The following is a 120,039-nucleotide window of genomic DNA, read 5'->3' as shown; positions in this document are numbered from 1 at the left end:
AGTAGAAATGTGAGAAGTTCAAGAAGTATAAAGGCAAAGGTAAAAGATATTGTCTCATTGTAGTAGATGGAGGAATTACAGATGATGAATATGAAGAAGATGCCAATGAGGACATTGTCTTTGTTGCTATTAAAGAAGAGACATCATATCAGAAGGCATTAGTTTCTCGCATGGATAGTTCTGATGATTGGATTATAGATAGTGGTTGTTCACACCACATTACCAATGACCGGAGTAAGTTTCTTACTTTGAGAGAGTTTGATGGAGGTGTTGTGAGATTCGAGAATGACTCACCCTACATGGTCAAAGGAAAAGAAGCCATCTCTTTGAATGGTAAGAGTAGTGCAGATGATGTCTACTGGGTTGAAGGACTGAAACACAATCTTTTGAATGTTGCTCAACTCAATGACAGAGGTTATCCCCTAGAATTCAAGAATGGGATGTGCAAAATTTATGGAAGAAAAGGTGAATTGATTGCAATCGGCAAGTAGACAAAAGGTAACTTGTTTCATTTAAGTTCTAAAGTCAAAAGTTGTTTAATTAAAAAAGTAGAAGATAGTTGGCTTTGGCATTGGAGATTCTGTCATGTAAATTTTGATAACATTGTAAAAGTTAGTAAGTCCAAATCAGTAAGAGGTTTGCCTTACTTGGACAAATAGATGAATGCTCTGTGTAAGGAATGTCAGTTAGGGATGACATCCTCAACTTTCAAAAGAAAATCTTTCTCAGTAGAACATTTTCTAGATTTGGTTCATACCGACCTTTGTGGACCAATAAGGACTAGGAGTATTCAAGGCGATCGGTATTTCATGATTTTTACTAATGATTGCTCAAGAATGATGTGGGTCACATTCTTGAAGGACAAAATAGAATCCTTTAGCAAGTTTAAGGCATTCAGAGCCTTAGTTGAAAAAGAAAGTGGTAAGAAGATAAAATGCTTAAGAACTGATCAAGGTGGTGAATTTACTTCAGAGGAATTCACTAGATACTGTGAAGACAATGGAATTAAGAGGCAACTTTTTGAACTAAGAATGCCATGGAAGAATGGTATTGTAGAAATGAACAACCGGTTAGTTGTTGAAGCTGCAAGGACCATGCTAATACAAGGAAGTGCAGCTAAGACATTCTAGAGAAAAATTTTCAGCACAGTTGTCTACACAATGAACTAGATACTGGTTAAAAGAGGAAGATCATTGAAAGTGCTAATGTCTAAGTGGATGAGTTTCCTAAAGATTTGGGATAAATTATTAAGGAGAAGGAGGAAGATGAACCTTACATTATGATTTTGGAACCAGAACCGGTGAAGCTAGAAGTTGGTGAAATGAATACTGCAGCACTAGTTCAACCAGAACATGTAGATTCTGCAGAATATGAAGAAAGTGAACAAGAAGAAGAACCTGAAGATCATGATCATGTTATTCCAAGGTATGTTAGACTCAATCATAATCCTAATTAGATTATTGGAGATAAAGATGCTGGTGTGTTAACTAGAAGAAGAATAAGAGATAATTCTTGTATGATCTTGATAATTGTGTTGGAAATTGACACTCAATTGGTTGGTTACAATATGTTGTCATTGATGCCAACATGGCAACTTGTTTCAGCTTCATATTTTAGTTCATTTGTGTACTGACAGGCACATCACAGACACTTCACCAACACTGACACCGGTACCGGTAGGTTGGATAGATTTCTTTGGTTACCAGCAAGACAGGCTGACATGGTTTAGAATTAGATAATCGGTATTGGAGGCCAACATCTTCTAGATCCGGCATCGGCGATTGTTTTTGATATTCATGTTTTATGTTATCAGGCTGACATGTATATTCATATTGTAAATATCTTTGTAAGCCGACATAAGGCATGATGAATTGTAAAGGGTATATAGTTCAGTTGGTTAGATCATTTTGAGTAATGGATGGATAGGAGAATATGATAATATAAAGGAGATGCAAAACATATGAGAGAGATCATGTATGTGAGGATATTTATGTAAGGGTTATTCCGGTAAGGGTTTAGGGTTTCAGACTAGAACAAACAGAGCTTAACCAGAATTGTATTCAGCCATAAAAGATGTTATCTTTGCAATTCAATCATTTCTTCGGATTGTAGTCTGGATTTGTATGTAGTCAGTGAGGCTCCTTTGTGATTGAGCAGTGTGCTCTAGGCTGTAAGCTTTCCTACAAGTGAAAGCCCCTATATTTTGTAATATTTCTTCATATGGCCAGTGAATTGATATTGTGGGTCATAGATCCCACCATGTTTTTTCCTTTTTGAGGTTTTCCATGTATAATTCAGTGTTATGGTATTTATCTATGTGATTGGCTTATTGGTTGCTTTACTTCTTTCAATCTTATATGTACCGGTATACCAATTGGCATATGCATGTTTTAAAAAGGTTAAAATTAATCATTCTAGTAGAACACTGATTCACCTCGCCCCCTCTTAGTTTTCTTAGATTCTAGCAATTGGTATCAAAGCCTTGTGCCTTGGAGGAAGTTTAACAGCTTGAGGAAGATCCTAAATCTGGAATCCAAGGATATGAGTTTGGAGAAGCAACTTGAGGTAGTACTTGAATATTATGATGTTGAAAGGATGAAAAACTTGAAGTTACAAGATGAATTGAATTCTTCTCAGGAATTCCTTCTTGTCCTATAGGAGAGGTTGTCATCTATTCAAGCTAGGAGGAAGGAACTTCTGCAAAATTAGGATGATGAAGAAAAAGATGCACTTAAGGAACAATGTTAGAAGTTGAGTCGGAAGAACATGGTCATGAGAAATGAAATGCAAGCTATAACTACGAGAATGTCTAAGGAGATTGAAGACCGAAAGAAAAAGGAAGAAAATCTTGTTGTATCTCTGAAGAACAAATTTGAAGAATGTGTTAGGTTGGTTCATGAGAATGATGTATTGAGAACTAATTTAGTACAATCCCAAAGTAATGAACAAGAGCTTGAGAGACAAATGATAATTCTGAGAGATGATTGGACTATTGCAAGTGAGTATAAAGACAAATTCAAGATTAGTTCAGCATAGCTAGATGAGTTATTGAAGAGACAAAGGCAGATTAGAGATTCCAGTGGACTTGGATTTGAACAACGACAGGGTTCCGATATTGCAAATGAAGATCAAAACCATAAGGCACCGATAAGGTAGTTTAATGCTTATAAATTTAATGGTAGATGCTTTGTTTGTAATAAATTTAATCACATGGCTAGGCGATGTAGAAATAGAGAAAATCAAAACCCTAATTCTACTCTCACTCAATGTTCTAAATGTAATAAGTATGGACATAAGACAGAAGATTGCAGAATGAATGTTAAATGTTATGCATGTGGAAAATTTGGACATATGGCTAATCAGTGCAGGTCTAGCAATTATATCGGTTTTAGCAAATCTATTCAAAAGAATAATGTTACATGTTATGCATCTAATGAGGTTGGACATATTGCTAAATTTTGTAGAAGCATAAATCCACCGGTTGGTAATGGAGGATCAAATGAGAAAGGGAAGGAAAAGGTTAATGAAATTCGGCAAGATCATACCTAGAGATGGGTCAGGAAGTTAGAAGAACAATTAGTAGATGCAGCGGTTTCTCAACCAACAAAGGAGGTTGCTCCTCAACCGACAGGAAGCTCATCTGACAACTAAGGCAGATGCCTTAGGGGTAGGAAAAATTCATGAAGATGTTGCATATGCTCTGGGAAGAGGTTCTGGAAGATGTTCCAGATATTGGAGATGCTTATCCGGCAAGGAGATGTTTTATCGAGATCCAATATCTTCCATCAGAATTCATTTATATCAATGACGGATTCGGGTTTATTGGAGGATAAACTGTTGAATTCACTTCATTTCTGATCACTTTGCATTTAGAGCAATTCAGAGTGATTTAGAGGAAGTCTAAGGTGAATCATTGAGATCGATATCATCTTGAGCGATTTCACCAGTGATTGGAAGATGTATTTAGGGTCTTTCACCGACAGCGATTCACAGTTATTTATCTTCAATCATGGAAGAAGGATTATCATTTGTACCTAAGTTTGTTGCAAATTCGACTGTTGTTGAGGTCAAGGTCCATCCCAAGCCAATTTTCAAGCGACATCTGCATGTTGCTAGCCTGGACGATTTGATTGATGCTTTTTCCTGTGTTTCGGAAGGAGTCATGTATGTTGAAGATTTAAGAGCCTTCATTCACGGTCATATTGAGGATTTGGGAATGATTGATATCAAGAGCATGTACATGAATGAGTTAATGGCAGATTCTAGAAAGATTAAACCTGAATACCAGTATATTGTTGATCTAGGGTTTACCGGCATTCTGGATATTCTGAAATTTGAAGATGAAATTGTTAGGTATGTTTTGAGCAGAGTGCATGGAGAGTTTAGCTGGTTGGATAGACCATATAAGATTATGAAGGAGGCCATCAAGGCAATCACCGGTTTACTACAGGTTGGACAACGTCCAGAGAAGAAAGCTTCAAATGATTAGGTTAATAAGATTACCGACGCAACATCAGATAGGCAATCAATGAGGATTAGTACTATCATCGACAGAGACATCAGATTCGGAAGCATGATTATTGGGTATAAGGTAACTAAATCAAACCAACTGAATTTTGTTTCTAGCTCATGCATTTACACAACTCATAAAATAATGAGGGAGAATGAGAAGTTAGATCTATGTGGTTGGATGTTGGATAAACTATTGATTAATCTAGGAAAGATTAAAGGAGAAAAGAAAGGAACCTTTTGGTATGGTAACCTAATTATCCGTTTAATGTTATTTTTCATCAATGAGACTCCCAGTAGGGAGGCAATTAAAACAATCTATTTCTACATTGGGTAGTAAGAGAGATGACAAAGTGTTTGCTTACTTTAAAGCATTTCAAAAGGCTATGAATTCTAGGATGAGGGTTCCTAAGTACATTGTCAAGAAGTACTCAACAGACATATGCTTCATGGTCAAGAAAGATGAAACTTTGATGGAAGTTGTAAAACCCCAGAAGATTTGGATTGAGGAAATGGGTTATGAATTTGATGCACCTATCCTTGATGCTTATGCACAAATGATAATTGAGGCACCTATAGATGTAACTGTCAAAACCTTTGGCACTGCTAAATAAAAGAACCAAGAGGTTGAAACTGAGTTCAACCGAAATAAGAGAGAGAAGCAGGAAGGAAAAGCAAGTAAATTTGTTCAAAAAGTTTCACATGACATTAAAGCATTGATTGATGTTGTTATGGAGAAAGGCAGGAAGAGGAAAGATCCAAAAATATTCATTGAGGCTATTGCAGCAGAGTCTGCATCTAATGATGACATGCCCCTGGAATTCAAAAGGGTAATAAGGAAGAAAACTAAAGAAACTAAGGTAGAGGCTAAGAAGCAACCAATTAGGAAGGTTACTATCAAGGTACCAGCACATAAAAGAGCACCTAAAGAAACACCTTCAGACCCATCCAGTACTGGAAGAAGGAAGAAGGATGACATTGATCTTGCAATTGAATCTGGTAATATAACTACTATTCCACCAAAGACTTGTGCAGAGTTAGTTGATGAAAATAGTAAAGAAGGTATGTTAAAGAATGTACAGTTTTATTATGAACATTTAGATAATGATGAACAAAGAGAAGTAGAGGAAGTAGTTTTGTTATATTTGGATATTTATAAGAAAGCCCTGTTAGAAATTGAAGACCAAATACTGGCACAGTTGTATGATATGTTAGATGCTAGAAGACTACCAGCAATGCAAGAGGACAAGCATATAAAGATTCAAGAGTTGTTATATGTTTATGTTTCTATTTCTCTAGAGGAGATGGATAAGACACTTGAAGTTGCAGATAGGAAAATCTTTAACAGCAAGCATAGAATAATCAGTCTTATGTTAGGAAGGGTCAATGAGATAATCAAGGAGACCCACAAGGCATTGGTTAAGATCTTTGAAGAGAACCATAGTTTTTATACTTCACCAAAATATAAGACAGATAATACAGACATCCCGGTTGAAGGGAAGGGTAAAGGTATTATGGGTACTTCACCCTCAATTTTGAAAAACATTAAGATAGTGGAAATTGAGCCCCTGGTAGATACAAATGTACAGACAAATGTTGAGATACCGGGAAATATAGAGAGTGTAAAGGTTGATAATGAATAGGCTACTAATGTTGAGGATAACAGTCCTCTAGATTAGATTGTATAGGATGAGGATAAAGTTCCTAGGGAGGAACCGGTAGTTACTGAGACTGCACCAAGTGGCAAAGCCACCAGTGCAAGTGAGGAAGCTATAAAGGTTAAATCATCAGAGGAGAAGAAAGAGGAATCTGACAGGAAACCAGTAGTGAGTCCATCATTTTTTTCAATTGACACCTCGTAGGTTTTAAAGGAAAGCATAACCAAGATGAGTTCTACTGAACTCATGATGATGGATGCACAGAAAATGATGAAGGAAGGATCTATGGATAAAGGTGTTATTGATCAGTCTATCACTTTTTTGCATAGACTTGTCCCAGAGTGTAAATTTGGCAATGAAGCGAGCCCATCCGACAAGCTTAAAATAATCACTGAACACATTTCAAACGAATTTCAGTCCTTGTAGCAGATATCAAACCGGCAAGCGCAAGAGAGTTTCACACAGGCAAAGAGAGCTACATTTGATCAAATGATTAAGTATGAAAGGAAGAAAATCAATGATAAGTTGAAATTGATAGATAATTCTTTAAGGCAGTGTACAAATCTCTATAGAGTATGTTGTAACACAGGTCTGGTCATGGCTGAGTCAGATAAAAAGATTCAGGACATTCAAGAGGAGATTTCAAGTATAGCCAATTCTTTTGATGGATTGAATTCATTGACTACATCCATTGATGGTTAGATTTTGGTTTTGGAAGCCCAAGTTTTTTCTCTTGAGAGGTAAAAAGACAAAATCATAAGAAGAGCTAGAAGTCTTAGAGGTTTGGTGAGTCCCTAGTTGGATTCATTAAGTGTAGATAAGAAGGAATGTATAGATATGGTTGGTAAGCCCACACCGGTAGAGTTAAATTAGAAAGAGTCATTTTCCCATATGATACATAGACTTGTATCTATTTCCGACACTTTCAAATCTGGTTGGGATACTTATCTAGAGCATTTGGAGAAGGCCTATCCGGAAATTTTCAAATATATTCAGCTTTGGTAAGGTATTTTTGGGATATCCATTGTACAATATTTTTCATTCCTCGTCCCATTTTTTGGTATTCTTTTTGGAATTTTTGATGGCATTGATGTCAAAGGGGGAGAGATGTTGATGTGAAAAATAAAAAGAGGGAGTTGTATACATTAGGGGGAGTATAGGTGGAAAATATTCAGGATATTCAGCTGAGGGGGAGAAGGCTTAGGATGAAACTGATAGATGGAAACTATGATCATTTTTCACGAGTGTTGCCATTAATGCCAAAAGGGGAGATTGTTGGCAATTGACACTCAATTGGTTGGTTTCAATATGTTGTCATTGATGGCAACATGGTAACTTGTTTCGGCTTCATATTTTTGGTAATTTTATGTACCGAAAGGCACATCATAGACACTTCATCGGCACCGACATTGACACTGACGAGTTGGATATATTTCTTTGGTTACCAGCAATACAAGCTAACATGGTTTAGAATCAGGTTATCGGTATTGGAGGCCAACATCTTTTGGATCTGACATCGACAATTATTTTTTATATTCATGTTTTATGTTATCTAGCTAACATGTATATTCATATTATAAATATCTTTGTAAGCCGACATAAGGCATGATGAATTGTAAAGGGTATATAGGTCATTTGGTTAGATCATTTTGAGTAATTGATGGATAGGATAATATGATAATGTGAAGGAGATATGAAACATATGAGAGAGATCATGTATGTGAGGACATTTATGTAAGGGTTATTCCGGTAAGGGTTTAGGGTTTCAGACTAGAACAGACGGAGCTTAACCGAAACTGTATTCAGGCATAAAAGATGTTATCTTTGCAGTTCAATCATTTCTCCAGATTGTAGTCTAGATTTGTATGTAGTTAGTTAGGCTTCTTTGTGATTGAGCATTGTGCTCTAGGCTGTAAGCCTTCCTATAAGTGTAGGCCCCTATATTTTGTAATATTTCTTCATATGGCTAATGAATTTATATTGTGGGTCACAAATCCCACCATGGTTTTTCCTCTTTTAGGTTTTCCATGTATAATTTTGTGTGTTATGGTATTTATCTGTGTGATTGTCTTATTGGTTGATTTACTTCTTTCAATCTTATATGTACCGGTATACCGGTTGGTGTATGCATGTTTTAATAAGGTTAAAATTAATCATTCTGGTAGAACACTGATTCATCCCCCCCCTCTCATTGTTCTTGAATTCCAACAAATTGAGCCTATAACAACAAAGGAAGCTTTTGGAGATGATCACTGGATCAAAGCTATGCAAGAAGAACTTGACCAAATTGAGAAGAACAATACCTGGATGCTAGTACCCAGACCAGAGAACAAAAATGTAATAGGTACAAAATGGGTATTCAAGAATAAACTGAATGAAGATGGAGTAGTGGTCAGAAATAAAGCAAGACTGGTATGCAAAGGTTATGCACAAGAAGAAGGTGAAGACTATGGTGAGACATTTGTACTAGTTGCAAAATTGAAAGGAGTTAGGACTCTACTTGCATTTGCAGCATACAGAGGATTCAAAGTATATCAGATGGATGTGAAGTCAGCATTCCTAAATGGAATATTGGAAGAGGAAGTCTACATTGAATAGCCAGATGTTTATGCTCTAACTGTAGAAAAAGACATGGTGTGCAAATTACATAAGGCATTATATTGATTAAAGCAAGCACCCAGAGCTTGGTATGAAATATTGCACTCACACTTGGTGAAGATAGGTTTTCAAAGAACCAGTGAAGACAACAACATATATCTCAAGTCAGAAGGAGATAAGATACTGGTATGTGAAGTATTTGTGGATGATATCATTTTTGGAGGAAATGATGACATGTGCCATGGTTTTGCTGATGAGATGAAGAACAAGTTTGAGATGTCACTGGTAGGTGAAATAAAATTCTTCATAAGTCTACAAATCCAACAGATGAAGTATGGTATTTTCATCAAATAGTCTAAGTATGTGAAAGAGGTATTGAAGACATTTGGAATGGAAGACTATAAACCAGTTGGAACAAAAATGATTATAGGTTGTAAACTATCTGAGGATGATTAAGCATTAGTGGATGAAAAGGAGTACAGGTCAATGATAGGTAAACTGCATTATTTTTTCCACAACAGACCAGACATTGCTCATACAGTAGGATTAGTTTCTAGATTTTGGAAAAGCCCAAAGGAGACACACATGATAGCAACTAAAAGAATTTTTAGATATTTGAAAGGCACAATTGATTATGGATTATGGTATCCATATGCAATTAATCTTGATTTGAAAGTCTATACAGATGCAGACTAGACAGGAAATGTTGATGACAGGAAGAGTACAACTAGAGGAGCTTTCTTTCTTGGACAAAGGTTAGTATCTTGGAGCAGCAAGAAACAAAGTTGTATATCACAGTCAATTGTAGAAGATGAATATGTTGCAGTGTATATGAATTGCACCCAAGCAATCTGGATGAAAGACATTCTAGAAGGTTTCAAGTTGAAATTATCAGAACTGATAAGGATTTGTTGTGATAACACTAGTGCAATAAATATTTCTAAGAACCTAGTGTTGCATGCTAAGACATAGCATATTGAGCTGAAGTATCATATCTCAAGACAGAAAGTGCAAAGTAAAAATCTGTTATTGGAGCATGTATCTACTAAGGAACAACTAGTGGATATCTTTACTAAACCTTTACCTAAGGGTACTTTTGATTATCTTAGAGGTAAGTTAGGGGTTGTATCCCTACATGAGGTCAATTAAGCTGATGTGGAGGACATTAGTCCTGGAGCTTATTGAAGATCTTGAAGTAGGATTGGTGTAGAGTGGAGCTACTCCACAGGGGGAGCAACTAGTTGCAAATTATTGAAGCATGGAATGGTTTACCAACTGATATTGGTATTCACTTTGGTATTATTGTCAAAGGGGGAGAAGAACTGATTGATAGGCCAGTTACCAGTTGAAGACATGGAGACACAGTTGAAGGAGAGTACATGGAAAAATGTAAAATAGGATTCCTATACTTATGTATGTGCATTATTCTCAATCATCACAATCAAAAGGGTATTGATATTTGTATTGCCATCAATGCCAAAGGGGGATATTGTTGGCATTGCATGAAGATTGTATTGATGAAGCTAAGTGTTGTCATTGATGTCAATAGTAACCAGTAATGGAGTTGTATTGCAAACTGGTAATGATGTTGTTAATGCAACCAGTAGTAGAACAGTGATGGAAACCGGTATTGTTATGAAAGCAGAGATCAACCAGTAACCCCAACCAGTTGATGTGTCAAACCCTAACTGATGGAGCTTGGTGAATCGGTTATGTTGATATATGATCAAATAGTGATCGGAGATGGAGATGTCACGTATGTATGATGCACGTGATAAGTTTCAAAGTGATTTTAGCACATGAAGATAACCATTTCTCTTGGGAATGAGCAAATGCATAACATGAAGTGGAAACTGCATGATGAGTTACAAGATTCGATGTGCAGTGATCCAGGAGTGATCAAAGTTGTCTAGAACAATGTGTACTTGATTTCTATGTAATCCAAGAATCATGATTGAACTGATATGTTTGTAATCTCTATGAGATTTGTTGGTTTTGTGATGTGTTACCGACCTATTGTATTTTCTTATAAGGTCGATTAGTTGTTTTGCAATAGTGTTGGAAATTTTGTTAAGTGTGATAGTGAGACTACTATCAAACCAGAAGGAGTGTCTATAGAATGTTTTGAATGTAGATATGAGCATAAAAGGATCTGACTAAGAAAGATAGTGCTATTACCAGATCAGTGAAAACCCTGTTGTTCTCTAACCATTACTATAGTTAAATCCCCTAACCAGGTAAGCTTTAACAGGCTTGGTGTTGTCTAAATCCTCTAACCAGGTGATCCATTAGCTTGGATTTGAAATCCTCTATCAAGGTTACTCCTAACAGATTATTGCCTTTAATATGGAATTGTAGTCAATCCCTTAATCGGGTGGTCCCTAACCGAATCTGTTCTTAACAAGACATTATTTTATATGCTTCTAACAAGGCTTGGCTCCTAACAGGGCAAACTTCAAAAGAGTTCAGAATACTTGTGGGTATTCATCCCCACTATGGTTTTCCCATTTGGGTTTCCATGTCAAAAATCATTGTGTCAAGTGGTGAATTATTTTGTGGTTATGTTTTGATATGATTGTTATGCTAACTGGTAAATAGATGACCGGAAGTGATCTGAAATGAGATATTATTGATGTTAGTAAAGTGGTTTAATGTTTTGGTTAAATGGTATGTGAGTTTCAGATCTGTTACACTATATTATTGATGTTTTGATTAACTGGTAAAGTTTGATAGTGCAGTATCAGTTTTGTTACAATGTTTAAACCGATTGGTTCAATGATTGATTTATGAGTTGGGATTAAGTTTGGTGAGAGTTTAGTTTGTTTTCTATCTACTGATTCACCCCCCCCCTCTTAGTAGTTGACCGGATTCTTATTGCTTCATCATTTTATCAAAACATTGTCAACCACTGTCAAAACCCTACTAGGGTAAACAATGAGACTATAAAATGTATCACACCTCCATTCCATGTTGATCAAAGGTCTAATCTTGGTGGAATGGAGGGAACTTGTATGTATTTTGTTTATAATTTGCATGTCGAAATCCATGAATGATTTTAGTATGTGTGAAGCAGTTGGAAGTGTGAGTGTTATAGTGTTCCAGACCGTGAACAATAGAGTAGTGTTGGAGTTTTTGTAATGCCCACCAAAATACCCTAGAGAAAATAAGGTAACGAACATCTGATGCAACAACTTTTTTTTTGTTTAACCACTAACATAAACTTAAATATCATTTATGCAATATGAATAATCACCATCAACTTAATATTAGCATGATCACAACATTAAACTATAATCATTAAACCAATATGCAAGTGGAATCAATGTACACATTGCACTACTACCCTAGGGTATCTCAATGTCATTCCTTAGTTTCCTATAACCCAAGCAATAACATCTATTTATCTTTTTCTAATCTTAAACCCATTACTATTCCATCATACCCATATGAAAATCATTTACTATCTCCATTAAGATGATATGAAACTACCTATTTATTGATGCATTCTATCGTGGCATTAATTTCCTACTAATTGATATATAATTCTTGATACATTATTTAATCTTCTACATATATGCAATGCATGTAACATTTCCTTTCATATTACATGATCCTAAATGCTTCCCTTCCTTATGATAGGAAATCCTTTAATTCCTTAAACTACATGATCAATGCAAGATCAATCCCATAACTAAGGCTCATTTTAAGCTCCAATTCCAAATGTTCCTATGATTCCTTAACCATCCATATCCCTAAGTTTATTATGCAACCAGCGTGCTTATCTTTCACTAAATGCATAACAAGTAATACATTCCTTTTAACACATACATTTTATTTATGATATTCTTACATCCTAATATGATTCTTGATCCTTAATGCATCCTATATGCTTAATTCAAGGTCCTAATGCCATTACCAATTAACCACTGATGTGTTATGCAAGTATACCTAACATTTCAATGCACTAACATGAGTGAAAATCACATTAAAGAATGATATTATTTCTTCCATGATCATTACTTATGTTCATTCTACCATCTAAGTTTCATTATCACATTTGCATCTACTATAAGTCTCATTCTCCACATCTTTCCAAGTAACACTTAATGCAAACATGAACAAGATCTATCCAATATGAAACCATTTCAAGAGTAGAAATCTACATGAATCACTTCCTCTTTCAAATCTTATTACATAACATCAATTTTAAATGTCACAATTACATTACATTCAAAGGCCTCAATCAAAGACATCATCTAGATTACATAGACCATTACAGATACATGAATTACATAACAAGAGCATAGATCATCCATCTACTACATCTCCTTTGATCATTACTAGGTTAATTTACATCTTGAAACATTGTTTCTAAATACATAAATCTGCTGCATTAAAATCCATAATCCATCATGATGAAGAATCCACATCCACACAAGAAAGAACACCAACAAGGGGAAAAACCCAATGGTAAAAAGAACCAACTACTCGACCATGTGGAACCTATTGGCATATGCACACTCCAATGAGACATTGTATGTGATTGAAGGTTTTGTCATTGATGGAAACCTTGCAATCTTATGGCACCGGCAAAAGCATTATACCTGCATCAGCAAATCACAGTATACACCGGCACTCAAGACACTGGCACCAGCATAGAAGAAAGGGAGTATATCGGCATAGAGGCCGATAGGATTTTGTTACATTTTATTTTGTTTATTATTGTAAAAATGTGTAAGCCGACTTGGAAAATTGTAAAATGACTCTTATATATAAAAGAGATCATTGTAGACATTTGGATGTGATGTAGTAGGAATATAAGGAAAATATTAGGCAGACCTATTGTGCGAAATATAGGTTAAGGGATATATGTAAAGAACAGAGCAGGAACCGATACTGAATCAGGCATTGAAGATGCTATTGTAAAGCAGTACAAGATATTGGATTTGTATAATCCTTATTGTAAATCAATGAGACTTCCCATTGAGCAGTGAGCTCTAGGCAATTGGCCTTCCTACATGTGCAGGCCCCTATTGTAAGTAATATTCTCTTATTGGCCAGTGAGTGAATATTGTGGGTCACAAATCCCACCGAGGTTTTTCCCACACCGGTTTTCCTTGTTAAAATCTTGTGTTATGGTGTGCTTTTCATGTGGATGTTCTTGATTCTATTTATTGCATTATTTCTTGCATACCGGTACACTGTTATATTATGTTCTGCATGTTTTAAGTTAAGAAATTCCATTAACCGGTCAGATACTGATTCACCCCCCCCTCTCAGTATCTGTGGGATCCCTAATAGAACCAGCCCCCATGCTAGGAGATGACACAAGTTCCCAAAACACACTCTACATCTAGGTTAACACTTAATACCAAAAGACAAGATTACAACAACACTCTCAAGTATAGAGAAAATACAACCAACACAAAAAATCATAATAAGAAACTCCCAGAGGCTTATCAATCAACAAGGCATAGTCATAATAACATCAAAGGAGACACATGTAGGAGTGAAGTGTCATCACATGTCATCCACATAACACATAATATAAGACTCTTATCCTAATGGACATGTGGAGCCATCTCAACCTATGAGAGACTGAGGGAGATTAGCTTACCATCTCCGCGACCTTCTCATGCTTATCCTAAAACATCCTCCCTAGGACTAAGTCATGAGGCTCAAATTAATTAATTATCTTATTTAATTATCTATCTATCCATCCCATGAGTTCATTATTGTTTTCACTTGATTACAATGACATGATAAACTCCCAATGTGCCCTAGCGGTCTAGACTCCATGCATCCTTACAAGGAACCTCATGCAAGCCTATCTCTCATGACCCCAATCGTCACAAGGAATCTGAATCCCCCTAACATGGTCTCAAACATGACAACACAAGAGGTTGTCGAATCATAATTAAATCTAAGAACATACATAAATCTAAAATTATAAACAATCCATATGCAACCAACAATCTCATCTCATAACCATGAAACATGTGAAAGGTCACAACATGAGAACCAAAAACCAAAGAGCCTCTTGGACAAATAAACATATAAAGGCCATAATAAATTCCATCAAATCTGAAATGAATCATCAAATAATCTCAGCAAGGCCTATCCACTTGTTGGCACATAATCACAAGAATCTTAATCTCACTCTTGGTGCATCAACAAGAGAGGAATCACAAACAACTCGAATGGCATAAAATGCATACAAAACTCACAAATAAATTATATGAAGACATCACCAATCATAAATAAACATTAGATAGCATCATAATTTCCCTAAAAAAGCCTCTGGTATGGCCCAAAATGCAACTAACATCAAACAGACTTCAAACTAAACAAAACCCTAAAAATACACAAAATGATGCATATGATTGATCTTTTAGCACATATGAATATTATTTTAGTGCATATGCTGATTCTTTTAGTGCATATGATCATTCTTTCAGTGTATGAAATAGATATAAATTTTGCAAAAAATTGCTGAAGTGCGGGATCAAACTGCTCGAAACATAATCACCCAAATATGACGTATTTATCCTCATTGGAATTGGCATGAAATGAAATTTAAGAATATGTGAACAAATTAAAATAATAAAATTCACCCAAGGAATTCCAATTGAAAACATAATGCAGACTTTTGGAGGAAGAGCATCTCTAGCACAGTCAAAACTGAGACAATACTCAACAACCTTGAATCTAAAACATAGCAAGGATAATATATGACTAAAATAAATTTAAAAATACATTCCACATAACAAATAACATCCATACACAAGAGGATGAGTGAGAATGAGAAGGGGAAAATTCTGTTGAGTCTCCCTTACGGCAGAGCTTGACTGAGAGCCCACAAAGACTCTCCTCTTTCCTAGATTTTACAACCTCCATAAAAACTCATCTACAAGGATAAAATATCATTAATAAACAATAATAATATAATTCATACAAAGACATACAAAATTTACAATAAATTCCTCATGTCGTACATTCACAGCAAAGCACAGGAAGCATTATTTCCCAAAACTATAAACCAAGCAAAAGAAACTAGAATCCCATGGCTTCCCATTCCAAATATAACAATACTAAAGAGAATGAATAAACCAAATCCTTTTTCCCCCAAAAATACAAACACGAAGCAAACAAGTTTTAGAACTTTGAAAGCAAAATAAGAAACCAATGCAGAGGCTTCCAACTTGCAACCCATGTGATGGTTTGTAGTTGAAGGAGAGACCACAAGATTTGTAATCCAAATCCAAAACCCAAATCTCTTCCAAACCTAGTCCAAGCAATCCACTGAGAATCCAAAGAAAAAGAATGGAACTTGTGAACAGTCATAGGGAATCCATTAAAAGAAAACAATAAACAAGAAACTCTAGAAAACCAACCAATAGGATAATTCCATTTTGGAATATTTTTCCATACCCTATGGTTTCCCCAAAATAAAATCCTCCAATAGGAGAATAGTGTAGGTAGGAAATATTAACATATACTATAAGTAGGTAGGTGGGATAAATATATTTTATATCCCATGGTATAATTACCATACAACCAAATAAATATTAGTATTTAAATTATAGACCTATAGGAATTATTATTCAATACATTATGAACTATAGTTATTTTTAATTAAATAATCACAAAGGGAAAACATAAGCAAATAAATCAACCATTAAATAATTTATTACTTCCAATCTTAACTATTAATTAATATTTAGACTATAATCAATAATCAATAATTAATTAAATAATCCTTACAAAGTTATTAATTAAATAAATACTACAATCCTAAAAATCATAAATCAAATAATCAAAAGCTCAAATAGCTTAAATCAAATAATTAAAAAAAAAAAAATACTAACTATCAAATCTCTCAACAAATAGACAAATAATCCAGTGCCACATTAATAACCACATGACAATTAAATCAACCACAACATGAATAATCCTCATACCAAAAGAGTCAATCAATACTAACATACTCACAAAACTGAAAGAGCCAAGCTGACAACTGACATGATCCATTGCACCTAGTGACAACTTAAATCTAGAGTATGTGAAGGGAAGCCATGTCAACTCCGAAACCACATATTACCATTGGGATTAAAGACATGCTCGCACCTGTAAAGCTAGGAGGAACTTGCACTTGGAAACCTAGGATGAATAGGTGTCTAGTACCTGCAAGTCTTGCAACCACAAAGCGATTATGCATGTATACATACATACATACATAGATATATATATATAGCAAGCAAGTGGTAGAATTTCACAACAGGACATCCCGCTCACAATGAGTGATGTGACGCTAATTCCACCACGAAGACAGTCAAACAATAGGTCAAACACAACATATAAACATCTCATCAAAAATATCCATAAATTTGGGTTAGTACATCAATGGTAACATCAAATATAAGCAATGCAAAACCATCCATAATATCATCTAGCACATAATCAATGTAATTGCATGAATGTAAATAGAACATATAATCATCAAGTACATGAACACAAGGAAATCCATCAAATGTATATAACCATCAAATCTCATGATCAATAATGATAACACCATAATTCATGAAATCATCAAAGTAGAATAAGTCCACATAGTCATAAAGAAACTGAAACACATGTCACAACCTAATCATAATCCATTGCATCATCATCAAGAGTCTAAATAGGTCTAATAGGTCTAAATATGTCTATAAAGCATGAAATAAAAGTCTAGTCGTAGAGGGGCACTATAGTTTTGATGGTGTTGAATGGCAAGGAGGGTTTGGAAAGTTGTTTAAAGACATGGTAGAGTGTGAGGAGAGTCTAAGAACAAGTTATCAGTGGTTTCAAGCCAAGGGAAGTGAACCAAATACCCAAGTTTTATGACTGTCCTGGAATTTGCTTTATGACTATTACAATTTGACAATAAACAAGAACTTGTGTTTGTATGAATGAATGTTGGTTGGTTTTGTACTTGTATTTTGGTGAGTGTTTAAGAATACCCTAGGATTCAATAGGATCCTTTGGAGGCATTGAGAGGTGGGAAGAAAGCTTAAGTTAATAATTGTCCTAAACATGACATGATTGTCTTAAAACACACTAGGACTGCTACATATATTAGTGAGACAAGACTTGTTGTTAAACAAGAGTTGGATGAGGGTAGGTGTTGAGTTGGGAATAAGGAAGGAATGAGAAGATTTTATCACCCTTGTGATGATAATTTGGAGTCTTGTTAGGAAGAGAGTAAATCCTTGTAGACATGACTGTCCCTACATGGAGTTTGATTGTCCTCAAGATAGTAAACCTGCAATAAATGTTGTTGAATCCCTTAGGGTGGATGGGGGGGTCTAGAAAGGTGATTTGGTCAAGAAATAGGAGTCTTGAAGGGTTCCATTAAGTACTTGGTTTGGGGATTCTTATTGCATATTGTGAGTTGGCATTGGTGGAAGAGTGGAAGTCGTAATAGGTGACAGTCTAGGTTAAGTGGCCATAAAAGGGTGTGAAGATATTTGAGTGCTTTATAGAATGGATGTGGGTTCAAGATGGTGGAATGTGTATGGAGGAATTTGTGTGAGTGGTTGGATAAGATTGTGAGGAGATTGGATGTGTTTGGTTTATTGTAGCCTTGTGAGTGGATTAGGAGCCTAGTGAGGAATTTGTGAAGTGATGGAAGGATTAGACCTATTGAATAGGTAAGTTGGGAGAAATAAATCTCCCTACTGGGGTTTTGGTGTGGATGCTCTGTATCATGACGGACTTGATGTCAATCAGAAATAAATGAAATAACTAAACTCAAATTGAGAAGGATTTTCTTGATCATAAAATTTTCCTTGAAAAATATCAAGCTACTAGTAACATGGAGAACATCTTTTATAATCTTCACTATCACAACAAACTGTCTCGCAAAATATATCAGCTTCAAATATCTTCTCAAACTAACTTTATCATCACCACAAATTCAAATCTATTTGTAAATAATTCACATACACTTCTCACACAATTCACTTCCAATCAACATTCATTTGTCCATTCACACATATATACTATGAGATACAACATTGAAATCATATTTAAGTGTCAAAAAAAATAGAGTAAGCAATATTACATAAAATAAGCCACCCAAACCTAAAATACTTAGATTTGTCCACTATAGGAGAAAGAGGGAACCAAAACATATTATAATGCATCATTCCATGAATGATCCAACAATCCATACACACTAACACATACTCCAATGGATGTTACAAATTATAATGTGTAGACATAATCAACTAGTTGCCCACATAACCACTTCCAATTGAAAATACTTCGTGCAAAACTCCACATGTCAAAGTGAGACCCAAATAAACATCTTAACACATCTTTTGGAACACATATCCGAACCAAAAGAACATGATCCACTAAACTGCAATGCAATTAACAACATATCCAAAGGGCACCAAAATCATTCCAAACGACCCAAATACAATATGACACAACCAACACTAAAAGAGTATTTGAACCAACATCCATCTTGATAACCAAGGTCTGACAAAGCCTATTTAGACCAATATCCATCTGAATAACCAGGTTTCACATCAATGACAACCATACAAGCTCATGCTAACAACAATCTCCAACAATTTTAACCCAAGAAGGAAGACCCATTTTCTCACCAATTTCTAAAGGATTAAAAATATTTTGTCTATGATTAATGAAGCCATTGAAGTGTCCTAATTCTAGAGTGAGAACTTGTTATCCATAGTAATAATTTGGGTGTAATAAAGGTAGAGTATATAAAGAAAATTTGTAATGTTATAAATTTTCTTATAAATAATCTCCACCATCCCCTATTATTCCATTAGCACTTAATGAGGCTCGATGGGAAGAACAAGGGGAAAATTCTATCCAAAATGCAATGTAAAGGTTAAGATCAAGAAGTGGTTCATGTTTTTTCTTCCATTTTGTGTTCCTCCTCAAATATGGATTGTATCTTGCTTTGAAGGAGCTTATTCTTAAAATTGTCTCTAAGCTGGTTATTTCCTCCCACATATTAGTGGTTGAGATATTTGATATGTGATTTCCTATTCATATTGAGGATCTATTTTCTCTATGGTTTTGAAATTTTTTTGGAAGTTATAATCTACTATTTCACTAGGCTATGTAATCCTCTTTTATCTTGATTATATATAGGAATTTTTCCTTTAATTCAAAAAAAGGTAAATTATATTAGAATAGAAAATATAAGACAAGAAATTTTTTTCCCTTTTCTATTCCACATAAGGCAATGAGAAAGTATATAAATTTATAAATTATAGGAGGATTCCTATGAATATACATGGAAATGTTTATTGAATTTGGGTGATTTATAGATTCAATAATATGTGTCTATTACTACACCCATCATTCTATATTGCTCCTTTCCAAAGTAATACGAGGTATAAAAGTAATTGTCATTCCTACAAAATTTTGGTTTTCCTCCCATGATTGTTAGGAAATGATTCTTTGAATCCACATTCTAATTATCCATTTCCTACATAACCCATGAGATAAAAGCATGTATATAAGCTTATGGAATCACCACAATGCAAAGATCAAATAGACAAGCCACAAGATAACACACGATAAATCTTGGGAAAACTCTCATGAGTGAAAACCTTGCCTTCAAAAGAATTCATACTCCATCATATAAATTAGTCATACAAAAATAAAAATCTCCTATGGAGTTACAATGAATACCTTCAAACCATCAAGCCCTCCAATGCATTCTCATGTGTCCAAGCATGAATAAAAACATCCCATTCCATTCTCCACAAATTCAATCCTCTAAAGGACTCAATAAAATGATAACCCAATACCACTAAACATGTGCTTTCTTTTATAGATCTAAGCTCAAACAAATACAACTAGTGGTAAAGTAAAACCACGTGCATGCAACGAACCCTTGACCCCACATTTATATTGGGTACTAAGTTTTATATTTTTAACTATCTTTCCCTAATATTAAACAATCATAATATAATATTACAATACAACATCACAATGGCCTCGAGAATATTCCAAAGGAATCTCTACATGTTACACATCCATGTGCAACATCACATAATAAACAAATATTACAATTATAATATTATTATGCAAGATGTACAACACCTTATTTCCCAACATTCTCCCACTTGTTTTATATATTGTATAAAGGTCAATCAATGAAATACATCATCATAGCCATACATGTAACCACATAAATCTCCACCATATTCTAATGCTCCAGCAAGATATCTGCAATAAAACCAAATGATCACCATCTTAAGCAAGAAATCCTCTCATACTCCAACATTCCACCTATGGAACAAATAGAACAAGCCAAGGTAAAGATGCAACAATCCATGAACACAAGCATAAAATATAATGTGATAACAAAGGCTCCAAGTTGTTATCATAGAGTAAAAACCCACATGATCAGAAATGACATCCACAACACATGTCAATTTGTCAACCATCCATACTTCCTAGGTATAAATAACATCAATAGACTCATGCCAATATCATATCAACCCATAAACCACAATGAAGTTTCCTGTATCAAAACCTATCAAAGTACATACATATCTAGGAACTCCCACTACATGAATAATACCAAATCTGAAATGAAGCTCAAATCATATCAAGTCTATCAATAACCACTCATCTCGAGGTGTGAAAAGTAAATCAAAACATGTAGTACCAAGAACTATCATTATGATCAACACATGCAACCCACATAGTTGCTTACTCTCCCACAATATGCCTCCATCCTCCCTAAATATGAGAGAAAATATAGAATTAAGAGAGACAACTTGTATACCATAACCTATCCTTCCACCAACACCTCAAAAAAGCTATGTTGTGTCAAGTATGATCTCCTCCAAAATACCCCAAATGAAAATACATAACATCACCCAAAACCATGTTCAATCTCTTAGATCAAAGAACATAAGTATCACATAATACCAATATGTATGTAAGCTTACCATAACCAAGAAGATCAAACTCATAAGTAACCATTCCCAATGAAGGATATTAGCCACTAAATCATCTCCTAACATCCTCAAAATGATATCCTAATATCAAACCATATGCATAAGGAGATAACCAATGTTATACATCTCTCAAATTGAAACCTCCAGAACTAAAAAACCTCCATAGATAAAGATCCATATCTATGAAAGATAAGCATAAGCATAGTGCACCTTAAAGGAAACAATGGGCAATACCTCTCAAGTAGTAAACTACCAAGTAGACCAAGAGTGAGGAATGCGAATTCTCATCAAGCTATCCAAGTCATCATGACTCGCACTAAGAACAATCTCCTCTCAAGTCTACACCACGTGAATTCTCCTTTGGCTTCCTGCTAAAACAACCAACCATCCTAGAACATGTTTCTAATCACAAGAGAATACCAACATCACCAACATCTCCACATATCAATGAGAACTTATTACCTATCAATCCATGCCAAAATCCAAATAAAACATAGCACCATAATGAAGTAATGAAGAAAATAATCATAAACTAAATACAAAGAGAACCACCAAGATCAATGTCAAAGCTCCAATCATGAATCAAGAACATAAACATGAAAACATGATCTGACCATCCCCTCCAAGGAGATAACATACTCCAAGTGAACATAACATGGTCTCAAAAGAAATATATCATACCAAACTTTAAACCAATGATCAAGAGTAAACCATGACATAATAACAAACATACTCCAAACCAAATATCACTTGTAACCATCCCCAATCAACATAAAGATAACCATATTGTACTAGTACACCTGAAAATGTGATAGACCCTTGTAGTAATAAGATCAAGAGCTCCTCCAACATCTGCACACTAAGAAGATTATCCACCATCCAATGGTGAATACAAATCACTACCAACAACTCCTACTGAAATTTGATACTAAATCACACATCAAATCATGACAACCATCTCCTAAATGAAGAAAATCCAAGTCTACACACATTCAACTAAAATGTCAACATCATCAAGTAAACCATGATCTCCAAGCCAAGAAGATACATGCAACCACCAAGAAACCACCAATTAGGAATCAATCCTATACCGCCAATACATCACTATCAAATGCTCCCACTAAAAGTGTAACCAATGAATAACCAACCTATAATGACATCATGATAAACCACATGCTGCATGTCCCAACACCAACTATCTAGAAATTGTAAACATCATCCATCCTCTCATCTCAAGGAAAATATACCAATTATGAACTAATTACCACAAACAAGGTCAACTAACAAGTATGTACCACAATGAATCAAACCTAGTGGATATAGACATTCCACATCTAAATCATCCCACTATAATTGAATAGGTTATCAGCCCACACAACTGCATAACTCATAGGTCAAACACTTAAATATGAAAATTCATATGTCACATTAGTAAACTACAAACTGAGATATCAAAGAGAACATTCTAGTAGACCAAATAACTCAAAAATACAAATCAATATCTAATCTAATTTTCCAAACATGTCCACACTAAAGCACCATAGTCAAAGAACCAAATAAGCATCAAGGAGATAATCAACAACCTCCTAACATCAAACCAAACAACCACAAACATGACTATTATGTGTCAATGCAAAACATTTAAATGCATAACCATGACACCATAATAATCACCAACATTGCACCTACACTCAATTTCACCCACATAAAACTCCAAGTCTCAAACCATGCCCAACCATGTCCTCAAACCAAGAACAACCTATGTACCTATCACCACCCAAGTACAAATATACAAAACACCTATAAACATGTACCATAGAGCACCAAATCTGATCATCATCTATAACATCATAAATATCACATAAAAACATGTACTCCCTCAAGGTTTCGCCTCTTGACTCATGCAGATGGACTCACAATCACACCTAAAATCTCAGGCACCTACACATGATTAACTAAATACACACATTTATATACTCATCAAACTAATAAAATAGTATCACCATAAGGTAGTAGACTAAACATTCTCTTGAACACATATTCAAAATCAAAAAACTGAATTTGTATGCAAAATTTATGACTAAAACTATGAAAAGGAGAACATCTAGCTTCCAGGTTCCAAAAACTGATCAAAATAGAAAACTGATTTTATTTAATAATATAGGAGAACTTTAATATATTCATGCCACATAACAAAACATTTAAAAAATTAACAAATGATGATTTTTTAAAAATTTTAAAAGCTAGTGGTTGAAAAATTGTCTTAGGACCATTAAGCGGGGCACAAAGTGGTGGGGCCACCAACAAGGGGGATCATTTCTGTCAATACCCACTATCGATGGTACCCTAAAAGTAGGGTACTATTGGGCCTGTAGTACCCAAGGGTACTATAGGGCACTGGCAGGTACCAAAGTACTTGCCATGGGCTATGGCTTGCGGGGGGCTTGAGAAGTGGCTATGCAAGGACCTAAAACTCACCTTATATAAGAGGGAAAAGCCATATCAAAACATGTGCCCCTTGTATAAGGTGATTTTTAGGTCCCTGCATAGCCACTTCCAAGGGCTTGTGGGGGTGTGATTTCATCCCCCCACAAGTCATAAAAAAATTCCTTTAAAAACAAAAACATCCCCTGTCATTAATTTTTTTTAATTTACAAGTGTGTTTTTTTTCTACCAACGGGAAAAAATATTATTTTTTTATTTTGCAAACTATCACATTAAAACTGACAGTTACCGAGGCCATTCATCTAAAAAAATTGCTTTTTTTTCAATTTTGATCAAACAAGAGCATTTTTATATCAATTTTAGTCTCTTGGCTAACTTGGATCCAATGGTGAGGTTCATTATGCAAACTTCCCCCAAGAACACTCATTTAAATTCATATTCATAAAACCCATTTGACCTAATATTTTCCAAACCCCAAATCTTCCAATAACCCATCATATTAGCAAACCTAAAGCCCTCATATCTGCAATAAAAAAAAACCTACAAGTGTGCTTCATACTTTGTAATGTCCCAATCCTTTCATGCATGGCCATGGCTTCCACTTTGCACCTCTTCCACTCAAGCTAGGGTTATCATTCCAAATCAACTATGAAATATCTAATACCACTTGTTAAGAAATAATGCTTTAAACCCACATTCTAATAATCCATTTCCTACATAACCCATGAGAGAAAAGCATGTATACAAGCTTACAAAATCACCATAATGCAAAGATCAAATAGATAAGACACAAGATAACACAAGATATATCTTGGGAAAACCTTGATGAGGGAAAAACCTAGCCTCCAAAACCATTCATAATCTATATTAATGAGCCATAAAACAATACAAAGCTCCTATTGAGTTACAATGAATACCTTCAAACCATCATGACCTCTAATGCATTCTCATGTGTCCAAGCATAAATCCACACATCCCATGTCATGTTCCACAAATACAATCCTCCAAAGGACTGAATACAATGACAACCCAACACCATCAATCAACCTTAACCACTAGATATTTGTTTACTTTTATAGACTCAAACTCACACAATTACAACTAGTGGTAAAGTAAAACCATGTGCTCACAACTAACCCTTGACCCCACATTTAATATTGGGTACTAAATTTTCTCTTTTTAAATATATTTCTCCAATATTAAATAATTACAATATTACAATACAACATTATAGTGGCTTTGAAAATATTCCAAAGGAAAATATACATGTTACATGTCCATGTGCAACATCACATAATAAATAGATATTAAATTACAACATTATTATGCAAGATGTACAACACCTTATTTTCCAACAATGATGTTTCTAAGATTAAAAAAATCCTTAAAATGTGTGTTTATTTCTAACTCTTTTGTAAGGTTTATTTCTATTTTACACACAATGTTCATACCTTTTAAGTAAGTATTACATGTTTGAAGTACTATTAAGTAGAATTTCATTATTATTCCTAAATTCTATTAGTTAAAGATTTTATGTATCAATTATTTATTAGTTCCATTTGTATTTGTTTTACATTACATTAATATATTTTCATTAAGCCCTGTTAGGATGTTTTATGGTTTGTGCATTGGATATCTATGAGTAAGGTCCTAAACTAAACAAGTGCTACAAGGCAGTGTAGTTCTTGCCCAGTGCTGCAAAGGTGGTTGTGGATTGGTTTTGTTCTAAGAATTGTAGTGTTGGAGGTTTGTTCATGCATGTAATTGTCTCAAAACCAAGTAAAACTATAAAGAATCTAGATCAACCTTTGCTAAAAGTTGTTCAAGTAATCTTATTGCATCATAACAACCTCATATAACTAACCTTGTCTTGAGGGCAATCTGCAAGAATTAAACTCATTAGAATTCCATAACTTTCACCTAAGATTCAATAGAACTACAATATAATTGTCACCCTCATTTGAAAAATATTTTACATCATTGAGTAATATATATATATATATATATATATATATATATTGATGCTCTGCAAAAAGGATTAGAAAATCTGTTTGATGGCAACACACACAAGAGCACAAGAAACAAACGTTAGTGTTAGCAACAAAAGATTATCCTAAACAGGCATATCAAGAGAGATATTAAGCATGAAATAGAAAGCATATAAACATAAAATGAAATAGCTAATCAAGATGCTCATAGTTGCTCCTCCCTTGTTCCTCTCCTCTCCAAGTCCCAAATGAGTGTAGCTCTCAGCAGCTTTTTGCACTATGGATGCTTATGGAGGATTGAGATTTAATACTAAGCTTCAAATATGAAATGAAAAGCTAAATACTATGCTAGAGTAGATAGTGATGCTATGAAAAAGCTCTATGCTAATGCCAGTATAACAACAATACTCTAAAATGCTTCTCTTTTGCTTGAGGAGAAGGGTTCTATTTATAGAAGAAATGGGGAAATGAAGGGTTAAGATTGAGCAATCTTAACAAGGGTTAGGATTGAAAGTTGGGGATCCATGTGCACAATTGGCACCAATAAAATGGTGACAAGTTTCAACATAGGATTGGGTTGAGAGAAGAGGTTGGAGGCATTAAAGGCCTGAGAAGACCTCATGGTTATCTAGAAGGTAAGGGTCAAGTCTAAATTAAGATTACCCATTGGATTAAGAGTTAATCCAAGGATAAACCTTTGTGCAAATGTTTAAGAGATAATCATGGTCAAAGCATTAATGGCCTGATGAGACCTTTGGGTTGGGTAGAGGTTGAGTCAAAACAAATGTTTTAACCATGTGGGAGGGTTGAATTAACCATTAATGGTTAATTCAACCCAAATGTTATCCAAGACTTTGAGCCATTTAGTGGTTGAAGGTTGGAAGCTTTCAAAGGTTATCCAAGACTTTGAGGGTTAATTTGTTGAACACACAAAGCATTAATTGCTTTTCAAAGACTTTGGAGTCTTTGAGAAGTGACTCCAATTTGCTTAGGAATGTGACAATATTTAGGGGATGGATTAGGCTAATTAGGAAGGGTTTAGAAGAATTTAGAAGGGGTTTAGGCATGCAAGTGGATTTTGTAGGAAAATGCAAGTGGGAGAAATTTTGGTATTTTCAATTAAAATAAAATCATTTATTTCAATTAAATGGTGTAAGTTGCATTTGGATAAATATTTAAAAAATATTAATTTATTTAAATGAGAAAAAGGAAGATAAAGCATTTAAAATGCTTGAAGACTTTGAGGGAAACCATTAAAGGCTTGAAGACTTTAAGGAAAACCATTAAAGTCTTAAGAAGACTATAGAAGGAAGCCATCAAGTTTGAAGACTTTAAAGCCATCAAGTTTGACTACTTTAAGGGAAACCATTAAAGGTTTCAAGTGGGTGAGGATAAATAGGATTTTAAATAAATAATTTATTTAAAATAGTTGTGCAACTTGCTTTTGTAGGAAAATACAAGTGGGTGGAGGATAAAGGTGTTTTAAATAAATTATTTATTTAAAATAATTGTGCAACTTGCTTTTGTAGGAAAATACAAGTGGGTGGAGGATAAAGGTGATTTAAATAAATGATTTATTTATTTAAATGTGAGAGGTGGGATTTTGGGGGTTTTAAATAAATATTAATTTATTTAAATGTGAGAGAAGATTTAATTAAATAAATATGATTTATTTATTTAATTAATGGTCTGAATTTGGTTAAGTGAATTAAATCAAATAAATTGAATAATTTATTTAATTAATAGGAGAATAGGGTTAAGATGAATTAATTAAATATTATTTTAATTAATTATTAATTGATGGTTAAATAATCAAATAAATACTAAGTATTCATTTAATTAAGTGGACAGATTTATGTGACTACATTTGCCCCTCTTTGAGACGGTGTGGTTTATCGCGTCGTTTCAAAGAAAGAAAAATAGGTGTGAAGAAATGCCCCATAAAATGTAAATTTAATGGGTGGTATGCCCCCTCGAGAGATGGGCCGAATTTTTTTGAAAAATCGGGCGATCTCTCGAAAAAGAATGAAAAGTGGAGGGGATGTAGAATAGAAGAAATTAGAACTAATGATGAAAGAATGGGAGAAAATGGAGTGAATATGAAGAAACAACAAGCCAGCGAGTACCCTGAGGTCATGCAAGAGATACATAGCAGATGTAGTGTGGGGTTTTGATTGATGCTATACAATTGATCAAAATTGGTTGGACAATCTGGTGCAATCGGTTTAATTGCCCCGGTCAAGTCAAAGCGTGACAGTTGATGTCAGTTGGTCGCTTGAACATGATAAAGTCTGAGTAAGTGAATCAAAGTGACCTGATGGTGACTTAGACAATTGATGTAATTGTCCGATGAAGTCAAGGTATCTGAAGCAAAATACTCGTTGAGACATAGACAATTGATGTAATTGTCCGTTGGATTGTGTTTGATTGGTTGATCAATTGATAGTGTGTGCATGTGATGGATGGTTGTGGGGAATCATGGCAGCCCCGTTGAGACTAGGTCATTGTGATAAATGCCTGATGTAGTCTAGGATTACCATAATCGATTACCTGTTGAGACTCGAAGATACTTGATCAGAGTATCTGTTGATAGTCTAGGTGTGTGTGAGTCGATGTATCTGTGTAGACAGAGTAACTGGCTTGACTTATTGGATGACTTAGCATAGGAAACACAATCCCTCCTATTTAGAGATGGATGGTGATGAACGTGGCTTGATTAGGTTGATTGGGACACGATGTAGGGTATGTGATGCTGATTATCGAGATGGGGAGGGTTGGGGGGGGGGGGGTTCAATGTTAGATAGAAGAAATGGAGGACCTATTACATTCCTATGGAAGAAGAGGAAAAGAGAGTATCCATTGTCATTACTATGTATGAATGATATGCAGCTATTTATGAATGTATGGATGGATGGAATGCAACGGAATGCAGTATATACAGATGAGATGGAATGACGATCCATAGTGCTCTATTTTCATCATTGAGCTTTTAAAATGTTGGAAGAGAATACAAGCATCTTGACATAATGATTCAAGATGACCAGAGTATTTCTTACATGGATTTTGATATAGCAAGTTAATACAAGCAACTTGATATAATGGATCAAGTTGACCTGAGTATTGCTTGCGGAACAGATAAGGATTATCACCGTTCATGCATGACTTGGATCGTCCTCCTTGATCTTAGGCTGATCATATCCTGAGACAAGTGCATACCATACTAAGAAATAAAAACCTTTATCCAAATTGGATGAGGAGGAACCAAAGAATGAGCATTGTACCTGTAAACAAATAGTATATACATAAAGAATAAAAGAATATGGATCCTTGGTAATGGTTCATGCTCATATGGTCGAGGTATATGCTGTAGTCAGCAAGCCGTAATGATCTATGACTGTATTTGGCATAAGATTACGTAGCTTAGTGAACTTCCCACGTAGACACCATTAGTACATGCCCCAGAACTTCATCGGAAATAATGCGCAAATGATACAAAACAATGCTGAAAGATCCTAATATAAATTACTAGACCAGAAATCAACCAAGTATTTGATAGTGTAAACAGAATTTTCTTGTCAAAGAAAATGTCATCTTGTCTTTGTTTTTGTAAGGAAGGATGCATCCTTGTTTAAAGACAGTTTCTGATTGTTTGATGTTGATTGGTTTGATTGATAAATGGTCATTTTGTTAAGTATGTCGCAATGTTTGTTTGGGATCTACTCAGATGGGTATGTACAATGTATTGTCGTGTTTTTGTTGGATTTTTCAATGGTTTGTCGATGTTTTTGGATTTTGAATTGTTTTGAATGTTTTTGGTATTTTTGCGAGATATTTTTGAATGTTTTTGGATTTTTGATGATTGTTTGAATGAAGAACTTAATGAATCATAAGACAATGTAGAATCCACTTCCATCAATAGGTTAAAGGCATTGCCCCCAGTTTTAGACATGACTATGAAAAAGCGGGATGCAAGATGTATGGAGTACTATCATAATTGCAGAGGAATAACAAGCCATGGTTGATGGATGGATGGATGTATGTATGAAGTAGATGTGATCGCCACAAGTCTGAAAGATAATGGAGCCATAGCCTTTACGAGTGGCGCCTGTTTGCCAGGTTTTCACCATCGTTCTTACCCAAGGTGCCACCGGAGTGGTTGTTCACCGTTTGGATGCATGATTTTTCTTTACTTTTTTGAATGTTTTTATATTTTCTTCAGGACATTTTTCTGAATGTTTTTGATATTTTCTGATATGTATACCTTAGGTATAAAACCGTTTGAGGTGCATGCTATTGATTGGATCTGCGAGCGGTTCTCCGTCTGATGTAGCCAATTGATATGCCCTGGACCCGAATACAGCAGTGACAACATATGGGCCCAACCAGTTTGATTCAAACTTGCCTTGATGTTCGCTATTTGGTTGGTTGCGAGGATTTTCTCGAAGAACAAGATCACCTACCTCAAATGTACGAGATCTAACTCGGTGATTGTAACTTCTACTCATGCGCTGCTGATAGGCTTTGAGGTGATTGTATGCAGCTTGTCGCTTCTCATCTAGTAACTCTAAGTCCTGAAGACGGGATACTCTGTAGGCTTCATCATCGATGAGATTGTGCAAGGAAACCCGTAATGATGGTATCTCGACCTCAATAGGTAAGATAGCTTCAGCACCATAGACCAATGAATAAGGAGTTGCACCTGTAGGGGTTCGAATGCTAGTTCGATATGCCCATAATGCTGGATTCAATTGAACATGCCAATCACGACCGGCATCATTGACTGTCTTCTTTAGGATTCTCAATATGTTTTTATTGGATGCTTCGGCCTGACCATTGCCTTGTGGGTAATAGGGAGTGGAAAAGCGGTGTTGGATATGAAATTTCTCACAAAGTTCACGGACATCCTGATTTTTAAAAGGAAGACCGTTATCTGTGACGATGGACATGGGTACACCATACCGGCAGATGATGTAGTTGAGGATGAATGAGGCGATCTGCTTGCCGGTGACTTGGGTAAGTGGAACAGCTTCGATCCACTTGGTGAAATATTCGGTGGCGGTAATAATGAATTTATGGCCATTGGATGAAGATGGATGGATTTTACCCACAAGGTCAAGGCCCCATTGACAAAAAGGCCATGGTGTTGTGATTGGTTGTAGTTCCTGTGCTGGTGCATGTATCAGGTCGCCATGAACTTGACATTTCTTGCATTTCCTGACAAAGTAGTAGGAATCCTTTTCCATAGATGGCCAATAGTATCCAGCTCGCATGAGTTTCTTGGCTAGTGACGGACCACTTGAGTGAGTCCCGCAAATTCCTTCATGTACCTCTTCCAAAGCCTTTGTTATCTCATCTTGTTCCAGACATCGAAGGAGAGTACCATCAAGACTGCGTCGGTATAGGGTTTCGGCAATAATGGTATATCGAGCAGTTTGGCGAATGAAGGTTTTACGTTGGTTATTTGATTGGTTAGGAGGAAGGGTGTGATCACGGAGATAGGTGTAGAACTCACCATACCATGGGGATTCTGAACCGACAAGGCGACATATCATCTCAGATTCAGGGATATCATAAGCGGGGATCCAAAGCTGTTCTACCAAGAACTCGTAGCGTGTTGAATTCTGTGGAAGATCTAGTAGAGATGCGATGGTAGCCATGGCATCAGCAGCTCGATTCTGATCTCTTGGTATCTGCTCAAAAGTGATAGTAGTAAATGATGTTTTTAGATTGTCCACCATTTGCTTGTATGGCATGAGTTTATCATCTTTGGTCTGATATTCATCTGTTGCTTGTCGAATGACTAGTTGGGAATCGCCATATACTTGTAGTTCTTGTAATTTCCATTGTATGGCTAACCTGAGTCCTGTGATCAAGGCCTCATACTCTGCTATGTTGTTTGTGCATGGAAATGTGAGCCTGTAAGACTTCGGGATGCTATCACCTTGAGGTGTGATAAACAGAATGCCTGCCACCGAGCCGTGCCTAGTGTATGAACCATCAAAATATAGTTTCCATGGCTGTGCTTCTGTGATCATGAATATCTCTTCATCTGGAAAATTGGAAATGAGAGGATGATCGCCTATGAGTGGTGCAGCGGCCAATTGATCTGCAATAACTTGACCTTTGATAGCTTTACGGTCCACATACTCAATATCAAATTCACTTAGAATCATTACCCATTTGGCCAAACGACCTGTCAATGCTGCTTTGCTAAGTAAGTACTTGAGTGGATCAATCTTTGCAATGAGTTGCACCTTGTGTGTTAACAGATAGTGCCTCAGTTTAGTGGCTGCCAAGATTACTGCTAGGCAAGCTCGCTCAATAGGTGTGTAATTGAGTTCATAGCCCACAAGTGTGCGAGAGATGTAGTAAATAGCACACTCTTTTCCTTCTGCATTATGTTGTGCCAGTAGTACACCCAATGCTGTACTTGTTGCTGAGATATAGAGCAATAATGGTCTACTTGGATCTGGTGGCATCAGCAATGGTGGATTCATGAGATAGTCTTTAAGTGCCTGAAATGCTTGCTGGCATCTGTCATCCCACTGAAAGCGGATGTTCTTGTGTAGCAGGTGTGTGAATGGGTGACACTTATCAGCCAATTGTGCAATGAATCTGCGGATAGATTGAAGCCGTCCTTGTAGTGTCCTTAGCTAACTGATATTCTTTGGAGGTGGCATGTCCATTATTGCCTTAACCTTTGCTGGATCGACCTCAATACCTTTGCTTGAGACAATGTATCCTAGAAGCTTCCCAGAGGTTACTCCAAAGACACATTTCTTTGGGTTGAGTCGAACATGATATTGTTCCAGTCTATCAAAGATTTGATCTAAGATATGGAGATGTCCTTCTCTTGTGAGTGATTTTGCTAGTAAGTCATCCACATAGTCTTCCATCATAGTATGCATCATGTCATGGAAGATGGTGGTCATTGCTCTTTGATAGGTTGCTCCTGCATTCTTTAGACCAAAAGGCATTACATTCCAGCAGTATGTGCCCCATGGACATGTGAAGGTTGTCTTATGTTGATCCTCTGGTGCGATCTTTATTTGATTATATCCTGAAAAGCCATCCATGAGTGAAAGCATGGCATGTCCTGCTGTCAAATCCACTATGATGTCGATATTTGGTAGGGGAAAGTCATCCTTAGGACATGCCTTATTCAGATCTCTGAAGTCTGTACAAATGCGGATGCCCCCTTTTGGTTTGCCGACTGGCACAATATTGGAGATCCATTCTGCATAATCAATTGGCCTAATGAAACCAACATCTAGAAGTTTCTTGAGTTCTGTTTTGACTAGCACTGCAATCTGGGGATGCATCTTACGAAGCTTCTGCTTAACAGGTTTGGCTCCTTCTGCTACTGTGAGATGATGCATGACTAAATCAGGATCAAGCCCAGGCATGTCTGCATATGACCATGCAAAGTTGATCTGACGCTTCTGGAAGAACTCTATAAACTTAGGCTGTTCCTCTGGAGTGAGCAGAGATGCCAGATGTATGATATGAGGGTTTTCAGGAGTCCCCACATTGTATTCTTTAGTCTCCTCAATGAGAATCGTCGATCGTTCCTGTTGTGTACTAGCAGGGAGAATGTCAAACCCTTCATCCTCAGGCGCCTCAGAGAGGTTTTCACCATTGGATACGCTCTTTCTTTTTACTTTTGTCGGATCAAACAGTGCCACAGTGTGATTTTCACTGGAAGATCCATGTTTTATTGTTATATTTTTGCAGCTGAAGGGTTTGGCATCCGCCCCGAAGTATGCTGCGCTATTAAGTTCAATGGCGAATCCAGCTTTGTGATCCCCGCTTGGTAGATTATCCCTTAATTCCAAAAAGTCAATGATAGCCTCATCGTTTTGGAAGAGGTCAAGACATGGAGGATTTGATTGGTTCCATTCGATGAGTTCAGGGTGGATAATGGGCATTACTTCATCGATTAAGTTAAGTGCGGGAGATGTATCAGTGAGGGTTAAGACAGTGTGGTGAAGGTCGTTGATGGTACTCTCCTTGTCAGAATCAGGCGTAGGATGAGACGTAGGGTCTGTGGAAGATGTTTCCAGCTCAGGTACCCAAGTGGTCTTTATCTGTGCTTCTCCGTAAACAGGGATGTCTTTGCGGGGTGGAGGTGGTGATGTGTCTTCCTCATCTGAAGTGTTAAGTTGCACTGAATCGAATTCCCACTCATGTGAGTCGGTCTCTGAATCACTCTCCAGCATCCGATTGCTATACCATACTGGGATGTCTTTGGAGTTAAACACGGTAGGTGTGATTGGTTTATGTATCCTTGTAGTGATCGGTGCTGCAGGAATTGTGATGGGGTTTAATGGATTTGTCACTGGAAGTATCGGTAATGGTGACTCAGTGGCTTCTGCTGGAACTACTGGTGCCATAGATGCTGCTGCGGGTTCCAATATAGTTGCTGCTACAAATGGTGTTGCTGATAGGATTACTGGTTCGTTTGATGGGATGTTTGGCACTGGTGATGGTTGTGGTGGGGTTGTGAGCCTCGATGGGGCAATGGCAATATTGCTTGATGGTGCTTTGATTATGAAAGGTGTCCTCTTTACAGTAGGTGGGCAAAATGGTTTGCTGGGTTTTCCTTTGAATCTGAGTTTAGGAAGGATCTCTTTTTCAAAGCCAAGGCTTGTATTACCTTTGGGCTTGAATTCTGGTAGTAGAGGTTCGTGTCGTCCTTGTTTGCAGTATCCCAAAGCACTCTGACCATCATATCCCATTCTTTGCATAATGAGGAGGCCTTTGCCATATTGTTCCGTAGGAAGTGTAACTTGCGGTTTGTCAGTGGTGATGGGATCTTTATAGATCCAGTCCGCTAGGTCCTCATCTTGTGTTTCTTCCTCTTGACTCTTTCCAAGAATGAAAGGCATTAAGGCACATGGAGGCGTGATTAGTGGTTGCTGGAGCAACTGCTGTGGTTTACCATGTGTTCTAGGAGAAGTGGGCATTTGTCCAACACAAAAGAGCTGACTCAAGTTGTATTCTCCAGGACCTTCCTCTGCGATTTTCATCTTAAGCTTTTCTTGCTTGGGTATAGGGGTGTTTGAACTAGCAAGAGAGGCGGGATTTACATATGATGTGGAGGAAATGGCTTCCCTATTATTAGGAACAGTAATTTCTGGTTGATGGCTGATATTATTGCAAAATGCAAAGGGATTTGCGTCGCCCAGGATTGTGATCTCTGCACCGTTATGTGGGAACTTGATACATTGATGGTAGGTAGATGGAACGGCTTGCATGGCATGTATCCAAGGTCTCCCTAATAATAGATTATATGGCAGAGGAAGGTCCAGAACCTGACAAATGATATGCTTTACCACAGGGCCCACTCGGATTGGTAGTACCACAGCTCCTTTGGATGAACGCTCTGCATCATCATAGGCCTTGATGGTGATCTTCTTACGAGGATCCACTGATTCTATTGCATATCCCAATGCTGTGACCAACTGTAGTGTGCAAATGTTTAGGCCTGCTCCATTATCGATCAAGACTCGCTTGATCCTGTGTTGGTTGACGAAGCCTTCAATGTGGAGTGAGGCGTTATGAGGTTGCTGGAAGGAAGAGTTGTCACTTTCAGAAAAAGTGAGACAAGGTGATGACTTTAGACTTCCAACCATGGCTTGAAATTGGTCCGTATTTAGATTTGCAGGGACTGACGCCTCTTGGAGTGCTTGATCCAAGATTGTTTTATGAGAGGGTGACAGACGCAAAAGCTCCAAAATGGATATAAGTGCAGGGGTTTTGTCTAATTGTTCCACAAGATTGTATTGCTTCGGGACAGAGGTGGTGCCTTGTGGAGCTGCCTTGATGGTGACCTTGCCACGACGTGTAACAACATTGCAATTTGAGGTGGGATTTTTGAAGGTTATGGTTGCAATTTGTTCACTGGCATCATACAGGTGATTTACAGTGTAGTTATACGCAGCCTGCGTATAGTCAGTGGTATCGGTGCCTCGCCTGGAAGTGGAAGGACCCCTTTGATCTTGTGATGGAAGTGGATTCTTGAACATCAGGTGATCATTATTTGTCGTTTTTGGATCATGTCCTTCAATCTCAATTTCTCCTCGATCAATAAGATCTTGAATGAGATCTTTCAATCGGTGACAATTACTTGTCTTGTGTCCTCTTCCTTGATGGAACTCACAGTGTTCAGTATCTTTCCACCATGCTGGTTTGACTTGAGGCTCATAGTTTGATAGCTTAGGTAGAGTGACCAAATTTTGAGAGAGGAGTTGTCGCAACACTGTTTCAATGGGTTCCCCTAAGGGAGTGTATGTGCGTTTTTGTTTTTGTGGACGAGGTCTTGGTTCATCATGAGATGTGATGCGACCTTGATTAAGAGGAACATTTGTGTTATTTTGAGGTGGAGGATTTTGTCCTGCAAACCGAACCACAGGTTGTGCATTTTGGACAGTCCGAGCATCCACAACTCCATCGTTGACGATGTTCTTATTCTTGTTCCAGAAGTTCGGTTTATCGCTATTGAAGCGCGGGCGAGGAGCATCTTTTGGTTCATTAAAGATTTTGATGAGTCCTTTTTTGATGAGTGCCCTTTCACATTTTATACCCTTGGTGATCATATCGTTAAAAGAGTCTGTGTCTTTGACATCCAGGTGAAATTCCATTTCTTCGTTTAAGTTGGAAATGAAAATTTCCACTAGTTCTCGTTCAGGTAACTGAAGAGAACGTCTGCTAGACATTTGGCGCCATCGTTGCAGGAATACTGCGAATAATTCACCTGGTTTTTGTTTGGTGTTGCATAGATCAGCCATGGTGATGTCGCGTTCAATATTATAAGAGTAATGAGATAGGAACTTCTGGATGAGTTCCTCAAATGTTCTTATGCCACCTGGTAGTCGGGAAAACCATGATGTGGTTGTTCCTCCCAAGCTTTGGGGAAAAAGGCGCATTAGGTATGTGTCCTCATAAGCGACTTCGAGACAAGCGGAATGAAATTCTCGGACATGATCACGGGGATCTCCCTTTCCTCTATATTTTTCGAATTTTGGTGTTTCGAACCCGCGTGGAAAGGGTGGCATATAAAGATTCCTATCAAACGGATAAGGACAGATGTCGTTAAGTGAGAATTGATTGGTCCTAACACCACTATGAAGTTGTTGGGCGAGATTCGCGACTTGTTGCCGCAACATCTCCATTTCATTTGGAGGAGGAGGTGGTGGGTTACCTCGAGGGATGTTATATCTGATGTGATTTCTACCTCTTTCCTCCTCATGGCGACTTTGTCTTTCTGATGCTTGTCTTAATTGGGCAAGATCAAAGTCTGAGGGGAGTTTGGCTCCTTCTTGAGCAAGTCTTAAGAAGTGAGCATCTGCGTTGCTCCTTAGTATTTCATCAAATAATCTGTTAAAGTGAGGGTTATGCTGAACCCTTTCGATTGTTGAAGGAGTGGGACTACTTGGGTTTTCATCATTTACATTTCCTCCAAGTGCTTCTTGAAATTCATTGAGGTTGTCCTCTTCTTCCTCAATTTCTATTTCTCGTTGCCTTGATTGCGATCGGGTTTGAGCCATTTTGTTTGCAAGTTTGTGTTGAAGTTGATTGAAGATGATGATGAGTTGTTCGATGAAAGATGGATGATTAGTGGATTGTAGATCTCTAGCACTCTAAAGGTAAATGTAACCAGAATTCTTTCTTTGAATTGCTTGTTTGTTTTGATGAGTTTGGATGTGATAAGGTGTAGAGAAATCTGAGATGTGTTACAGATTTTGACTACCTAGCAATGAGAGGATTCACTCATGAACTAGTTTTAACCTGCGTAGATGTGTCTCTTAGGATGAGCTTATCCTAGATGTAGAAACAATCTAAAAGTGATGTGATGTGTTTGATTTCAAGCAATATCTAAAAAAGGAATCTTGGGACAAGAACCTCTTAATGTTTTGAGAGTTTTGGGATGAATTGATGATGGAAAAATGATGTATGAATGAGATGATGGATGTTTTGTTTTCAACTTTAATAAAAACTTTGTGTTACAAATGGAACAAACTCTACTTCTTCCCTTTCAGGCGTTGGTGGCATTTCTCGAGCTGTGTTGTAGGTGATACAGATGTTTGGGAAGAAATTGGGATTAATCTTTCCTCCTTGATTTTTGTGATAACTCAGAGCTCTATATTGCATAAAAGCTCTGCGGTTCAATGATTCTGAATCAAACTCGTTTGTTTTACCTTGAAGGTATAGACGCATGCGATGTAGAAAGACTCTATGGGAGACAAAGATTTGTCGATTGATATAGAAGAATTTCCTCCTTTTGATTAAAGCCTTTGAGCTTAGTGGTCTCCTTTTCAAGGTGATACTCTGATGACACTTCTTCTTTCGCAAGATGTGAAGAATGGTCATAAATTTTTGACTCTTTGTTTGTTTGCACTTTGTTTTTGGTATTTTTGGTTGTGTTGACAGATGTTGGATGAATACTTTGTTTTTGGGATTGATTTTCTGATTTTTCTTTGACAAGAAAACAAAGCAAGCACACAAACACAAGATTGTAGCCTCAAAGGCACAAATGAGTATGGGTCTAGATCAACCCAATCCTTGGACTTGTTTTTGACCCTTCCTTTAGATTTATTTTAAGTTGTATTTCCAAAGCCTGAAGTCGGCTCAATTCGCACTAGGTCTGTAAAACGAACACACTTCAAACACTTTTTATCCCTAAGGTCAAATGGCCAGTTGTGATAAATTTAGCCCACATCTTGATATTTCTTCGACTTTGGTACTACATACCTTATGAATCCCGCCGTGGCAGGTAAGGATGTGATATACTAAGTCTTGCACGAGCATAACAAATAGATGATCCCTATGATGGGGGAGTCACCACTTTTATCAAGCCACAAGTGACTTTTCAAAAAGCTATGTTTCTACTCAAGGAAATATGTATGGTGAGTATCTTGGGAGCAAAACCATCTATGCTCTTGCACTAAATTATACCTCAAATATCCTCAATCAATAGAACAGGTGGGCTACTACTTAAAGGTGTTTAGTCATGTTCGATGTTTTTGGACATAAGTTCATTCTGTAGTGACTCACTTAAGAGCCTTGTAACTGGTGGTGGGGCCCATTTGTCCTTTCGGCCAGTTACACTGTAGGAACAGCTATACCCAAGGCTACAGCTTTCGCTCACACCTGATTTCTATAGCGGCTCGAAGGATTTACCGCTCAAGGTCGTTCCCAAGAGTATCGATCCCTTGGCAGGCCTCTCTTAAAAAGATAAAATTTGAGTGTTACTAACACTTTTCTCTTGCACCTAGGACCACGAGAGCCAAGGGAGAGGATAGTGTGTGTTAGAGGTAGGACCACTCGACCAACTCTTTGCACAAGTGTGCCAAGCACGAAAAACACTTGTTCTTTTTAATCTATCATTGCAATGTGATCTAACTATTTGGAGATGTTGCTCCAACAATCATGGTGTTCTTTTTAATTTTCAAAGGCAATTGTTTGAGTAAACTAGAATTTGAAAATCCTGGTCAACTTAATGAAAAACACGTTTGCATGAAGTAAAATTGCTTTGAAAATGAGACAAGTTGATTGTGAATTTTATTTGCACCAAAAATGGAAGTGTGGATTGTGAGTTTTATCTTGATGCAAGAAATAAAATTTGCCTTGTTGATTTTAAGCACCAAAACGAAGTTTGTTTTCTAACTTGCAAAAAAAAAAAAAAAAAAAAAGTTGTTTTTGTATAAGTTTGTGGTTCTTTTTACCTTTGAACAATGAAATTCTTTTTAAGAGCCCCAAACAAATGTGTGATTCTTTTTCAAAAGCCCAAATTTGAAATGTGAAGTTAATTTTAAACCAAAATAAAAAGTGAATTCATTTTTAAAACCAACTTCAAAAACAAGTTAGTAAAAAAAATATAAATCTACTCTTTAATCTAATTTAAATCTGCACAAAAGAGAAAAATAGTTAGTAAAATCCGCCTATTTGGTGGGCTTCTACAAGCCTAAATTTTTATTTTTTTTTGGTTTTTTATTTTTTTTTGGTTACAAAGTGATTTGTACAACGTTTTGTTACAATAGCGCTAGTCTGCGTTTGAACAGAGGCACTATTTAACACAAACGTACTAAAAGAAAGGGAAAGACAAAGAAGGGAAAAGCACTGAAACAGGGTGAATAGCGCCAAAATAATGCCAAACGCACCAAAACAGTGTCAAAATCGCAACCTGTGTGACATTTTCAACATTCAAACATGTTATTGGTTAAAAAAAAAAAAAAAAAAAATTGATCTTTTTGGTGTTTGGATTCACGTCGGGTTCACCAAATGATGCTCTGCAAAAAGGATTAGAAAATCTGTTTGATGGCAACACACACAAGAGCACAAGAAACAAACGTTAGTGTTAGCAACAAAAGATTATCCTAAACAGGCATATCAAGAGAGATATTAAGCATGAAATAGAAAGCATATAAACATAAAATGAAATAGCTAATCAAGATGCTCATAGTTGCTCCTCCCTTGTTCCTCTCCTCTCCAAGTCCCAAATGAGTGTAGCTCTCAGCAGCTTTTTGCACTATGGATGCTTATGGAGGATTGAGATTTAATACTAAGCTTCAAATATGAAATGAAAAGCTAAATACTATGCTAGAGTAGATAGTGATGCTATGAAAAAGCTCTATGCTAATGCCAGTATAACAACAATACTCTAAAATGCTTCTCTTTTGCTTGAGGAGAAGGGTTCTATTTATAGAAGAAATGGGGAAATGAAGGGTTAAGATTGAGCAATCTTAACAAGGGTTAGGATTGAAAGTTGGGGATCCATGTGCACAATTGGCACCAATAAAATGGTGACAAGTTTCAACATAGGATTGGGTTGAGAGAAGAGGTTGGAGGCATTAAAGGCCTGAGAAGACCTCATGGTTATCTAGAAGGTAAGGGTCAAGTCTAAATTAAGATTACCCATTGGATTAAGAGTTAATCCAAGGATAAACCTTTGTGCAAATGTTTAAGAGATAATCATGGTCAAAGCATTAATGGCCTGATGAGACCTTTGGGTTGGGTAGAGGTTGAGTCAAAACAAATGTTTTAACCATGTGGGAGGGTTGAATTAACCATTAATGGTTAATTCAACCCAAATGTTATCCAAGACTTTGAGCCATTTAGTGGTTGAAGGTTGGAAGCTTTCAAAGGTTATCCAAGACTTTGAGGGTTAATTTGTTGAACACACAAAGCATTAATTGCTTTTCAAAGACTTTGGAGTCTTTGAGAAGTGACTCCAATTTGCTTAGGAATGTGACAATATTTAGGGGATGGATTAGGCTAATTAGGAAGGGTTTAGAAGAATTTAGAAGGGGTTTAGGCATGCAAGTGGATTTTGTAGGAAAATGCAAGTGGGAGAAATTTTGGTATTTTCAATTAAAATAAAATCATTTATTTCAATTAAATGGTGTAAGTTGCATTTGGATAAATATTTAAAAAATATTAATTTATTTAAATGAGAAAAAGGAAGATAAAGCATTTAAAATGCTTGAAGACTTTGAGGGAAACCATTAAAGGCTTGAAGACTTTAAGGAAAACCATTAAAGTCTTAAGAAGACTATAGAAGGAAGCCATCAAGTTTGAAGACTTTAAAGCCATCAAGTTTGACTACTTTAAGGGAAACCATTAAAGGTTTCAAGTGGGTGAGGATAAATAGGATTTTAAATAAATAATTTATTTAAAATAGTTGTGCAACTTGCTTTTGTAGGAAAATACAAGTGGGTGGAGGATAAAGGTGTTTTAAATAAATTATTTATTTAAAATAATTGTGCAACTTGCTTTTGTAGGAAAATACAAGTGGGTGGAGGATAAAGGTGATTTAAATAAATGATTTATTTATTTAAATGTGAGAGGTGGGATTTTGGGGGTTTTAAATAAATATTAATTTATTTAAATGTGAGAGAAGATTTAATTAAATAAATATGATTTATTTATTTAATTAATAGTCTGAATTTGGTTAAGTGAATTAAATCAAATAAATTGAATAATTTATTTAATTAATAGGAGAATAGGGTTAAGATGAATTAATTAAATATTATTTTAATTAATTATTAATTGATGGTTAAATAATCAAATAAATACTAAGTATTCATTTAATTAAGTGGACAGATTTATGTGACTACATATATATATATATATATATATATATATATATATATATATATATATATATATATATATATATATATATATATATATTCAAATTAATCCTAGGGCCTTATATATTCACAACAATAAACATGAATATTACTATGTAACCTAAAATATTAATGATCTAACAAATCAAATGGTAAACAAAATAATGTTGGTTATGTTGACGGGTGTTTTGACACTCTCACCAACAATCAGGTAGCTAATGTGAACACTCACCACCTCTCTTGAAAAGTGATAAGTTCTGAGGAACCAATCACTCCAAGGTCTCTATAGTCAGGTCTCGATGGTGATGGGCATCTCAATGGTTGATGTGGTTGTACTTGTTAAGGGGCCTGCTGGTTGAAACTAAATACCAATAATTTTCAATAACTTAACTTCTTCTTTTTTATATTTTATGATTTAAGATTCGCTTGGAAATAAATTGCAAAAGATAGGGAAACAAGAAAATAACAATGAAATTAATTCAATAACAACTTAATGAACTACTCAATTAGTACCCTGCAATCCAAAAATCATCAATATTATCCAAACCAGCATTCAATAAGGGACCTCCAATAAACATGCAAAGTCATGCAACCTCACAAATTCATGGAAAGAATATCACCACAATATCATTCTACCACATTAATTCTCATACACCACTTACATGAGCAATATGATTCATAAAGCAATAAAACATAAGACCAAAATAAGTTGTTGATTTCAAAAAATAGACATTACCAAATTGCAAAGAATGAATTCTTAAAACACATGCATAGATCAGGCAATCTATAAGTTGCTTCTTGTATTAACTCCAAAGAATGTACCACAAAAATTACTCAAGTCCATAACAATCTACATAAAATAATCTAAAATCTCTAAGTGGGCCTAAAATCGTCAATTTGTGGACCCTTACAATGAACCAAAAAATCTAACTTATATATTTTCATGCCCTACTTTCTAGGAAATAAATCTATCTAAACTAAGCTTCAAAAAGCAAGGAGTCATAGTTGACTTGCAAGTCTTTGCCTTGGACTCCAGTTAACAATTATAAAACTGGGACTGGGTGAGCACTACGAAAATGATGTTGCATGAGGCAAGCTTTTGTAATCATGCAAAATTTTCTCAAAAACTAAAGTGAAAGTTGGAGGTGCAGTTGAAGTCCCAGTATAGTGCTATGCAAAATTCCTTCAAAAATTCATGATATCATCAGCAATCATATGTTTATCTTTCACTTCTTTTTATAGGACTTGTAGTTGCTAATGATACATGCAATTACTTCAGCAGGAGGGTTAGCAACATGTTGGATCTTAAACTTGCATTTCTTCAAAATCTCCTCTGCATTCTTCCTTCTACATTCCAACTTTTCTATTCTCTTCGCAGCCTGTTGACACTGAGTTATTAAATATGTATACATATCCATTAATGCCACATCAAACTGAGTAGGAGCTACAAAATAATGTGCCTCATATGCATCCCATTGATGGAATACATTGTCTTCCTCCATATGTCCGGTACTAGGTACACCAAGCCCAAAAACTCCTAATAACTGCTCTACAAACTTATCATAGTTTTTTATTGAACTAAGAAGGGGAGACCGGATACCCATTATATCCTTCTCATATTGTTGAAGCATTTCAATCTTCAACTCAAAAATGTATATGTAGGATTGAAAATTTTCACAACTATCTCCGCCTAAGAGGTCTTCTTTTATTATAACCTCTTCCCCGAGACTCACAACTTCATTCAAAACTTGACATTGTTTACCAAAAATGTTGAACTTTTTCTCCCACTATTGAGAATATGAAGCTAACACTTCTCCAACCTGCATGGCCTTTTCATATTCTCTCATGGTGTTTTGCAAAAATAATCTAATTTTAAAGGCATTTGTTTGTGCCCATGCCTTTGTTGTAGCTGCCATTTGTCTCACTTCAACCAATGCTTTTATATCTCCTTATGGGAGTGATGAGGTTGAAGGCAGGTTGTCATCTATACATAAATCTAGGGGCTTACCCATCTCTACCAATAGTTGTTTATATTGTTCTAGTTGTGCCTTGACCTTTGAGTGGGAGATGTGCTCCTTTTATATTCGGCCCCTAATGACACTAGTAGCAAGTTCCAACGTATCTAGCTCTCCCCACTTGGTCTATTTACCCAATCTGACCCATGACACTTGGTGTTTTGGGGAATCTTGACCTTCAACTTGCGTTGGAACTTCTACATCGGCAATCACCTCACTATAACCCGTTCTTGAAAAATGATGTATGGTTTTAGTCTTCTTCATTTTATGTGGTTCTTCAGTGATGGCCTATTGTAATGTGACCTTTGTCAATGTTATTTTCTTCTTCTTCTCGAAGGTGAAACTTAGCCATTGTGGTGTGTCCTTATCCTTATCACCTTCATGTGACACAACATCAGCAGTCACCACATGTACCTTTGATTGATCCTCTGCCTCATTCTTCTCCTCTTCATCAGTTGGCTTGGGACCTTGAAGTCCTTGGGCTAAAGCAACTTGTTGAGCCAGGTTTCCTTGGAGAGAAGCATCAACATTTAACTGTTGTTGTTTGTACAACTCTCCAAGCTTATCACTTACCTCTTTTTCAAACTCTTTACCTTCTTCATTTATATCTGTTTCTTGCAATTCTTCTCGAGAAACTATTTCTTTTAACATATTCTCTTGGTCTTCTAGGGTTAAGACCAATCTTTCATCTTGTGAATCTTTAGATTCATCATGTATTATTTCTCCCTCAAGTGGTTGCTCCATCGATGAACCTTGTTTGTCAATTTCCATGGGGTCAACCGATATTTGTTTCTTGAGCCTAATGGACTTATTTTCTTTCTTCTTCTTGGCCATTCCCTACACCAATTGCTCCATAGGTTTCTCACTCTCCTGGTCTAAATCAGATTCAATATTATGAGCAATTACCTTTTCAACAGTTGGAGTCACTATTGTGGTTATTGGAGGTAATTTTTCTAATATTGCTACAAAATACTAGGTGGTGATGGTGGAGGGATTATCACAGGGATTGTAGTGGTTGACGTCAAAATTGGAGCCTGTGTGGTTGTTGTTGGCGGGAGCTAAGTAGATGCATTTGTCATATCAGGAGGAGGTTGTGCACTTTCATCAACTTTTCTTTATTCTCCTTCCTCTTGAGTGCCCTCTCTTGGCATTTTCCCAATCTTCGTCTTAATGGGATGTACCTCTGCCAATGGCACAACTCCTAGCCCTTCTCTCACTTCAAAATCTGCAGCCTTTTTCAATAATTTTGACATTTTCATTTGTTCTTTGACTTTATTCAAAAGTTCCTCAGTACTTTGCTTGGGTTCTACAACTTCATCCGGGTCAGTTGATGTGTTCTTTCTGGAACCAAACCTTGTTCTGTGGGCATATTCTTTGTGGACCCGTGATTGAGGAACACCGGAGGAAAATTCCTTTTGCTTCCCTTTTGAAGCACTCGACCTAACCCTCAAACTTAGCCATTGCTTAGTTCTTTCTATGATAGTCTTAGTTACTATATCTATATTTACATCTTCTTGTGCTAACCATCTTATTGGAGAAAGAGGCTTTGTATCAATGCCATGTTCCTCATATACAGGGTCTAATAAATCACCATCATCCCTCAATTCTTTAGGGAGATTGGTCTCTATTTCAAAATTTCTTATTTATGGTACTGGGAGCCTACAATAGTATTTCTCCCTAACTTCAAAACTATCTTTGAGGTTCACCCAAAAATCCTCCAATCTAAACTTATGCCCCTCATATGCCTTTGGCATTATTTTCTTCAGCTTACCATATGGATCATAGTATTCCCTAGCATAATCGAACTCTTTAAAATTTAAATCTTGGAGTTCCAACTCCGTTGTCTTGGCTACTTGGATTTTAGAAGAAGAAAAGTAACCAATAGAAACTGAAAAATCAATCCCTACCTTATGTTTTGAAGACAACACTGATTGAAGGCCGAGCATCTGCCTAACATATTCCAGGAGTATTATTCTATCATTACAATATCTGGGGAGCAACATGGGATTCCTCATGAATCCATTGACCCTAATATATGTGGATCATTGGTTCTGAATGAACCAACATGCTCATTCCCTAATTATTTTCATTGCTTCTGGTCTTATTCGGTAACCTGTATCACCTATAAGCTTGATGATGACAAAGAAAAGGAAGGCATCTTTTATTCTTTTGTAATGTGTCTTTGCATTTCTTAGGGGGAGTTGTGTGTAATACTCCCACACCTTCTTCTACCCTTCCTCATCACTGAGTTGGCCCTCTGTTTGTAGCCCTGGAAATTTACCTACTCGAGCAGCTGCCCAGATAACATAGGAACTGAAGAAGAATTTCTTCATCTTGTGCACATCCATTAATTGCTTATGTATGTTATCTAAGAGGATCTGAGCCCAATCAAAATATTTCTTCTCAATTAGGATAGTAGTCATGAAATAAAACATCCATGGGTGGAAGTGTCGGCAATCTATCTTGTTGAAGGCCTTTCTCAGCATAATAATCAATTCACGTTGCGGCTCCTTGAAATCAGCCCTTAGAATGTCATTGGCCTTCAATCCTATTTTCATCTCCTCCTCAAGCCAATTTTCATTCATGTGTCTTTTGCACGAGGTGGTGTCCCTATTCCACACCTCTTCAGCCTCCTCCTCAATTGTCAATAGCATCTCTCCCTCTCTGGAAGGAATACCAAAAACAAATCCTAGCATATTTGCTGACAAATCAATTATTTTCCTTCCTTGAGCATCCATACACCTTCTAGTGTCTACATTATAAAATTGTGCTATGGTCATTATGAACTCTTGGGCTTGGACAGATTGAGGGAAAAGAGTTGCTTCCACTAGCCTTGATCTTTTGATTCTCCTATAATGTGCCTCTAGTCTAGACATATCCATTTGTTCCTTGATATCCTCCAACTTAAATGTGTCCCACCTCTGTGTCAGTTACCCATCTGATTTGATCATCCAGTTTTGAGACGTAGACCTATCCTTGGTATTGGTATTTCATGGTTATGGGGAGTTTGACCAATTCCTTGCCTCTCTTGTTGGAGGTTGGGTCCATCTAAGTGCTTTGATCTACAAGAAAGAACCACAAATTAGCCCATCACATAATCAAAAATATCAATAACATCACCAACCTCGGGACTCCAGGGTTCCAGACTAGATAACTCCTTTAAAAACAACTGACTTCGGAACTCCAAGGTTCTGGGGTTCTGAGGTCCATATACACTCGAGGCAAATGGAGGCCAAAATTATGGGGTGGACAAGATAGTGGCCAAAAAGGAAAGAACTTCAGAACTTCGGGGTTCAGGGGTTTCGAGTTTCTAGGTAGTTCATTGATAGGTCAAAGGTGGTTTGGAACTCCAGGGATCTAGGGTTTCAGGATAAAAGAATGACCCCAAAAGACCAACCTCAGGACTCTGGGGTTCCGAGGTGAGGAAAACTACCGAGCTCAGAACTCCAAGGGTTCGAGGTTTAGAAAAACTAGGGCATGCAAGAAAACAAATAATGCAAAACTAGAAAAAAGAAAAAAAAGAAAATCTAAGCTAAGAAACTAGAAAATCTACACAAGAAAACACAAGGAGGGAGAAGAAATCCACCAACCTGGCAGAAGAAATCTCACAAGAACTCTACAACACGGGGTCATGAAGTTGGGAGGTGATCACAACTAGGAGACTAGAAAAACCTAAGTGCGCAAATGAGCTTCAAAAAGTTCATTTCCCCTATTTATACCCCCCCCCCCCCCTCGATGCTTTGTTTGTACGCTCACCTTAAACACAACTTCAGAACTCCGGGGTTTCAGACTTTCGAAGTGAAAACACAAAAACTCACCTCGGGACTCTAGGGTTCCAAGGTGAGGATAGAACAAAACAAGCAAGACCTCGAGACCCTAGGGTTTCGAAGTTCACATCAAACAACAAAACATGAAGAACTCGGTATTCTGGGACTCTGGGATTCTGAGGCTTCAACAAGAGGAATGATTCAAGACCTCGGGACTTCAGGGTAGGACTTCAAAAATAGGCAAAGAACACCTCGGGACTTTGGGGTTCCGGACTTCCAAGGTGAAAAGGCAAAAACTAAGAAAAACTATAAAACAAAGAGAAAGGGGACCCATATTTTCAAGACAAGGAAACTAATGGAGGTAGGTATGCAGGGCATAACAAGTTATACAAATGAAATTGAAGACTACTAAAACATTACCATTTTACAAACTAACAATTTAAAAGTAAACATGCCTCGATAAAGTACCTAAATAATAACAACATCATGTTAACCTTTGATTGATTCTGATCTATGAGAACTCCTACACATTAGTAACTGCATCATTATTAATCCTAAGGTCAATCTCTATTTATTCTTTACAACACATAGACCAAAAATTTATGTTCTTGTTCATTAACTTTTTTTTTCCATATAGGCGGCATTCTTAATAAGATCAATACTTTGCACACGATATTAATTCTAAATACTCCACCTTCCATTATATAAGTCTTAGTAGAATGATTAAAAAGGTTCTAGATATACTATATTAAATCTTATTTCGTCTATCGACTCACTTAGCCAATTATTTTAGAGATGCTACTATTTAAAAATATCCTCAAATCAACATCAATAGAATATAATTATATTTGATAGTGTAGATAATAAATCAGAATATCATAATATAGAAACTAAATAAATTGGAACATAAAAAATGATAGTTTGTCAATTATGACACTATCATTAGCAATTAGAATGAATAAATGCATATTTAGAGAGAATCTAATAAGCAACACTAATGAAGAGTAAGCTAGGAATACCAAATCACAACCTAATCAATAAGTTGTTAACCCAAGAATATCAAACTTACAAGCATTTGGCTTATTACAAAAGAAAATAAATAGTACTATAATGATCTTTGTACCTCCAGAAAATTGTTTAACATCTCACTCTACATATTGAATCTCGACTTAAATTATCACTATTGTATGTCTAATATTTCTTATTAAAAATAGAATTAATGCTAATCAAAATGAAAAACTTCAGTTTCATTTTTTTCATATTACAAATAATCGTTTATGCCCATATTATTTAATTGAGCGCTATATATATATATAAACATGTTTAAGTAAATATATTCCTACATTGAAATTGTTGACAAAGAGGCTGAAATGCTAAGTTTATCTGTGTTCATGCTAATAAGCTGAAAGACTAAGTTATCTCTATTCTTAGTAATAGGCCAAAAGGATTTTTAGACATAAGTCCTCAAGTAAGGGCCAATAAGGCCAGATTCTACATACCTATGTGTTCAACTAACAAGTCAATGGGACTAAGGTATAACATCAACAAATTTTGTATCTCCAGAATCTAAAAAATGATAGTACTATGGGAAGATGGTGTAGTTGCACAAGGGTGAAACCCATACATGATTGTAGCTGCACCAAGGCTTTTTTACTTCCTACAATTGAGTTAACAATCTATGCACAATGTTTTCACAGTCTATAATTTGAGGAAAGAACTTGGGGAAAATTCTGAAATTGTCTAAAAGATGAAATATCTATTCCACATGATTTTCCAGTAGCTCTTTTCTTTACTAAGTTGCAATTAAACACAATGCGACAAAATTGTATGCACTGGTTGAAGAGAAGCTTCTATCTCGTAAATGAAAACTCAGAAATGATTGTATCATCTACATACAATAGATTATTAAAAGGCTTCAAAACTTTTTAAGTAAAAGCAAATAGTTATTACAAAATTAAAAGTTTGAAACTTTACCAGTGCTCCCCTTACCCATACCAAAATAGGAAGGTTGGAAAATATTTGAGTGCTCACTAAAACATAAAGGAAAATTATTTCTCAGAGATGTTGAAACTGCAAATATCACTAAAAACATGTATGCAGTCTGTAGAAAAATATAAGTATTCAAAGGAATAGCTTGCTGAAAAAGTATTTAGCAATCTCTGAGTAATTACAATGCTTTGGTAGGTTAAGAAGAATGGACTTCCCCATGTCTAGTCTAGAATGAGAGGATACATAGGTATGAATTTTCATTGAAACATATCAAACATGTTTAGTGATCTTGACTACAATTTTTTTTTGAAAAGGTTTTATAAAACTTAATTTACATTTTCTGCACTGTGAATTATTTTACCAAATGATTTGAAGAAATGCATGCAAATTTTTTGACATAATGTGTTAGTATACATTTATGTAAAATATTAACCTATCATGATAATTGTTTGACAAAATGAATTAGTAAAATGTTAATACAAAATAAGGAAATTTGTATTCATATGCAAAGGTAGCTTTTCAAGAAGTATCCTAGACCAGCTAAGCAACTCTACTAGACATGCATGCAAAATGTATAGGAGTAGCAAGGTATGTGAATTGTTTGACAAAATACCTCAAAAAATGTGATCTTGCAGCATTAGCAGTAAATATTTATAAAAAAGGAATTAAGAATTTCAAGTCGTAGGAACAAGATATTATTACTTTTAAGTTAAATATGATACAATATCAGTCAAGAGACATGGGACGTTGCCTACAGGTCTAGGGAAGGATAACAAATGAACTATAGGTAAAACATGTTTAGATGCATTTATAGGCTAAAATATAATAGAAAAAGTCGTATGAATACACTACCTTCTCTTACAAGTCTGGAGACAATTTTTAACCTTTCAGTCAAGCAATATAAGTCGTTGGAACAAACATTTTAATAATTGTAGAGCAAATATAAGTTGTTGGAACAAACATTTTAATAATTGCAGAGAATGGACAACATCTATTAGTCTCTTTGAAGATTCCACCCAGGGATCTTTTTTAATAAGACATTACTACTGCCCGCAAGATGCAACATAGGATCTTTGTGTATGAGCCAATACTACTGCCAATGAGATGCTCTGCCTACCTCTATTTTTATTTTAAAATTCACTCTAGCAGTCCATTTTGTGCCCTTGGGAGATCTAGAAGCTACTCAGTGCCCACACATGTTGTCACCAATTTGCTCATTTGCCTAGTTGTTGGCACACCAAGACAAATACCTTATGTTGATCCAATAACAGTGTAAAACAAAACTGTCAATCTTTCTACAATGCTTTCACAAACCCCTGATTCTTGCTCCAAGTGTTGCTCCCCAAATCTGCAATACATTTCCTCTATTGTCAATGCTACGTTGGTTTCATATTAAAAACATCCAAAAATATTAAATGTGGCCTACAATTTCAGATCGGTTTAACAAAATCTACCAGGGTTATGCAACCACCAAGTTATTTGTTGTTAGGGTTTTTACGAGGCATGGGTTTGAATAACAAAAATCCGTCCCAAAATTTATTAAAGCAATTTTTTTGGAGTCCAAGAATAAGGGGGGGTAGGTGAATCACTTTTTTAACAGTAACTTTTTTAACAGTAATGTTAGTTTTGAACTTTTTTCTTATTAACTGGTTAATAGTAAATAAAATTAGAGTGCATACACCAAATAATACATAAAGAGGCAACACCATAAACTCATATATTTATACGTGGAAAACCCAGTAAAGGGAAAAACCACAGCGTCGCTGATACCCACAATATTTATATACTTGATCAAGGTATACAAATATTACACGAAGGGGATTGCACATGCAATCAGGCCAACCGCCTAGAGCTCACTGCTCAACACAAAGAAAGAAGTCCCACTAACTTACAAAGCATTACAAAGTAATTACAATAAGGAATGAACTTATAAGATACATCTGACCATGCTAGATAAGTTTTGGTTCATGCTCTGATATCCTTGGCTATGTACCAGTTTGTTGATGCTTTGTTATGCCCTGTTCTGCTACCAATTATTTTGTGCACGTGAAACTGCACACAAAAGCTTCTAATCACTGACCAAAATGCATACCAATAATCTCTGAATAATTTGCAATCAAAATTCACATTCCAAAATATATGCTATCCATCGCTGAAAGGATCTCCTTAAATATCCTTCTAACTTTCACCATGTCAGCTTCAATGAAAAATATAAACCTGTCGATTGTTGGATCATAATGAATCTCAAAAATAATCCCAATGATCATGTCATCCTTCACATGTTACCATAAAATCCATGAAAGAAATGATCGAGGCCACAAAATCTCCTCGTCGAGGTCCTATCCATTACCGAGTTCCAAATGCACATTACCGGGATCAAAACTTAGCCGATTGTGAAGCAAAGTGAATGTCAGTTAACCCAAACAAAACAAAGTAATGGATCCAGATAGAATATTTACACTGAGAGATGAGTTGCCATCAATGACAACCCAAAATGCCATTAACTCTTACCGGATGAGTGTCAATTACCAACAATTTTGAGTACTTCAGAGATTGAATGTCACAAATAAATTCTTCTTAGTTCTTGCACGGAGAATCTAGAGAATGAGCAGAGTTCGTAGTAAACAAAATCCTTCAATCTATGAACTCCCTCTCACCCTTGCATGTATGCAAAATGTTATAGAAAAGTCCAAACACGTGAACTGCTCTGCAAATGCCACCTATTCAATCACCAACTACTCATTTCAAGGTAGATGTATATACCCTAAACTCTAATGGAAACACTAATTGCCAGCTATGTACAACGTCCTGCAGAACTAGTAATTACAAGATTTTGGTTTTCATCCCCTTCTTCTATATATGTGCCTTCTCTTGCATCGAATTTTGGAATGTGTGTGCATCCTCCAACAAAACCCTACCAAAACACACATGCCACAAACAGTCTTTAAAGCCCGATCACATTTCTATATGGAAATTGAATTAAAATTTTCCAAAGGGAAAACTAAGCGATTCTATTGGTTGTGTAGAACATGTTTACTAACTATTTAATGCAAACCCTCCCAATAGTTTCATGTGGGGCAGGAACTAAAAAATGTCTCCTAAATACTATGTGCCAAAATATTCATGAATATGAAAATTTAATAACCTTGGTTGTAACCACACATTTGATAGCTAAAATTGAGCTATCTAATGTAGGAATCAATGTATCAAAGTCTAGAAATAATTAGAATTCTATGTAAACAAGGAATTGATCATACTCAAAGAGGCCATATTTAATATGAGTTTTTTGAAAAATGTTAGATGATATATTTTATCTCTTTATGTATTGAAATAATTATTTGTTCTTTTTTGTCACAAGCCCATATTTTTATTCTTAAAACTTTGATAATTATGTATGTACATAGAAATGGAAAACCATGAATTTAAGGTAATTTAAGCATGGACTAAAATCTAATAAATGTTTGTTTAATTTATAGATCAAAGAACTTATGTTGAAAATTTTGTTGCAGAGATCTATCATACAATTATTTTTCCGGCGAGTTTCCTTTATGGATGAAAAATACAAAACAAAAGTAAGCATATCAAATAATTTATCTTTAATTTTCACCATACATGTCAATTCACCAAATTTTATTGTAAAAAATTATGTATTTTTACAATTCTTTTATTAATATAATATAATAACATATTTTCAATAAAATATAATAATAATTTAACTTTAGATGTATAGAATCCTTGAGCTAGTCTTATCATATTTGCAAGAGTCTTCCATAAGTTATCTTTACTAATTCAAGCCAAAAACAAAATTCCTTTATTAGATCTATTTTCCATAGATATTTGTATTTCAATAGGATTCAACATCATAGCATCATTATAGATTTTCTTTTATTTTGATCTAGGTTATATTTAACATAGATTTGATGGTTAATTACTAATCCCTTCAAATCTACAGGAATTTGATAGAGAATTCATTTAACAAGAATTCTACTTCTGAAAGGTTTTCTTCTAATCTATTTGAACTTTTAAATTAATATATATTAAAATTTATTTGGTTCTAAATAATATACAAATTTAATTTAGTCCTTTTATTTATAAAAAAAGGAATTTATAATTCTCAACAATCACTAAAAATATGTGTGTTCGTATTGAAAATGAATTGCTTTCAGCGGTCAAGATTATCTTCAAAGAGGATTCAAGTGCAAAAACCCAATGTGTGAGTTCATCTATAACATATTTTTATGTTCTATTATCATAAATACTTATAGTAATTGACATAATATTAGCCTTCATTAGAAAAGTAACATGAGAAATGTGGTGGTATGATAAATGTATAACTATTTTCTTCATTTTTTAAGACATTAAATAAAATTATTAACATTAATATGTGACTAATATTAGTGAGTTACTTATCAATTAGAAGTTAATTGTAAGAAAATTGTCCCCTCATTTGTCCTCTTCTAGGTGGTATAAGCTAGCAAGGTAGTGGGAGTTAAACAATCTTTGAGATTTATAGATTCTCTTTTTGAACTAGTATGTGAACCCATTTGACAACTAGGTCCATAAGTATTGATGATAAGTAAATTTTTCTCTTCTTAGTCATGTAAAGAGTCCTTTATGATAACTTTAACCTCAATGTTAAATTTTTAGGTTAATTTTTTATTAATTTTTTAATCAAATTTCATAAAAAAAATTCTATGTTATCTCTAAAGATCTAAATTATTTCTTCTCATATCCTTTGTTGATGTTAGTGTTGATATGTTACCACTAATTTATATAACTAGTTTTGTGTGTTAATCCTTTGTAATGTGTTGGTACAATTATTTAATTTCATCTTATCATATGAAGTTTAGTTAGGTGAGTTATTTTTATTACTTAGGTAGGATAGGATAATTGATTACTATCAATGCCTTCTTTCATTGGTTTCTACATTTCTTCTTATTCTCTTAGAATTTAAAACTTAGTTAAAGCAATCCCCCATCTTTTCATTTTCTATCTCTTTCTTATCCTCAATAGATTTAGAATCTATAGTTGTAAATTAGATATCATTCCTTTCATTGAATATAAAATTTTGATATTAGCATCAAATGTTGAATAATCAATTCTTATTTTATGATTAGCTACTATAAATTTAATCTTACTTAGAATATCACTTTTTAAATATTCTAAAATGTTATTAGATTCATGATATCATAACTCTAGTCCATTTATATTTTTTACTATAAATAAATTGTGGAGTTCGATGGTATAAATCTAAGCTCACCACAACGTTTAAAAGGCTTGAGAAAATTAAGATTACATTTTATTCAAATAAAATAGGAGATCAAGACTATTAGTTACAAATATAGGAATTTAATCATAAAATATGACATAAAACTTATAAATAGTCTCAAAAACCCTAATGTTCATATCAAATTTGTATAAGTTCAATGCTAGTACAATCTAAAGATTTTTTTTTTATCACAATCCATAAAATCCATACCTTATTTTTTTTTATAAATTTTTTTATAAAACCTATAGTTTATACAAACTCACAACCTACACAAGTTTCTAATAGATAGAAATACCTCTTGCTAGTAGATAGAAATAATTCTTGTTCTACAACCATTATGCCACAAGGGCACCTTCAACACCCACAATGTATCCCTCTATAGGTAACCAAGTAGCCCAAAAGTACTATGCAACCAAAAGGTGTATTTCGACATGTAGGTAATGATTTACCATTAGAGATTAATAATTTCAAACTCTTACTCAAGTTGTTCATATGTATAAAGTTATTTTCTAATCAAACAAAAGGTGATTTTACAATATTTTTGAAAATTTAAAAATATTTTATTCTGGCATCATCATCATGTTGGAATAAAATAATTTTCTCCTTCCCTCCCAACCCAACCCTTCTCCCATATAGTTTTTTTTTTGTTGCTAAACTTTAGAGGCTCCTTTCTTGTTCATTTGTGCTCCTTTTCTTAAGTAATTCTTGAATAGCACCAAATACATTGAGAGGGGAGGGGCGTGAATCAATATATTGTAACTTTTTCTTATTTCAAATTGAATCAATCATAATAATATCATTTACTTAATAGCAATAATTATGCACATGAGAAGAACACAATAACACATGATATTTATGTGGAAACCCTTATAGAAGAAAACCACAACATAATATTTCTCATATATAAAATATTCTTACAATTTTATAGACACTAACATCATCAATTCATAGGATCCAACCACCAACCCCTACACTTTAAGGCACTCAACTCTTTGGGAAGCACAAACTATTAAATGAATAAGTATTTTCCTTCAAACTATGTCTTCCTCAATAGATGACAAACTCTTTGTATGCCTTCAAAAATGTAATTATACATGTCATCTAGCCTATATATTTGATACAATAACTTTCAAATATCATATATTTCATACTCATAAATTTGCCCATAGATTGGCTTACTCATTCTCTCCAACATGCTTCTGCAAATGAATGGTGTAGCATTTACACACAATATATCTTTAAATGTTGCATCTTAAAATATACTCAAAGTCAATCTATTATCATTGTATTTTTCTCCTATTATATTTTGAAGCTTTTTGTTGTTTTCATTGATTTTCATTATGTTCTTGATCACAAAATCTGCACATAAAATCTTTTCAAGATCTTCCCATTGTCTCCTTTCATTTTGGATGATATTACATTAAGAAACACCTTCAAATCTTATTTCAAGTCTTCGTATACTTATTTCAAATCTACATGTATCTCTTACACCGATCATCTTCTTATATTTGTATATTTCTTATAAAAGATACAACACTTCACAATGGATATATATGCCTTCCAAAGGAGGTGTCCTTTAAATACATGTATTTTTGTTACTACTTGATTACTATCCTTATTAATTGTTGCACTTATTTAAATAAGCACTACATGTAATATATACACGGTTTCTTATTATTATTTTTTAATAAGTAAATAGCTACAGAGGGGCAGCACCCTTGTATTAAACAAAAAAAGAGAATACAAGGCCTGATTCAATGAGAGTGGTAGGGGGAAAGAATCAGGAAGAAAACCCCCTACCTTAGCTCTATTCCTTAGACAAGAAAGACCATCCCTAAAGGCTGGATGAGTACAAACAGATACAAACCTCTTAGAGATACAGAGGTTTTAAGACAGAAACAGACAATCACAAAAACAGAGAAACTGGAGGGCATAATGACAACCGGAGTCAAAGGGAGTCGTCAAAAGCATCCTCCACAAGTGCATTAGCTGCATCCAGGACAATAGGACATTCTATGCCACAGTTCAAATGAGTTGTAGATTCTACCTTTGCCTTAGGGAGTCGATATTCATTTGGGAACCAAACCTCGCCCAACCCAAACCCCCAGTCATTTCCATCCACCAAATCTCCAATCTCCAAAATCCCAAAGTCATCAACACCCGCTAGCTCTTCATCACAAAGAAATTTTGCCCTCCATTCCGAAGTGAAATTGCTTTGTATGCTAGCCGCTTTAAGCATGAAATCAATGTTTCTAGAAATGACAAGCCAGGTTGCTTGAAGAGACTCAAAATCCAGAGAGTTAACAATCACAAGCTTCCTCACCTCTACTCTGTTGCTCAGGGACATATAGTAATTTTGGGGAAGCAGAATTATAAGATTGGCATCAATATTGTCCAATACAACATCAATTTCCCCCAACAGGTGATGCTTAAACATCATTTGAGTTAACAGTTTTGCTTACTACTTACTAGTGCCCATGTAAATTATCATTGCAAGAAAAAAAGCAGGGATATCGGCATTGGCTCTATACCTATGGTAAGCCATAAGGAATTCCTTTCTCAGAATCCTCTTAGGCTGTGGAGAATAAGAGGATGCCGAGAGAAGAGGACCTCTTGCAGACATCTGTCTATGATTTTTCCCAAGAAAGTCATCTGGCGACAAGTAGCTTCAAGGAGGATTGGGGTTTCCATAGCAAGTCACCGAGAAAGGAAAGCAATTGTTTGATGGAAAGAAAGGGTGTTCCATTATTAAATAGCAAGACATCAAACTACAGAATACGACACCCTGCGATTAATTCATGCCCATTAAATACCCACATGTGTAAGAAGCCAATATCCAAAAAACCATTTGCGCCAAAGCTCATCAACTTGGTGTCGACCGACTTTAAGCACCAAGTGATCATAAACAAATCTTGAGAGGATATAGTCATAACTAGATATTAATTAAAGTACAATTATATTTAATTGCCACGGGACCCAAACACTTATCAATGATGTCGGCAATGCGTCACATCTCATTGATAAGAAGAAACCATAACAGGTTAATAGGGAAGACAGTCGTTCTAACCACCAGAAACCATGACCATAAAGTTGAGAGGGGGTAGAGTGGCTCCCAAGGAGAAAAGCAGTGATTTGCATCACAACCGGTAGTTGTGGAAAGAAGTCAATCGGAAAGTGTGCAACCATCAAGAGACCCAACCAGAGAGCACCCCCCTCAATGGAAAAGTGAGGATAACATGACAACCGGTGGAAGCAATACCACATCATCAACCGGCCTAGCAGAAAACCATAATTGGTGGATGTTCAGGAGGGGTCACTGACGGCTATAGCCAATTTAGAAATTCTATCAGCTTCACCATTACCTTCCCTATAGATGTGGCTAACCCGAAATTCAAAAAAGGTGGCTAGCAGCGCCAGGATCGGTTGAAGCCACTAGTTAAGGCACCAACTAGGGATGTTATTACAGCGGATCGCATTAATCACATTTAATGAGTCTCCCTCCAGATGAATTATTTGCACCCCTAGCTCCTTCCCTAACTGAAGACCTCTTAAAGCTGCTCTGAATTCTGCTTCATTATTAGTAGCCACTCCAATCTTTTCAGAGATTTCTTTTATACAAAGACCATCAGATTCCCTCAGAATACAACCAATAACACTTTGGCCTGGATTTCCTGTAGAAGCACCATCAAAGCTTACCTTGCTCCACCCAACCTCTGGTGCATCCCATTTCACCCCCACTCTTGGATTAGTCTGATCCACCAAGGTACCCAAGCCAAAAATAGATGGAATGAGTAGGTTTGGAAGAACCAGCTTAATCTTACAATCCCAGCCCGTGTACAAATTTTTCTTTAATGTTTTGGATTGGGCAGTCTCATTTAGCAGCTCAGTCAAGTGGTTCTCAATTTTCCCACAAAGAGACAATAGGCTCATTTCTTTACCCTGGAAGATTCTACGGTTCCTTTCTTTCCAAATTTCCCAAATCAGAAGTGATGGAAGGATAAAAAGGAAATCAGCAAAAACAGCCTTACTTGTCGGTTTAGGCCATTGCAAAAACTACTTATCCAGCCCTGATGGGAAGGGCCCAAAGATTCTCAATTTTCCCATGAAATGCCACCAACAATGGCTGGAGAATTTGTAGTGGAGAAGGAGATGATCTGCAGTCTCTTCCTGTTCTAGACATAAAGTACATCTGCTGGGTCCATTTATACCCATTGAATAAGGAGCCCACTTTGGGAAGGAGGTGTTGATGCCAAAAAAGATTAACAGGCCAGTCTTTCTTATCTATAGCCACTTCTTTCAACTTGTAACCAAAATATACTTTGTATTTACCATCAAAGGAACCGCACCACCTAATAATGTCCTTATCAGGGGAAGGGATAATAATCCTTTTACTGAGAATGTCCGTAAACAAGTCTTTCTAAAGCTGATCCAAGTACAGAGGATCCAAGGAGTTCCATTTCCATTTAGCAATACCATTTTCTTGGATCGAATAACCATAATCACATATATTGTGCCCCAAAGGAGACAGGTTTCTACCATAATAGGTTGTAGAGAGGGGTTGTGACATAGGGCATCTTCACCAGACCAAGAATCAAACCAAAAGGAGGCATCCCTGCCATTCCTGACATCCCAGGTAGCCTGATCACTTATGATTTCCCTGTTGTCCACAATAAAATTCTAGATAGCCAAGCCTCTGGGAGGATTGTTAATAGTGAGAATCCTTTTTGGCTCCAAGGAGTCCAGATATTTATGTTTCAAAAGCCTTACAAATTTCCCAAACCAGTTTAGCACCCATTGCAAAATTCATAATCGAGATTTGGTGAATGCCAGCACCCCCTACCTTTTTTGGTTGGCAGATCTTTTTCCAAGCTACCAAAGGAAATTTTCCTTTGTCGTCCGAACCATTCCAAAGGAACTTTCTCATTAGAGAGATCAATTCATCTTCAATTGCCACCAATAATCTCAGGCAAGCCATGGTAAAAACTGGTAGCGTAGATAGAACCGACTTTATCATTGTGAGCTTCCCAACAGAGGATAACCACTTGCCTTTCCAAGTTGCAAGCTTGGACGTGCACTTATCAATAAGATGCTTCCAGTAGTGAGTTCTGTTACTACCAATGAAGAGGGGGGTTCCAAGAAACTTCCCTGGGAAATTTGCAACTCTGAGATTAAGAATCCTTGATAATACAGCTTGTAGGTTAATTAGAGTATTGACAAAAAATACTTCCGATTTGTGCTAATTGAGTTTTTGCCCAGAAGCCAAACAATAATCATCAAGGCATTTTTTAATTGTTCTAGGTTCCCTCCTATAGGCCAAACCAAACAGAATAGTGTCATCGACAAACTGCAAATGAGTCAATTTTTCAGCCCCTGTTGCCACATTGACTCCAACCCAATGATCATCTTGTTGAAGAGCTCTTATTGATCGACCTAAAGCTTCAACCATTATGATAAACAGAAATGGTGATAATGGATCACCTGGTCTGATCCCTCTTGTTGAAGAAAAGAAGCCATGGGATGAGCCATTAACCAGAATAGAGAATTTGGGGGAGGAGAGAAAATTCATAACCCAAGTGAGCCATTCCTTGCAAAAGCCAAATTTATTAAGAACATCAAATAAGAAATCCCTGTCCACCATGTCATAAGCTTTCAGGATGCCCAATTTTAAAATCATACAGGAATCCTTGGTGAAGCGTTTCATGAGAAATGATAATGCCTTCCACAATGGATCTTCCAGGGGCAAAACCACTTTGTTCATCTGATATGATGTGTTTAAGGAGGGGCTTCAATCTATTAGCTATGATCTTTGTTACAATCTTATATACGGTATTACATAGAGCAATGGGTCTAAAGTCACTCATTTGTTGTGGATTTTGCTTCTTCGGGATTAGAGTCAAAAAGATGTGATTAATGGCACCTAACATAGTCATCTACTTTCTTGATTCTTCTATTGTAAGATGTAGATCTCAAGAAATGATATCCCAGAAATGATGGAAGAAAGCAGCAAGGAAGCCATCCGGGCCAGGAGTCTTATCCGGTTTTAGCTGGAAGGTAGTATTCCTTACTTCATCAATCGAAATAGGAGTACATAGAGCTATATTTTGATTATCGGATATAACAGATGGGATTGAGTTTAGAATTTTGGCTCTTGCTTCATGATCAATCTGATGATCACCATTCAACAAAGAGTCAAAGAATCTTATAGCTTCCTGTGCAATGTCCTCATAATTCTTGACAGTGACTCCATCCAGTCTCATAATCTCCGATATTTTGTTTCTATTTTGAATGGCAATGGTCAACCGGTGGAAGAATTTGGTTTTTTTATCACCTTCCTTTAGCCATAACTCCCTTGATTTTTGATGCCAGTGGATTTCCTCACACCAAAGGATTTCATTTAGATCATATTTGAGAGTATTTTCTCTAATGAATAGATCCTCAGTCATTCCTGAAGTAATAATAGAGTTGGTTAAGTCTACCAGATCAGCCTTAATTCTTAATTTCTCCCTACGAATATTCTTGAAATGGCTCTTATTCCATTCTTTGATCTTAACCTTAATATACTTGAGCTTCTTATTGAGAATGAATAGTCTAGAATGATTCCCAAAAACTGGTTCATTCCACCAAATAGCTATGAGATCATATAGCTCAAACACTCTAAACCACATTTTCTCAAACCGGAAAGGGGTAGCTCCCTCCACTTGACCCATGGCGACCTCCAGACAGATCGGGTAGTGATCTGATCCGATAAGCGGGAGAATCAACGACTCTAAAGCTAAATTTTGACCTAACCACTCACTGGTAACAAGAAACCAGTCAAGTTGTTCAACAAAATTAGTAAAACCCACTCTCTGGTTCATCCATGTGAAAACTCCATTTTTAGGAACAATGTCTAAAAGGTGATTCTTCTCAACAAAATCCAGAAAGTCCTTATGGGTCGTACCAGTCCTCTGAATGCCCCCACTTTTCTCAGTGCCAGAAAGGATCACATTGAAGTTCCCAGCTACCACACAACTACCATCGGTAATACTGTTTAGTTTGAAGGATAAGAGATCCCAGAGAGCATGTTTGTCACTAGTAGTAGATGGTCCGTACACATTGAAAAGATTGAAATTCTCATTCCATCCAAGAATAGTAACCAAGCAATGTTGCCAATACTTATCTTCCCCAACAAGTGATATCCTAACATTCATGGGATTCTAAATGATTCCCAAGCCACCAGAGGCTCCATCCGATTGCCTAAAAAGCCCATTCCGCTATTTCCAAACTCTCATTTTAGCATCAATCTCAGCCTGGCTCCATTTAGTTTCCTGCAGTAGCCAAATATCTCCTTTGGTGTCATCAATCTGACACTTAATCAAGTGTCATTTGTCAGGCGCATTGATTCCCCTGACATTCCAAGATAGGAGTTTCATTGCTCCTGGGGAAGGGAATTTCCCTTCCCTAAATTAAGTTTGGTTTGATCACTGGCAGCACCAGCCACTGCTAGCATAACTTTTTTGGATTTGCGCCCCCGCACACCTTTTGGCTTAAAATTTGGTTTGTCAATAGTTGAATCTGACTTCCCAAAACCTTTTAAAGTACCCTCCAATATAAGATCAAAGTCAGGTTCAAAGTCTTCCTCCCCCTCCGAGGAGGAGGTTTCAATTTCCCCGTCTTCCAATTCAATGCCTATCGAGGAGCAGATCTGCCCTCCCATCTCCCCCATAGTGCTAGTCTCCATACCCGAAGAATGAAAAGTGTTGTCTTCAATTACCAGTTGAATCCTGGGTACAAAAGGGGAAGGTGGAAGTGAATCCACTAACTTGGATTCAATGTCTGCCTATAGGGTTTTAGTCTTTTCCAGAAGTGTGAGAAGATCTTATTGGCTCTCGCTTTGACCAAAGAAGGGAGGAACTATGATCAAAGGAGTTACCTCCATTAGTAGAGCATTCTCCTTATCAAGAGTATTATTGCAAAAAGCTTCCCCGATGTCAAAGGAAATAGGAGGTTCTGGTTGTAGTTTTACCTCAATAGGAGATTGCATACAAGAATAACTTCACTATATCGTAGCTGAAACATCACAACTAATACCGGTATGATCTAAGGAAAAGCATTTAGGATGAATATGCAGCTGATCTTCTCTATCAATCTTTTGGATCTAGATCTTCCCCGCCCCAATAATTCTGACTTCGTCAGGGATCTTGGTGATTTGATCTGTGCTAATACAAATTCTGAGGAAGCTTCCCCATAATTTATCCTCCAAAATGTCATCAGCTGATACAAAGGTGCCAAGGTCTTTGCATATATCCTTAATGACATCAATGTGTAATAATTTGAGGGACAATTGTACAATCTTATCCATACCTTGTTGTCTGGCAATATATGCGTTCGGGGGTTGAAATTGGGCTGCTCATCAATGATATGAACTTCAATACCGTCTAAGATGTATGGACCTTTGTTTTTAGCTTGCCATTTCTCCTCATTGCTCATAAATTCAATCATATAGAAATCATTCAGGAGAATATTAATGTTAATATCCTTACCCCACTACGCTCTACACCAGGACTCAAAATTGTCCTTAACCCACTTACCACCACCCCACTTGATGAAAAGGCAAACCTCAAGCAAACTCGACCTAGCAGAATTAATTTTATTTTCATCCAAAAATATTGTAGGTCTTGAGGTTTTTCTTACCGATTTATGAAGACAGGGTCGCTAAGGGAGGGAGGTTCCTCTTCAAAAGTTAGAGTAACTTTCTTGGTTTGACCAAGGGTTCCAATTTTTAGGACGGAAGTTGGATCTCCAAAACCTGGCATGGTCATCCCTTGAGTTAACTTGCCTAAAGCACCCATTCCGCTTTTGGAAATTACTATGATCAATCGAGGGAACCAAAGAAGAGTCAGAGTGAGGATTGCCTTTCTCGAATGTCGCGTCAGAAATGCTAGATTTAGGTGGATACCAATTTTGAGGGGCCTCAGAAGCAAGATACTTAGCCTTGCGAAACCAGCCTTTGTCATTCCAAGTGAAACCATTTTCCTTCCACTTAAGTGGGTCAATAGGGCATTGGTTGCCACTTGAATAAGGATTTCCATAGTTTAATCACAGTCTGGGATATCTATTACCCTGAAACATATCTGCTTTTCCTCCATTAACCGATTTTTGAGCAGCATGCAATCTACCTGTCTCAATGGGGAAGGCAATATCCACTTCATCGCTCCAAGATCCAACCTTCGTGGACTGAACGCCAGGATAGCGCACATCAGTAACCTTGCTCCTATCACTAGTGCCAATCTTGTTGCCATCCAACGCCGCCATTTCACTCCGCCTCCAAAAGATCTAATTTGATATATTTATTGATTTCACGGCTTCTTATTATTACTTTTCATTGGGCTAGTACTATTGCAATCGGTTGCACTCAATTTTCATTTTCATTATTAACCAATTGCTTTTCCACCAAGTAGAACTATGAATTTTTTATTTTGATATTTTTTGTCAATTTTTAAATAGTTTTTTTTTTTTGGATAAAAGGCATTAGCCTGAAATATATTATATAATAAGATAAGAGTTACATAGTAGAGAGTATTTAGACAGAAAGAGGGGAAATATGCACCCTCAGAAGGCCCCAAAAAAGACACTTAGAAAATATGAGTGCTTAATCATGCTCCCCAAAAAGCTTCAAGCCATATACAGACTGAGTATAGTAGTTGATCTATAAACTGGGACTTTAAAGTTTCCTGAACTTAATCCAATTACATATTTAAATCCCTAATCGCAACAGTAATGCGCGGTTATGTATTTCAATCATTGAAATTACTGAAAACTGAGTTATGCTTCTTAAACACTTTAAATAAGCTATATGTAATAACATTCACAAGAGAACATAAAACTGAAAGAAATGAGAGAACAAGAAAGAGATGGAAGCGAGATGCAAATAGTTTGATAACGGAGTTCGTCCTTGAGGACTACATCTCTAGGTCAACTTCTCAATTTAGGACCGCTTTGTTAATATTGTCAAGCAATAAAAATGCTTTGTTACAATATCCAAGCTTCACCTGCATAAGAATTTCTCACAATCTCTCACAAAGAATCCTCCTACTTTTCAAAATTCTCTCCACCTTCAAGTCACCTGAATGACTTTGCAAAATTCCTTCATTCGGAATGAATTTACAAATGCACATACCCCCTTTAAATACATATTTTTTTCTATAATGGAGGCTTAACCACCATAATTACAAAATACCCCCCTTTAACAAATAATCCTCATTCATAACCCCTTTTTGCCTTTTATGTTTGGCTTTATTCAATTTAGGGGGTTGGTTTTAAACAATTCAGGCTTAAAATAGTGTTTAAATATAACAGTGCCTATATCCATTTTTAAGCCACTAAGGTGACGGTGGCTAAGTCTTTTAGCGGTCGGGAGGTTGGGAGTTCAACTCCCATCGCTCATATTTAATTTCGTTGTTTTAAGACGTTTCAAATGATAAAGAAAAGCGATGGCTATATTAGGCTAAAGCCAACCGATAGGTGCAACTGTGGGGTGTACCCATTCCCGATAGGCACAGACAAAGAGGAGGAGAGAACAAGCAACTTAGTACACTATACATGAGCAGTATGTCTAATTCGAGTACAAAAATACTTCCCATTTGAAGACTCCTCCAAAGATGCAACATCAGAAGGAAGTGGGAAAGATAATGAGAACCTATGAGGATCCTCCAAAGCATGCTTAATAGAGTTCCCATATGGCGTCGAGCTTTATTAGAGCAGTAGTGCACATATGGTCCCCAACAGTATTTCTATTATGATGTATCCAAGTATAGAATGGCCAAGCGGAGCTAGCCCTCAGACCATTTATCATGGCGATGTGGACAGATCTGGACACAGATTCTTCCAGAATTTAATTTCTGCTAAGAAACCCGCCAATTAGTAGAGGACCAACAAAGAAGTTGTAGTCTACAAGTGTATTTGACAGGCTATCCCAACTGTACAATGAAGAGTGCACAAAAGTCCCAATGAGTAACTTAGTTAGGCTAGCAGAGCATGAAAGATCCATAATAACCGATGCAAATTTGGAGACTGCCTCTGAAGGAAAAATAAAACGGTTCTCCTGTAGCCTAACAAACTTTTGTTAAATCCCCTAGAAAAATTTTGTTAAACTATTCTCAAAGTGGAGTATCACGTGGTGCCAGGTGGAACCACCTGGACCAGTAACCATTTCTGATAGGCACAAACAAAGAGGAGGAGAAAACAAGCAATGTAGTACACTATACATGAGCAGTATGTCTAATTCGAGGACCAAAATACTTCCCATTTGAAGACTCCTCCAAAGATGCAACATCAGAGGGAAGTGGGAAAGATGATGAGAACCTTTGAGGCTCCTCCAAAGCATGCTTAATAGAGTTCCCATATGTCATCGAACTTTATTAGAGAAGTAGTGCACATATGGTCCCCAATTATATGTCTATTATGATGTATCCAAGCATAGAATGGCCAAGCAGAGCTAGCCCTCGGATCATTTATCATGGAGATGTGGACAGATCTGGACACAGATTCTTCCAGAATTTTATTTCTACTGAGAAATCCGCCAATTAGTAGAGGACCAAAAAAGAAGTTGTAGTCTACAAGTGCATTTTACAGGCTATCACAACTGTATAGTGAAGAGTGGACATAAGTCCCAATGAGTAACTTAGTTAGGCTAGCAGAGCATGAAAGATCTATAATAACCAATGCAAATCTACAGACTGCCTCTGAAGGCAAAATAAAACGGTTCGCCTGTAGCCTAACAAACTTTTGTTAAATTCCCTAGCAAAATTTTGTTAAAATGTTCTCAAAGTAGAGTATCGCGTGGTGCCACGTGGCACCACCTGGATCAGTAACCATTCCCGATAGGTACAGACAAAGAGGAGATAAAAAGCAACTTAGTACACTATAGATGAGCAGTATGTCTAATTCGAGTACAAAAATACTTCCCATTTGAAGACCATAGAATGGCCAAGCAGAGCTAGACCTCAGACAATTTATCATGGAGATGTGGACAGATCTGGACATAGATTCTTCTAGAATTTTATTTATGTTGAGAAAGCTGCCAATTAGGAGAGGACCAACAAAGAAGTTGTTGTCTACAAGTGCATTTGATAGACTATCCCAACTGTATAGTGAAGAGTGCACAAAAGTCCCAATGAGCAACTTATTTAGGCTAGCAGAGCATGAAAGATCCATAATAACCGATGCAAATTTGGAGACTTCCTCTGAAGGCAAAATAAAATGGTTTGCCTGTAGCCATTCAAACCCCAACACACTGAAGATGGCCCGCTCCGTATTGGCAGAAGGAATACCAAACATGGAAGGCAAAGAAAAAACTCCAGAATGTTTCCTCCCGAATGAATATTTACATAATATCCCTAAAGAAGAACCCTAAACGCCATAGTGACAATTAAAATGTTGCCCATAACACAGCAGAGGAAGCAATTTAAACTTGAAAAACATGAGTTGAATTTCCATCACCAACTCCAAGATCACCATACGCACAAACCAAAGGGAACACACAAACATAACAAGTCCAATAGGAGCCAGATGATAAGAAAATGTGAAAGAAGTAGCCTTTTAAAACCGAGAAGAATATCAAGAAGGAGGCAAGCGGCGGTTAAGTCATTTGAAAGAGTACAGAAGGCAAGAGAAACGGTAGACAAATTCGTGCCAAACATCCATCATAAACTCTGTGCATGTATGAAAGCAAATTTTTAAAGAGTTAAGATACATGATTTTTAAGTTTTTAAATTAGAAAAATTATTTTTCTCCAATTTAATTGGCTAAAACTTTTACATCTTCTTATGAGATTTCATGAATCCACTATCTAAATGAATTTTTTTTGGGCAAAATTTTAGGTACATTAACATAATCTTTAGTATATTTAGTTTTAGTTATCCTCATGCAGTTTAATAACATAAAAGTTTGATAATAAAATAATATTGCTAATAATATAGTACTAATCTTTATAATAATAAATTAATAAATAACAACATCATACTAATAAATATATAAAAATGTATACAATAATATTATAGCATAATTATACTATATTAATAATATAACAATTAAAATATAATCATATAAGAATATTAATATTTATCTATAACACTCTAACCTTAATCTTAATTTAATCATATATCTAATTGAACCTTAACATATTTAACTTAAATCTAACCTAACACCAACTTTAAATTCCAAAGACTCTTAATGATGTTTATTAAATGTTGTGTAAATTTAAATTTTGTGATGAACTAGACATGAAATCTTTTTACAAACTATTCATTAACTTATGCATATAAAATGTGACATTTTGATTCCTAAATTTACTATTACTCCATTTTCTCATAAATTTATACTTTTTAAAATGTGTAATTATTTTGAACTTTAAATAATTAATATTTTAATATATAAATTATTTGTAACATTTGATCTACAATATTTAGTCTTTATATATATATATATATATATATATATATATATATATATATATATATATATATATATATATATATATATATATATATATATATATATATATATATATATATATATATATATATATATACGTTATTCTTATATTTTTATGGTGGTTAGGTTATGCTTGAATATGTAGCAACTTTAACTATTTTATATGATCGTTTTTTTTAATATGGTTAAATTTGTTTCAATATATATTTCTCATAGTATCTTATATATATTTGTAAAAATATAGGTATGTTAAAATATGGGTATGTTATTATAATAATATTAAAATTATTTATTTAGGTTAGGGTTGGGTTATCTTTTAAAATAGATATAATGCATATTCTAATTAAAAATAATATAATAATATAAAAATCTTAATGTTTACTATATGACACTACTTTTAATCTAACCTTAAATATATCGATATCTCTAATTGAATCATAACATAATCATAGATTAAAGATTTAAACTTAAGTCCAACCTAACATCAACTTTTAACATAACACTACATTAAAAATAATCCTAAAATATATAAATTAATAATATTATTTTAGTTAGGATAGGGTTATCCTCATGAATTTAATAATATAAAAATTTCATAAGAAAGTAATATTGTTAATATAATATTTAGAATAACAATATTTTAGTTATTATAATATTAAAATTATTTATTTTGGTTTTGTTATTGTTATTCTCATGTAATTCAATACTCTATCACTTATAAATGGAATAGAATTAGATAATATTACAATATATCTTACTATTTCTAATAAAATCTCATTTTTTTAAAATCAAAATTTAAAATCAAATTACAATACATTTAATTTTAATCTACAATATATATAATTCAAAGTTACAATTATAATTCAAATCACATTGACTATTTCTATTTCTAAATCATATAACTACAATCTTACAATTTATGAATAGGCTAATAATCAACTAATTCAAAGGATCACGACAAGTAATCACCACTGCATGGCACTTGTTTATATTAATAATTGCATGTTTAAACATCTTTATCATTGTCTTCAAACTAAATACTAATGTTGTTCATTCTAACTTTTACTTGGGTGATTAACCTTTCTTAACAACACTTTATTTAACTTTAGTTTGTCTTTGTTTATTTCTTGAATGTTTCTAACAATATTTGTGACTCATTTAGCAATCAAAAACTAATCTAAATGATTAGTGTTGTAAGCAACTAATTAATCCTCTTTTATGTATTGGTAGTTTATGCCAACAAAGAACTCTGTGTGTTCTTGATTCGAATATGATAAAGTTAATTAATCCATTTAATTTTTTACTATAATATATTCATTGCCCCTTCATGCTCTTAAATTGCTACTTCTAATAAGCATCACTATCTTGTTGCAAATTTATCACAATCTATTGTTTCATACTTAGTTGGCCAACATATAATATATTAAACTTTATTTGCATATCATCTTCTAGGTACTAAAGGGAGGTTGGCTAAGTAATTCTCAAAACCATGTCCTATATTTTAGACCAATTTATACATAAAGTTTAAAACCATGATCCTAAATGAAGATCAAACACCAAACCTATGGATGATTATTAGCCTTTGGCCTTTATATGATTTTATTCAAACCTCATTATCATTTGTCTTTCATAGTGGTCAAAATGGTCTTCATGCATTTGACATCAATGACAATTAATGATCTCACCTTTGATGTCAATAACAACTTCCAATGATGTTTGTGGTATATGATAATTTTTTTTAGAGATTCATAACTATTTAGATATTTCCTAATTTTGGTTATATAAAGTTTTACAAATTATAGATTTTCATAGGTGATGTTGATTAGTTCTCACTTTGAAAATTTGGGGGCTACATTTGGGCTCATGTGATATTCTTTTTGGGTGAAATTTTCTTAAAAGTGTTGAACACACCACAACATTAAGAGGGGGGTGAATCAACCTTAAAACAACTTATTTATAATCCTTTAAACTTCAAATTATGAAGCCATAAAGAACAATACACACAAGAAAAGCATATTCACATTGAAAACCCAAGAAGGGAAAAACCACAATAAGAATCACACTCACAATATGAATAATTGATTACAATGTTTTAGGCTCAAGGCCAAGTTAGATCATTACACCTGATTGAACTTGCAGAACTATGATGAACAACCTTAAGGAAAGATACAAAGGACTTTCATTACTGAGATGCACAATATTAGAGCAAGATACAAAGGACTTGCATTACTAAATAACATCGCTCTAGGGCAAGACACAGAGACTATACAAGCTACAAAAAGGACTCATTGTCTTTTGACATGTATAGGAGAATGATGAATTAAAATGAACAAGATCTTCTGATCATGAAATTTTCCTTGAACCACTATGCTAAGCAAACAATATCATGACAAGCATATTTCAATTCATTCACTATCTCAAAACTTTATCATGCTAAAGGTATGATCATATTCAAAGCTTGTCACAAATTCAAATTTACACTTCTACTTCTTCACATATGCTTACATGTCATTCACATCCAATTCACACATCCAAGCTTTCATTTATACTAGGTTATTCATTGAAACCCTCAACTAGGTTGACCATAGACATAATATAGATGAATTACATAAAGTCGACCACCACAAGCAACTATAGACAATTTCGTCCACTCTAGGAGATAAAGGGGACCTAAATACATCACAAAATATCTTTCTAACTCAATTCCAATGAATCACACATGCTAGCACATCCTCTAAAGTTGGCATCCAATGTAACATGTAGAAAATCAATAAAGCTAATTACACAATCGACCCAAAAATAACATTTTAAGGAAAATTACTCAATATGAATCTACACATGCTATGGTAACACTCATATCAACCTTCTAACTCAAATATCAAAACCAAAAGAGTATGATCCAAATAAGATAAACTAGTTGAGTCGGTCATAGACCAACACAACTAAACATGCCAAACCACATACCAACATATCATCACTTTTCGGTCAAACAAAAACTTGAGATCTGAACTAGGAAATCCCACGAACCATATAAAAATGTCCTCCAAGATGCAACATGTCAAACAACATAGAGGAGAAATGCAAAGTATTCCTCAAACTAGTCCTGATAGACAACCTCACTGTCAATAAACTACAACAACCAATCTTCACTATCTAAGAAACTGAAGACCTAACAACATGATATTCCAATTGTTGGCATTATGATGCATTTTTATGACTGATGAAATGGTTGTCATTGTTGGCAACATCATCTTCTAAGTCTCCACAATCCATTGATAAAGGAGTAAAGGGTAACTGGTGAAGAACAAGAGTCCTTATTCCTATCGGTAGTGAGTAGACCAGTATACAGGGGTTAATCGGCTAAGAAGTGACCGGTATACATGGGTTAACCGACTAAGCAGTGAGTAGATCGATATACAAGGGTTAAACAGCTAAGAAGTGTGTAGACCGGTATACAGGAGGTAACCAGTTAGGCAGAATTGGACTGATACATAGGCGACAACTGGCAATACAGGAGTCTCAACTGACAGACTTAGAAACATCCAGATAACATCCAGTTGAACCGGCAGTCTTCCCTTTTCAACCAGCGAGCTTATCAGCATGAATGGCTCTCTTGACCGATATTCCTGGAATGATTTTGGGAGAGTAATTTGAGGCACAATAACAGAATTTTGAATTTGATTTTTGGAGGGAAAGTTGGCACTGGAACTAAAGACTAATATATTCACATCATTCATTCTAATTGCGTTGTTGTCAATGTGAAAAAGATCTGTGTGAATGTAAGCAGGAGGAGCAGAATAGAGTGCAGCAGATAGAGGTATGAATTGGTGAAGCTAACACCGATCAGAAGAACAGAGCATGCATTATGGATCTATGAGACAGAGTTAGTGTAATCAAACAGATCAATCATCTTTGTTGCCTTCTAATAATTGCAGCATTGTAAATCCCTTAATAGGGTGAACCTTAACCGGTTCTTTATGTAAAATCTCTTAACTGAGTCACTTCAAATATGAAGTTGTAAAATCCTCTAGCAAGGTGAACTTTAACAGGTTCTAAGGTATTCTTAACTAGATACCATTCACTTCTAACAGGGTGATGTTCTCAAAAAGAACTGGTTGTAAGCTCTTAACATGGCACTCTTTTTCACTACAATAAAAGAGATTGTAGGTTATCCCCAACGTGGTTTTCTCCCTCTAACCGAGGATTTCCATGTATAATTTCTAGTGTTGTGTGATGCTTATTTGTGCATGCAAATCTCTTTTTCTTTGATGTTCTCTGCTTTCATGATTTACGCAATGTTTAAGTTAATTTGGAAGGATAGTTGCAAATCGGTCAATTTGAGTGTTTGAATTGTGTATAAACTATTTTGACTAATTCACCCCCCCTCTCAGTCACTGGTTAATACTAACAATTGGTGTCAGAGCCTAGGTCCTCTGAAGAAAAAGATCATGGAGGAATACCGGTATCAGAAGTAGATTGATGAAGCTAATGAAATTATTGCTCAACTGAAAGAGAGACTGAAAAAATCACTTGCTAAAAGAAAGGAACTAGCTCTACAACTAAATGAGAGTCGGGATATTATAGATCAACTCTCTGAACAAAGTGGATCTGAAGAAGAAGAAGAAGAAGTCTCAGAACTCATGGAAAATAACAAGAAGCCGACTGAAGAAATCACATATCTAAAAAGAGATCATGAAAGTCAGGCCCTGAGAATGACTGAAATACTAGAAGCCAATAGAATAGAAGATGAAAGAAAAAGAGATTCAGAAGAAGTTTTGTCAAAAGTTGAAAAAGCCAAAAGGCTTGTTGAAGAATCCCTAAGAGAAAAAGATACAATCATCATTGAAAAAGATGAAGAAATCTGAATTCTCACTCGGGAGACTGAATGCATACATGAGCATCTGCATGACAATGCAGAGGAAAAGGAGAAGATGATGAAAGAGATTGAACAACTCAAAAATGAGTTGAAAGATGTAAATGAGAGAAATGAAAAGCTAAGGAAATTTAACAAAAGATTTGAGAAGATAGATGAGCTATTAAAATCTCAGAGGAGAAAAAAGGAGACAACTAGTCTTGGTTACTCTGGTACAGGTCCTATGGAAACTGGAGAATCATCTAAATCCAAAAGGATGAAGGATGATAAAAGGAACATTTCATGAATGAAAGGTATGCAATTTTCTAAATCTTCTTGCAATCATTGTGGTAAACTGAGTCATAAGTTTGATGTCTGTAGAAATCAACCAGTTAGTCAAAAGAAGTCTTTCACCTTTGATGGTTATTGCTATCATTGTCACAAGTATGGTCACACTGCTTATGAGTGTAGATCTTGATCTAGTAGCATGTCAAATAGAAGAATCTTTAATGGATATTACTTTACATGCAATAAATATGGACACAAAGTTGAAGAATGCATGTTCAAGTCAAATGTATCAAGATCACCATTCAAACCAGTTAGCCCTAATAAAAGGAGTAATCAGTTCAATGCCACCTATTCCACTTGTGGTAATTTTGGTCATGGTGCAGCAAATTGTAAAATGAAAATGGTCAGAGAAATAATGCAGGACCATGGAGGACAACTGGTATGGCATGTTTCAATTTCCATAAGATCGGTCACTTAGCCAAAGAATGTAGGAACCGATCCTATAACCGATCTAAAGACAGGAACTAGTTTGGCAAGAAGAAAGGGCAAAATGACCTGAAAGGAAAGAAGACAATTGAAGAAGTGAAGAATGAAATGAAAAAGACATGGATTAAGAAGGAAGAAAGAAAAGAAGGAGAAAATTATTGTGAAACTAAGTCATCATCCACCGGTGATGATAGTTCCTCTTCAAACTAGGCATATCGATGCTTAGGGGGAGCACATATGGTAAGATCATTATTGAATCCCCTCGACCGATATGAGGTTATGTATATCTGCATAGTTTAGATGGATAAAAGTTTATTTAAATCTTGTAATGCCCCGCCAGGAAACCCCGAAGGGATAAGCCAAAATTACAAGAATAGAGTGCAAAAATTTTTATTTTTTATTTTTTAAAGTTACAATACATAAGATGCAACAAGATAACAAAGATTCAGATTACATAGCGGAAGACTTCAACTAACACCTAGAGAGTTTCCCAATGAGATTACTTAAATTTCACAATCCATTTAACTCACACAATTAATCCAATAAGCTAATTATCTTAACAACGAGATAATTCATAATCAGGATAATTTCTTTCAAAAGACGGAAATATAAATCACAAGAAAGGATTCATCATTAAGATCCATTCATAATCCTCATTCAAGCTTTTCATTTAAAATTACAAACTATACATCTAACATTCTAATACACTAGGAATTCATCATAACATAAGAGAACTTTCCAAGCATATTTAAATTTCTTAACAACAACTGAGTATAATTCATTACTCTAAGTTACAATCTTCCCATATTCCAACTTATTGCATTTCAAAAGATGATTACATACAAGCATCTACGACACATCTCATCTAAACCACTTACGCATTCAATCAACATGGCATTCAAGAAAGAACTGAATATAAGCATTTAAAGTTAATTCCATTTATCCACTTAACCATTCTAACATAAGTTAATCATACATGATAAAGCTGAATAAAGGAAACATAAGCGAATGCATCACATAACACCATAATGATCTCGGAGTTCACCCCTAAGGGGCTACATCTCCGGGTCTGCTCAACTGCAAGACCCCTCTGATAATTAATAAAGGTTAAGAATACAAGAGGTTACACCATTTACAATCCAACCATCAAGGCGATACATAAGCAATATACAAGCGACCACATCGGTCAATTAATACATAAACGATCCTTGAAAAGAACAGGATCCAGCTGAACATAAATCAAGCTAAAACAAGAGGTCCATGAGAGCATCCATAAAACTGAGCCATCACCACCCAAGGTCTAACATGAAACCGACACTCACAAGGCAGAGACAAAGGACGACTCACAAGGGTACTCCTAATAGGACAAAATGACAACACACTAGCGAACGTAGGGACAAGTGTCATCACACAACCTGGTATGGATACCATGGCAAGTCTTCATAGGTCCCGGTCCCACACACACTGGGTTACCCTGGCAACCTAATCCGAACTTCCGGCCCATCCAAGCCTCATGTGGACCCACACATCCTCTCGTGAAGACAAGGAAGATGGTTTGCCATTTCAGGCCTTCTCACAGCATGTCGAATCTATGATAGCACTCGTCCCATGTGTGAGGCACAATTATCTTATTAGAGATTACATTCTAATCTATTTAGGTTATCACTTATTAGACTCACTTTCGACGGGTTTCCCAGCAGCCACTTTGGGCGCGGCCCCCAATCGAAAGCCACTTTCCCATACGACACTAGACTAAACTCAGACGAACTCAAACAACCAAGGAATACACATGGTCAGACGAACAGAGTTCAAGAAGAGAGAAACAATCATCTGGTCAAACACGACTCAAAGATGCACACTTACTGACGGTACTCTAACCAGAGACCTGACAAACTAAGGTCAACCATGAATCATCATTCGACTCACACACAAGGAATATGACCAACTATGACAACATCATAATACAACAGTCAACTCGGAATCGAGGACTGAAATAGGAACACCAAATCATACACACGACAGGGTCCTATCAAGCAAAGCACTCTTGCCATTTCATAATTAAAGGTGAATACAGAAATAAAACTCGCAAAGGCAACATTCAACAGATACAATCTTTCTCCAAATTGATCTAAACATTAACAGTCGATCAGGTTTTCTACATGATCTATATCAGATTACGGTTATCTACCTCATCTAGGAATAGTTTGTTCTTGGTTTTCTAACTCTTGACAATTCAAGCATCGAACAGACATATAAAGCCATAAAGAGTTTTTTTAAACCAATTTATATTAATAAAATTCAGACAACCATGAATCAAATAAATAAGATATTTAATCTCCAAAAAAACATCATTAAGTAGAATTTACATCGTATTCCAACGATTTTCCAATAACATATTATTCTCTATTATTTTTAAACAATACTACATCAAATAGCCATCTTCCCTAATCAGCTAGAAGGTAAGATATCAATTTATTAGCCAAGATCAATCAGAGAATAATCGACAATATTAAATTACAATATTACAGTTGAAGAACTTAATTAGAAGGGGTGCACAAATCATGAAATGAAATTGAATGATTAATTCGCCTATAAACTCCATTATATCATTAATCAAAATCAATTTATCATTTATCCTGAAGATGCAACCTTAATTGTAATTAAGAACTAATTAACACTTAATATTAAAATAATATTTAACACATTATAAGCATTTTTTTTTGAATGGTAAAAAAAATACATTAAAAAAAACCAATTTAAAAACTATGTTTTAAACAACAAAAAACGCATTCAATAATAGGAAAAGCGAGGCGGCCGTGCCCTAACCCTAGCCGAGGGAAAGGTGCGGGCGGCGCTCGCAAGCGGCACCCATGGTGGTGCCCGCAGGTGTCGCGGCGCCCTGCGGCCACCGCCGTGAGCCGCAGGCGGCGTAGGACGCAGACCACCACGGACGGGAGCGGAGGAGAAGGGGGGGAACATGCGGGGGAAGGGGGGAGGAGCGGGTGGAGCTCCGCTCCCCGCCTCCAAACCCCATCCTCTAGTTTTTTTTAAAAACCCAAAACGCACGATAATAAAAATATAATATTTTTCAAAACTTGAACGCACAGGGGTATAAACAAATACGTTTTAAATTTTAATTAGAACACACAGTTCGTAAATAAACACAAACGCCCAGTTCGGGTTTTATGACATTTTCGCCCAGCTTGATTTCATAAAAAAAAGAACAACGCACAGGGGCGAAACAAATATATTTTCCTTATTTTCAAAACACAGTTCGAGCTTTATAAAACAAAAACGCCCACTACCAGGTTTGATAAAGAATTCCGATTCAATACAAATTCGGTTTCAACAAACTGAGATTGATATCACATTTCCATTTCAAACAAAACTAAAATTGAGAGATAATTCCTACCTGATCTCGCGTTCCTGGCAAGATCTGTTGAGAGTCCAAATCTCCAGCTCCCAAATCCTTCCTTCTCCATCCAAAATCCTCCAATTCCATCTCCAAAATCTTTCCCAACCAAAATCTCCTCCAAAAATGTCCATCCTTCCATTTTCCCCAAATTTGGGTTATATGGAAGAGTTGACCCAAAAATTCCATTTTTGGAATTAAAAAATTTAATTTACAAATAATACTCAAAAATTCATTCTTTTCAACTATAGCAACAATTTAACTTGCTTTTTAATTCAAAATCGATTTCTCTTTTAATCAAATTTAACCTTTCAAATTTCAGAATCCAACAGAATGCAATTACTTCTATTGCGATTAAATACCAAACTTTCTTTTTCAATAGCATATATAAAATGCATTAAATATTCCAAATCAATCATTTAAATCGAATTTACTCCCAATTCAAAACAAGCAATCCAAAACAACGAAAGCCTGATTAATTTAATCCAGATAATTACTAAGGACTAATTAATCAATTTAACCAAACACACCAAGCACGCAAATCGAGAAGGTCAACCAAACAGACAACTTGCAAACCCAAACAAAAAGGGATTACCGACGACGACTGGCGATGCTCACTAGAGCACGACTAAGGTCAACTAGGGTCTTACGACCACCTAATCCAACTCTAAGGATTAAAAAGGTACACTCAAACCTGCAATCCAGGTGAAGACGAACTTCGCACTCATGCGGCGTGGTACCTAAAATTTCCTGCAACCAAAGATCATACATGCATACATATATAATAACTTAATGAAAGCGTTAGCTCAATGTTGATACCACGAACTAGGTACACTAACCGACTAGCATATACTAGAGTGAAAACCACATCAACAGCGATGCGTAAAATCAATCATCTGACTATAACATAATATTACGATTAACTAATCAAGATTAAACCACTGAGGTTAGAAATAGATTAGGGTAGGGGTACTACAAATCTCTTATTTGGTAAATGTTTTGAGGGTTAGTGTAAATGGTGTTTGTGTACCGGTATCATTAACAAGCAACTAGCAAAAAGTAAATCGATGTACCTTAAGTTGTAAATGGTCAAAATTACACAAACTAGCCATTACATTGAAGCATCAATAAACCTTAACAGATAAATAAAGAAATGTCAATACATTTCATTTACCTTTCTTTCTTGTGAACATTCTTGAGCTCTTGTGTGACCTAAGGCGATCAAAATCTTGCTAGTGCTATTTGTGCAAAGTGATCAAGCAGCATGATAGTGGTGATTGGCAACCCTAGAGGAGAAGGTATTCTAGGTATTCAAACCCTATTTTGAATAATTTGTTTGAAGTTCATTATGGAAGCTTTTGTATCGACTCCTGTGTTGGTTGAAGCAATTAAGGAACCACAACCCGAGTTTAAACTGCATCCTATGAAGGCTGGAGAGATCGACATGACTAGTGCCCTATCATTTGTGCCCTCCAGTGTGTTACTAGTTGAAGATATTCGCTCCTTCATCCATTGTAATCTTGAAGAACTTGGAGACAAATTTATTCAAAATGAATTCAAAGGGTTATGTAATCATGATCTATTGAAGGCAAAATATTTGCATCTAAAGACCAAGGGTTTGTCGAATACTGTTGATTTTCTCGATCAATTTCATGTCAGTTGGGTTAGGTATGTATTAAGTAGAGTGCATGATCAATTTCTATGGCTGGAAGTTGAAGCACTGATCAAGATCACAAAGGATGTGATTCAAAGAGTAGCAGTGTTTAGCATAACCGGTGAAGAACTAACCCTAAGAACAATATCATCCACTGAAGTCACCCGATTGACTCAATCCCGATGTGACAGGAGAGCAATGACAATCACTCATATTAAGGATGTAGAAGTGAGGTTTGCTTCTATAGTGTTGGGTCATAGGGTCTATCAATCAAGCCACATGAACAGTGTGTCAAGCGGTGTTATACACGCCACCTATCAAATCATCAAGGAGGATACAACATATGATATTTGTGAGATGATCAGAAGTCAATTTTTGGTGAACATGAAGTGAATTACGAAGGACAAGAAACAGTCATTCAAGTATAGCTCGTTACTGGTATGTAAATTCTTCTATGTGCAAAATTTCTTTCTCGATAAGGGCAATCTTGTGTGGTTTGAGGATAAACTTATCATGGTTCAGATAGGTAAAATAATTAGGGATTTAGGTGATAAGTTTGGGGAAACAATGTAGGGATATTTTAAAGAAGTCCAAATCAAAATGCACAAAAGAGAGAATCCCAATTGGTATAGTTCAAAAGTATAAGGACAACATTTGTTTTCTTGTTGACACCGATTGTTGCATCATTCAAGTGGTTCAACCTAGAACCTTTTGGGTACCTGATATGGGTTATGATGTTGGGGAAGACATTACTAAAGTGTATGCAAACATGTTACTCTCTAAACTGGTAGATAGAAAAGCAAAGAAATTTGGAACTTATGAGGAGGCAAGATCCAAAATAAAATAGGAACTTAAGGAGCCAATCATACAAAGGAGAGTAAGGAAAATGATTGATACCCTAGACAAAAATTATCAAGGTGAACCATCCCCTGCCACTGCTTCCACCGATACTAGTGAACAAACAGGGCCCAAATCAACAAAGTTAAAGAACAAATAGGAGAAAAGAATAAAATGTCAAAGGCAAAACCCAAGGGTACTGCAACCAACAAGCCAACAACATACACAAAAGAAAAGGACTCAAATACTCCTGCATCTTCCCTAGGTAAAGATAGACCAGAAGGAGTAACATATGCAAGAAAGAAAAAGCATGAAGGAACAACTGACACAAAGCCTAATAAGAAGCCCAAGAAGGATGAAAAGGAGGGTGATAACACTGACACCCAATCTGATGTGGAAATAAAAGAAGTCAAAAGAAGTGGTAGAAATGTACTTCCAACTGTTGATGAATTGGTCCATGGGATCAAAGAGTTTTGAGGTCTATCTAGTGTTGGGTGAAAATATCCCCTCTACAATGAGGAGGACAAAAAAAAAATTGAAGATGCACTTATGTGGAACATGTATAAGTTCTATAGAACTCCCAGTGAACTATATGGAATAGTTCCATCAGACTTGCAAAATCAAATTGAATGGAGATGGAAAACAACTCTAGATATTGAGAAAGAGCATAGGATAAAAGTACTCATGGAAGTGCAACATGAGCTTGATTATAATCAAGCATCTATACTGACAAAAGCATGTATTCAATGCTTTAAAATAAGGAAAAAGATAGGGAGAGTGGCCATAGGAGATGTCCAAGGTGTGCATGATGAGGGTGTTGCCTTATGGAAAACAATCTTGAGCTAGCAAAAGGAAGCTGAAGAAGAAATAGCAAAGGGAACAAAACAGGACCAAGGTGTAGTTGCCCTTGACAAAGGGAAAGGTAAAGACAAAGGCTCTACTGAAGGTTTTGATGTTTTCTCAGTTGATGATATCATCGGTAATGTTGTGTTAGATATTCCTAATCTGATAAAGGATGTAGAGCAATCGGTTGAACATAAACCAACCATTGAAACTATTGATATTGGTGTTTCACCAGTAAAGGGAACCACTTAAACTAAACATCCTAATGAAGATGAAATTATATTTGAAGATATACCTCATGAAGATACACCTCACAAAACTTTGGTAACAATAAATCCTACTGACAATGAACCCCTTTTGTTAGAAAAAGGTGCAAGGGAAGGAAATCCAAAGGTGATAAATACATCAATACCACCTATTGAAGAATCAGAGAAGAAGGAAACCGAGGAGAAAGAAGAAAAATAGAAGGAAGCAAAAAAGAAGCAAGAAGAGATGAAGGAAACAAAGGAGACCAAGAAAATAGTGGTGGACACTCCTTCGGTAAATAGGAAGATAGATTTAGAAAAGGAGAGTGAAAATAAGAAAGAAAAATTCACCACCTCAACTAACTCTAAAGTTAAGGCTGAAGAAAAGGAAGAAGAAACAAAGGAGTAAGAAGAGAAAGACTCTGTAATTGACATAAAGAAGATGACCCCCAAACAATTAATGAAAGTTTCTGAAAAATTGAAACTTCAAGATGAAAAGGCAAAACTTAGAGCAAAGAAAAAGAAGACCAAAATTCTTAATATTGCAAAAACCATTTTGTCTGATCTCATTCTTGACATTGTTGTTGATGACAATGCACCCATCATTAATTAGTTGGGAACTCTTGTCAAAGAAATCAGTTCAAAGGCAACCAATCTGGAGAAGGTTGCAATTAGATGGTATGAAACAAAGAGAGGTGAAAAATTAATGGAACAAATATTAGTTGGCAAAGTTGCTCTCTCCACTAGCACTGAATAGGCCAGATCTATACTATAGGAAGTTGGCCAATTATTGGTCAAGTCATCAAGCTTCACCAATTTAATCAAAGATCTTGAAGATAAAAGAGCTTAGACTAAAAGGGAAATCCAATATCTGATAGGTTCTTTTGATCCTCCAACAAGCTCTGCAATGACCTTTGGTGGAAAGGTCAAATAGTTAACTCATGAAATCAAAAAGTTAAAAGAGGAAGAGGATAAACGAGCTCTTAATCTGCTAGAGCTACAATGCTACCTTGCACCGATCATTGATTTCATGCAAAGGAATGTCAAAGAAGAAGAAAGCCTAATAAGTGCACCTGACTATAAGTCAATAGATGAAATGGAGGATTTTGTTACAATTTTGCATGGACACTTCAACACCATGAAACAGGTGAAGCCTTCATGGAAATCCTCTTTGCAAGCTACTAAAGAAAATTTCAAAGACATTTTTAGTTTTCTTTAATGAATCCTTTTGTATATTCTTTTCCATTGATGTCAAAAGGGGGAGCTTGTATATGTACATGAGGTAGATGAAACATGGGTCAAAACTGACACATACATGACTACTTTGCAGTGTTTGTCACCAATGCCAAAGGGGGAGTTTGTTGGCATTATGATGCATTTTGTATGACTAGTGAAATGGTTGTCATTGTTCGCAACATCATCTTCTAAGTCTTCACACTCCATCGATAAAGGAGTAAAGGGTAACTGGTGAAGAACAAGTGTCCTTATTCCTATCGGCAGTGAGTAGACCAGTATACAGGGGTTAACCGGCTAAGCAGTGAGTAGACTGGTATACAAAGGTTAACTAGCTAAGCAATGAGTAGACCGGTATATAGGAGGTAATTGGTTAGGTAGAATTGGACCGACAATACAGGAGTTTCAACTGACAGACTTAGAAACATCTAGATAACATCCAATTGAATCGGCAGTTTTCCCTTTTCAACCAGCGAGCTTATCGGCATGAACGGTTGTCTTGACCAATAATCCTGGAATGATTTTTGGAGAGTAATTTGAGGCATGATAATAGAATTTTGAATCTTATTTTTGGAGGGAAAGTTGGCACCAGATCTAAAGGCTGATATTTTCACATCATTCATTCGGATTGTGTTGTTGTCAATGTGAAAAAGATCTGTGTGAATGTAAACAGGGGGAGTAGAATAGAGTGCAGTAGATAGAGGTATGAATCGGTGAAGCCGACACCGATCAAAAGAACAAAGCATGCGGAGTAGATCTATGAGACAAAGGTAGTGTCATCAGATAGATCAGTCATCTTTGTTGCCTTCTAACAATTGCAGCATTGTAAATCCCTTAACAGGGTGAACCTTAATCGGTTCTTTATGTAAAATCTCTTAACCGAGTCACTTCAGATATGAAGTTGTAAAATCCTCTAGCAAGCTGAATTTTAACAGGTTCTAAGGTATTCTTAACCGGATACCAATCACTTATAATAGGGTGATGATCTTAGAAAGAACTTGTTGTAAGCTCTTAACAGGGAAATCTTTTTCACTGCAGTAAAAGAGATTGTGGGTTATCCCCACCATAGTTTTCTCCCTCTAACCAAGGGTTTCCATTTATAATTACTAGTGTTATGTGATGCTTATTTGTGCATACAAATCTCTTTTTCTTTGATGTTCTCTTCTTTCATGATTTATTCAATGTTTAAGTTAATTTGGAAGGATAGTTGCAGACCGGTCAGCTTGAATGTTTGAATTGTGTATAAATTGTTTTGATTGATTCACAGGCCCCCTCTCAGTCACTGATTAATACTAACATCAACATCCACATAATGTAGGCATTTGATATAGAACTACAAGCTATAATATTCAAAAAATAAAGGAATGTAGAGAATTCTTCCATAAGGACTTTAAATACTCTTTCCTACATATTGTAATTTCCACTATTGTTACATTCCTAAAACACCTCATACTTAGTTAACATTACCACTAGAAAACATAACAACATCTGAACACTCATTTTTGAACCATATACTACACACACTATGAAATTAATGACAACACCAAAGAAGTTTGACATCCATGACAATAAAACTCAAGTTACCAACAAAAGGTACATACTTTCCTATGTATTTTTATTATTATATTTTTATTTAACCCATTATAGATCAAAAAAATTAGTTGAACTCTATTCTCTTGTTTTTCCCATTTGTAACACACTATGATCAAGATTAATTTACTAATTTGGCAAGTGATAGTTACAAAAAAAATGTAAAGTGTTATCACCATAAGTTTTGGGGGCCTTTATGATTATGGGAATTTTTCTTTGGGGGGGAGGGGGGTAAGTAATTCTATGATTTTTCATTTTCTTTCACTAGTTTTATGATTGAGTAATCTAATAGGGGCTAAATCACATCTTCCACTATCTCTCCTTTCTATATGAGTATTCTATGAAATCCTTATAAATCATTAAGGTAAAATGTAGTTACCATGGGAAAAAGTAATGATGAAATTTAATTTCTAAAATAAATTAATGAGTAATAATAATTTCTTTAGGATATTCCTACTAGTTTTTTAGATTTTTTTTAATTGAATATCAAATAAAAATATATTTTTCATACAAGCATTGAAACATTAGACCAATACAAGCTCCATACAAGTAAACAAATTAGAAATAACCTATTCTTATTGGGAATTGAACTTGCGTCTCCATGATGAGAACCCGATATTTTATCCAATTAACCTCAACCCCTTGGACTAGATTCTTTTATTCTAGCATTAGCATATATATCAAATATGCATCATTAGTTACCTTGCATGGACATATAACTAAGGGATGATTAGTGTACTCAAATGGCATGCATTAAGATCTCATGTTTAGCTCTTATTGCTTCTTTAGAATCTATTTAATCTACATCCATGTGTCTTCTAATAATTCTTTATAGAAAAATAATACTTATCATATCCAGATATAACTGCTTGGGAAGAGCACTTGAAAAATAATATAGGTATTTTTTTTGTAATTTTATCTTTTAAAATTGAATGAAATCATTAAGGATGTTATTCTCCTCTTTGATGATATTTCCAATAAAGTTTAATCATCTTCATTAAATAAAATAAAGACACATTTATTCCCTCTCATTCTTTCTCCACCTATATCTACTTATATTGTCATATATTATATAATTATTGTGTTGCAAAAATGATTTCTTGTTGTCATTGATGTAATGCCCTACCAAGAAACCCTAATTTTCTCTGCTCCCAAAATTGGAAGATCTGGAAACTCTCATATTCCAATTTCATAATAGAATAAGAATGAACTACATATATTTTCATTGAAATTAAAATTGATAACCTATAATTCCTAGCTAAAATGAGAATTTCTCAACCAATTATCTCTTCCAAATAGAAAGGAAAAGAAGAAAACAATTACAGTCGCACATTCTCAGATATTTAAATAGAATGAACAAAACAAAGGTTTTATAAACCAACCTTTAATTTCTTTCTTGGAAGAAAATTGAAGGAGAGCATCCAATCCTTCAAAATGTGAGAACTTCTTCAATAGCAGAAAGCCCATTTTCCCCAAAATACCAAAAACCCCCAATCCACAACAGAGAGGAACTTTTCCCAAAATGCCAGAACTCCATATTCTAGAAAACATTCCCCCAAATAAAGGGTTTTTACCTAAAACATCTTTTTAGAGGAAAAATCCTTTCCTTGGAATATATTATTTTTCCTAAAATAAAAATTGAAAATACTTTTCTCCAAATTCAATACATTTTAATTTTAATTTAATTTAAAATTTCCTCACACACCAAAAAGTCAACAATATATTTATTTATTTAAAACTCTAAATAACTTTTTACAAAAACGCATGACACAATACAAAATCCACTATATGATATATTTAAACAAATAATTTAATTAGATTCCTTGCTAAGATTGATTTATTTATTTATATAATATAAAGGTCCTATAATAATTTATCCCTTATTTAATTAATGCATGATGATATAACATTAACTATTAATAACACTAAGGTATTAATAATTAATCTCACATAAAGAAACACTTAGGAGAATTTAACAAAGTCACAAAACGCATATCATGCAAAACTCAACTAAACAAAATAAAGTCATGACCTGCATACCAACGTCGGAAAGGTGGCCTAATTGGCGATCCAATAGGGTTGACTAATTACTGACAACGCTCACAATCGAGCAAGGCTAGGGATGATGTTCAGGACCTTAAGACTATCTCTTCCAGTTCCATTGGGTTCATTAGGTACCCTCAAACCTATGGAGCCAGGTGGAATTGGTACCTTGTACCTGCAATTACCGCATCACCGAACCACACATACACATATATATACAAATACGGTAAACACACCAATGAAGGAGAATCGTGACTTTCTGTGTCTCACCGAAGTGAGTGACGAAAAATCATCTGCTCACACCCCATAAAAACTCCACACAAACATGCAGATGGATACATAATGCAACTCATACATAAGGTAAATGTGTTAGTCCATGGTCAGTAACACATAAATAAAATTAACATTTCATCATCTATAAATTACAATACATAAGCAGAATTAACATCTGCTCATTCAAAGAAATAGTGTGTAATCCATATCTACTCCTCAATAAGCAATAATGCATAATCACATCCACTAAAATACACTCCAAAGCATAGTACCTGAATAAAAAACATCACATCATAATGTATCAACCATCCATGTAAGCCACTGAAAAGTCAATCATGGTCAACTAGGTCAAATAGAGTTTGATTAGGGAAGGGATATTGCAATTGATGTCAAACTTGTTCTTCTGATGTCAAGCTTGTCGATCTAGATGTGGTCTAGTATAATGCAATAATAATGGATTAGTATTATGATTATGTGAATGTGTGGAGCCTATTTATGAATTCTTCCAAAGAAATATAAAGATATATCATGAAGTTTTTGGAGCTTTCGTGATGATTTCTGGGGTCTGCAATTGGTATTCAATTATGGGTGGTTTTTTCAGTGATAGTCTATAGGAATGTGTTGCATTCTTATGCCTTCTTTTTGTTGGTGATGTGGTGCAATGATTTAATCTTGTGGATATTTTTTGATGCTATCTTTGACATCCCCAAGTGTCTCTGGTGATATGCATTGTAATTGGAGTCATTTATATTGATGTGCCTTGACTGCTTAATCTTTTGCACTTGACCTATATTATTTTGGTCTATCCGGTTGCATGTCAATATATAGGTGATGATCTAGGATGGACCAAAAGGTGTGGCAACATGGAGTGATGCCTCACATAGTTAATTTTTCTTTTCACAATGCATTGGATATTTTTTTGGGGCCAATTGTTTTATATGTATGTGTTATATCTAATTAGGCTAACCTAATTGATCTTATTATGTTTGTGGATTCTATATAAAGGATGGAATATTTTTTTAGATTGGTGTAAGAATCGTATGTGTTGTGTGAAGTACTTGTGAAGCAGTGAAAAGGTTTACAAGCACAATAGAGCACTAATGAAGGAAACTTCAAATTTGTTTTAACAGTGAACTATAGTTAGAATATATATGGATATGGTTACCTACAGTTCAATAATATTGATATATTTCTTTTATTTGTAGTGTATCTTGTCATGAAGAAGTGATATTCAGTGTTTGTAAGTCTTTTGTATATTTCCCTAAGGTTGTGCACAAGTCAGTCTTGCAAGTCCACGTCAAGGGTAGTAAGCTCCTTGGCCTTGAGCCTAAGATTTGTAACATGTTATTCATATAGTGAGATATTTCTCACCATGGTTTTTACCTCATTGGGTTTTCCATGTAAAAATCTTGGTTTTTCATGTTTGATTACTTTTTTTTTATTATTTATTTATTTATATAATATAGTACCTAGATGATATTTAAATAGTTAAAGTGGTTAAGTTTTAATATATTTTAATTCAAAGAAAGGTTCCTGAGGTAACAACTTAGCCGCTAAGGTAGATCCTGGATTAGAATAGTATGTTTGAACCTAAGAAAGAATTGAATGTTATGAAACAACACAAGTGGGTCATTGATGTTGTAGTTGATATAGCTAGAGAATTGAGGCATGCTCTATTAGATCTAGATGAAATCAAAGAAAAGTACAAGAAAGTAGAACAAAAAATCTTCTATCTAAGAAAGCTACTTGTTGAAGGAAGAAAGACCATTGATGACCTTGAAACAAAGCTATGTGACAAACTAGAGAACACATAAAACTTGAAGAAGTGAACATGTTAAGGAAAGAGTTTAAAGAAGAAAAAGAACAAATTGGCAAAGGCCTAAATCTTAAAGGTGGCAAGGAAGTGCTTGATGTGATTTTGAGTGCTCAAAAGAAAAACAAAGATAAAGGCAAACTTGGTTTTGAAAAAGTTAAAATCTCTAAGACTCCTAGTAAAAAGGATAAAGGAAAGGAAAAGGTCAGGGATGAATTGATGAAACCTAATGAAGATCAAAAGAATTTCATTCTGTTCTGAAACAAGAAGAATTTCATAAGACTTCCTCCTGCTCAAACCAGGTATTTATCATCTTTAAATGGTAATTTTTTGTCATGCAATAATTTTGGACATAGAACTAGTGAATGTAGAAATCGGATCAATTATGAATCATTTAATGGTCTGTGCTACTATTGTAATAAGTTAGCACACAAAGAAAATGTGTGCAGAAGGTGGATGGTATGGAAAGGATATGTGAAAATAAACTATGGTAGAAATATTCAATCATTTAGTGGATATTGATATGCATGCAATAATTTTGGGCACAAGGTTTTTGAGTATAGGTCTAATGTCAGAAGAATTAGAAATGGTCCACAACAAGTTCTAACTTGTTATAACTACAATTATTTAGCACACATTACTAGGTTCCTATAGAGGAAAGAATGAGGACTACTAGTCCAATAAAGAAGATTGATATCAATGAAGAAAAGGAAAACATGAAGATGGCATTGGTGAAGAAATTAGATGAGAAGGTAGAATAAAAGATTAAGGATGAGTTTGCACCTACTGGTGGTACAGATTCCTCTTCCAAAACCTTGATTGAATGAACTATCTAAGAGGGATAACTGATTGAAGATGTTATGGAACCCCCTGCAGTTCGGAGGATAAGTTTTTTTCAAGATGATAGAGGTTATGAAGGTATTTTGAGATGTTTATAGATGTGTGTGGTGATCCATAGTGTTGTTTATGAATTCTAATGAAATACAATATCATTTTTTTTAATTTATAATGGTAAAATGCATGCATGTCAGTAAAACCCTAAGTAGGTGGATGCAATGTATAAATTGTCTTTTTGAGTTCATTTTGATTACTTGTGATCTTGTGAATTTGAATAGCTTTTTAGTGAAAACAATTTTTTTTGGTGTGACAAGTGTTTTGAAGGTTTTTCAGCATATCCTAGGTTCTTGATTCAGTCTATGTGAAATGGCTACTCCAATTGTTGTTGATCTTGCATTGAAGCCATGAACTATTTTCAAGCCTTATCTTTATGTGGCAATAGTGAAAGATAAGGAAGGAGAACTTTTTAGGGTTCCAATAGATGTGGTTTACATAGAGGATACTAGGGAATAAATTCATGGGCCCCTTGCAGAGGTTAGTCACATGTTATTCTATGATGTGTGGAAGGAACTTATAGGAGCCAAGCTAACTACTTTCAAGAAGTGATACAAGACTATTCTTGAGATGGGTCTAAACCTTGGAAGGAATTTCCTAATTTTATCTATGATGAAGTGTGGATTCAAATCATTCTGAGCTAGATTCATGATGATATAATGTATTTGGACTAACAACCCAAGATTATGAAGGATGCCATTAGTGCATTGACTAGGTTTTGTTCCACTAGTATTGTTCCTATTAAGAAGATGGTGAAAAATGATATTATTGTGTAGCTTACCAGTTCAGTGTATGATGAAAGAGCTATGGCCATGGAAGACATTTTCGATCTAAGAGTTTATTATGTAACTGAGTGCTTGGTGTATAATATATACTACAAAAACCATGAGGGTTATGCCACCACAATAGCTATTCACACTACACATAAAATAGTGGTTATTGAAGAAAAATTTGACCTCTTTGAACTTTCAAGACAATAACTTTTAAACAACTTGGAGAGAAAAACAAAGAGAAAATATTTGTACTCTACTAAAGATGTTGCTATGGAGGCTACAAAATATTTAAAGAGGAATTTTCCTTCTCCTTCAAAGAAGACAAACATAGGATCTAGTATGGGAGAGACCAAGGATAGATTGATTTGAAAATAAGGAAAAATGAGTAGAAGAGTGCAAATGTTTATCCAAAGACTGATCCAAGTGATCAGATGAACACATAGAAGAACCTAGAGAATATAGTTGAAGAAATTGGAAGACAATAAGGAAGAAGAAAAGAAAGAGGATCTAGACAAGGAGAAAAAAAAAGAAAAGGAGGAAGAGAAGATAGAAGATAAGAAGGAGTCCTAAGAAGGAGGAGGAGAAAGACAAGGAGAAGATTGTAGAAGATGAAAAGAGAAGGATATATGTTGGAAAATCTTTCAAACCTTCAAAGATTTTACATCAAACTTATTGCAGTTCTGGATGAATCTTACACTAGTTATCACTGCAGAAGTACTTTAGGTACCCATTCCCCAAGGTCAAATGGACCTTATTTGGTTGCCACCCCTTCACATGTTGCATTTGGGTGACGTCCTTCATGATACCGCTAGAAAGAAATTTATCATACCTTAGGTGGAGTGTACTAAGTTAGTCAATGATACATTGAATTTTATTCATGAGATACTTTTGGAGGTAGCATTAGATGAATCTCTGAGTGATGCGTAGTAGCTACAAGTGATACTTAGGAACTTGAAAATCATACTTCTAATTTGGAAGACATTTTTTAAGGATGTTGAGAAGAAGGTAGAGGAGAAAAGACTAGGAGAGCTTTTAAATGAGTGTACAAATGTATGTAATCAGCTATAGGAAAGTATAAGAGCTTTTGAGAAGAGTAGCCTTTTCCTCCTCCTCCCACCCAACTATATCCACATGAGGGTGGGGAAGACCTACTATTCTATGGTAGTGGGGTAGGAGATATAGTAGTTGGGAGAGTAGTGAGCCCCTCTTTATATAGTAGTTTGAACCACCTAATTTGAGTTCAAAGAAATGTCACCGGCAATGTCGTAGGGCACCATGCCACCCTAAAACTATATAATCTTGATGCCCCTAGATTGGTTGCTTATTGTTATATCCTCCATTTGGTTCAATAGATGTTGATCGACCATAATAAGGTAGGAAATTACTAGAAGGGGTATCAACAATTGAATCAATAGGTTGACAACTACGTGATGGGAATAGAGTTTTCAATCTTGAACTGAAAAATAATGGATTGATCATATTGTTGAAGTTTATAAATTTTGTCATTGATGGCCTAAATCAATAAAAGAGATCAAAGGTCAGATAAATACCTTAGAAATACATATTCTATAGTTATTCAATGTAGTGGATTCAAAGAAAGATGGACATGCTAAAGGAAGACTACAAATAGAGAACCTGTACATAAATCCAAAACTACTAATCGATTAGAAGGAGAAGATCGGGAAGGATTTTGGTCATCTGAGAGATGTAGTAGACATACACTTCACCAGCATGGTAAATATTCTTGAAGACTTTTGGGAGTTAAGTAAGATAATAAAAGTTCCGACTAGCTATGTAGAGGTAGAGAATCTTCTCTTGAAGATGGAGAGTCGGCACAATATATTGGTCTCTATGGGACTATGTAGGCTCAGCTAAAATTCATTCATAAGAGTATCATATCCCTAGCTCAACAAGGTGGTTAAATATTTTTTTGGTAAAACAATCTTGATTTTGAACATATGCGAATAAGTTAGTGACATAGTTTTGGTTTCTAGTTTTGAAGAGGTGATGTAGATAGGGGGAGTTGTATATGGTTTTTTATTTTTGTTGTAAGGAGACACCCTTTATCTTTGATGTCAAAGAGGGAGTGATGCTTTGCATTGGCACAAGTTTTTCCATCAATAAAAAAGGGGGAGATTGTTACAATATTAGTTCTTGTTATTGATGTCAAAATTGTTGGTTTGATGTCATCCTTGTTGATCCAGATGTGTAACTTGGTAACACCCCTTGGTTTGGGTGCAGTCTAGTATAATGTAGTGACAATGGGTTAGTAATGTGATCATGCAAATGTGTGGAGCCTATTTCTGAATTCTTTCAAATATATATAAATATGTATCATGAATATTTTGGAGCTTCCATGATGACTTCTAGGGTCCACAATTGGTATTCAGTTATGGGTGACTATTCCAGTGACGGTGTACAAGAATGACTTGCATTCCTATGCCTCCTAGATTTTGGTGATGTGGCTCATTTATTTAGTGTTGAGGATATGTTTTTATGCCATCTTGGGCATCCACAAGTTTCTTTGGTGATTCACATAATAATTCAAGTTAGTTCTATTTGTGTGTCTTAACTGCTTTATCTTTTGCACCTAACCTATAATGTTTTGGTACGTGAGGTTGTGTGTGGATATATAGGCGATGATTTGGGATGGACAGAAAGGTCCCTTGACATGGTGTGATGCCTCACACATTTTATTTTATTTTATGTAATGTATTAGAGATTTTTTTGGTCTGACTATTCTTTATTTATACATTACATCTAATTAGGCCAGCCTAATTAATGCTTTTGTGTTTGCAAATGGTATATAAAGGATGCAATTTTTTTTAGATTGGTGTAAGAGTTATATATGTTGTGCAAAGTGTTTGTAAATTAGTTTAGATGCCTACAAGTACAATTGAGCAATAATGAAGGCAATTTCAGAATTGTTATAACAATGAGCTATAATAAGCATATTTATGGATGTGATTGCCTAAAGTTCAATAATATTAATATATTTATTTTATTTAAAATGTATCTTTCCCTAAAGAAGTGATATTTAGTTTCCACAAGTCTTTTGTATCTTTCCCTAAGGTTGTGCGCCTCATTCTTGCAAGTTCACATTAGGGGTATTGAGCTCATTGGATTTGAGCCTAAACATTGTAACTTGTACTTCATATAGTGATATAGTTATCACTATGGTTTTTCCCTCATTGGGTTTTCCACATAAAAAACTTTATTTTCATGTGTGATTTCTTTTGTGTTTCAATTATTTATTTTTGTAAATATGCTTGATGATATTTGAACAATTAAAATGGTTAGGTTTTAATATATGTTGATTCACCCACCCCCCCCCCACTCCTCTTAGCATCTAGTAGTATTTAACATATTGATAATGCAACATATTTAACTTATTTATAATTAATTTTGAAACCCTCAATAGAAGTGTTAGATTATCATTAGTCTACTTGTATTACCTTTGGTGGGTCTTGTACACTTATATTATATTGTACCTATAAATATTTCTCACTACTTTATTCATCTTATCGACAATTGAAATAGTTTGGTAGTGTTTTGGACACCATAGAGTGGATTAAAACTTGATTCATCCTCATCTTTGGATATTATTGACCAAAAAATAGGCTACAGACATTGGTCCAAAGAGATAAGTATGTAATCTTATCTTCGGACATGTAGTGTTGCGGTTAAAACACTTCGTTGGTGAAGTGGCCACCAAGGTTCAAATCCCTATTGGGCCTTTGTGCTCGCAAGGCGTTGTGCCTTTGCTGGGTCATTATGCTTGAGGATTTGAACAAGTGAAGTGTGGGGATGAGGTCCCCCATTTGTGGCCTCACTGGTTCATAGCTCCAGGTCAAAAGCGTTTACCCCTTATTTAAAAAAAAAAAGAGATACGTATGTAATCTAGTCAAAGAGTTCCAAAATATATATCTTAGGGGATGAGTTATTTTATGAAGAGATCATCTAAGGGTTGCATCCATAATAGTAGATATAAGTATAGATAAATAGATAGTCGCTAAGTGATCAAAGTGACAAGAGATAACGATATAATAGAGATAGAAGATATAAAGTATAAAGGTGATATAAGGAATGTGCATTGTATATTAAGAGATAAATGTAAAGAGATCTATTTTGGTGTCCCATTATTGTGTATGATGTTTTCTTTTTGATTAAATACTTAGATTAGATCAGAAATAATTCTAACTATTATCCTAATAAGACTAGGTCTAGGGTTATAGACTACAACTAGTAAAAATCCTTTAGGAATAAAACTTTACTCTATCTCCTTCAAATTTATTTCTAACACTAATTTTGTTGTTGAGACATTGGTTAGATTTTGTTAGGGTTATTGCCTAGAAAAAAAAATAATAATTTCAATAAATACCAAATTAGATCTAAGAACAAGAAATGTAGCCAAACTAACAAGAACTCTTTCTTCTTGATGTTTACCCTATGATAGTGGGTCAAGTGCCAAGGGGATGGTGAATTAGAAGGAGGAAAGATTCCATAAAAGAATGAAAAGATGTGACTATTGAGAAAACCAAATGAATAACCATCATTGGTTGCAATATATGAGTAAAGCAAGACCAAATTATGAACACCCATAGAAAAGGGTGATAACAAAAGTTCAAGAGAGATCAAGGAGAAAACAAAGACAAGGAGAATAGACATAATGGCTATCTCTAACTAAGAAGAAAGGAGACTGAAATAAATAATAGAGAGAGAGAGAGAGGAAAGATGTAAAGAAGAATATAATAGCACTCCAAAAAGGGTGTTATTGAGCACATTGATGTGGGTGCAACTAGAAAGAGAGATATAAGAAGTAGACTAAAAGAAGAAACCCTGGGAAATGTGAAAAACGCACTTTGAGAAGTTATAAGGTATGGAAACTAAGATTTTGTTTTTGATTGAAAGGTATTGTTGTCACAAAAGTTGAACCCACTTGATGAACAACCTTGATCATCAACCTTGTACAACATGGAAACAACCCCCTATGTGTTGGACATATAGAAATGAGGCTAAGTCTCTGGAGAAGGTTGACTTCCTTCATATCTGAGATGCAGGTGGTGGACCAACCCAACACAGATAAATCCTAATCTAATGATTCTAGGGGGGAAAAGGGGAAGAAGGAATGTATAGAAAAGGAAAATAAGGTTTGCACCTAGAAGGAATTGTGATCTCCTTAGCTATAATTGCACAGAACACAAATAAAACCACCCAAGACATGCACAAGATTCCATCCTAATTAGCTTCCAAGATGCAGAGTGAAGGTTGGAATTTGAAAGATAGTAGAAGGAACTAATTCAGTTCATAGATGACATATACAAGGGATCAACACACTCACCTATGCTAAGGAAACAAACTAAAATGCATTTAAACAAAAAGGTAAAATATTGCACAAGTTGAAAGAACTGAATAAAGGAAAAACAGACAAATTTTATTCATGCAAAGGAAAAGCAATCTTTTACAAAATCATCGAAAAATAAGAATTCTGAGATGAGAAAAAGAAAAGAGATCTCTAAACAGGGCTACAAAATTTCCTTTAAAGATTAGGCATAATTTAGATCGAGTTAGGATTAAGAAACCCTAACTAGGTTTAGGTTAAAAAAATATCAAAGAGGAGGAAGATGAGATCAAGAATGATTGGATGGCATGCTGAATTCATCTTTGAGAGTGTCCTCTACCTCTAGAAAATAAAAATATCCCTGTAAGGAAGATATCTCTGTGATCGAATACCCTCTAATAGCGTGTAGGGCACACAAGTCTTAATATCACATTGAACGGGTATGGATGGCATCCAAAACCGGCCACATGCATCATGTTTGGAGTAATGGGGTAGATCTCTAGTGGTTGAACTAAAATTGAGTTGAAATCCGGGCACTAACTGAGTAGAAAAAGGACCTTGACTACCAGGTCGACAACCACCCTGCACAAAGGTTTAAATGCCAACAGCCCCTGCAAGAGATGTGTAAGATCTCTCCACATAGTGCTCCAATAAAACATGATCGTCGAATCAGGCCATTATAAAGATCCAATGGCTATTGATGTTTGATTTGGCACCCAAGGCCCACGTTTATTTCTGCTATGCTTGACCACTGAGTTGGTTGACTTGCCGCGTAGGATGGTGAGGAACAACAATCCCCCTTGGATTTGGTCACCCTGCATGGCCATCTGCATGATATTCTACTTGGTGCAAGATGATGAGGAACCTTAATGGTTTCATCTATTGTTACCCCACAAGGGTGCTTCAACCTTCCTCTTTCCCTGTGGGGTGGTGGGTAAAACCATCTGCTTTCATCTTTTCTTTCCCTGCAACACTCTTTCCTTGGAATTTTTTGTCTTGTGGGGTGGTAGGGAGCATCACTCACATTGCCTTGTGTTATCCTACATGGTCAATTCTTGTCCTTTTTTTTGGTGTGGGATAGCGAGGAAGTTTGTGTGTAACTTTTCTTACTTACCCCACAAGGCCCCCTTTGATTCTTTATATTACTACACGGGATGGTGGGGCCAAAAATCACCCCTTGGATTTGGTCACCCCACACAACCATGTCGATGTATTATTTCTCAGCACAAGATGGTGAAGAAAGCCTTTCCTTCACATTGTGTGCCTATCATGTGTCCGTCCCACTTTTTCGTTCCCTTTGGTGCAGGATGGTGGGGGGAGAAAACCTCTCCTTGCATGTGTTGCCCCGCAACACACCCTCTTTAGCACTTTTTTCTTTGTGGGATGATGGAAACATTTCCTGCACTTCACTTTCTCTTATCCCACAAGCATCGTTTGTCTTAACTTATGTCCACGTCAAGGGAAGAAAGGAACCAACTTCCTTGCCTTCCCCACCATCTCGTGTGGGTAAAACTTCAGTCCACCAACCGTTAGCCTATTGTAACTTGCTGCAATAAATAACACATTGTGACTAACCTACAAGGTGGAAACTAACATCACATGTTAGTCGCTAAGATGTTGGTGAAGCTATTAGGCTCGGGTCACTAACCCTCATGTTATGCACCTTCGCATAACCTTCGTGTTATGTATTTTCTAAAAATAAAAGAGGCAACTAACTCTATTGAGTACGATAACACAACATTTTATTCACAATGAGTGAAACAATGTGTTAGTCAAATTGAAATATCAGAACTAATCTTTGCAAGGGTTGGCACAAAAATTTCCAACATTTATAGCGACTCAAAGGGGGCCCTAAGCCTACTTAGGGAAAGACCAGATGTCTTAAGGTATCCATTGAACATAGAGTCAAGGCCTAAAAAAATTAGATACTTTATGTCCCTGTCATCTATAAAATGTCAAAAAATTCTCTGTTATGTTGAAAGAGTAGATTGTGCTCGAGGACTTATTATAAATGGAGCTAATTGAAAACTAAATACAATGTGCTAAAGCACTTGGAGGAAAGAAACCTACACTGCCCTACTTTAAACAGTCAATCTTGAAACTATTAAACAAAACCATTCATAGATTGGTTAAAGTATCTTCCTTCCCTAAACAAGGAGGGATGGTTTTCATGGCGTTGGAACAAAAAAACAAAGCTGAGAGGTGAAAAGCAGAACCAAAGCTAGTTGCAGGAACTCTTCAAACTCACAAACGAACATACATACTCCAAAAACTTGATCAAACACATTGTTGATCTATTCTTCACTTGTAGCTTGTGCATGTGGCTCTGCAAGTTCATTTTTGGCCCCAATTATGGAGAGATATTTGATTAGGAACCCTCTTGATATGACAAAAACTAAGCCTCCATTACTAGTCTGCTCAGGTTCAAACATCTCCTCCACCAAAATCTGACCATGTTGATCAAGAACCTCCCCGCTTGAGGACATGAACTCATCATTGAGGTTGGAATAGAAAGATTCAATGATATGTGAAAACGTATCATCATCCAGCTCATGATCTACCCTCCCCTCTGAGATAAACTTTGCCTCGGCTTCAAAATTTTGAAAATAAGAGATGTCAAAAAACTTGTCCTCACCAATCAACTCTGATTTTTTCCCTTTCTCATCTTGATCAACATCCTTCCATTTATCCTTTTGACTACCCAAAACTTGAGATTCTTCACTTGTCTGCTCTTGGACTTGCACATGACATGGCAGCAAGGAGAGCACCTCCATGATTTAATGCTCATGTTTCTCAACAATCAGCTCACTATGAGAAGTTGTCTGATGTCCAAATCTAAATAAAATCCCTCCAAATCATCCCAAAAGGAGTCCTCCAGCAACTCTTCTGGAATTTTTTGTAAAATGGGACTGATTTGGGCACTGTTGCAACTCTCCTAGAGGTATGGAAAAAAGGAAATGGAAGTGGAACTGAGATCTCCCATTTCCCCACAGTCCTCATGATGTTACTCTTTCTTCAACGTAGACTCCTCCTACAGAGAGTATACCACCAGTCTGGGTGAAGAAATCTTTGTCTCTTCATCTTCAATGAAGGAGGGAAGATGATCAGAGATGACCAAGACTTCCTCCAAGTTGCATATTATCTCTTGTGTGGTGATTTGTTGTAATGCTTGCCAAAATACCCTAGAGAAATACACCTAATATAACAACAAATAGAGAATCTTTTTTAAAAAAAGCTCACCTAATAAGCAACACATACACCTATAGCATCCATCTAATGCACATCATATACATAATCTACTAAATGCATCATTATAAATTACATCTTAACCTTTATTACTACATTTCATAACACATCATAACAAACATCTTAACACAATTTACAAAAGTGGAATAACATATCATATCATCTTCTTCCCTAAGGTATCTCAACGTCACTACTTAAGAGTAACACCCTATAGTCTAGGTTCATTTTAAGCACCAATACCAAATATTCCTAAACCTATATAATGTATTCATTCTATCATCATAATTCTAACACATATCCTTCCTATCATCATGATACTAATTCCATAACCCATCATTACCTCCTTTAAGTCTATCCTAAATCTAGGAATCTTATGTATAACATTAGGATTACCTTCTTATACAATTACATCAACATACATCTATGATATCTAGTCAAATTACATATTCCATCCAAGAATCATACATCAATCTTATTTTAACATACAATAGGATAACTCATGTCACATTCAAGAATACCATTTGATTGCATACAATTTCTAGTCTTACAATGTCACATTACATAGATTCACTTCTACAAGGTACATGATCCTTTTCATATTATAATGCCTTCATGAATACATGGGTACTACAATACATATAATCAGCTGCAAGTATTCTCACATGATGAAGAATAATAGAATCCACATCCACGCACGTAACTCCAATGAAGAGTATCCCAATGGAAGAAGGCATCAAACCACCCAACCATGTGGAACCAAATAGAAACCACCCCCCATGCTAGGAGATGACATGGAGTTCCAACACACACTCATGACCTAGGATGACACCTACAACCATGGGACTCAACATAACACATAATGAACTTAACATAGCAATAATCACATAACTTCACAAGGCTAAAATCAAGAATAGACTCTTCCAGAGGCGTACAATAAAATCATGGCATATGGACATGGTCACATGTAGGAATGGAGTGTCATCACATGTTGTCCTCATATAGAAGGTAATATGGCCATCCTTACTAGTCATGCTCCTACATGCTAGCATCACAAAGAAGGTAATTATGCACCCATAGTAGACATGTATGATATCCTCACAAAGAAGAGAAATCCATACTCCTAATAGTCATACAAGCTACCCTCACAATAGAAGGGTGAAAACAATCCCTTAATAGACATGTGGAGCCATCTCAACCTATGTGAGTATAAGGGAGATTAGTCTACCATCTCATATGGCCTAACCAAATAGAATTATCTTATTAGGTGAAACCCAAACCTAATCAATTATTACATGTTATCATTGAATTACAAAGAGAAAAACTCCCATTGTGCCCTAGCGGTCTAGGTGCCAAGAAAACTAACTCATGGGACCTCGGTCATCACAAGGAAGCCCACTCCACCTAATCATATGCCAAGCCATAGGGTAAGACATAAAATAACATTACAACACATGAAATAATGTTCACAAGAAGGCCTTCAAGAACATATAACATCACTGGGCACATACTGCACATAAAGCATACATATGAACCATTACAAGCATAAGGCCTTCACAAATGCCCCATAGGCATGGTACCAAAGAAAGTACATGAAACATAAGAACATCATAAACCACTACAAATCCTCAACAGTGAGGTACACAACATCCCTCTGGAGCCATAGAAACAATCCTCAATAGCAAGGTTAGATCCTCTTGCAGAAGCAATCTTTTGCATAAAGAAATTCCTCAACGGTAGGGCATAACCCCACTTACTGAAGCACAAAATACTAGTTTAGCTCTCTTGGTATGCATAGTGGCATTTCTAGTTTGTAGGGTAGCGTTTTTGGTATGTAGCACAACATTTATAGTCCATAGGTCAGCATTCTAGGTCCATTGGTCAATTTTCTCAGTTTGTAGGTTAGCTCTTTCGATCAGTTTATTAGCTCTCTGGGTATGAACACTGGCATTTTTGGTATGCATAGTGGCGTTCTTGGTATGTAGGGTGGCTTTTTGGGTTGATTTGGTGGTGTTTCTAGTTTATTGGGTGGCATTTTTGGTTAAGTGTGAAAACTCACAAGTTGGAGGGATCCTAGAGGTAAAGTAACTTCCCAGATTGACTCAGAAGGCAAAAATGACCCGAAGGACATGACCAGGAGGGTGCATAAGCTTTAGAAGAGGTATACACATGAATTATGCATCAAATGAAACTCACATGGAAGAGTTTACAACTCAGCGAGTAAGCGTTTTGGTGAAATCTGCATTTTAGATTCAAAGAGCAAAGGAGGAAGCCCAATCTCTGCACAGGCCAAAAGAACTAAACCAAGACATTCCCAAAACATTCCAAAACCTTCAACAAAAAAATTAAAATATTTTAACATGGCATGGACTCTCTCTATGAGCTACAGGAGCTCCTACATTGCACCCGACACTTTTAGACAAGAGAAAATAACTCCTATCTCAACCAGGAGTTCACAAGGGAACAAAGCACACAAAGATATTCAAAACCACCATGAAACTCTCCTAAAACAATCAAGAACAATAACATTAAAATGCAGAGAATCCATTTACAATTTGACAGTATACCTTTCCAAAAAACATACTCAGAAAAATTCATAGAAGGAATCCATAATGGCAATTCCCAAGGAAGCATCTAAACATTCTTTTCCTACAAAACTAACCATTCTCCCTATCAAATCAAAATAAACTAATCCCCAATCAATCTTTGAGTTGCAGAGATGATAAACACATTTTTATAGGAAGGAAGCATTCACTGTAAACAAAAATGTAAAAATTAAAAATACACCAACCTCCAAATCGCAATCCAAAAGATTTGAATCGAAGAGGGAGAAATGTTGAATCCAAAAGCACTCCAAAACCTTCAATCTAAGCCAAGAAAAATGAATCCAAATCAGAAATAGTGCCCAATGGTAACCCCAAACAGCTTCAGGAAGCCAAATAAAAAGGTTTCCGGCAAAAACTCTCGACCAATCAAAAAATTCCATAAAATAATATTTCCTACCTACCTTGTATAGTTCCAAGGTAGAATATTTAATATAGTCCCTACCAATAATTTCAATTTCACCCAATCAAATAAGAGGGTAGGTAAGAACAAGTTTCTTCTCCCTACATAGTAAAAGGCTATAATATATGATATTATTATTATTTTAGAAGTGTAAGAAAAGAAATAGGCTTATACTTTTATTATTAATAATAATAAAATCAGCTTTATATCAATATCAAAAATAAATAAAAATTAATCAATCATCAATAAACCAAGGATAGAAATAATTAAATAAACCAATAACCAATAAATCAATTTAATAAATAACAACCAATTAAATTCAAACAAAATAATTAATTAATAACTCAAATATAAATAAATTCAATAATAATAAATCAAATATCTATTAATTAATTAATTATAAATTTATTATCTATTACATAACATTAATTAATTTAATTTAATAAGCATTAATTTGTTAATTAAACAAACATTATCCAACCATAGGATAATTAATCCAATCCCTAATAAATCATACACATACACATGACGAACCACACATAGGTCAAACAAGATACCGACTTAGGACTAGATAATAATTACACCCGACAAGACTGACAAGGTGAACATACTAGACCATGAGTAGGTGAGGGAAAACCAAGTCATCTCCAGCAACTGCCATTGGGATTAGGACACACTCAGACCCGTGAGACCAAGTGGAGTCGATGTCTGGTACCTACAATCCTGCATCCACCAATAAACACAAGAGAACATATATATATATATATATATATATATATATATAATCATAGTAGTAGGAAAGTGAAAGAGAATCGCAACACCTTATCATGCTCACAATGAGTGATAAGGCATCGTCCCTTTCACGAAGACATTCACCTAATACAAACACATCTCATAAAATCATCATCATGAAGTAGGGTTCGTATCATCATCATATATCATAAAATCATATAAATCACACAAGAATCTTGAATACATATAAGCCATCAAGAAATATCATCCGTCGAGTAATCATAACATGTCATCCATCACATAGATCATCAAAAGTCATAAATATATCATATGTCCATATAGAATCATAAATTCCTACTACATAGGAATAAATCCATAATCATCATCAAAATATCATCATAAGTATAGATAATTCTATCGAATCATGAATCAAAATATAAATCTAGGAGGGACACTACATTTGTGGTTTCAATTGATCATTCTTGATTTCTTCCTACAACATCCCAGGCTCCTCAATGCCATCCTCATTAACAGTAGGTCGCTCCTCCAATATGTGGGGAGGATGAGCTCCATCTGCAGGTCCATCCTTGCAAAGGTGAATCGCATTAGGACAATAGGATAGAGCCAGAAAATGTTGTCTCAGGGCCTCCAACTCAGGTTGTTGGAGCTGAGCTTGAAATTCAAACTCCTCATGAATGGGCTCCTCATAAAGATGCAATTGTTCAAGGACAGACTCCTCTAGAGGCTTGAGAGGTCTGTCCTTCTTGAATCTTGGAATTTTTCTTTTAGGGGCAATAGGGGTAGAGGCCTCTACCTGCATGATTTTGACCTCTAGGGCCACCAATTGTCTGATTTCCTCCTCCCTTGTAGAAGCAAGTTGTTCTACAAGGAAGGCCTCATGTTGTTGTTGGGCTTGAAATTCTTGTTGTTGTTGTTGTTGATAATAGAATTCCTCCTCCCATTGTTGATCTCATAGTTGTTGCTTGATTTCATCAAGCTTCCTTCTGTAATCTAATATCATGTTTTTTTATCTCAGCAATAGCAGCCCTTTCCTCAGTTTGGGGCTGATTGGGAGGCAAAGAAGGGGTGGGTGGGTGGTAATCATTAGGGAAATACCCACATGCTGCTAGAGAAAAGTCATTATTTGGGCTAAAACTAGGAGCAGTCCTAGTTTGTTCATATTGGTGAAAATGGGAGGCCTGATTTGCATTTGCATAGAATGGGGGTGAATAGAAGTTACACCCATGATAGGAGCTCACATTGAAGCATTAGAAAGCTGATCCTTGTTTACATAAAATGATATGAAAAGGGCAAAAGATCTACCTTATCGAAGAGAAAAAGTGACATACCAAGATCACTAGAATTTGTTTGAAGTCAAGTGCTTGAAGAAAGCTACCTCCAAAGGCTTTAAATTCAAGATCAAACAAAATCTTCAGTTGTTTTAAGCGATGAACTACTTAACCAATAGATTTTTTACAGAGTCGCTAGGTAGGTAGGATGATGCCTTCTAAAGGCTAAGTTTGTCAATAAAAACACCAACTATCAGCACATGATAAGAAAGCTTGAACCAAAGTTGGTTCAATCTGTCCCACCGAGGGTACCAAAAACTATTATCACAAAAGTTTAACCCACTTGATGAACAACCTTCATCATCAACCTTGTACAATGTGGAAACAACCTCCCAAGTGTGGGACTTGCAGAAGTAAGGTTGAGTCTTCGGAGAAGGTCAGCTTCCTTTCCTATCTAAAATGTAGGTGTTGGACCAACCCAACATAGATAAATCCTAATCTACTGATTTTAGGGGGGAAAGGGGAAGAAGGAATGCACAAAAAAGGAAAATAAGGTTTGCACCTAGAAGGAATTGTGATATCCCTGCCTATAACTGGACAAAACACAAATAAAACCACCCAAGACATGCACAAGATTCTATCCTAATTAGCTTCCAAGATGCAAAGTGAAGGTTGGAATTTGCAAGATAGTCAGAGGAACTGATTCAACTCATAAATGACATCTACAAGGGATCAACACACTCACCTATGTTAAGGAAAAAAACTAAAATGCATTCAGACAAAAAGGTAAAACATTACACAATTTGAAAGAATTGAAAAAAGGCAAAACAGGCAAATTTTATTCATGCAAAGGCAAAGCAACCTTTTAGAAAATCACAAAAAAACAAGAATTTTGAGATGAGAAAAAGAAAAGAGATCCCTAAATAGGGCTACAATATTGCCTTTAAAGCTCAGGCATAACTCAGATCGAGGTGGGATTAAGAAATCCTAACCCTAACTAGGGTTAGGTTACAAAAATATCAGAGAGGAGGAAGATTAGATCAAGGACGATCTGATGGCATGTCGAATTCAGCTCTAAGAGCATCCTCTACCTCTAGGAAAGAAAAATATCCCTACAAGGAAGATATCTCTACAATTGAATGCACTCTGATAGTGTGCGGGGCACAAAAGTCTTCATACCACATTGAACAGGTATGGGTGGCATCCAAAACTAGCCACATGGGTCATGTGTGGAGTAATGTCGAAGATCCCTGGTGGTTGGACTAAAATCAAGTTGAAATCTGGGTGTCGATTGAGTAGAAAAAGGACCTCGACTACTGGGTCGACAACCACCTTTCATACAGGTTTAAATGCCAACGGCCCCTTGCAATTTTGAAAATCAATTGTTGATTTGAGAGAGTTGCACAAAAATGGACGTGTGAGATCTCTCCACATAGCATTCCAAAGGGCTCAATGAAACTTTAAAACATGACCATCGGATTGGGTCATTATGAAGATTTGACGATCACTGATGTTTGACGTGGCACCCTGGGCCAACATCTCTTTTTGTTGTAGTTGACCATTGAGTTGGCTGACTCACCGCACAGGATGGCACGGAACAACAATCCCCCTTGAATTTGGTCACTCTGGATGGCCATCTGCTTGATATTCTACTTGGTGAGGAATGGAAGGGAACCTCAATGGTTTCATCTGTTTGTTACCCCACAAGGGCGCTTTTGCCTTCCTGTTGCCCTGAAGGGTGGCAAGGAAAACCATCTACCTTTGTCTTTTGTTTCCCCACAACACTCTTTCCTTGGCACTTCTTGTCTTGCAAGGTGGTGGGGAACATCGCCTTGTGTTATCCCACATAATTAATTATTTGTGCTTTTGTTTGGTGCGAGATGGCAGGGAAGCCTGTGCATAACTTTTCTTGCTTACCCTGCAAGGCCCCCTTTGATTCTTTGTATTACTATGTGAGATGGTGGCGCTAATAATCACCTCGTGGATTTGGTCACTTTGCGCAGCCATCTCAATGTATTATTGCTTGGTGCGAGATGGTAGGGAAAACCTTTCTTTCACATTGTGTGTCTATCACATGCCCATCTCACTTTATCGCTCTCTTTGGTGTGGGATGGCAGGGGGAGAAAACCTCTCCTTACATGTGTTGCCCCACAACACATCGTCTTTAGCACTTTTTTCTTTGTAGGATGGCGAGAACATCGCTCACACTTCTCTTTCTCTTATCCCACAAGCATCATTTGTCTTAACTTATGTCCACATGGGGAGAAGAAAGGAACCAACTTCCTTGCCTTCCTTGACATCATGGATAAAACTTGAGTCCGGACCAAACCCTTAGCCTGCTGGAACTTGCTACGACAAATGACATGCTACGACCAACACAAGGCGACAATTAACACAACATGTTAGTCATTGAGATGTTGGTGAAGTTGTTGAGATGTCGGTGAAGTTATTAGGAATGGGTCACTAACCCTCGTGTTATGTACCTTCACATAACCTTCATGTTATGCATTTTCTAAAAAATAAAGAAGTAGCTAACCTTGTTGAGTACGATAACACTGACATCTCAACACGGATCTCTGTAAGGGTTGGCACAAAAATTGTCGAGAGTTATGACAAAAGAAGGTTGTTGAGAGGCTTAAGTAGTAGCAACATGGCTTCTACCCTGTCACACCCCTCAAAATATTTTAACAATGTCATAGTCAAATTGGATGACAGGTTCAAAGTGCTATTATATACTCCAAAAAGAACCTCATTATGGACTAATGAACATTTGGAGGAATTAGTTAAAATAAGTGTAGGAATATTAAGGGGAGACAATAGAAATGGAGTAAAAAATCATGATATTAGTTAAGAAATGTGGCCAAATGAAATGTCTTCTATAAACCAAGGAATGAAGAGAGGTCTTTAAATGACACCACCCCTAGACTAGGGCTCGTCCCTAGCTAGAAATAAAAGTACGAGAATCGAAATAAAGAAGACACAAAGAGAATAAAAGGAACAGATAAAAGAAGAACATAAGAAAATTGAAGAGAGTAGTGAATAGGAGATACCTTGGAGTGAAATAATTGGTGAAGAATACGTTAACATCAAATTAGAAAGAGACAAGGGTAGATATAACAAGACCCATAATAGTAATACTAATAAATAGAAGAAGATACCAAAGCAAAAATTAGTAAAGAAACTAGATTTTAACTTGCAAATACTAGGAAATCCCGAATTAAACTCAGTGAACATAAACACAAGTATTAGTTTCCTAGTCTTTAGAGTGGAGACCATTGGTGTTGAACAATACTTCTTTATTCTATAATTTATTTGAGAAAATATTGGTAAATACATTGACAAGGAAATATTATTAGACTTTATAGGATTAGTGAGAGATGAAGAACTAGAATGGTATGTGATGAATTATCCAAAACATTTGACTACATGTCCAACCAAGTAAAGATATAATTCTTATTAAATTTTGGGACACCAAAAGTCCCCTCCAAAAGTGTCACAAGGATGAGAAAATCAACTCAAGGGTCAACATATATCAAGGAGTATTATAGGATATTGAACGAAGTATGTTGAAAAATAGAGGAGATTTTAACCAAAAAGTAGAAGATAGAATGGTTAATCTTTGGATTGGATGAGGATATTAGAACAATCTTGGATATTAGAGGCTTAGATGGAGGAAGCCAAGGAAAGATAGAAATATAGATTTGATGGATATTTTACCGGAACAAGTAAAGAGATTAACCATACAACAAGAGATATGGTCATGAGAACCTCATAGAATCTAGCGCACATACTATAATAGGGAAGGGGACATCCAAAATGATTGTCCTAAGGACAAGATAGAAAAGACATGTGTTGCCACTAGAGAAATAAAAGAAAACACAATGTGTTGTGCCTATTGTCAAGATTAGGACTTACCCCTCATTGAGGATTGTCCTAAGCACAAACCTCTAGTCTGAAATGGAGGAAATAGATGTTGTTCAAACCATAGTTGTAGTCATGAGGAAAGAGATGATGCAGGATACTAGATCTGCCCTTGGAAAGATAACCAAAATGTTTTTACAGCTCAAAACAATAAAGGATACAAGTATGACAACCAAACTTCCAACTACAAAGAAGACTGAGGTAGAGGCTGATGAAATAGGAGAAGAAATGATGCTACATGCTTTAATTATGGAAAGATAGGACATGCTGCCTCTAAATGTTGGGCTAAAAAGAGGCTTAAAACCATATTTTGTAGAGGAGAAGATCATACTATGTTTAATCATGAAAAAACTAAATATTTTTATAGATATGTGAAGAAACCTTCACAAAGTGATGAGTTGTAGAGAGAAGCTAAAGTGATCTAGAGAATGTCACCACAAAAAATCAAAAGATACCATGAAATGGATTTGTGGACCTTTGACACTTCACAAGAAGATAATTTTGGAGAAGAACTTGTAGTTGAGAAGAACAAAAAGAAATGTACCAATAATAAGAAAGAAAATATTTTCATTAGACAAGGTGCAGATACCAAGAAGGCAAGAAGAAGTCACTGGTAGAAGAGGACTTTGAAAACTACTACAGCCTAGAGAAGAAGAAGAAGAAGAAGAATTTATCTTATTTAAACCATATAAAAGACAACATGATAAGGTAGTAGAAGAACCAAAGAAATAAATCAAGAAAGAATTACAAGAAGAGGTAGCTTTCTTTATTGAACAATATGTACAGACACTCAAGGAGCTAATAACAATGATGAGGAATAATGAATTAGTTGGAAAATAGGTGTTGTACACTTTGCATAATATTATGTGATCGCATTATTTTATTATTGTGTGCGGTGTAGTTAGGGAAACCTAAATGGATGTGTATCACATAGAGATTTTGTTATTGTAGTCACTTGATGTGTTGTATTGCAACATTGGAATATCATAATGTATTTATTTAATATTGGGGAAACTAAATTAATAAAGTGTAAACTTAGTACCCAATATTAAATGTGGGGTCAATGGTTAGGTAGCCCATGGTTTTAGCACATGGTTTTATGTAATACCACTTGGTGGATTTTTGGGAGCTTAACTCTATAAAAGAAAACACAAGGGTAGATTCTTAAGGTTGTAAATTTTGCAAGTTACACCAAGATTAGCAATTGTGGAGGTTGGAAGCATGGCATGGGATGTGTTGTAACATGCTTGTTCACATAGAGTGCTTGTAGATGGCTTGTGATCCAAAAACTTTCATGGATGTATTGCAATGTTGCATTATTGAATAATATATGGTGGATGGATGCTTTTGGAGGCTATGTTTTTTACTCATGAAGTTTTTACCAGGGTATATATTGTGTCATCTTTGATGGGTATGTTGTCTATTCTTTTGCATGTGGATTCTAAGAACTTGTTTGCATTGATTTCTCATTTGGGTTATGTGAAAATTGTCTATATGAGGCTAAAAGTTTCCTTTCAAAAAGGAGATAGTTAATGTATTATTGTAACACTCTTATTGGGTTTTAACAAAAATAATTGTTCTTTCTTTGGTAGTGAATTTTTTTCTACAAGAGTTTCTTTATGTGCACCAAATGTTACATTTTTGTATATCATTCTTTGTTAATTTCTTATTCTCTAATTTAAAATTGTGTATCTAATATATATAAAACTAATAATTTTATAATCAAAGTTTTGTATGTACATGTTTAATAAACAACATTTTATTTATAGTATTTTACTCTATTTTCAACACTATTCAAATTATTAACATATAAAAATATCCATACAAAAGTTCCACATGTTCAAACTTCAACCAATGGTAAGTGATCATACCATGTCATATGTTACCCACACATCCCTAATTTTTTTTCCTTTTTAACTTATAAAAAATGGATCAATATTAATGATTTATACTTAAATATTAATAGTATTTGAGAATATGTATATTATACTAAAATGCAATACAGAACCATCCATAAAAGTTTAAACATCCATTAAAGTTCAGTAGATGACATCATATAATTATGTTGTAATTAATTGATAATAGTAGTCAATTATAAGTTTAACTTTGATTGACATGCATTGGACTCATTTTTAATAAACAATATAGATCAATTTTTCATCAATAATAATGGTTTATGGAGATTCTCTTTATAGCCTAGAGTTAGTAAAAGTATTTAAAATAAAATGAATTAATCTTGAGAGCTCATCAAAATAAGCCACACTTTTATTTCTACAAGTAACTATAAAAATTTATTCAACATTTCTCGGCATTGAATAAAGTTTGGTCACCTTAGAAAATCAATAGATTCATAATATCTAATGATGTAAATATTTGCATCCCATCAATTCAAAGATCTATCTCTATATATGGACAAGATTAAGATATACAAACATTCTTATCCATTTAATCTCATTTCTTTATGTCTTCAAACCCCTAATTAAATGAACATTTATAAAAAAAAATACTGGACTTGTTCATCTTTCCCTAGAGATCAATGGTTTCAATAAATTAGTAGATGGGCAAAGTGTTGATGGTTCAATCCACCCATGTTTAGAAAATTAAAATATGTGCCTTCATCACATCTACTTTATCTTTGTTAGTAGAAATCCATACGGTAACTCATTTAAACCAATGATATTGATAGCTCTCATTAAAACTAGCTTGACTACCAATATATTGTTGTTCCCCAAATTGTGGCATATAGCCATTGCCTCCACTACCAAAAGGATCATCTTTCCATTCAACCAAATGTATATTTCTATCAAGAAATTTCTATACCATTAGTCTAATTAGGATCACACACCTTAGTATCCCCTTGAAAAAATAATCTACTCTAGTATTATCAATACCACCAATAAAAACCATTTTATTAGATTGATAAATGAGCATTAAACATAATCAAATTACTTAACCTATAAGTGACTACCTTTAACAAGTTAGTAAGAAAATATATAAAAGTCAATAAGTGAAGGAAAAGTTTGTTGTATTCATTTAACTAGAGAAATCTATCTACCATGATAGAAAATGGGAACCTCAATGGAAGATAGTATACTAGATGAAGCTTAAGCATAATTATGAGTACAATGGAAAGATGGATTGTCGCTAGACCATATTTTCATAATTATAGTATATCTTATTAAATAGATGACATGACATGAGGCTTGATAGATGCGCTTTCAACACCATAATTTTTTTTCTCAAATTGATTGTTAAATGCAGTCATCACTTATGGGTGGATAAGGAAACAAGCTTTCTAGATAAGGATAAATTAATTTCAATGGTGGAGTTGAATTTGGATCAAAATTATATTTTAGGATCTTTATGTCTTCTATAATGGTATTGGGGGATACTATTGATATGATCCAGATGTCTGAGCTCTCCTACACTCTTGAATATTATCATTTTAAGCCATGGTCAAAATGGTATTACCATGGCAAGCTAGCTACTTGGATGTGAAAATGATTGGTTATTGTAGATACAAAAGATTAGATGCGAGCAAATTGACTTATATCATGCTTAGATATCTGTTACCACTAGATTTGTGTAGATTATAATTTTTTTTAATATAATTATTTTTTTATTATTTTTATTTATTTGTGTTGTAAATTAAGAATTAAGTTTATACTTTCACCTAATTACATTTTCATTATTATAAATTATCTAATGAATTCAAAATTGGTTGGGACCTTATACAAGATATTCTTGATAGTATCATTTATGTTAATATTAGTAATACATTATTTTAAATTATTTTTTATTAATCATTAAGATTTTAAAATTTCTTAATCAATAAAAATAGATTAAACAATATTATCTGGTTATATGACTTTAATATACTTTTCAAATACCGTAAATTATAGTACACACCCAATCAATTATGTATTTAAACTTTTACATCTAAATAGCTATATACTACAATTTTCCCCGAAGTCTGAGACATCATCATAACTTGATGATGCGCTGTTATAACTTACCTTGGCATTAATCTCCAAACAATTAAGTTCTACTTTATGAGTATTTGAATAGCAACATTCCAAAGAATAAATACAAGAATTAGCAATAAGAGTGAAACATAGATCCCTACAACAATCAATTGAAGCAAATAACTTTAACGATATTTGTAGATGAATTAAATGAAATCCAGAGTATAAATACAGTAAAAAATGTGTGCACTCATGTCTTATTGAACAACCATCTGTCTGTTTGCCCTTTGATTGGCAGACACTTCTTTGGACATCAACTGTGGAGGTTATCCGTGGAGTACTTACGAGAAGGATACCAATCCATTAGGCCCTTCCTCATACTTTTCGAGCTCTAATGGGAACTGGGCAGTCAGTACTACAGGACTTTTTATGGATGCTGAAGACCATAAATGGATAGTGACAGGCAACAGCTCTGAATTTGCCAAAGGAATATATACAGAAGTGTATGGAACAGCACGTTGTGCTCCTAGCTCCTTGAGATACTATGCATTGTGCCTTGAAAATGGAGAATATAATGTACAACTCCACTTTGCTGAGATAGTAATATCCAACGGAATGACCTTTGCAAGTCTAGGAAGGCGCATCTTTGATGTATATATTCAGGTATATATTACAATATACTTTTTCTTTTATGTTAATGTTATCTAGGTTTTCCTTGATCTTGTCTAGTTATTTACTAGACAATAACATAAAGCTGTGACAGCATTTCATATGCTGTTTTTAATGGGTGAATTAATTTACTTTTGAAACTTATGTAGGGAATCAGAAGATTGAAAGATTTTAATATCAAGGATGCTGCTGGAGGCTCATATAAGGTAGTAATAAAGAATTTCACGGTAAATGTGACTGAGAACTATCTGGAGATTCACTTCTTTTGGGCAGGAAAGGGAACAAATGACATACCAGTGAAGGGGACATACGGACCTTTGGTATCAGCTATCAGAATCACTACAAGTAAGATTCCTTTGCAAATTTGTTTGAGGGATGTGAGCAATGTCTTTGTGTATTGAGTCTTCCTATTTAATGGTATAGCAAGGTTTGTTTATCAATACACTTAAATAATCTGCTTTCTATTCACTTCAATGTTAAAAAAAAAGGATTTGCTAGCAGGCCTCTAGAATCTACTTTGTGTAATCTGAACAGTTTACATTCTTTTGAGATTCAGCCAATTCTTTTTCTGATACTTCTGATAAAAATATATTTTAGTTATGCCCAATCGCTTAGCTTCGATATCACATATGAGTTGAATGTCTGATATAAAAATAATGGTCTTTAAGCTCTATCTTCTAACTGCATCTTTTTTTATTTTGACAGACTCCAAAATCAACGGCACAAATAAAAGCAACAAAAGTATGATTATCGGTATAGTTTTCGGTGCAGTAATTGCTTTAGGCTTGGCAGTGTGCTTGGCATTCATCTTTATCAGAAAAAGAGCTAAAAGGAAGAGCGGATCCTATGAAACCAAAAATGATAAAGGTAATGATAAATGACTATCCATTTGTGCCACATTTCATACTCCATTGCACTCACACAAGTTTGTCTAAATGCTGTATACAGGATTGACAGATATGGACACGATTTCCAATACATTCAGTCTAGAGGTGCTTAAAAATGCCACAGGTGACTTCAATCCAGAGAATAAGATAGGAGAAGGCGGGTTTGGTGCTGTTTTCAAGGTATATAAAAAACCCACATTAATATTTGGCTTCAGTTTCCATTTCTAGCAAATTCTTAAAGCTTTTTGCTTCTTACCAGGGTATTCTTCCAGATGGAAAAATGATTGCAGTGAAGCAGATGTTTCCCAAGTCAAGACAAGGCAATCGGGAGTTCCTTAATGAAGTGGGTACAATATCTGCAGTGCGGCATCCCAATCTAGTTGAATTGTATGGATGCTGTATAGAGGGAAAACAACTACTTTTGGTCTACGAATACATGGAGAACAACAGTCTAGCCCGCAGTTTATTTGGTATAGTTCTCTTCCAATAATGAAGCTTTATATAGATCAAAGTTTCAATCTTCTCTCATTAATAACTTATGAATTTAATGTATTCTGTAAGCATCTATTCAGAAAATCACGAGTTTCCTTCATGTTTGAAAACATGGAATTGAAAACTAGATAGTATGTACTGAAAGAGTTTGTAATGTAATTTATAGGTCCTGAAGAATTCGGACTTAAGCTTGATTGGCCTCAACGATACAACATTTGCCTTGGAGTTGCACGTGGACTGGCATATTTGCATGAAGAATCAAAACTGAGAATTATACATCGAGATATCAAGGCCACAAACATCCTTCTAGATCAACATTTGAATCCAAAAATCTCCGACTTTGGACTGGCCAAGTTATTTGACAAAGAGAAAACTCATGTCAGCACTAGAGTGGCAGGAACAATGTAAGATTTCCTCTCCCCAAATGTTATTTGCAGAAATGGAATGTAATCATTCAGTACTTCTATCAACAAAACTATGAAAATGTACATGAAGTTCACAACTCTAAATCATTTATATTTTTTTGCAGAGGATATATGGCACCGGAATATGCTTTAAAAGGACAACTTACAGAGAAGGCAGATGTGTACGGTTTTGGAGTGGTAGTCCTTGAAGTTGTAAGTGGCAGAACTCACACAGAGAAGACATTGGAGGGAGAGATGGTTTATCTGTTGGAATGGGTAAGAATATAACCATTTTCTAAATACACATGGAAAGCATAGTCTGATATTAGTTAGAAAAAATAAATTTAAAGAGTTTGAAAAATAGCATTAAGCAAATCCCCTATATTTCAATAGGAGTTACCTAATGTTAACAAAATGATATTTAAAAATGTAATTTGTCGATAAAGGTCACATCACACAAAATTATATATTTTTTATGTTTTATTACAAAACATTTATCATGTCGATGAACAAATGATTTATTTATTGATTCAAGGATGTTAATTCAATTTTGATGTCATTTCAATCAAATTCAATGGAAGACTTGTAACCTTGTCTAAAACATGACTCCCTATTAGGATTCCCAGGGGGGTGAATCAATATCTAACCGGTTAATGGATTTTCTTAACTTATTAAATGAAAAGCATTCCAAAACTGTGTACCGGTAAACCAAAATTAATCTAGTAAATAAGAGCAATAAACACAACATAGAATGCAAACCATAACACAATATTTTTGGCGAGGAAACCCGGTGTGGGAAAAACCTCGGTGGGATTTGTGACCCTCAATATTCGCTCACTAGCCAATAAGTGAATATTACTAACAATATGGGGATCTGCACATGCAGGAAGGCAAAGTGCCTAGAGCTCACTGCTCAATTACAAAACAAGTCACACTAACTTACAAAAAAGGATTATACAAATCCAAGATGATGTACTGCTACAAAAGGGCATCTGCTATGTCAGATCCAGTGTCGGTTTAAGCTCTGCAATAATCATAAACCTTACTTTACAATCTACTTGAATATTCGCACATAATATCCATCACATATCCTATATATTAAATGTTCTACAAGATCTCATACTTATATATGAACCTTATTATAATATGCATTGTCAACTTTCAAAAAGATATTGCAATTAATTACATTTTTCAATAAATAAAATCTTGTTGGCCAGGGTGCCGATAATCAATCTTTTCGGTGCTGGTGAACGTATGCCAGTGTAGAGTCTGTCGGTGTCGGTGACTGCCAGTATCATATGATTGTAAGTTTACCATCAATGACAATACCTTCAATCACCTACAATTTCTCATTGGAGTGTGCATTTGCCAACACTCCCAAGGACTTGATATGTGTCCCCACAATAAAAACCTCAATACTTTAACTTAAGCCAGCAGTTCAAATTGTTCCCTTCAAATCTTAGATTTTATTTTGTACCACCTACAGTGAGAAGTTCAAATTAGATGACTTCCATTAGAAGTAGATGCATTCATTTTTATTATAATTTATTAGCTAATTAGAATGTACTAATTAATATATAAATAGAAATAGAAATAATAATTTTTTATTTAATATAATAGATTGATTATTTGTGGGTGAGTCATGTTTACTTGTCTTTTCATTTTTTCTATGACTAAAATTTTAAAAAGATTCCTTTCCTACAAGTTTCTTAAAAATCTTTTCTACAAACTTTTAAAAAATATATGTTTCTTCAAATTACAATCATTAAAATATGTGTCACTAATTGTAGTAAAACATTTTTTTTCAAACTCCAAACAATAATTCTAATAATTCTTATAAAATAAAATACAAGAGAGACATTCTTCTAATAAACAATAACTTCTAATATAATGCTAAGCAAATAATTTGCAACAAAAGTAAAAAGAAATCATATAAAATATGTCTAATAATACTAAAAATATAAATTACAATGAAAACATTCTTTCTCATTATTGATGTTAATTTTTTTTTTTATTTGCAGGCTTGGCATTTGTATGAGAAGAAAAGGTTGCTAGATTTGATTGATGTAAATCTAAAAAGCTCAAACTATTCTATGGAAGAAGTTTTAAGGGTGATCAATGTGGGCCTATTATGCACCCATGGAACACCTACATTGCGGCCTTCAATGTCCACTGTTGTTGGAATGCTAGAAGGAAAAATAGAAGCTCATGTTTCATATTCTAGACCACCATATTTAGGAAAACAACAAGTTGATATGGACAAAGAAGATTTGTCATCACACACTGAGATATTAAGTTTGGAAGGACCATCCAATATTAGTTCCTCTATTTAGGAAAGCTTTGGTAAGAAGAAGCAAACAAAGGGATGATAATGTCGCATATGATGAAGTAGATCTTCTATTTTTTATACAATTTCACCCTTGCTATCCTTGATTAAAATATGGATTATGATAAGTATATATTAAAGATTAGATGTCGAATGTTCATAATAGTTATGTCATTGGATCACTTCCAACATATGCAATATAAGCATCAATATGTTGAGCATTATATTTGTTAAGCACTTCTTAAGAAAAATACATAGATACTAGCACTCATTAAGATATATAAAAACTAAGACGGTAAATTGATATGCTATGTAGTGATTTTTCTTGTAAATGACTTCATCCATCATTTGATTAGAGGAAGAAGGAATTATATGTTCATGTTTCACTAGTCTTTAATTTTCTTTCTTTTTCATAAACCAGTGGTAGTTAAGTAATTTGTATATACTTGCATGCAAAAGAAAATTAAAAAAAATTCAATAAAATGATATTTTAAGATGCTTATAAATCAATAGCATTTATTATAATTTTGTTCGTCAAGATGCTTCTAGGACCTCCCTTCAATGTCCTTATATGATTGAGCTCAACATGGAGAACAAGAAATAATAAAGGACATATTTTATTGGAATAAGGAAAAAAATATTTGCAAGAATATTGATCATTTTATGCTAATATTGCATGCAATTTGTTTATAGTCAATAAATCTGAATATGTATGTTTTTTATTGAGGGAAAAGAAGGTTTTGAGGGGACCCGAAACCCCCTGCTGGCATCCAGAATCCAGCAAGAAACAGCTAATCAAAAGATCTACAATGAATTCATACAGCCAACCACAAATGAAACTCCAGCCACAAGACCTTAGAGAACATTACAAATCGGGCTAGTCCACAATAAGACTCTGGGGGTTTTGGCTGGCACCCACAACCACAGAAGAGGGTTTTAGATAGGCTCTCTCAACCTAAAAGACATTAAGGGTTTTGACTCGCACCCACAACCATACAAGGGGGTTTTAACCAGGATCCCACAACCTAAAAATGGGCTCCCAAGCCCAGCACCCCTTAACCAAAAATAAATACCATAAGGAACCAAGGTGTGCCCTTTAAAACTATCAGCAAGCACCCAGATAGTAGAAATATCAAACATAGGAGGGTTTTTGTTGGCTCCCTCAACCAGGAGGAACAAGAATCTAGTTGGCAATTGAAATCTCTCCACAATGACCACCTCAATAGGGATCAGAGGAGGAAGAACAAAACAAAGAACATACCCAACCATAAAAAAATAAAGGATCTCAAAAGGGTATGTGCACCAAGTTGTGGTACCAAAATGGGGTCTTAAGATGCCACTTTTTTCTGAAATCAGCAAAGTCTGAACTTCAACGACAAATTGAAGATAGTTACACTCCAAATTTAAAAATGCAACAATAACAAGAGTCAGAGTGCTTCGAGGCTAATTTTTTAATGAGTATATGATTTTTTACTAATTTTCGAAGTTGACACATCTTGAAAAACATAAATTTGAGGGTGCTCCCCCCTAAAATCATTGATAACTAATCAAAAATCAAAGCTTTCTTTTTTTAAATTGTGTAGAATGGAGTCTAGTTTCTAAAAATATAAGTTTCTTCAAAATCCGATGAACATGTAAAAAACCATACCCAAAATAGTGCATATTGGTTTTCGACCAAAAATGGACACACTAACAAAAGAAATTATAGATGAAATCCTTAATGAAATCAAAATGCGAAAAAAATTACATGCTTGGATAGCTAAGAGAGAGATTGAGGTTGTTATGGTGTTTTTTTTAGTTTCATTGAAACATGTGCAAACTTGATGGAGAGCATGGCCAAAAATATGTGAAATTTTTTAATCTTCTGATAAAAACACGTCTCAGGCCTGAAATGGTTGTCCAACCCTTTGGGTTGGATTCCCAAGTACAATCCAACCCAAAGGGTTGGTGGTTTCCAATCCAAACCATTTGGCAAGTGCCAAATATGGTGCTCACCCTATTTGGCACTCGCCAAATGAAAAATTTTAAATTTTCACATTTGGCGCTCGCCAAATGTGAAAAGTCATTTTTTGCATTTTGCGAGCACCAAATTTGGTGCACGCCAAATGTTCTGCATTGTCCAATGTGAAGGTTTTGTGAGTGTGTATATTTTCCAATCTGGGCACAAGTTATATCCACCCTCGAAGGAGACTTATACTTTAAGTTATATTTCATGTATATATTGGCAGGATGTTTGAGAGTGGTTTCAACTCTATAGGACTTATAATGTAGATTCTAGTTTTAAGAAGATCATATAAAATTTCAGACTTAGTCAAATTTCAGTAATCAGCATGCTCCTATTAGCATTCTTCAACTATGTATCTCACTCTCTTTATCATTTCCAAACTCTAGACCTATCTCTATCCCTCTCTTTTCTCTCTCATTTCTCTCTCCCCTCTCTAAGTAAACCCAACTTCTCTACCTATTATTCCTTCCTTAACCCCATATCTATCCTTGACTCCCTCCCTCTCTCTTCTTGTCTCTCATTCTCTTATTCACTCCCCTCCCTCTCCATTCTCTTGGTCACTACCTATCCCTTTTATCTTCTCTCTCCCCATATCTAGGTCTCTTCCTCCCTCCCTATTAACCTCACTACCTCTCCCTCCCTATATTATTACCCACCTCTCTCCCCCCCTTTAGGTATCTCACCTAATTAATTGTCCACCCTCTAGTTCTCTCCCCCCATCTCCATATTTCTCTCCCTCTCCCTTACCCCTATCCATTTAAGAATTCTCTCTCTATTCTCTCTCTCCAAACCTATCCATCTCCTCATTCCTTAGGTCTTTGAATCCCTCCACGTCTACCTCTCCATACATCCCCTCTTAGTCATCTCTTTTCTCTTCTATTTATTCCCTCTCTCCATTGTCTAGGTTGTCACCTCTCCCTCCTACTCTCTCTACCTCCCTCTCTCAAATTTATAGGTTTCTCCCTCATTCCCTCTCCACCTCTATACTTATCCATTAATGTCTCATTAGGCACCTATCTTTATGCCCCTCTATCTATCTCTCCCATCTAGTTATTTAACCTCTCTCTCATGCTCTACATATCTCATCTCTCTATTTATCCCCTCTCTAGTTCTCTCCCTTCCTCTCCACCTCTCTCTCTCCATCACCCCTTACCCATATCCCTTTATGAACTCTCTCCTTCTCTTATCTCTCTCATCACCTCTTTATCTACAAAAAAATCTAGACCTATTACTCCCCCTTTCTTCTTTCTATTTCTTCTCTCTCCCCTCTCTAGGTCGCTCCTATACTCTCTCCCTCTCTCTCTCACCTTCCCTACTTATCTCCATATCTATCCTTCCCTCCCTCCATCTCTCTTCTCTTCTTATTGTTTCTCTCCACTCTCTCTGTGTTCTCTTAATGAATACCTCTCCCTCCTAACCTCTCTTTCCATACCTATTTTTCTCCTTTCCTTCATCTTTACATATCTACATCTCCCTCTTTGTCTCTTAATCCCCCCGTATCTCCTTCACCTCTATCTTTCCACCCTAGGTATCTCACCTCTCTCTTCCTAGGCTCTAGATCTCGCACCTCTATATCTCTCTCCTCTCTAATTCTTTCCTTTCCACCTCCTTACCCATCTTTCTCTCTTTGTAAACTTATCTCTCTTATTTTATTCTCTCTCTCTCTCCCTCACCTATCTACTCTTTC

The 120,039-nt window shown here is 35.4% G+C and overlaps 1 protein-coding gene across 1 annotated transcript; it reads left to right on the top strand.

Annotated features, from left to right (window-relative positions):
- Positions 1-53,560: 53,560 nt before the first annotated feature.
- Positions 53,561-116,736, top strand: LOC131065965 (probable LRR receptor-like serine/threonine-protein kinase At1g53430). Its single transcript, XM_058000579.2, has 11 exons — positions 53,561-53,669; positions 54,050-54,094; positions 54,264-54,310; positions 111,868-112,232; positions 112,388-112,583; positions 112,944-113,105; positions 113,187-113,305; positions 113,385-113,595; positions 113,784-114,021; positions 114,147-114,297; positions 116,043-116,736. The coding sequence occupies exons 1-11, from the start codon at positions 53,650-53,652 to the stop codon at positions 116,352-116,354; spliced, it is 1,866 nt and encodes a 621-aa protein (XP_057856562.2). The 5' UTR covers positions 53,561-53,649; the 3' UTR covers positions 116,355-116,736.
- The last annotated feature ends 3,303 nt before the right edge of the window (positions 116,737-120,039 follow it).

This window comes from Cryptomeria japonica, chromosome 2 (genome assembly GCF_030272615.1).
Source record: "Cryptomeria japonica chromosome 2, Sugi_1.0, whole genome shotgun sequence".
In the NCBI taxonomy this organism is placed as follows: domain Eukaryota; kingdom Viridiplantae; phylum Streptophyta; class Pinopsida; order Cupressales; family Cupressaceae; genus Cryptomeria; species Cryptomeria japonica.
The sequence above is the reverse complement of the archived record's forward strand: the minus strand, read 5'-3'. Positions and strand labels throughout refer to the sequence as shown.

Coding starts and splice junctions, on each gene's coding strand:
- LOC131065965 (XM_058000579.2), top strand. CDS start 53,650: ATGAAAAATACAAAACAAAA. Junction 53,670..54,049: donor ATGAAAAATACAAAACAAAA/GTAAGCATATCA, acceptor TCAAATCTACAG/GAATTTGATAGAGAATTCAT. Junction 112,584..112,943: donor AGCTATCAGAATCACTACAA/GTAAGATTCCTT, acceptor TTATTTTGACAG/ACTCCAAAATCAACGGCACA.